At 32.2% G+C, this 121,501-nt stretch overlaps 2 protein-coding genes across 4 annotated transcripts; one reads left to right on the top strand and one right to left on the bottom strand.

The window, feature by feature from the left end:
* The first annotated feature begins 11,956 nt into the window (after positions 1-11,956).
* Positions 11,957-72,105, top strand: LOC127703041 (breast cancer anti-estrogen resistance protein 1-like). 3 transcript variants are annotated; one of them, XM_052207430.1, is made up of 3 exons: positions 11,957-12,294; positions 44,021-44,281; positions 66,752-72,105. In XM_052207430.1, the coding sequence occupies exons 1-3, from the start codon at positions 12,265-12,267 to the stop codon at positions 69,254-69,256; spliced, it is 2,796 nt and encodes a 931-aa protein (XP_052063390.1). In that variant the 5' UTR covers positions 11,957-12,264; the 3' UTR covers positions 69,257-72,105. The 3 variants fall into 3 exon arrangements, with proteins under 3 accessions (XP_052063390.1, XP_052063389.1, XP_052063391.1); XM_052207429.1 differs by lacking the exon at positions 11,957-12,294 and adding an exon at positions 32,651-33,033; XM_052207431.1 differs by lacking the exons at positions 11,957-12,294; positions 44,021-44,281 and adding an exon at positions 54,835-54,907.
* Positions 72,106-77,983: 5,878 nt separating this feature from the next.
* LOC127703043 (protein arginine N-methyltransferase 7-like) lies at positions 77,984-110,977 on the bottom strand. Its single transcript, XM_052207433.1, has 14 exons — positions 110,738-110,977; positions 107,159-107,195; positions 103,569-103,718; positions 102,918-103,026; positions 98,980-99,092; positions 96,711-96,943; positions 94,909-95,092; positions 93,504-93,634; positions 92,065-92,194; positions 90,663-90,746; positions 87,317-87,454; positions 86,670-86,906; positions 80,427-80,590; positions 77,984-78,282 (listed from the first exon to the last, which is right to left on the bottom strand). The coding sequence occupies exons 1-14, from the start codon at positions 110,896-110,898 to the stop codon at positions 78,006-78,008; spliced, it is 2,148 nt and encodes a 715-aa protein (XP_052063393.1). The 5' UTR covers positions 110,899-110,977; the 3' UTR covers positions 77,984-78,005.
* Positions 110,978-121,501: the final 10,524 nt, after the last annotated feature.

Below are 121,501 nucleotides of genomic sequence, written 5' to 3'. Positions count from 1 at the left end.
TAATTCAGACATTTCTTAAATTTTGTGATACATTTTTCTTTTTTAAATCTCCTGTATATAATCAAAACATCTTAAAACAACAATTGGGTTTATAGAAAGCTCCCTATTTTCCTATCATTTAACTTACCAACCAAGTTCTGGCATTTGTATTAAATTCTATTTTAAATAAGAACCAATCAAACTGTTTACTATAGTGCAATTGTCACAGGTCTTTCAAACCTTTTTGACAGTCAAGTTAAGAATATCTTTTCTAATGGAACGTGAACTACCTTCTACAAAAAAAATGGTAATGCATAAAACTTAGTTTAAGTCCCCTCCTTCGGTGCACGTATCTCAGTAGTTCTTATAACAGTCTTTTAGTAACTTTACCGTCAGGTGTCAAACGGTCATTTTTTTTTTGCCGCTACCGTTACAGACTTCCCGGCGAGTGGATACGCCCTGGCTCTCATCGCCCCAGCTATGGGATAATAGCCCCACTGCCTTGTGGGTGACTTTGGAAAGTCAAAGGCTATGGAAGTAAACCCAGAAAGAAAATCCGGGTAGATGGAACTCGTAAGCTCATGCAGTCGTCTAAGGGATGGAAAAGCCCTACAGAATAACCCGACCCTTCACGTAGAAGGTTTTGCTTAGGGTTAACGACCCTAACAAGTAAAAAAAATCATGTTACAGAAACAGCAACGATGTGGAGAAACTTCGTTGCTGTCCCACATGCCAATGGGCGTAATGGGCAGTAATTAAGTAAGTAAGTTACAGACTTCACGATGAGCTTTAAAATCTACGGGCTCGGAGCTCAATTTTTGGAAAATTTTAGTTAGATTCTGTTGGCCTGTAAATATGATTTTTACAGGCCCGAGAGCAATTTTACAAGCCTGGGCTGCTGGGCCTGTGGTTCAGCGTGAAGACTGCCGTTAGCGTCAAATTGGTCAAAACTTTATCATGATTCGTCAAAATATCTCAAATAATTGTCCGTTACCGTAATTTTTGGAAAGAATCGTCAAAATCAGTCCATTTTTCTTATCGTCATAAAGAAATGTACATTTTATCGTTAAGAACCAAAAATTACCGTTAACGTCATTCGGCGTTCTTCGTCAAGAAGGTACCCCCATTACGACCCTCTTAATGAGGGACCTAGTATAGATGATTGTTGCTTAAATTGTGGACAGACAAATTTAAAAGTCTTTAACCTCTGACAAAACTGCTCAGTGGTGTCTTTAATACCAAGAATATTTCCAATAAAATGTTAATCCGTAAAAAAATTTATTTTTCTTAGTCTTCGAAGGCTGTATATAGGTTCGTCCGAAAATTAGTTAGATATAAGGGAGACTCTAACACATATAGTAGTGTCAGATTTCACTGAGTAGTCTTCTGACACTCATATTTTAATTTTTTTTGCAGATACCAAGTCATCTGGACCATGTGTTGTTCATTGTTGTTTGTCTTTGTTTGCTTTAGTTTATGTTTTTCGAGAGTTGGGTATTGTTTGTTGATGTTATATATGTTATTTTTGTGTTATTCTCGAATTATAAAGTTATTGTCAGGTCAAATGTTTATGCCCTTCGGGGAATAAAATATTCTTCTCTTCTATATTGTACTGTCAAATATTTTGGGTAATTGGATTCCGTTATTCTGTTTACGTATTATTGACTCGTGACATAAAAAACTTAACCCGATTCTCTACAAAGTGAAACGCAGGACATAAAATGGAGAATGGAAATGGGGAATGTGTCAAAGAGACAACAACCCGACCAAAGAGCAGAAAACAGCCCAAGGCCACCAATGGGTCTTCAACACAGCGAGAAAACCCCGCACCTGTATGCTCTATATGCACCTTGTGGGCCCTTGATTGGTTATAAAATATGTTCTTGTTCTATATTGCTGAACAGCTTTGTACCAATCAAAGGGATGAATATCATTTGAAATGTATGTAACAGTTACCATACTGATTTTGAACAGGGATATACTAAATATTGTACAATATACTAGTAGATGGAAATTGTAATGAACTATCATTTAAATCCTACAAAAGGGTTATTGCAACGCTTGACATAGGTCAGTCCATCGTGAAATGTGGTGTTGTACTAATGAACACATTGCTGGAAATTGGATATTAAATTATAACTTTCTGAGAAATTTATCTAAAGTCCCTCAAGTGTGAAATGTAGGTCATATAGTAATACAAACGTACCAAACATGCAGCGTTATATAATACTAGAAGATGTAGTGTGACTGTCTATTGTTAATAATCCATTTTTAGATGGTGACGTTCCCTTGGCACCATCCTATGGTGTTTATATATCTCAACTTGTTCGGTTCGCTTGTGTATGTAACAACGTATTTGATTTTTAACGAAAGAAATCTTTGTATTACTGAAAAATTATTACACCAGGGTTTTCGATATCACAAACTTGTCAAAATATTTACTAAAATTTATCATCGATACAAGGATATCATTCGTAAATATAAATCAACGTGCAGACATGTTATACGTTCAGGTATTTCACATCCCATATTTTATAGTAATATTCTATACAAAGCACGAAAATGTCGTCATTCACCTCAAAAGCTAACCAAACCTTTAAACAGACTTATTTAGAAGTGATATTGTTACGATACTGTTGTCAGGTAATTAAAGATGGCATTTTTTGGAATTAATATTGATTCACTCGTAGGGTCTTTGCATCGGAAATAAACACATTTATTCTAAAACCAGTTGTTGGCATGATACGGGTTATGTTCTTCTCGTATATTTTATGATGGTATCTCTAAAGGGAGGAATTGTGCTTGATTTTCATATATTGAAGACATAATCTTCCAATCAGTTTAATTGAGGTCTGGAGCTGGCATGTCAGTTACTGCTAGTAGTCCTTTGTTAATTTATGTTGATTATTGTCATTTTGCTTAGTTTCTTCTGTTACCTATTCTAACATCGGACTCGGACTTCTTTTAAACCGAATTTTACTGTGCGTATTGCTGTGTGTCTGTTTATTCCACATTGGCTGAAGGTATAGGGAGAGGGTTGAGATCTCACAAAGCATTTTTACGTCGTCCCAAGTCAGGAACCTCTGGCCTTTGTTACTCTTGTATGTTTTTTTTATTTTGGTTCATTGATAAGTTTCGGAGTTTAGTGTGACGTCCATTTTCGCTGAACTAGTATACATTATTGTTTAGGGGCCAGCTGAAACCCTCCTCCGGGTGTGGGATTTTCCCGCTGTGTTGAAGACCCATTGTTGGCCTTGGGCTGTTCTCTGCTCTTTGGCCGAGTTGTTGTCTCTTTGACGCATTCCCCGTTTTCATTCTCAATTTTATTGACAAGTTTACTTGTATACTACAAAAGGTTCTTCTTTAAACCAAACACTTCCTCGAAATTACTTAATTGTGAAATCTAGGTCATGATGATCAAAATGCTGCTGAATAGATAGTCAACATTATTCGAGATTCAAGCCTGAAATGTAGTTCGTAGTGACCCAAAATTTTGCTGAATAGTATTGTATCAACAATATTCCAATGCTCAAAAAATTGAAAATAACACTTTTTATACGTTTGAAGCGTGTAACTCACCACAGAATTCTTTTGAAAGAACACCGAGACACGTTACATTTAGTTCAAAAAGAAAAGACAAGACGTTACGCACAATGCTGGTATCATTTGACGTTACAGAAACGTCAATATTGCGTGAAGCGGACGACGTTACTTTGATTTATAATATACGAGCAACGCTAACACTATAATATGAAAAACTGAAATATAAAATAACACCTATATATGTGACTATTTTAATCATTTATACACTGTAGAATGCTGATATGAATGTCCTCATGTAATTGAATATTTCTTGTGGCGTCAATTTCGGAACATATATATATAAACTATCGATTCTGTTGGAACTATAGCCTTTTTTTTCGATACAAGTTTATAAGATAGTGGAGATGATGTCTTATTGTCATAATACAATCCACTGATAACATTTTTCCCAGTTGGCAATATGGAGCCCCACGAATCTGTTGTGTCAACACCAAGAACGTGAGGACAATCCATATCTTTTATTATGTAGTAATCATTATCCGGGTCATCTGTGTAAACAGCAATTACTTGTCCTGAAGAGACTAGGTCAGATAATCCTTCCCTCTCGAATTCGGGGTTTGTTTCTTCATTAGTCTCGGGGTTTCATTACTTTTATAATACTCCCTGTGTTTGAAATGTTTTCACATTCTTTGTAAATATGACTAGCACATTTGTCACAAGAAAAACATGACAGTTTCCTGATTAAAATTTCATCACAGTTATCCCTAGCAATAACTTGGTGTACTAATCTTATGTTTAATACAGGTTTGTAAGATAGGTTTGTGTCCCTCGGGATTGTATCCACAAATCTAAATAGTCTTCTTTTACAAATGGATTTGGTTTGTGTCATATTCAAAATAGCAAAATTATAGAGATCGGATGCATTTGGTATTGTCGCTCGTCCGCGTAAGACGGCTATATCTGCCTGTCGCTTTAGAAGTCCACGGACGGCATCCTGGGGGCCTGAAATAATGATGAAAATTAATTTATTATAAAAGATGGACATTTTTTTTATCTGCAGTAGCTATTTACAAAAACTGTCAATGTTTTAAAATGCAAAAGAAATGCGATTTTGACTCGTAGTAACATGCATACAATATTCTATTAGTATGTCACCCGAGATTAAGTCGAATGTGATATATGCCGTTTGGGTGTGAGTATCTACCATAGCACATTAAGGAAGTATATAATATATATATTGATTGCTGTCTGATGATTAAAGAGTAATAAGAAGTAAATACCGAAATACATAAAAATATATACATGTAAGATATAAAATTGTGAAAAGAAAGATAACGGACTAAGGTAAACAAAACAGTTATGTATGTTGTTATATCTTTTAAAAAACATTCTTACATTTTTTAATGTATGCTTCACACGTCTTCTTTGTATTTAATAATGTATTGGTGTTTTTCATATTTATAAAAAAAAAAAAACTTTTGAGCTTTAATTGTTGATTCTTGTAGTATATTTGCCTGATATTTGACCATCAAGTTTTTTTTTGTTCTTCCGTAGATTTTTTTAACCTTTGAATACTGCTGTGTCTTATTAGTTTTGTTACTTTTCTATTGTGTACGATCATGTATTTCGGAAGATGCTATTGCTATTTTATATCCTATAAAAATACCCATTGCCAATAATGCTGTAGTTCTGCTGACTGAGCTTATTAACGCAGGGCCCGACAGTATAGACTGTCCCACATTCTATATTATATATAGTATAGACTGTCCCTGATTAACGTTAGATGAAAATGCAACCAATGCAAATAGCCTATTATCAAAGAAATTTGCATGAAGCGTTCTTTGAAAAAAATAAAAATATTAAAATGTTAATAATTTCTCCCTAAAAATATGACCTTTTGCGTGTGCAGTCTCAAAATAATTTCGGGTGAAATTGCTGTATCCAAAATCCTTACAAGTCCGGCTTATATCACCAAAGCAGTGGCGACTCTTGTATTGTGCTGCACATCCATCCGTAAATTCGTGCATTGTATGGACTGGGTAAGAGATAGATTTTAAGTACTCGGTAATTTTTTTCAGGAAACTCAGAGGTACTCTCAACACCGTCACATTCAAGTAAAGCGTGGCGATGTATTATTGTAACATGAATAGACACTTCCGTTTGGACCGATAAGTGTAAATCTTTACGTCAAGCCACCTTACAAAACTATACTAGAAGTACAAAAAAGGTGATTTGTTTGTGTAATAATTTCCAGTTGCCTTAAATGCCACCCAAAAATGACTTGCGTTAAAATAAGGAACCAAGAGAACGTTATGCAAAAGAAAATCAGGAGATCGTTTTGATACACTCGATTGATCAATTATAGCTCAAAATGGTTACCTCCTTCATAATTTACACTAATGAACTGTTCTATGGTCGGGTTGTTGTCTCTTTGACACATTCCCCATTTCCATTCTCAATTTTATAGTCTAATATTAAACAAGGAGATGTGGTATGATTGCCAATGAGACAACTATCTATCAGAGACCAAACAATCTAATTAAAATATAGTTCTCTGATTTCGTTATACTCATATGTACGAGCACGTGAGTTAATATAGGTCTGAATTTTAATGAGATTGGAGACCAAATGACGTAAAGGTCACCATACGGCCTTCAACAATGAGCAAAAGTTTTGAACCCATATACCTAATAGCAAGCTATAAAAGGCTATAAAAGGCCCATAACGTAACAAGATGTTTATAAATAATTCAAATGATAAATCCAACGACCTGAGTTATGCACAAAACAACAAACGAAATGCAAATATGATACACAGCAACACACGACCACTGAACTAACAGGTTCCTGACATTAGACAGACACTGATAGAATGTGGCTGTGTTTAAAATGTTTGCGGGAGCCCAATCCTCCCATAACTAGGGACAGTGGTGTAACATAGGAACAAACTAAAATAAATCAGTTGGAAAGGGCTTGACTCTTCAGATCGATACACAGCAAAATAAACATTTAACAAATACACTAAGACACAAAGTACCGATCTGAGATTACTCACAGTTACTGATCTGAGATTACTCACAGTTACTGACAGCTAGTTCCAAGCCAATAACAACTTATAAAAAAATGTATGCAAAACAAATTATGTATATATACTTATAAGTATATGTATCCGTCCCCTTATTGAAATCTATTGTTGCATATGAAGGTCTCTATCTAATTTTTCCTCGAATAAGAATAATTTAATTTGAATAGTATAATATTATTGGCCGGCCCCTATTAGATAGTCATGTATTTTTCCAGTGACGTTATTGTAAATGAAACAAAGTGTACGATTTGTTTTTTATATTAGTTGTGATTTTCGTTAAAAACTGCATTGAAGAATAATTAATAACAAATGTAAATAACTTTAAGTTCAATTCGGTGCCTTTCCTTAAGCGTCCGACTTGAAATATGAATAACTAATGTAATATGTCTCTGAGATAACTTACATATCATCAGTTTTTCTAAGATATACTGAAACAAGAATGTGTCCATAGTACACGGATGCCCCACTCGCACTATCATTTTTTATGTTCAGTGCGTGAAATTGGAGCCAAAACTCTAATTTGGCATTAAAATTAGAAAGATCATATCACAGGGAACATGTGTACTAAGTTTCAAGTTGGTTGGACTTCAACTTCATCAAAAACTACCTTTACCAAAACTTTAACCTGAAGCGGGACAGAAGGACGGACGGACGAACGAACGGACGCACAGACCAGAAAACATAATGCCCCTACTTCTGTCGTAGGTGGGGCATAAAAATCAAAGTCCAGATATATACTGGCTAGTCATGTCGGGAAAATTTCAGTTCAAACGGACAGTGGCAGATAAAGGTGAATGCCCCACTCCTTTCTCTTATGAATTAACAAATATGGTTACTATACAGAACATTTTTTTATTGCGCCCTCCCTTTTCAAAATCCTGGAACCGCCACTGTCACAGATAAAATTTGCTGTTATGAGCGAAGAAGGTTTGCTACCCTTTGGTTATAGATATTTTCAAAATTATCATTAAGTATATTGGGCTCGAATAGAAACGCCTATTTAAGAACTCGTTATTGGAGTGTTACATAATCAAGGAATACACACTTGGTATTCATAATCAAGGAATACACACTTGGTACTTATAATCAAGGAATACACTTTGTAATCATATATTTTACATGTGTCAAAGGTTGTAAATATTTTTTCTAAATCTGATTTTATAAACATAAAACATACTGTCAAAGTTAGGGTAGAAACATTAAATAAGTTGATCATGGACAATGGTAAACTACGCATATATCTAAAATTTAAATGTTCATTTGATCGTGACAAATATCTGGATTTCTTAATAAGATATATATATATACAGAGCTCAGAATAAGTTGGGGAGGGGGGCACAGATTTTTGTAGAATCAATCAAGTTATATCCCAGTCTTTAGTTTTCTACGTTGTGTGTTGTGTTTTGTGTACTGTTGTTTGTCTGTTTGTCTGTGTTTTTTTTTCTTTTTTAGTCATGGCGTTGTCAGTTTATTTTCGACTTATGAGTTTAAATATCCCTTTGGTATCTTTCGCCTCTCTTTTATATCCCCATGAAATAGCTTAATCATGATAGCTATAGGTATTATAAAATATATGATAAGGTATTCATTTTTGCTTTTTAAATATATGAAAAGGGCCATTGATGGTACTGGATGTTTCAGCTGTCCATCCCTAACAATATAAGATCGAAGTGTCCGAGGCTTCCCTAGAAGTTACCATTGCTTATCAAAGGTCGAAACTTTGCGATTCACATAACCATATGTGTCTTATGAAGAAACAATATGTGACAGATGTTTTTTTCTGATAATATTGGAGACGAAAATCATTTTCTTTTAAAATGTTCTTTTTTATAAGCAAAGAAAATGTTTTCTTAAATATGTAACCAAGGAGGTCATATAACCTCCTTGATGTAACCAAAGAATGTACATCCAGGTTTTTAGTGTAAACAATATTTTATTTTAGAAAATAATAACGTAAACATTACAAAATGACAATTTTATTGGGATTGGAAAACAAGTGAATTTTCACTTTTACAAATTCCTCTCCCATATAATATAATAATAGATGGATGGCGTCAAAAATATTTTTTTAACTGAATAAGAAGCATTTGTTGACCAAATTCACAACTGAACTACAGTGCTATCAAACTACACAGGTGTAAATATAAATATAAATTAACGACAATTTAATTTATACATAATTATATATCTCAATACATGTATATGAAATTCACACGAATCTCTTTGTCTTAAGAATAAAATCTTGAATAATGAGAAAGTTATCAGAATTCTCAATGTCGGACATCAAAGGATTACCATACAGTAAGTTATGTATATTAGGCTGACATGACAAGTTACTCAGCATAAACTCTCTAAGTAATTGGTATTGCGTATACAACGCAATAAAAAGTGTTCAGATGTTTCAATCTGTCTACATTTGCAAAAAGGATCAGTAACTAAATTTTTTCTATACAAATGTTCATTCAGACCACTGCTCTCAGTTCTAATTCTAGTGTGCAAAATTTGTCCTAGTCTACTACCACTATAAAAATATTTTGGGACAACCCAAGTTTTCTTCAAATATTTCTTAAATATATATAAAGAAGAATTTCTGATATTAATTGGAATCTCGTTCCAAAGACGGACAGTAGAAGGAAGAAAACTGTTATGATAATAATTCGTTCGTGCAGGCATGTGAGGCACATTTTCTGCGTTGCGTGTCCCATACGGATGTGATTGGCCAAAGTTGGTAGGGACTAGATTTGAAAGATAGGCTGGAGAGTTATTGTTAGCCATCTGATGAAACAAAATAAGCTTGTGATTTTTTCGCCTTTCCCTGAGAGTTTCCCACCCGGTCTCTTTTAGAAGAATTTGTAGACTTGTTAACTTAGTAGCCCCAGTAACTATACGTGCTGCCTCATAATTAATTTGTTCCAGTCGATCTTTCAAATATTCTGGACAATTATCCCAGATTACATCGGCATACTCTAAAATAGGTCGAACATATGAAAAATACATGACTTCAAGCGTGTTCTTGTCCGCCTTGAACTTAAGCCTTCTTAACATATTCAGACGGACAGATGCTTTAGCTATGATGCCATCAATTTGTATTTTCCAGCTGCCGTCACTCGAAAAATGTAAACCAAGGTGTTTGTGTGACTCGACAGTTTTTATTACATTACTATTCATAATTAATGACGGATGATGATCAGGGTCTTTTTTTCTAGATATTATCATTGATTCAGTTTTCTTCGTGTTAAACTTCACTAACCATTCATCTGCCCATTTTTGAATTCGATGCATATCATAATTTAGAGTAATAGAAGTAACCAGAGGATTTTCAACAACTGCATATATGCTTGTGTCGTCAGCAAATAGCTTAATATGACAATTAACCTCATTTACAATATCATTAATAAAAACTAAAAATAACAAAGGACCCAAAATTGATCCTTGAGGAACACCAGAATTAATGTCTGCCAAGGAGGACACTTGCCCATTTATAACCACCCTTTGTTTACGGTCAGCCAAATAATTTTTGAGCCAAAGAAGAAGATTCCCAGTTATGCCCATCTTTTTTAGTTTAAATAATAAACCTCTATGCCATACGCGGTCAAAGGCTTTACTTATATCAAAGAAGACAATTCTGATATCTTTTCCCTCATTCAAGGCCTTACTGAAAACATGAGTCAAGTATAATAGCTGGTTACGAGTTGAATCTTTTAACATAAACCCCGACTGGTGTTCAATCCGACAAGAGATCCCTTATAAAGTTCATAATATGTTTATATATAGAGTTGGTGGCGCATATTCGCCGCAAAATTCGTTCATTTCCACCTACATCCGACCTACATTCGAATATTTGAAACTTTTTATGTAGGTTTCAGAAAGTTAACTATATGAAAAAAATGTTTGATAAAGGAATTCTCTTCAAAACATTTGTTAAATGTTTTAAAAATGAACGCAAACGCAAGAGGAAATCAAGTTGTTCTTGTACCATGGGGGACACATTTTCGTCGCAATGTATGATATGACAATTCCTCATTATCCTTGTATATTATAAAAACAATTGTTTGCAATTACATGAATTAGCTTGAGAGATCCGATGATTCCTTTACGATTTTTCTAACAAATATTTACTTTATGACTGCGCATGCGTGCCATATAAATCTTACATAATTGCCAAAATCGTTCAAAAACACCTGCTTATTTCTTAATATGTGCGAATAACATTGGAAATGGGGTAAAAAGGAATATCAACAGTTCAAACATTACAAACAGCGTTTAACATCTATTTAGACAAGTATTGGGTAAAGGAACACGATTTACAGATTTGCAAAAACGGCGAAAATGTGTCCACGGCGAATATGCGCCACCCACTCTACATCTTTCAAAAGTTTTACTTATAACACTCAACAATGAGATGGGTCGATAATTACCAATATAATTTCTTTCGTCCTTCTTAAAAACAGGAATAACATTAGCTAACTTCCAAGCTATTGGATAATACATTTTAGTCAAACTTAGATTGAATATATAGCACAAAGGTTTTGCTAAAATATCTGAGGCAATTTTCAAAAGTCTTGGGCTAATTCCATCAGGACCAGATGCTTTATTAACATTGGTTATTTGTAGAATGTCTTTCACCTCATGCTCCTAAAGAATTATATTGTCAAGACACGTGACAGGGGGAGTATCGTCAGTACGAACAGACATGTTTTCATCAGAAATGTTTGACTGCGACGCAAAAAAAGCATTAAAAGCTTCAGCTTTATCAATGTCAGGTTTTTCTAACTTGTGATGTCTTATCTAATTGATATAATGACAATGGCAGACATAAACACTACCCTTAATAGAAGCGAATTTATTCTAGACAACCTTTCAATCTAGTTATGTGATCTTATATCGTATATTGCAATATATTTACTATATGGGGAATATTGCATTAACATGTATGATGATTAGTAATCCATACTATCATATGCTATTATAACAAACAAACAAACAAACAAACAAATATTTTATTTGCCAATCACGGCGCCCAAAATGAGCAGAATAATTACAATATAATTTCAAACATAATATAAAAGTAAAATTAAAAATAGGTTAAACAAAGTACATACCATGATTAATTTTGATTTAATTGATTAATATATAATATCAAAGTAATTATATCTATGATTAGTCCAATCAGACATATCATTTGCCTATTTGTACAACTATTTGTGCACTACCAATGTATCTTTTGTAATTTGTTGTACTAAAATCACTGTGAAATTGTTATATTTTGAGTATATGCCCCTTGAGGGTTCACGATCTTGATAGCAGCCTACACGGAGATTTTACCTGTATATTCCGGTTTTACATCCGGTAATTACACAACTGAATTTGTTTTGGAACGAGGCAAACAAATAGAAGACAGCTGGTGATTTTCAGGGTTTATTTACAAGTATTTTAAGGATATAAGCTAAAATGACTATACAAAATGACTTGATTAAGTGAGGATCAATGTATACATCCAATATAGGATCCCAAGGACTTGTTATAGAAAAGCGCACCTGTCGGCGTATCGGACTGTCCGGATCAGGTTGCAATATTGGAAACAACATTAAGGACCACACAGCTCAGTTCATTTACTATGCTCACAGCTGAATTTTATATCCTGCAATCCTAAGAGATATGTTTAATAGAATTACAGATTCTCGAAAGGTAATACTTCACACATTCAATCTGAAAAGGGGGGTGGTGATCAGGGTATCGTGTCCGTTCGCGACAAGTACACGTTCGCACCCTATTTTTTTCAGATACTGGTTGAATTATTAGATGTTTATTTAGATATATATATCAAAATATTTATATTTTCTAAATTATATATTCAGGAATTTTCAAATTCGATTCAATTTATCCTCGTCTCATGCGTTTTCGTGCTATTAAGAATGCATTGTGACGTCACAATTTCCATTGAAAAAGCATGCATAGTACGAATTCATATGACATGTGAAAACACATGATCTGACCATAATTCCAATATTTTGTTGGAAAGTAATATTTGTTTAGGGGCCAGCTGAAGGACGCCTCCGGGTGCGGGATTTTCTCGCTGCATTGAAGACCTGTTGGTGACCTTCTGCTGTTGTCTGTTCTATGGTCGGGTTGTTGTCTCTTTGACACATTCCCCATTTCCATTCTCAATTTCACATTTATTTGTTGGTACCTTCAATCTTCTTTACACATGGAAATAAATGCTCTGTAGGTACTTTACATAGCTAATAAGCAATAACATGAACACCTTAAAAAACGTGCTTTATAGCCTGTTTTTGTGTTATTCGTGGTTGTCATGGTGATATCATTGTAACCAGTTTGGTAGCCATTTGGTATCTTCCGCCTTTCTTTTACAAGTCTCAGATGAATGAACTTTGCCTTGATCATCATGACAATTTTTTATTCATTATTCATTACGTCAAATTAATTAGGCCTTATATATAAAAATCAATAAAAAATTTTGGCAACTTCCAGTTCTAAAAACTTATTGTGTGTCCCACCAGTAACCTAAAACATTGGATTGCCAATTTGTGCTTCTTTTAGTTGCATGTAATTTACAATTTATGAACTTCATACAATTCAGCCATTTCAATTCAAAGTTTGTTTTATTTAAGGTCTACACATATGTATATTCAGCAAACAGTCTATAAAAAAATCTATAAACTGTTTCATCAAAAGTTACTTATGAGGTTATTTAGAGAAAGGAAAGTTTTGTTGATCTTTCCTTAAATAACACTCACAATTTTTATATATATATATGCTTACATTCTGTATGTGCCTGTCCCAAGTCAGGAGCCTGTAATTTAGTGGTTGTCGTTTGTTGCTGTATATTATGTTTGTTTTTCATTCATTATTTTGGGCATAAATCAGGCCATTAATTTTCTCGTTTGTATTGTTTTACATATGTTATTTCGGTTCCTTTAAAGCTGACTATGCAGTACGGGTTTTGCTCATTGTTGAAGGTCGAACGATGACCAATAATTGTTAATTTATTTGTCATTTAGTCTCTTGTGGAGAGTTGTCTCATTGGCAATCAAACCACATCTTCTTATTTTTATATAAGATACATTTTTATCAGTTTCATAAACAACTGACCATCTTAAAAAACTAATTAATGTTGCTGTCTGTACTTTTTTGGCTATGTAAATTATTAATATATATATGTACACAATGTGTCACATTTTTGCAATGGATTAAATTTAATGTTAGATGTCTGAATTGTGAATCTGTAAAAATCTTATTCATTAGATAACCTTCTCTAATATGGTTGAATATTTTACTGTTCCTGTAGTTTAAGAATGTCTGAATGGGGAATTGATTAACAGAAAAGTTGCAATTTTATGAATCATGATAACTGTACAAAATGTATTGTCCAAAGTAAAAAAACTAAAGACAACTTAACATATTTTACAATAAAACACTGTTTCCCCACAGATAAGTTATATAATGAAAATGTATTCATTCATGTATCTACAAAACATGTTAACCAAGTTTATACAGACATGTTTGTGTTCCCCTCATCTTAAACAAGTAGATTTTTACAGTTTACCTGGGTTTGTATTGAAGTTGGTATACAATTTATATATAGCATTGATGAAATATCTCCTTTTTCAAAATCAAATTCATGTGGAAACTAGTTATTGTTGAAGATCTTGGTTTTTACCTAGAGTTGTTTTGTTTATTTTTTGTTGGGTTGTTGTCTTATATACATCTACCTGTTACCCTCATTGTTTGTTTATTTATACCAGGGTTTCCCCTGGATCCAATTTTTTTTCGCCACCTCTTTCACCAAAACAATATTTTTTTCGCCAACTAAACAAAAATATTTTTTGTTCAGAACTTGTTTTCCTTCTTGCTAACAAAAAAACTTAGTTTTAAGCCTTGATGTCTCATTTATTATAATTTTACATATCAATTTTATAATCTACATTGTAATAATTGAACACTCTTTTGGAACAAAATTTCTTAATGTACTTTTTAAAAGATATCTTAAAATTTGACTTCTCGGAACACGGGATTCATCTTCAATCAGTTTATATCTCGTATAGATCACATTTACTTCCTGTCTAGTAAAAGGACAAAGAATAAAACAAGAGATTTTTCTTACTTCTGAACCCATTCATCAAAAACAAGTTTGCCTTTCCTGACCACTGTTAAAAGCAAAAGTTGAGTTGTCAAAATATGCCTAAAATAGATACCCCTCTAACACAATTGTGAATTACAAACTTCAAAACAATTATTTTTATCAAACTTGTAAAAAAAATCCTTCTGTTGACACACATTTTTTGTTTGTTTGTTTAGAACTTGTTTTCCTTCTTGCTAACAAAAAAACTTAGTTTTAAGCCTTGATGTCTCATTTATTATAATTTTACATATCAATTTTATAATCTACATTGTAATAATTGAACACTCTTTTGAAACAAAATTTCTTAATGTACTTTTTAAAAGATATCTTAAAATTTGACTTCTCGGAACACGGGATTCATCTTCAATCAGTTTATATCTCGTATAGATCACATTTACTTCCTGTCTAGTAAAAGGACAAAGAATAAAACAAGAGATTTTTCTTACTTCTGAACCCATTCATCAAAAACAAGTTTGCCTTTCCTGACCATGTTAAAAGCAAAAGTTGAGATGTCAAAATATGCCTAAAATAGATACGCCTCTAACACAATTGTGAATTACAAACTTCAAAACAATTATTTTTATCAAACTTGTAAAAATAATCCTTCTGTTGACACGCCACGCTATTTTACCACACATTTTTATTTAACAATACAATTAACACCTTTATTAATTAGTCCATTGTTACCGATTGCTATCAAATGCCAAATTCTTTCAACAGTCATGATTTTTAATCGCCACCTTTTTTTTTGTGCTAGATACGAAAATTAAATTGGCGACCGCCAGCGGAAACCCTGTTATACTCTCTACATTTTGTATGTTCACAAAATGACAAACATACGCAAATACACATACATGCAAACATGCATTCGAAACTTAACAATTTTGTCACTTAGGGAAAAATGCAACTAATAAAATAACACTGTTTATTTATAAGTTATTGGTTTATAAAGATTAATACTACATAGTTATGATGTCAGTGTGATCAATCACCCAATGAAAAGACGTTTTACCTCAGGTGTATACATCCTTTTAAGTTATTTAAACATGTTATTTAAATTTTCACAGTTTACACGTAAACATTACATATTTCATAATTGAACCACTTAAGTGACTTGAACAACTATATTTTAAAATTAATTGAAATTTTTAAAAAGTTGACTTCAGAGCAACCTTTTGCATGTTTTGTAAATCGATCACAGTAAAACGTTTTTGTAAATTGGACACATTACATACATGAATATTATCCAATAGTTCATAAAAAGAAAGAAAAATAATATTAGATACATTAGGGCTGTTCCATTTTACCATACATGACACCTGAGGGAAAGCACTTTGAGAAGGGGTTAACTCCTTTTAAGGCAACTTTACAATTTGACTAAGATTTTCACTATACTTGACACTCACCCATAGTGGAGCTTATAAGTGCCTTCCCTGGGTCCCATGTATGTTTTTATGGAGCAGCCCTTATGGAATCTGTGTTTTATCATTTATAACTGAGTGGTTCCAATGAATAAAGATATTTAAGGCTTGACAATTCAATCTGAATTAGACAAAAAGTACTTTTAGCTTCTGTGTTGATATTACAAAAGGAGATGCAGTAAAAAATGTATCAATATTTGGTTAAAATGCATTACATTTGTGAAAATGTACACTGTTACAGGAATTAATAATTTGGACTAGGTGTATATGTAGTCATTAATTTAACAGAAGAATAATTCATAGCTTTAATCTAAAATATTTCAGCATTATATATGTACAGTTAAAAATTCAATGATAATAGAAATTGCAGGTGTAAATTTCAAGAGTTAATCTTCATCTTATGACCTCTGACTGCTTAAGTCCATTTTCTACTGATCTCATAACACCTGGTCAGCTAAAACGTATGTTTACCTCTCAGGTATTAAAGGATCTAACTGAGGAAATAGATAAAGGAAATATTTCATTTGTACCTTTTACAAGAATTAAACATGTTAAAATTTGTCAAGTATTAGACCTTACTTATGTCTCATGATGAAAATAATTGTGATAAATAAGAGAGAACACACATTCATTAGACATTGCACATGGGCTAGGACTTCTTGCTTCAAGCAAACTGTCTTGTTCATGTTTTGTTTAAAATTATCAAGTGGTACATGAAACTTGAACATGTATTCCTATTAAATCTGTAGAATCAAGTGTTCTGTACAATATTAATCACATTTTAAAAGTATGAAACATAAACTAAATTTGTCAGAAGATATAAACATACATGTACATCAAGTTAATTAAATGTCACCCATAACTTTTTTCCACCTATTTAGGACTTTATTACTACAATTGAACGTTAAAACACCATTATTCAAATGCCTGAGGAACAATTGAAAGTATCATTGGACAAATAATGAAGATATCTGTTTATTTTATAGCCCTTCATGTGATAGACAATCAATACAATGGTTATAGGCACATAACAGTAACTGTTTCTTGTGGTAAGGGTTATTTTATTGAGCTAAATAGATTTTCCTTATTAATTGATGTTTATAGAAACTAGACCAATTTACTGGAGGAAATTGTTTTCTACTTATAGTATTGAATTGGAACTGGGAGAAAAAGAACATTGTCCATAGTGACTTTTATTACATAGATTTCTAATGCTTAAAGTATAAATGTGGCATTGTCTCGAGTTTGAGTGAATTAAACGTCACATTCTGAAGTTTATTTTGGCATACATCTTGAATTAATAAGACAGGGTTATTTGAACATCTAGTGATACAAGAGATAGCTTTCACTTCTACCATATGATACAATTGTCTACAAACCTTAAAATCATATTTTTTGTAAAAATAGATTCATGCCAATGATATTCCATTTTCAAAGAATAAATACCAAAGATTACAGTAATTACAAATGTATAATAATATCTAACCACATGTTCTTATTTTTAAACTTAAAAAAAAAAAAAAAAATTGTATCAGAAATTTCAGAAGGACATAGATAATGAAAGCGAGGCGAAAGATACCAAAGGGACATTCAAACACATAAGTCGAAAATAAACTAAAATTACTGGAGGAAATTGTTTTCTACTTATTCTACCGAAATTTCTGATACAATTTTGTTTTTTTTAAAGTTTAAAAATAAGAACATGTGGTTAGATATTATTATACATTTGTAATTACTGTAGTCTTTGGTATTTATTCTTTGAAAATGGAATATCATTGGCTAAAAAAGAAAAAAAAAGACAAACAGACAAATAACAGTCAGTAAACAAAACACAACATAGAAAACCAAAAAAACTGGGCAACATGATCCCTACCAAAATTAGGGTGATCTCAGGTGCTCTGGAAGAGTAAGCAGATCCTGCTCTACATATGCAGTAAAAGAAAAGTAGTCTGTCAAAACAGGAGGAAATTCTTTCTCATCAAAAATAAACTTTTTGTTTGGTGACAGACTGTCTTCTCCAATTGCTTCTCTGTTTTAGCAAGTCTCACTTGGCAGTTACATAGTGTATATGTATCCACTACTCAAGCTAAATACATTGAGTCAATACTATTTAGTTTAATTGACAAAAAAATGTAAGTCATGTTCTACTCAATATATAATATAAATCTGAACAACACAATTTTAGTTTATTAACAAGCACAGGGCAATGAAAGGTGGGGTAAAGTAAGGGTTTGAAAATATTCAAACAGTTTATAAAAAAAAACATGTTTCAAAAATTATAAATTTTTACGTTTAAACAAATGACTACAGTTTCTATTAAGTGTATTGCTAGTACAGTCTTTTTGTTCCGAAGTAAAAAATAACCAATATTCCAGCTCCTCATGACAAAGGTCACGTTTATCTTAATGTGTTTAGAGTATGAGAATGGGATAAGGAAAAAACAAGACTGTAATTGCTTTAGTATCAGAAAGTGGTTTGTCAATTAATTAATTAATCTAAGGGTAATGTAGCACATAATGCATTTTTTCTAGATAATTGTAAGGTATTTAGAGTGAGAGTATGTTCAGCTGATTATTTCATACTGTTGTAAAACAGCTGTAATACCTACTCCATAAAAAAAGTTTCATTTGTCAACTTTCATAATATACTGTGGACAAGATGTTTGTTTACACACTTACACATGCAAGTTTTGAAATTTTTAAATTCATGCCAATTCACATTTTATATAAATTTTGATTTCTTCTGATAAGTTCATCACAATTCAAATATAAAGACTATAAAATTGCAATGAAAACAAGTCTGATAAAGTTTACCCCATAATTGGTCTGTCTGTTAACTTTTCATGGATAGGTGGATACAAATTGTCTAGTGTTTTTAATACAAATACCCATTTGTTGATAACATCAAGTCTACATGATGTTTATCATAAATATTTTAATTTCCATATCTTTGGAAAATATTGTCAGCCAACCATACCCATGTTATCATGAAATTACAACATATTATGATACATAGAAATAACATAAATACATGTTGTATGTATACATGTTCCAACTATTTATTTGTCAATTATGGGATTTAAGGCTTTTAATTTAAACTGAATGATAAAGCAGTTTGAATTTGTATCAATTTGAAATACCTGTGTTGTAAGTTTGTTACAGGCCTTTGGTAGAGGAGAAATATATTTGGTGCTTAGGACAAATTCAAGTTCTAAAAGTTTTTAAAATGTGTGTAAAATTGGGACTATAATTTAGAACTGGAAATTTTTTTTGAATTTATAAGATGTAAAGAATATACATGTAGAATTGAAAAAAAAAATAGACAAATGCACAACAAAAGTTTTTAATAAGTAAACAATACATGTTTGTGTAAATGACGAAGGCACATGCCATCATACATTCTCTCTCTGCTCAGACTGAGTAAACCCATATCATGTGATAGTGTGATAGGAAAAATGATCACAGATCAAAGCAAAATTTGAGAAACCGCTTTAATTGGATAATATAGTCCTATAGGAATACAGATTGAGACTCAGTTTGGTTTCATATGAGTGAATTGATTTTAGCTGAAGTTGTAGCCTTTGGACATAAAATTGCATGCAAATATCAGATTTCCACATTTTTTTCTGTAATGCCTAAATCAATTTATTTGATTTTTAATCCAATGTTTTGTCATATATTGTTAGAGGTTACAGATCAGATTTAAGTTTGGTCCCAGTTGAATGATTTTTGTCTCACCTAGACCAAGTCGAAAAAGTGAGACTTAGTCGTGCTGTTTCGGCGGCAGTATCAGCAATATTAGTTTTTGATAAGGTCAGTTTGATAATAACCACTGGTGGTATATATAGGTCAGTGATATTTGGTATGCAGTTATAATAACACTGACACATCTCATTTTCCATGGCGATTATTTGGCCCTGCCCCCTCCATCATGGTCTGTCTACTTTGAACTTTTTGCTTAGTTTAATTTACGTATGAAAGTTTTTGATTAGGTCAGTTTGAAAGGAACCACCAGTGGTAGGTCAATGAGATCTGGTACACAGTTGTATTAACATTGGCACATCTCATTTCCATGATGATTATTTGATCCTCCCCCTCAGTCATGGTCTATTGATTTTGAAACTTTTGGATAGCTTGCATGTTACAAGTTTGAGATTAGATCAGTTTATTAATAAGATGAACCACTAATGGTAAGTCAATGATGTTTGATAAACAGTTGTATAAGCATTTGCACATCTCATTTCCATAAGTATAAAGAAAATTAAAATATAAGAATTGACCACATGCATAATGCAAGAATATTAAAGGATTAATTGTTGTATGGTTCTAGTTGTAATAATATAAGATATCAGTAAATGATCTTTTATGTTTGAATTCATAAGCATTTCATAAAATTGAGAGATAAATTATAAATCCTTTGAAAAAGCTCAAATGTAGATTAACTGATTTGTACAGTTTGGAACTCTATTGTAAGTGTTAATTTTTATGGTACCAAAGTTTAGAAATAACGGAATAATGCTGACTTGGAAAATAAGAGTATTGTTCAGGGGTGAAGGTGTGGCCATGAGAACTCAAGAGATGTCAAAGTAGATTTTTCATGCTGTCAATTTTTTGAAAAGAGAGATATTACATAAAAGGGTAATGTAAAGATTGATGGTTTTATAATGAATACCGATAAAACAGTTCTTTGTTCATATTTAATGAGATATTTGGGTCAAGCTATTAAATTACCTGAAGTGGTATTTAATAGACAGACTTGTAACATCAGATAAAACAAAAATGATATAGGTTTTCAGAATTTGTTCCTATTTGATAACTCACACTATTCCCTTACAAAATGTGTGTTTTCATGATTTACTTTGAATCGATTACATGAGTAATGATATAAAAGGCGTGACAAAAATGATATTTATATTTTAAAAATTATGAATTGAGATATACAGATACATGTATATGAAGTTTTTTTAACTTCAAAATATCAGATTTTAACATGAGAGTACAAGACAAAACACTTTGAAAAACAATATTCAATGTATTCAAATAAATGCTTTTTTGATAGACAAGATTGTCACAAATGTCTTAATGTTATATTTTATGGTTCCTTTACTGTTGTCAAATTAATTTCAGTTGATTTAATAAAGAAACATAACTTGAAAACTGGAACATAATTTACTTCCCCTTCAGATTTATATATTATGTGTTGTACCATGTACATTTTCTGTGTACTGGTAATTCTAAATATTGTTGTGACCATCTATACATAAATCTCCAGTCTGCACTCTATACAGTACAGATTTGTACAGGTATGCATGCACACATAAATCTACAGTCTGCACTATATGGTCCGAGTACACAGTTATTTCGTAGTGCATTTCTTTTAGACAATAAATGAAAATTAAAAAAATCCCACCTGCGCTTTCTCAATAATATTTTTACAGTGTGTTGTACTACTTTTGGGACAAATTATATCAAAATTATAGAAAACTTCATCGGCTCTAACTCAAAATATGGACAATTTTATGTTAAGGGGGTCTTCAAATCTTTTGACAGCTTCCGAAGTGCTAATTTTTAACATTTTTCAGCTGGACCAAATCACTACTTTACTTTAAAATTCATGACCCAAATTTTTTTACAGTGTCATTTCACCCCCCTACTTGCTATTTGAGTCATAAAACATGGAGAAATAAATTTGGAAGGGGTATAAAAAAAAATGGCAAGTAACACACTGTCCACACTAGGGACTACATTTGTGGACAACGAAAATCAAAGGACGATAACTGTGTACTCGGACCTAATAGGGTAGAAAAAGTTGACCAATCTTAATGAAACTTGGTATGACCAAAGCTTAATAAATTATAAGACTGCCTACAAAGTTTCATGGCAATAGGATATATATCATAGACAATATGACTAATTCTATATTCAACTTTGCGTGTTAAATGTAGACGTTAAAATTGAAAAATTTCAACTATCAACATTTGGGGCTTAAAAAGTTTAAATATTGCAAAAAAATACTTTTGAAATGCCTTAATATATAAAATATAATGTATTAAAAGCAATTGAGTACTCATTTGATTTATCAGACTTATCATAATTATTAAAAAGTCAAATTTATATGAGCCTGTGCCTAAAAATGGAGGTTTTCCAATGAAGGGGGGCCTTACATGAAGATGTAATATTTTCCAGCAATTTTAAATTTGTAAAGCTTTTTGGTTATAAATAATCCTTACATATATATTTAATGTACTTTAAATGGAAAGAAAACTCACAAATAACATATCATATTAGTTTAAAAGGGTCTTAGGCCAAGTAAGACTGAAAATAATTTAGGGTCAATTTAGGCCGTAGCACATATTTACATTTAAAAATGCATATTGAAGCTATAGGAAATAAAAATGTGTGTCTTTTCTATCATTTCTATACTCAGGTGACATGATACAATAAATCTGAGCACAAAAAGACTCTTGCATTCAACTTTTTTTGCTGACAGTATGGTCTGATACAAAGATTTTTCACTTTTTAGTGAAAAACATGCATGCAATTTTAGTCGCAACAAGCTTATATTTGAACCACTTGCTATCCTACAGAAGAAAAGAAAGATATTATGTGACATGAAACAGGTACAAAAGACATTGTTAAGTGCTTTTTATACAAATTTAGTAAGGTCTTTATTATGGACTTCAACTTTTATGTTCCAAGCTCCTCACATTTAACTTGATCCAAACAGGGCGTTAGACGAGGGTCATATATACAACACATTTTGTACATATTGTCTGAGATAATCTTCTTTTCTGTAGATTCAGAGTTCACAAATGAGTAATACAACTGGATTGAAGCATAGAAACACAAATATTGACACATAAAAACCTGTCAGATAGAAAGTCAGAATGACACTTATGCATCAAAATTGAAAAAGCTATGAAATGCTTATTTTGACCATAATATGCCCAAATTGGTCATTTTTGCAGAAATTCTATCAAATAAAAGTTTAAATCCTTTAGTTTTATGCTATTTGACAAATTGACACCATCAAATCATTCAAGGAAGTTGCCAAAGTACAGATTCTATATTTCCTGATTTCACCTCTTAGGTCCGAGTACACAGTTATTTCGTAGTGCATTTCTTTTAGACAATAAATGAAAATTAAAAAAATCCCACCTGCGCTTTCTCAATAATATTTTTACAGTGTGTTGTACTACTTTTGGGACAAATTATATCAAAATTATAGAAAACTTCATCGGCTCTAACTCAAAATATGGACAATTTTATGTTAAGGGGGTCTTCAAATCTTTTGACAGCTTCCGAAGTGCTAATTTTTAACATTTTTCAGCTGGACCAAATCACTACTTTACTTTAAAATTCATGACCCAAATTTTTTTACAGTGTCATTTCACCCCCCTACTTGCTATTTGAGTCATAAAACATGGAGAAATAAATTTGGAAGGGGTATAAAAAAAAATGGCAAGTAACACACTGTCCACACTAGGGACTACATTTGTGGACAACGAAAATCAAAGGACGATAACTGTGTACTCGGACCTAATATACATTATACAGTAAAGATTTGTACAGGTATGCATGCACACATAAATCTACAGTCTGCACTATATACATTATACAGTAAAGATTTGTACAGGTATGCATGCACACATAAATCTACAGTCTGCACTATATACATTATACAGTAAAGATTTGTACAGGTATGCATGCACACATAAATCTACAGTCTGCACTATATACAGTACAGATTTGTACAGGTATGCAAATCTACAGTCTGCACTATATACAGTACAGATTTGTACAGGTACATGCATGCATACATAAATCTACAGTGCACTATATATAGTACAGATTTGTACAGGTATGCATGCATACATAAATCTATAGTCTGCACTATATACAGTACAGATTTGTACAGGTACATGCATGCACACATAAATATTCAGTCTGCACTATATACAGTACAGATTTGTATAGATACAAATCGTTGCTGCAGTAAAATGTGTTGTTATACGACCGCAAACAAATTTTTGGGATCGTATAACGGTATGATGTCGTCGTCATCTGCGTCGTTGTCCGAAAACATATTGGTTTCCGGACAATAACTTAAGTTTAAGTGAATTGATCTCTATGAAATTTTACCAGAAGGTTCAATACCTCAAAAAGAAGGTTGGGATGATGGTCTCAACCCTTTAGGAATTAGGGGCCCAAAAAGGGGCCCTAAACAAGCATTTTTCTAGTTTCAGGATAATAACTTGTGTATAAGTATTTTGATTGCTCTGAAATTGTACCACAATGTTTAATACCACAAGTAGAAGGTTGGTATTCATTTTAGGGGTTATGGGGGTTATGGTTGCCAACAGCTTAGGAATTTAAGGGCCAAAAAGGGGCCAAAAACATTTTTCTAGTTTCCAGACATTAATTTGTGTGTAAGTGTACGGATCTCTCTGACATTGTACCACAAGGTTCCATATAACAAAGGGAAGGCCGGGATTGAGTTTGGGGTTAATTGCCCCAAACATGTAGGAATTAGGGGCCAAAAAAGGGCCAGTAACAAGCATTTCCAAACAATAACTTGTGTGTAAGTGTATGGATCTCTTTGAAATTTTACTACAAGGTTTCATACTACAAAGGAAAGGCCGGGATTGAGTTTTGGTGTTATTGCTCCAAGGGGGGTTTCAAATCTTCATATTGCACAGTATTGCGCAATGGATTTATAAGATCTTTGACCACATTTATTTTGTGTCAGAAACCTACATTATATAAAAAATTAGATCACAATCCAAATTCAGACAGTATCAAGCTTGTATATTGTGTCCAAATTTGCCCCAACTGTTCAGGGTTCGACCTCTGCGGTCGTATCAGGCTGCGCTCAGCGAAGCATTTTATTTTTCAACTGTAGTAGATATTTCTTGAAGGATTATTATTTAGTTTTACTGCAGGGAAATTGATGGCATTTGAATACACATATTATTACCAGGTATGATCATTTTGTTGTTGTTGCTTGAAGTGGTTATTATGATACATTGCACATGTCATATAGGTATTTTTTTTACACATGCAAACAGCTGTATCCAACAAAATTGCCTACATGTCATCATGACATGTATGGCCACACAGTATCTTAAATTTAGTCCTTGTGTTGGTTAATTTCTACTGTTCCAGTATATGTTGACTATGGTGTTTTTATACGTATATTGGTATGACGTTGTTGTTGTCGTCATCGTCGTCGTCGCTCAAAGACACATTGGTTTCCGCACAATAAGTTTAGTTTAAGTGAATAGATCTCTATGAAATTTTACCATAAGGTTCAATACCACAAAAGGAAGGTTGGGATTGATTTTGGGGGTTATGATACCAACAGTTAAGGAATTTGGGGCCAAAAAGGGGCCAAAAATAAGCATTTTTCTAGTTTCCAGACAATAACTTGTGGAACGGTGTATGGATCTCTCTGAAATTATACCACAACATTCCATACCACAAAGGGATGGTGAGGATTTGCTTTGGGGGGTATTGGCTCAAACCGTTTAGGAATTTGTGGTAAAAAAGGGGGAAAACAAGAGTGTCCTGGTAACTGGACAAATACTTTTTTACAAAACATAATTTAAAGCAGTGTAAGGGAGGTAATTCAAATACATCATTTGAATTACCTCCCTTACACTGCTTTTTAATTATGTATAAAGTAATGGTTAATGAACAATTAAGACAATTTAAAAGCAGTGTAAGGGAGGTAATCCAAATACAACGTTTTGATTACCTCCCTTACACTGCTTTTAAATTGAAAAAGACAATGTGGGTTGTCAATTTTTTCTCATTTCAGATTCCAGAAATTAAAAAGAAAAGTTCTTCCAATATGTTTTTTTTGGCAAAAAAAAAAGGGGGGAGGGGTTAATACACAACAGCATAATGTATTGCACAAAAGCAAAAAAAGAAGGGGGGGTAAATTTTTTTTTTTTTTGAGGGGGGAAGGGGGGTCAATTCGCAACAGCAAAGTATAAATCAAATCATATAACCAATTCTTAGTTCTTTGACTACAGTTATTCTGTGTCAGACACCTTTTATGTCTCAAATATTTAACTACAATCCAAATTCAGACCTGTATCAAGCGTGAATATTGCGTCCATTTTTGCCCCAACTGTTCAGGGTTGCACCTCTGCGGTCGTATCCAGCTGCGCTCGGCGAGGCAATTTATTATAACTATTTGTACAACTTATGAAGATACATGTAATTTATAGTAAACCCGTTTTTTTTTAATCTTAATTCCAAATTCTTGTAATATTTTAAAAAATTTAATTTATTATTCTCTATTTTTTTTCATTTGTATGTTTTAACCTTCATAATCCGTTTACAATATGTGGCAGTGATTCATTAGTTTATTGTCCTCTTTTATTCTTAGTTTTAACTTTTTTATACGCCCGTCTAAGACTTGGGACTTATTATGGTATACATCTGTCTGTCTATCTGTCAACACTTCGGAAAATAACTCAAAAATGCTTTTACCAATTTTCATGAAACTTTGGTGAATTGTTTATATCTATTGAAGTAGACTCCCTTTCAATTTTTATATTATTTTAGATTCTACGTTTCCAAGTAAAGAAATTTTATTCATAAAAAAGGAGGGATTTTCCAGTTTTCAGACAATAACTCAAAAATTTCCTTTGGCAGTTTTCATGAAACTATGGTGACTTGCTTATATCTATTGAAATAAGCTCCCTTTTACTTATTTTATAAATTTCTGGTATGACATTTCAGAGTTATGGAACTTTATTCGTTGAAAAATCATCAAAACTAAAAGGGCAACAGTCGTTTCATGCACTCATAGGGCAGCTCTTTAATTTATTCTATTTTTCAAGCATTTTTCGTGATTCCCTTTATTTATCTCTTTTCTGAAATTTTATACTTAAACTTTGACTGGTGTTTCTACTGACACACAGCTATTTTAGGGCTGTAGTTCATCCCTTTAGTTTGTATCAGTATGTTTCTATGCTATGTGATAAGGTTGACTGATTGGTGTTTCTACTGACACACAGCTATTTTAGGGCTGTAGTTCATCCCTTTAGTTATATCAGTATGTTTCTATGCTAGGTGATAAGGTTGACTCAAACTATATAATGACTAATCATTGATCATTTAACAAGAAGACATTGACTTTGTCTCCAGTAGAAGAACTAAATCTCAACTAATTGTATGATTTTTCACAGCACAAAAATCATTTGTTTGCCAAAAAACATAAAACTCAGCTTTGATTGTTGCTTCATCACATTTAAGTGATATTTTTTGCTGTAATCCAGGAGACATTATCTTAACAATTGGAAGGATTTTCCCCAATAATCAATCATTCGTAGAAAATCATTTCTATAATGAATGGGTCACTGGCATTAAAAATACCCCAAGGATGAGGAGAGATTAATTTTAACAGCATTTGATGTTATCATGGTGTGTTGACAGATGGCCATTTTGATGGCTGGTCAGTTACTCCTTTCTTTGGCATCTTGCCTTGTTATCTTTTTGATTGGTCAAATTTATTTTCTGATTAATGTAGTTTAATATTTATTTTTTGGTCGCCTTTGTTATTTCTTATTTAATGGCTGAACACTTAGTTTGATTAGAATGAAATTTACGGCAATTTTTTCTCCATCAATTTTAATTTTTGACGTGACAAGTCCATTAAAGGTCATTGGGATGACATACTTTGGAAAATAAGATGTATAATGTACTATATGCTGGCACTCGCTCAAATTCTTTTTTGCAAAGTGACATATTCTTTTTTACTTTTTCACATTTCTTTGTTGTACGTTGTTAGGAGAGAGTATTAGAAATGAATTACACTAAAATGTAACATATGTTATGCAGGGCCATGTTTTGAAAATTGTTTAAACCTACAAAATGTAATTTTTTCCCCAAAGATTGCGGTTAAGGGAATACATTTCAAATAGTCTTATGTTTTTGTGGCCATTCCAATGTCAGTTTTTAGGTTTACCGTACTTAAATTGCATGTACTAACCCACATTGTAACAAATTGGTGATAACAAAGTGAAGAACAAATGTTCTTTAGGTAGCTGTGTGAAACAGTACACAAGTTTTACAGTCACCAGTTTTTTTACTGATACTCTGTTTCTGTGTCTCAACTCTCTAGCGATCTTAGATCTTTAGATTTATACCAGTTTAGACATCTGATTTGTAGTTCTACTGATTGTGTACTGTTCCCCATTGTGACATTTTGACTACAGTGGATTCGCATGATGGGTGATGCAGGCTTAGCAGGAAACCCTTACCCAGTCGATGATCTGGTCTTACTCCTTTTGGAGTTCATGCGATTCCCTTACCTTGATTTGTCTCTTCTTAACCAATTTATGAAATTTGGACATCAGTAAACTACTGTTGCCTTAATTTAGATTTTTGTCATTGTTAAAGATTTACTACAGGTAAACTACTGATTTAGTCAAAACATGTCTAAGTAAAGTGATCAATATATCATACGAGAGACAAAAACAAAATATTTGCAATGGAACCTGGAATGTTGAATTTTTAGTTTTAAATAATGGAAGTTTAAAAAAAGATATGTTAACATTAGAAATTCATTTGATATTGCTGTACACTTTTGACTGGAAATTTTTTTTTTTTTTTTTTTAAACTTTGCCGTTTGCTGGGAATAAGATTAAAGTAGAAGTAAAAGACTGTCTGCAGTAAAATTCAGATACAATTTCAAAAGGTACTTATTTAGTTGATAGGTCAGAAATCTTTTAAGTTGAAACAGTTTTTATGCTGTTGTTTGTTCTATGGTCGGGTTGTTGTCTCTTTGACACATTCCCCATTTCCATTCTCAATTTTATTTATCTATAAATCAATACAAAATATATGTATTTCAGTTAATTTCAAGTTACTTGTTTGACCTTTAGATTATGTTACAATGAAATGTAAGGGAGTAGGTCACAGATTTCCTGACTAATAACTTAAATTCATGATTATCTATCACTTAAACCAATACATGTTCACACTTTTAACCATTTTACTAAGTGCATATGCAGTTTCATGTCCGTTTCATATGCAACCAATTAAATAAATGTGCATAAAGATACATGTACTTGATTTATATGTACTTTGACATGCTGATGATGCAGGTTCAGTAATGTTACATTCCATACATTCTTTAAGGCATGCCAGTGAATACATGTGGTCAGTTTGTTCTCAAGCTGATATATCAGGACTACAGTATGTGTTATTTTTGAAGAGTACTTGAGTTTTTCCCACGCCCAATATATCCATTCATGTTTGTGTACTAATATAGTGAGTTCTAGTGACATTTTCCGTATACTTAGGAGATAATTTCTTGACTGCCAGTAAATAGCCATGATTACAGTACACTTCCTGTAATTTCACTCTCTAGTAAACATGTTTGTTTTACTACAGTGTTTTGTTACTGGTCAAGTTGTACTTTTCTAGTGTTTTTTCATGTCCTGATTGATTTTGCTGTTTACAAATATAGTAGAGATGAACAATTCTCTGACCATGACCATAAAACTTGATCTCTATGGGTTCTAATTTGGTTGGCAATTTCACATGCATGAATTCATACTGAAAATATGTATTGTGTACATGGTCAGTCCTCTTTCCCCCCCCCCCCCCCCCCCACACACACACACACACACACACACACACACACAAAACAACAAAACACAACAAAGGAACAAAAATGAGATTTCTATGAGGCTTCAAAATTAAGATGTTAAAAATTGGGACAAAAATAAAAGTTTGATCATGTTTATAGTCTTGTTCATTGATCTTTTACAATGTACTTCAGCTTATTTACATGACTTTTGCTAGTAACAAACATTTCCATGTTGTTAACAAGACATAATTTTATATTCAATTTTGAAAAAATATCTTCAATATGCTCTATACAAATATACACCACAAGTACAATTGGTCTCAGTAAGGAGGAAAGCAAATATTTACAAGAATGAAATGTAAACTTTGAACTCGACTGTAAATACACCCATAGAAAGAATTCAATTGAATGTTAAACTTTTATCTTTTTTATCTTAATAGATAGTTTCACATAAAAATTTTAACCAAAAGTTATTTACTTTGAACATGTGATGACATTGTATTTTAACTTCTGTCAAATCATAGTTTGGTCTGAAAATAGTGACCAAGTAACTGTAGACCAGTATTGGACTCAGTAGTCCACTTGTATGCTTAGATCATTATAAAATCTGTATGATACGGTTTTTTATGGCCAAGACACATGATACCCAAAATAATCTTCATTATGTACACCTGAAACAAAATGTTTGGAAAGTCATAACTATAAATTAAACCATAAAGTTGTAAATACTTTAAATACATGTAAGTGAGGATCAGACAAACCTTAAAATGTTTATAGCTAAGACTTTTTTCCTTCCACTTAATATTTGTTTATCCTTCTCCCTTTCCATCTCTGAAGTAAAACTGTCATTCCAGCTGTACCTGCATATATACATATATCTTCTAAAAGATTTATGGATGCCACCATGATTTGGGTAAATGCCAGGAAATATCTACCGGTACATCATAGAAGATCACAGACATTATTCACTTGTAGCCAAAGTCCTATCCCCTTTTCCTCAATTGTGACATCACAGAATGAAACTTATAAGTTTTACTTGGCATGAGCAACACAATGGGTGCCACTGGTGGAACAGGAATCACTGAACTTCTGGAGTACCTGAGCTCACTCCATGGTTTTTTATGGGGATTGCGTGTAGTGTTCAATGAAAAGGCTCGGCAACATTGCTGCCTATCATGAAATTAATATAAAACTTAATTTTCAGTGTTGTAGCATATTGCATGTACATGTATGCCATTAAAATGTATTGTTTTGTGGAATGTGGCCATCTTGTGACATTTGGAAACAAAATATAGTGTTTTATTATGATACTTGAGCTCGTTTAGGATGATAAGTTATCTTTTCTGTTGACCTTATTTCTTAGAAACATCAATATTGTTATAATTACCTACCATTAAATTCAGGTAAATTTTGAGTTTACTGTTGGTTTAATTACTGTTCAAGATTTATGTGCCTAGATTTTGTCTTAAAATCCTAGAATTGATTATTTTGAGATGATAATGTTTGAGTCTTATTAATTTGGTATTTACCATGAAATGCTGTTCAATGGTATGTTGACTGTGATCACAATTACTTTTCCAGATTTCTGTCCTTGAATAGTCCTAAAATGTTTAAGTTGATGGTTTCCACCTGAAAGTATAACTTTATTTTGAAGTGGGACCTTACAATAACTTAGGATGTTATAACTTTGTAGCTAAACTTAGTTCCACAACATTTAGTTTCATTTTTTATACGACGACCGACCTCAAAAATTAAAAATTTTTTGGTCGTATATTGTTTGCTCCTGTCAGATTTATGTTCCAGAGTTTTTGCTCTAAAAAAATTAACCAATAAAATTTGTCAATGCAAAATCTCCTGCAGTTAGCATTGATATGAAACATGAAAGAATTTCTTTTCACATTTTCAGTTGTGCTTTTGAAGTTCTGTGTGCAGATTGGATATTGCCTCTGCAACTGTAACAGGAAATGTGCAAGACATATGTATTTGTTTCTGAAATGATTTTTTAACTTATTACACCTGTACATTCTATAAGTTGATAAACTTGGTAATTCTTTCAGAAAAAAACCTCCCAAAAAACTTCAATTCCCTCAGACTAATAAGTTTTGACAATTCTTTTTAGACTCATTTGAAAATTCCGATCACATCACAAATGAAGCCTTATGATGACTCTCTCTATATACATATATATAGATTGTCTATTTTTTTTTTAACATATAAATTATAATTGACATTTGATATATGAAGAACATCTGTTCACATGCATTAAAACATCATTCAGCACATTTGATTTGTTATAAATAATCAATTCTTCAATTAAAGTATTGAACTAGTTAATTTTACTGCTATTAATTTTGACTTTTTTACATTCGTATATAGAGTGCTAGTATATGTTTTCTTTAAAAAGAGGAAAATACATGAGATAGAAAGAAATTTGAACCTGTTCTCATACAAGACATTCATTAGTTAATTAATCATATGTTCCTGTAAAAACATTTAATAAAATTGCCAAAAATATCTTTCTTTTTTAGTGCCCCTGCCCCTGTCCCTTCAAACAAAACAATGGAAACTCAGCAGTGATTTTTGTCAGGACTGTGAACACAAGATGATTTATTATCAAAGGAAAATGTATTAAGGGTGGGGAAGAAATGTAATATTCCTAGGCTAAAAGCTAGACTATGTTCTACTTATTATAAAAGTCAATTTGTTTGTACTCCATTTTTTTCCCCTTATTTTAAAGATTTTAATTTCTATTGATCATTAATATAAAATGTTAAGTGGTGTATAGTACACTATACAGTATGTGTAGGCTGTGATATTTATAGATTTGTGTTGTTAGTCACTCACATGTTAAATTATTTTGTTGGCTCTTTAACTAAGGTAGACAGTGCAATACGATCACTTATATTAATATGATATTGGGAAGAGGTGGTCACATTTTTTCTCGGTGAAATGGATTTTAATTGTGGATTATTAATTATTTGACTTTTGAAACTAATTATTAACGTTATGATTTAATGTTTAATGTGATGTTCTGAAAGTGATTTGATTTGAGAATTTTTCTTCTATACTGGATATATAATTTGGGTTAAATACCTGGATAAAATAAACATTACAATATAAACAAATCAAAATATTTGAAGTGACGGTGTGGAAAAAATTGAATTTAAAGTTATATAATGTAACAATATGAAGGACAGGTGCAGATCTCATAGTCCAAATCAACATCTTCAACAAGGAGAATCTGTCAACATGCAGGTTGGTACATTGTTATTTGACGATATATCTTTCCACTCTTTTGTCAAAATTTTTATGGTACTTTTTTCTTGTTGATCAATATTGGGAAAACTTGTCTTTGTCACTAACAGACAAGTAAAGTACATGTTCTCAAAAGAGACAATTATAAAGTGGAAAAATTTTGACATTTTGTTCATCTTGTACAGATGTAAAAAACTTTGGTTATGGACATATCAAAATTCAAAGAGTTATATAAATGAACTGACCTTATAAAGACCTAGGAATATTATAGGAAATGGCTATTCTATTTTATTGAACTGCGGTACATTAGGAAAAATTGGTCAGTCTTAAGTCATTTCTTATGTGGTCAATATATCTATTTACATAATTGATACATTCTCATGTATACATAATTCAAAGTTACCTTTACAATAGGTAAAAAAGTTAAGGTGAGCTAAAGTTCTATGAAAATGAAATAGAACCCGCTTCCTTCTACTGCCATACTAGAGACAGTAGTAAATAAAACTAAGTGTTTTTTTCTAAGTAATATAAAATAAGTAAATTTTCCTTGATAGAATCCATTAACTAAAAACAGTTTGTAACAACAAAAAAATTAAATTTTGCAATGGTGTAGCATCTGTGAAAAGTACAGCTTTTCATGTAGCTCTTTTTCATGAATCTTGATTTTGAATAATAGCCCCCAAAAATGTTTTTGGACCAAACCGTACCATCTATACTGGGTGTTGTATGCCATAGTACTGTTACTTAGAACGTTATCCTAAAAAACAACAATTTTATGTTGTAGTAATGGTGTAACAACTTGTTAGCATCAATAAGTGTAGGGTGTTAACCAGAGTATATTGTTAATTGTATGTAATACATTTTTTGTAAACATTTCTATATTATGAAGTAAGGCATTTTTACACATATTTTCAAACCATGATCGATAGACCACGCTAGCTACACACTGGAGTGACTGGACTGTCATAGTTTTGCTGTTATTAAAGTTTGACTGACAAATTTCAAGGCTGTGGTGAAAGAGAATTTTGAATGTTATTTGTGACATAAGCACATGACCTTGTTGCAATAACACCTGATTAATACAGTACTTAAGCTTTGATAATGATTAGGTTCATTATGAATATTTTATAATCTGCCATAATCCAAGATAATCAATTTAACCAAGATTTATATACATTTCATCTCACCAAACTTGTTTAACAGTACTTAAAATGACCGAAAAAGATTATTTAAGGTAAAAAGTATTAGAAAATATTTTTGGTATTTTTGTGGTGGGTTTTTACTAAACTAATTCACTCGCTTTTAATGTCCTTGTACAATGAACAGCATGATGTAATGACATGGCAATTTCTGAAAGTACATGCATATCTTTAAAATAATTGACATTTTTTAATTCAATAGACTTCTTTTTATATTATTAAACTCATTTTTTATTCAAAATATTCTTATATGAATTTTTTATGTCATATTAATTTGTGTGATATCTTTTTTGTATGTCGAAACTATAAGCCGTTTACATGAAGGGACCCCATTGGAAACAAGCTTTAAAGCTTTCATGGGTTATCCCTGATGAAATATCAGCAAATTTTTTCCATGCAGTTAAAGATTATCTACACTCATAAAATACCATTATATTTTACAAAGTATGTGTTAGTAATGTCTTTATGTATCGTATATATTGAGTATTGTATTAACTCATATGCTTGATATTTTATTGAATAAAATATTATTATTATTATTATTACACATGATATATCAATCATCTGAACTCTTGGCTTTTGAGATAACTGGTCCCATTTCTTTAAATTTTTCTATTTCAATCACAAAATATGTTATACTGCTAATCCAAAAATCTTCACTGGTGATGGACCCAAAAACCACAGCTTACTTTAAGTCTTTGGTTGAAAAAATATGAATACTAGCAAACACATTAAGGAAAATTAAGTATGTATGAATTTCTTTTTTATAGGAGTAACTTATTTTAACCCACACCAATAGAGATTTTTATACTGAAGTTCTCAATGAAAGCATGTTAAATAAACACATTGGGGGCTATGTTATAAAAGGAAGCTGAAAAGATGTTCTATATTTTGAGACTTAATGTCAGAGAGGATGTTGGTTGTTAGGTGTGATAAATTTATCTTTTTCCATCAGTTATCAAGTATATAAAATATTGAAAATAAATTTTAATCTGTTAACAGCAGACATAATTTATAAAAAAAACAGACTGATTCATTTGAAAACCAAACCCTTGCTAAGTGCTCACAAAAGCACATCTTGGTTTACCACGAAGGAAAGGTGTCACTCTTTACGTAAAACATTTATCGATGCATGATACATGTAACATTGAAATGTCATAGTGAATTTTAATATGCATGAAAAGATGTCAAAAAGATTGAATTTCTAAACATGAGCCTAAATATAGGAAGCACTTAAGTGTTCATTACCCTTCTGCAGACTCTTAAGTTTCTAGACACCCGTGGTATTGACCTGACCAAGTTAAAGGGACAATAGTAGTGGGGGATATTCTATAAGTTTGGACAAGGCTATAAGATTTGGCTACTAAAGATGGATCGGTGGTTTACCTTTACCTATGTAAATAACTTATGTCTTGAGGTGACATCCAATGATTTATACTTCCATTCCAAATTTTTACGTCACTTAACATCGGTATCGTGTGTATTTACTACCACTGTTTCTCACCTGGACAAACATACCTGTGTACATTTACTTATTGAACCAATTAACTTTTGATTTTGGGGTTAATAAAAAGATAATTAACAAAGATCAATATTTTATTAGGTCTTACTTGACCAAGGGGCATTTGGTTTATTTGTGACTAGTGCACTTGAGAGTGACCAATGTATCAACACATGTGTGACGTAGTGTTTACATAGGATCATACATAAATAATCAAATAATATATGACATTTGAATTTTGTTTTCTATATTTGTTGCCCAACTCTTAAAGATAAGTTTGAAACTACACAATGAGTTTTCTAACTTAAATAGAACTTTGTTCGTGATTCTAAAGGCACTTAAACAATTATTAAAGAGGAGTGACCTCTTATAACCTCATTCCAAAAATCGAATAAAATTCTATTTCTGCCATTAATTTATCATGTAATTTCAAAGAGGTTAAACTGTTTTGAGACCAAGAATTATTAAATGAAAGAAAGAAATGAGTCACAGGCCTGAAGAAATATTGAGAGAGCAGATGTAAACATTGTATAGCTGTACACATTGTCTGGTGAATCATTGGATGACAGAATTTTGTCTGAACTCATATTAACATGACAAGATATATCTAGACAGTATTGGTTTATACTTAAGTTAATTAAAGGCACTTGTGGCTGTTTTCCAAACCAGAACAATAAAGTCACAGTAACTTTAGGACTTCCAGACATGTATTATAAACTTCACAATTCATCAAATATATAGCACAAAATAGTAGTCCGCTTAAATACAGAAGAAGAAGGAGAAGAATATTTTATTTCCAATTATGGCCCCCGAAGGGCATAAACATTACAACATCAATAATTTTCATAATACAATACAAACAATGAGATAAAAAACAAAAAATAAAATAAAGAACAATTTAAGTTCTTTAAGTAATATATAGATAAATAACCTATAATTTTAAATATACATATAAGGCATAACTTGATCTTAAATGAAGAATAGTCTTCTTTGAAGTGCATTTGTGATTTTGTTGTACTGTTTGTTTCCACAACATAAAAGATGCCATGTTAACATAAAAGTTGCCATGCTAACATAAAATATACTGAGAATTGGAAGCTAATGCTCAGATTATCTCCTGTGTGTGTGTTTCTGGGTGACTGAAATGATAATCTGTTGCCATCAGCTATTGTTTAAAAACAATGGAATGTGACAAAGTTTTCTTTTTTTTGTGACACTGTTTTATCATTGGCTTTAAATTTTCTGTGAATGAACTTTAAACAGACTAGCTGATTGTAAATATGTTTTTGTGGTTTGTTTGAGATCTTTCTGATACATTTGTATGGGGGTAATGAGTTGTAAAAGTTACGAAATAAACCCTTTTGCTCAGACTTTGCACCTGAGATAAGATTTCTATAAAAGATAATGTTGTTAGATCTTTGATCAAAATATTTTGTATCATTTGTTTTGTTTCTGATTAAAATTTTAATTGAACTATTGCATCAACAGTTTAGCCTTCAGTGGCGTCTTAAAAGTAACAAAAACAACTAAAGAAGTAAGACCTAAGGTTTAGTGTATATAAAGAAATGAAAGAATACAGGCTAAGACTTAGGACAATTTAGAGCTTGGCCTATAGTATAATCACTTTGTTGCAGACTATAGGTTGACCTCTAGTTGTCTTGATTTGTTATGGTCTCATTATCATGCAAGCACACTACATTTTGTTTCTACTTATATGATTATTTATATGGATAAAAAGGTGCAGATTTATATTTTCATTTTGATGGGACATAATTTAATTCTTAATTGAGCTTGTCAGTTGATAACAACACTGGGTAATAGTTGTGAAGAAAAAATATCGTGACACAAAAAGTGTATTTGATAATAATTTAACTATATCCCCACTTTAAAAAAGTGGGGTATACTGTTTTACCTCTGTCTGTCCGTCCATCCATTTGTTCATCTGTCAGTCTCTCAGTCCGTCAGTCCGTCTATCCGTCCCATGAAAATTTTTCGTCGCATTTTTCTCAGGAACTACAATACAAGGATTTCTGAAATTTGGTTTCAGGGTTTATATAGGTTGGCTATACCGTGTGATGCGTTTTCAGATTCGTCACTCAACAACTTCCTGTTTACCGAACACTTGTATCATTTTACACATGGTAGCCAAGTTGAAAATTTCGGCACATTTTTCTCAGGAACTACAATACAAGGATTTCTGAAACTTGGTTTCAGGGTTTATATTAGTCGGCTATACCGTGATCCGTTTTCAGATTCACCACTCAACAACTTCCTGTTTACCAAAATATTTGGGGGGGGGGGTATCATTAGTTAGCAGTAGCTCGCAGTTTCACTTGTTTTGGATGTAACACGTCTTCTGATTTGCTGAAAGTTTTTTGTCTATCAGCTCATAGACATAATTTTGTCATGTGACTGAGACGTCATCAATGATTTACTCCTTAAAAATGGAATCTAGAATTAAATTATATGGAATGACTGTAATATAATTTGACATTTTTATCCCAGTTTCAAATTGTGGGCATATCAGCAGATGAGATATTCAGTTGATTATGGTCATTTGTACTTACTAAGCAGTCTTCTTAAAACTGATTGACACTTCACTAGAAAAGCTTTTTCTCTATCCCTCAAAATATTGATGTTTGTTTGAAAGGATATGTATGAATACTTGTAGAGATATGGTGCACTTGATTTCTCATTCTATTTGATGATGAATATTATAGGGTTTTTGGCACAAATTGTCTTTCATTAATGGTGCGTTTGATTGGCTAACCATCTGATGATGTATATAGAGTTGATGTCTTGTATCTGTTTTTATGGTTGATTTCCAACTCTAGATTCCTCCAGATAGTTATCTACTAAATCACTGGCAAGAGAAACAAGGCAAATTGAAAACAATTAGCACTAAATATATTTTTTTATTTATTTGAAGAAATCAAATGGCTGTTCTATTAGACTTTTGAGTCTGTTATTTGCAGAGATATAGATTGGAGATGTTTATCTATAAAAGAGTAGAATCACTGGACATAAATATGTACGAATATCTTGAACTGTTTTATCTTTAGCTATTCTTACAATCTATTTTAAGGGAATTAGTTCATAATGAATTAATGATAAGGATCTGGCTTTTCTGAGTGTAGCCAAAATGGTGCTTCTGTAACTTAGTGTAAACTGGTGTCAAGGAATTTATATTTCCTTATTTCCCTGAGCCCAGTGTGCTTGCATGGTTTTATTTTTATGCCCCCGCTGTAGCATAGGGGGCATTAAGTTTTACCCTTGTCTGTCCGTCCGTACGTACGTCCGTCTGTACGTCCCAAAGTTGGTTTCCGTTCTCTAACTTTAGTTTGCCTCAACCAAATGTTATGAGACTTATACGAAATGCTTATTACCACAAAATACAGATCTAGATCAAGTTTGAATTTTGGTGGCATCACTTTAACTGTTCTAGAGTTATGCCCCTTTACAAATGAAAAATTGCTGAATTTTTCGTTTCCATTCTCTAACTTTAGTTTGCCTCAACCAAATGTTATGAAACTTATACACAATGCTTATTACCAGAAATTACAGATCAAGTTTGAATTTTAGTGGCGTCACGTTAAATGTTATGAAACTTATACACAATGCTTATGATCTTAAAATACAGATCAAGTTTGAATTTTGGTGGTGTCACTTTAACAGTTCTAGAGTTATGCCCCTTTACAAATGGAAAAATTGCTAAATTCTCTAAATTAAGATAGCCTCAACCAAGTGTTATGAAACTTATACACAATGCTTATTACCACAAATTACAGATCAAGTTTGAATTTTGGTGGTGTAACTTTTACTGTTTCTAGAGTTATGCCCCTTTACAAATGGAAAAATTGCTGAGTCTCCGTTCTCTAACTTAAGTTAGCCTCAACCAAATGTTATGAAACTTATACACAATACTTATTACCACAAAACTCAGATCAAATACAAATTTGGGTAGTGTCACTTTTACCGTTCTTCAGTTATGACCCTTTATAACTTTATTTTTTTTACAATAATTCTAATACTCCACAATGGTCAAATTTTGCGAGGACATATTTTTGTGATATTTGTGATTTAGTGATTTAGTGATTTAGTAATCTTAGTCACCAAATTTTTAAAAATTCACACTATTTGGATTTTACACATCAGTACCGCATACAATTAACAAAGCTTATACAGTAACATACAGTACCAATTGTACTACACCAGACAACAGTCTTATCTATATTGCCTAAATAATAAATATGTTACTTTTTGACTGCACCCATTAGTCTTTTTTGGATTAAAAATATTAAATGTCAATAATCAATACATATTTGGAGCATTATAGCAAATACTTTGTTTATCTACTATTTTGACACCTCCAGCAAACCCACTGGGCACAGTACCATTTATAGCTAAGCTCCAGAAATGTGTGAAGAGATGAAAAACAAATTTGAAAGGCATCTTATTTAATATTTATTCAACAGATCCCCATATGATAGATATTATTTAATTACTCCGTCTGTGATGTGTAATACATTTGACACCTGAAAATGTACCTCTTATTAAAACCTCCACCCCTGGGGCTCAGCCATATGGTCTGTAGGTACTTGACTAGCTTGCAAATTGATTATTTTTGTCTGTTTTCTGTGATGACAAAAGAAGTTAGATGTTTTTTGTTAAGGACAAAGAATTTTTTTTAAATCTAAACTGTATCTTCATGTTTTCCATTACATTTTTCATTAAAGTGTTCACTTTGTGCTTAGATCAGGATTTAAATAGATAATTTATTGTCTCTCATGGATTGTAAATTTATTTTCTGTCTCTCAAGTTGCTGTCTTTTTGAAGTTGGACTGTCAGACATTGGATTTTTTTGTAGAAATAAATAACATTTTTCAGCTACTGTTATGAATTTTTTGTAATGGTGAAAACTAAATGTAAATACTTTCAGTCTGTAAAATTGTGTGAGTAAATTAAAACAAGACACTTTATGAACTCATCCTTTAATTGCTTCAATAGGAAGATTTGATGTTACTTAAATATAATGACCTGAAAAAAGTGTTCATTTTATGAATAAGCTTACTTTTTTATCAGGAAAAAATCTATCTGAGTTGATTCATAGATTTTATGAATGAAACATAGATGTATATAGATAAACAATATAATTTACAAAGATCAGAGGTTGGAACCTGCTGGTGAAGAAAATAAAACATTTATCTAAACTACTGAAGATGGAGGGTGCAGGAGTGTGGTTTGGCTTTTATGATTTGTCATTAATTTAGGAACATAACCAGCTCACAGGAAGCACCAGTAATGATTATATAAAAATAAATATTTATCTGTAATGATGATAAAGGCAGCTGCTGTGCAGAAATTTATGATGAAGATGGTCTTAGGCTGTATCTTGTCAGACGTCAGGTGTTCTATGCTTGTAGGAAAAAGTATGTACAGCTTTGATTGATCTGTGACGGTTTTTAGATTGATTGAGTTAAGTCTGACTGAGAGTTGGAGTTTGTCAGATGTCAGGTTGTCTTTCAGAAACTTTGTCCAATAAAAGATAACATTACAAGAGCATTGAAAACCTCAAAAAACAATAAAATTGTTCAAAGTCTGGCTAAGGTCATCTATTTCTGAGGGTTGAAAAAAGCCTACAGTTCTAAAAAAATCCACATTTTATAAACAGTTAAACAAGGGAATACATATTTCATTGGTTTAAAAAGACTTACCAGTTACCGATAGCTGATGATCAGTTTTGATACAATCAGTATATCATACATGGATTTGAAAGTAATCATTTGAATAATGCATGAAATTTATGTTATTATAATAGAGAAATCACAAGGAGACTGTCTATCATAGACATCAGTACAGATAAGATCTGTTCTGTTGTATTAGTAAAGACTCCCTAGGGATTCAGATCATTGAAGCTGTATTGTAAGGGAAAGTGACCCATTAGGTAACTGTATGGATTCTACATTAATACTTTGATCTCTGTAGGTCATAATGACCATATGGGATTGAATGGTCAGTTTTAATGAGTATTGATGAAATGTAGCTTGTACTTTCACATTTGCAAGAAAGAAATATGACTATTTCCATGGTAAGGTTACATTTTAGGAGTTTTATTATCAGTAGTCTAGAAATCTTCACAAATGTTTGTGTCAAATAATTTAAGTCTAAAAAAATCAAAACAATTTGATGTTACATGTAACGGTTAAAGTTCTTTTCTTTGAATATTTAATATCTGAATTTAAAAATTTAACTGGACATTTTTCTTCTTAATTTTAATCTTGAGAAGTACTGTTTTATAATCTTGATGGCTTATTGTGGAATTTGTACCCTAGTTTAACCCTAGTCATTACAGGAAGGTTTATAATGAGCCTTTGTCCAATGTTCAGGACAGATAAATGAATTTATTTACTTTAAAGTTTCTCAATATAGACTTATCTAATATAAATATCAAATTATTTGGCCATGAACTGAAAACATGCAGACATTAGTTGATTTATTTAGTTTTGAAAATATTAGGAGATTGTGATTAAAGATATTCAGTTCTAACATGTCAAATTTTCATGTTCTGTCTTTATAAACCCTGAAACATTTACATAATTCTGATTAATTTTAAAAATCAAAATCCTCTAAAAATTTAAAGTATGCTGTAGATAGACATGGTTAGTAAATTAGTTGTTGAGAACATTGTTATAAGAAATTATGTCTGTCAGCCTTACAACTAATGATGGTGAATTTGAAGTAAGAATTTTAAAGTTATCCCAACCATCATTTTTTTGTTAGATATACCCATGAGGGCGTTAAAGAGGGTGGTTTGAGTGTCTGTATATATTTTATGTTCTTCCAGAGACAATGGTCTTTAATTGTAAAAAAGAAGGAATATTTACATCCCGCAACAACTCAAGTATGCCCAGATACAAACTATTTACTTCCACCTTTTTACAAATGGTGGTAGACTAACAGCCTATTAACCTTTTGCAGATTTTCAAAGTTTTTGTCAAATAAAGGAAAACATGTTGTTCAATATTTCGACAACAAATAAGTGATCAATATATTTTTGTTCAATATTTCAGTTTGCCAACAACAAATAAGTGATCAATATATTTTTCAAACTTTGTACAAAGACTGCTTAAGACTTGCCTTTTGACATGCTTATCATGCTCTTATAGCACAGTGTTGTTAATGACATTATTACTCTGTGTCATTTTAATGTCTGATTTATAAATCTTTTGTGTCATCTTTTTATAACTATTTCATAAATACATTAAAAATGTGTGTTATTTATAGTGAGTACAATTAATGAAAGTATATAATATATGTTAGAGGCTTGGCCAAATATATATCTTTTACATTCCTTCTGTCAATTAAAAGAGGAAAATCAAAATTAGAAATTGATATTTCAAAGAAATGTATTCAATTGTTTATTCAAATCAAAAGATAAAGAAAATAAGACACAAAATATTTCAAACTCCAGTAAGAAGATATTTCTGTGCCATAAAAAATAAAATACATTAAATTGCAAGATCTACTTCAATGCTATCAGTTTTGAAGTTAGGTAAAAAAGGAACAGAAGCTAAAATTACATCTTTTATGTGTTTTAGTTGGCAGAGTTTCTAAGTTCTAAAGTACAAGGAATTATTTGGGATGCAGAAAAGCAGATGATGTTAATTGCCTGCTCATCAAATTCAAACCTATATCCATTTTGAAGTTACAATTGTTCAATTAACATGTTTAATACTGAGCAGATGGGGAAGTAGACATTTTAAGGGTTGAATTATTCTTCCAGATGGGTTAATATATTCACATAGATAAACTAAAAAGATTCATGAATGCAACTTTTATCTCAATGTCAAGCCATTGTTTACACTTAAAAAATAGAAGAAACAAATAGACTAGAAACACTGCGCCTATCCCTTTAACATCACCAGCCCTAACTCTTCCCCTACCATCTACCTCCTAAAACCGGAGAAAAAAACTAGAAAAAAATCCATAGAAAGAAACAAAATGACAACAGAGATCAAATTACAAAAATATGTTACAGTAGAATATTTCTGTGGTTTTGTCTTTGCATATAAAATAGTACTGTAATCATATCAATCGTAATCGTATTAGTCGGATTAAATTTATCATGGTGAGTGATACTTTCATTTGATTAAAGCTACAAAATCATAAAACATGCAACTGCATATTGATATTTACATTATTATATAATTATATAACACATGCATTGCATTATTTTGCAAGTTTAATCCTATTATTTGATGTAATATTGACTTTTTTGTAATTTCAGACAATACTTGCTAAGGCTGTCTATGACAACAAAGCAGAAACCCCAGATGAACTTGCCTTTAGACGAGGGGATGTTTTGTCTGTTATTGAACAGGACACAGGTGGTCTGGAGGGCTGGTGGCTGTGCTCCTACAGGGGAAAGCAAGGAATTGCTCCAGGTAACAGGCTGCAACTCCTGACTGGGATGCAGGATTCAGACTACCAGTCTCCCATGACACAGAAACAGCTAAATAGAAGAAGCTGGGACGTTACACCAAACAAGGTAACACCATTATACATATAAAAGACAAAACTGAAAAAAGCAAATGCACAAATCGTTAAGATTCTTTTGATAAGTGAATCAATTAGATATTTCAAACAATGAAAATCTTTGAGCAACTAAAAATCTGCATTTCAAAAAAAAAAAAAAGTTGCATGTAGACTGTTTTAATCTGAGAAGGAGAAGTGGCATGACAAAAAATAGCAGTTATCTAAATAACATTGATACAAAATTACATCAAAATGCAGCAGAGGAGAACATTGTGTAATACATGTACATGCATCAGTGAAAATATATTTAAATGCAGGTGTGGGAAGATAATTTTCAATAACAGATTTGCAACTCTGCTACTACAAAAAATATTTCAAAATTGTTGAAATTTATAATGACAGGAAAAATTGTGTACACCATGTTGTACAGATGTTTACAGTTCTTCACAAAAAGAATGAACAATGTAACTGATAGACATCACAAAAACCTATTGAAAAAGAAATATGAAAAGTCAATATTTTTACTTGATATTTCATGTATTTACTAGTAAACCCAATTAACAAAGAAAACACAAAAATGTTAAACAACTACAGGCAAAATGATATAAATGATATAAAAAATGGAAAATCCAGCTGTAAACTAGAAGTTATTGCATGATTGCACAATTTACACATTAATTAATGTGGTATGTCAGTATCTTATGTAATTTACATAATCATCTCAGCTTTGATGTTAGTTTCCTGGAGGAAAAGATGTTCATTTCATGTGGTCTCTGCCATCTTTCTGTAGCCATGTTACACAACAGTTGCAGTGATCAAAAGTTTAGAAAAAGAAAAAAAAATTACATTATTAAAATCATTTTCACCAATTATTGAATTCCTTTAGGTACATTGAGAAGTTGAAAATATTTGGCTTCTTAATCATTGAATGACAGTTATACTTGAACATTTTTTAAATATGAAATTTCAACTAATATGCAATGCAGAAAAAAAATGCTATGTATGTTTATCAAACTTTAGAAAAGTAACACACTTTCACTGTATTTTAAATTCTATCAGATATGAATAACAGCCTTGTTTTGTCCAGATTCTGATTTTCATCTCCAATCTAATTGTAAGAAATAAATGGTAATAACAGACTTTTTCACTAAATCAAGAGCAGACTTGAACTTCTGACACAGGAATAAAATTAATTTCTTCTGACAGTTTTTCCAATCATAAGAAAATGGTTTCCTCTATTTAAAATTTGTTAAGGGTCTGTTGAGTAAATTATCCAGATTTCATGCTCATAATGAGATGATCTGAATTACTGGCCATCATTGTGCTTTGGTTTCACAGTTGGTGTGTGGGCAATTAGTGGTTCTGTGATTAACTGAACTGGTGTCCCATTCCTTCATTTTGTCCTTTTGCTATTAGAAAAATCTTTTAAGGGTAAAATTTTCATGAATTTCAACATTCATCAAAATAGTAAAAAACCAAACCAAAACAAATCACGTAAACCAAGATGGCCACCTACCAAAATGGTGCTTTCCACCTGTTCCTGACCAACTACAACAGAAAATATTCAATGCTCAACAATTGCCTCTGGGCACGAGCCGACCGTGCGAGGGCTGTATAGCCAGTCAGGGTTGTTAAAAACTCCCATCATCAATTTCAACATAGAATAGTTGACAGAAAGGAAGTGACATCTTTCAATATTAACAAAATGCAGAAATTGATGTTTAAAAGAGTAATTAGACATGGAAAATCCATTTAATATGTTGAAGACATCATTATTTCAAGACCAGTAACTCTTTCAAAACATGGTACAAGTTTCTTTTGAGTATCTGTCAAACCCAGTTTTGTTGCAGTTTTAAAATTATTTAAACAGGGTTGTGGATTGAGATTTTATAAATTCATATTTGTTATGTCAGTCATATTTCATGCCATAGTGAACTTAAAATTTCAATACTCATGTTATATAATTCAATATAGTCTGACACATCAAAATATCAGTACATGCTACCATAAAAAGAGCTTGACTAAATAGGGAAAAAATTCCCCCCAGTGATGACAAATTTGAATGCACAGACTGGTGAACTCACTAGATAACTTTGTATGATATTTTGTTTTGAATCTATATACAGTCTAATTACATTTAACTGATAGAAATAATGGTAAGCCGTACATTCAAATTCACTCAAATGAGTTATTGCTTTGTAGAAGAAATTTGAAATGAATATGAATTAAAGGAAGTTAAATAATTGTCATTTTTCCATTTGAAAGTCTGCGTGAGAAGTTTATAAATGTATTAAGTGTCTACAGACAGATTTAAATGAAACTTGATATGTTTACAATGTATATACACCGAGAAAGATACTGAGAACTTAATTCAATTTAAATGCAAAAGAAAAGTGTTTTCTTTTTGATATTTTTGGTAGAAGAATTTGAGATATTTTTGTCTTTGACACTTATAGTGTGTCTGTGTTAAATGCTGGAATATAAAGCTTTGGAACATGCTAAACTGACTATTGAGATACAAACAGACCATTCAGTAATGTCTTAAAAGTTATTTAAATTTCTTCCTCTTATCATGCTTATGTACCAACTACCATGGAGAAACTTGATATTGTTGTAAAAACCATTCAGATTCCATTGAAATATTTACTCAACAAAGAATTTATTTCTTTCTTTTTGGTCTAATAAATATGAAATGAAACTATTTTATTTTAAAAAATTTAGAAATGGTCTAGTAATCAGTGAAAAAAACACTTTGAATTGAGGCCAATAGTCGGTACACTTAATAATAGGGTATAGTTTACCTATGTAAACATTGGTATACCTGGTGTCAGTTTATTAAAAATGATTATACCTTTTTATTACGTGACAAGATAAAAATTAATCATCTCATCTTTGATTTTGAAGCAATATTTCGTAACAAAATAAAATTCACACCTTTCATATTGGACAAAAGACAATTTGTCATGTGTGCACTCTGTCCCAGTGACACTTTTATTAAAAACTTTGCACTTTATTTGTGTACTTAGTCTAAAATCAAATCTTTTAAGATAGTTTCAGTTCATCTTGTGAGGAATAGATAATTACATAATATACATATATACAGTATGTCAAGCTCTTAGTTGTCCTGAGTTGGAAAAACAAGTGAACAATTTGAATAGAGCCTATCAAAGTATATTCAAAGATCTACCATCAACACCAGATATATCCATATAACTAAAAACATTAAGATATAACTAAAGACCACAACTGAAAATCTACCATCAACACCAGATATATCCATATAACTAAAAACATTAAGATATAACTAAAGACCACAACTGAAAATCTACCATCAACACCAGATATATCCATATAACTAAAACATTAAGATATAACTAAAGACAACAACTGAAAATCTACCATCAACACCAGATATATCCATATAACTAAAAACATTAAGATATAACTAAAGACAACAACTGAAAATCTACCATCAACACCAGATATATCCATATAACTAAAAACATCAAGATATGACTAAAGACCACAACTGAAAATGATCCTTAAATAGGACAGGCACATAAATATCTAGTATAGTAGTGAACTTTAAAAAAACAAACTATATTACATTTGTTATTTCGGGGCCTTTTATAGCTTGCTATGTGGTATGGGTTTGGCTGATTGTAGAAGGCCGTACGGTGACCTATAGTTGTTAACTTTTAGGTTATTTGGTCTCTGGTGGAGAGTTGTCTGATTGGCAGTCATACCCTATCTTATTTTTATATGTGTATTATTAAAGACAATATGTTGTTTTCTTGATGTTTGTTTTGATGAGTAACTGGTAGTGTATTGTTAACATACACCTATATATCTCCTTTTATTATACCCCACGCAATGAGTTGCGGAGGGTATAATGTTTTTGACCCGTCTGTCTGTCCGTCAGTCTGTCAGTCCGTCAGTCCTGTTTCTTGTCATCGCAACTCCTCTCAAACTACACAACAGAATTTCACCAAAACCTTTTTAGATAATAAGGACATACTATGTAGTTGTGCATATCGACAGGAAATTACGATTCAATTCTTTTTCTAGTAGTTACGCCCCTTTGAACTTATTTACTTTAATGTACTACTGCAACAGTTTGTCATCGCAACTCCTCTCAAACCACACAACAGAATTTCATAAAACCTTTTCAGATAATAAGGACATACTATGTAGATGTGCATATTGACAGGAAATTACGATTCAATTTTTTTTCCAGGAGTTACGCCCCTTTGAACTTATTTGCCCAATATACTACTGCAACCTTTTGTCATCGCAACTCCTCTCAACCCACACAACAGAATTTCATGAAACCTTTTCAGATAATAAGGACATACTACGTAGATGTGCATATGGACAGAAAATTACGATTCAATTTTTTTCCAGGAGTTACGCCCCTTTGAACTTATTTGCCCAAAATACTACTGCAACCTTTTGTCATCGCAACTCCTCTCAAACCACACAACAGAATTTCATGAAACCTTTTCAGATAATAAGGACATACTACATAGATGTGCATATCGACAGGAAATTATGATTCAATTTTTTTTCCAGGAGTTATGCCCCTTTGAACTTATTTGCCCAATATACTACTGCAACCTTTTGTCATCACAACTCCTCTCAAACAACACAACAGAATTTCATGAAACTGTGTAGATAATAAGGACATACTTTGTAGATGTGCATATTGACAGGAAATTATGATTCAATTTATTTTTCTGATACAATTTTTTTTTCTCACACTTATTTTATTTCTCCAATGACAATGTGGGGACGTGGGGTATGTGAGCACGCTCACTAAGGTTCTTTCATTTTGAATGAAAAATATCTGTTACAAAAAAGATAAATGAAAGTGTTAACTTGAATGATGTTGGCTAGTTTATATTTGTTTTCTGTCCATGTCTCATCTTCTTAAATTAGAAAATAAATAAATACAATTTCAGTTTGCCAACAAAAATTTTCTCTCATGGTGGGCTATAAACTATTGATGTGGCTTTGGGTCTAATAAAATGTAATATTAAGTATTTTGGATCTATTAGCTGTTCTTGAAAGTTCTGGATAGTATTGGTCATAAATAAAATAATCTAGATATCAAAATAAGTGATCCACATGTAAAACTCATAAATAAATCATGATAGGACAATTGATGACAATTTACATGCTAGGATGGACTGAAAAAGTGTTTGTTTTGGTTGAATTTAGTCTGAGTTCGTCAAGGTGTGAAATTATGCATACCTTTATATGAAAGTATTAATACAAATACATTGGAGGTATGTGGATTATGAGTTACGGTTATTAAAGGTCAAATTGGTAGCCGTTTGTATGCATATTAAATTAGGATTGGCCAAATCCAAAATTTGTAAAGTTGTTACCTGTTTTCTTTTTGAAAATCCTGTTTTTAAAGCTTTAAGGTGGGAAGAATCATTTTGTTACTCACATACTTCAAATGTTTTATTTCAAATCAATTTCTTTGGTTATTAAAAGGGGTGGAAATCTAAGAGCTATCTTGTCTTGTCATAAATTTTGTCATTCGTACACATATGTTTATGACAAAAGCGTTAACTATTTTGATGAATTTGAAGAGAAATAAAAAGTCTGTCAGAAGAATGGATTTGTTTACAAGGACAAGTAATTTTCATTTCTTGAGTGAACTTATTTGTGCTATATCACTCTTCTGTGCATAGGAGAAAATAAAAAGGCTGTCCTTGTTATATTGGTTGGTATGAATTTTTAGCCTTGCTGAGTCTTTTGATAAGGTACCATTTACATTACTTTAGAAGGTAAATTAAATCTGACGTGACTAGACGTGCGCAAAGTTCTATATCTATTGCTGCTTCATATAAAAATTCATAATTGTGTAACCTTGTTTTCGCTTTACTTTTTGGGTCAACATGTGAACCTATACACAATCTGATGAATTTCAGGACTAAAGACTGCTAGGACAATTTCCACTTATGTTTAATATGAATGGTACAGTTTAGATTGGATAAATATTCTATTATGAACAGATTGAGTGAACATCAATATCTGTTATAAAGTATTATGTCCATGTTGAGAGTTCTGTAAATGTCAGTAATTATCCCAATGATAGAACTCCTGTCAGGGAACAATTTAATTGTAGAAATACTGATAAAATCCTCAATTATTGTTAATTGATTTCCATGTAGAATGGCAGTTAAATCTTAGCATTTGGTGATGGATGGTGCAGGATTAGATTGGAATTCGTACAATGTAGAGGTAGATTTTGTTTTTTATGTTAAGAACTCTGACCACAACATTTTTGTAAGATAATAGATAGGTTTGGGAAGATATTAGGTTTTCTTTGTCTGCTCATCCTGTCTCTGAAGCTTTTTCATGAAAATTGTTCAAAATACAGAAATTTACTCTAAAAATTAAAATTCATTCCCACTTGTCTCTGTATATTGGGAACAGTACTTGTTCCTTGTAATGAAAAGCAATGATATGAGGTAGGCTTAAAACATATGAATTGCAGCTTTTAGTAAATTTCTTGTTTTCTCAACCCATTTTGGCCATTGCTGCGATTCTAGCATAAGACCATCAATTAGTGGTATACTGATACCTGACTAGTTATGCTGAGATGATGGCTATAGTGGAAGGATAAGGTTAATTCAATTTTGAAGGGAGTTCCTACACATAGAACCTTGTCAAATATTGTAGTAAATGTATCAAAATAAAGTGCAACACTAAAAACAGAGTAAAAAAATATTCTTGTAATATTTAGCCACTTTTTAAGTGCAATATCATTTAAATATCATAAAAAACAAATTCCATAGGAAATACATGATTACTCTTATTCTGTTGTATTCCCCACAAGAATATTGAAAGACTCAAAACGACAAAAAAGTATAATTATTCTCACAGGAAAGGAAATAAGCAGCTTAGCCCTGACCTGGACTTTTTATGTTCAGTATTTTTGTTGATAACAGTTACAAAATTGCCTAGTTTAGGGTTTAATAGATTTGCAAATATCCCCAGAGAAAGATCTATTGTTAGAGAGTTTGTTTAAATCTCCATTAATCATTAACGATCTTTTTTTCTGTTTGATAGACTTCAAACAGCACTCAATATCTTCACAGTTATGACTAATAAACAAAGAAAATTGATTGCACATACTGAATCACATTTGGTATGGTAGGCAACATCAGATTTCTGTTTTCTCTATTATTTCAGAAAATTTGATTAATTTTGGTGGGTTTTGAGACTTCACAAAGCTATTATTACATAATCATTGACATAAATGCATTGCTAGATTTCTTTTTATGTGATATTGTTTTACAACAGATGTGGACCCAGTTGAATAGAACTTGGCAGTTTTATGGTACATAAAAAAAACGTTTGTTGTCAGAGTTTATTCCCTGGTTTTAGTTTTTACATGCATTCTGTTGCTTGCCTCCTTCTTTTTGGTATACCTGTGAGTTGCTAACCCGATTAATTCAGTCGTTATATTCCACTGATCTATGATTACTTCATTAACAAGTAGGAGAGATCGATTACGGGGAGGGACTGAAATATTTGGGTTAGTGTGTTGCCAGAATATTTTAAAACCTGTATGTTGGTCAAAGTTAAACAATGCAGAACAATATTTCATATGTGGTCAATTTAAGGAGAAAAAGTGAAAGTGAGGGTGTAAAAGATAATGACTGATAATGTCTTGTATTTGAGGGTGTAAAAGATAATGACTGATAATGTCTTGTATCTGCCAACAGACTTGTACTTTACCAAAAGTTATTTCTATTTATTTATTTTTCAAGAATGTTGATTTGCCCTTCGAGGACTGTCTGTAAACTTTAAATAACTTTTTAATGTCTGTGAATTTCATTTAGGCATCATTGCATGAAGATTTTATTATCAAGAAGCTATTTTGATTGAATTGTTATTTCTTGATCTGGGTGGAGATGTTTCTTAAATTGAAATGTTGATGTATTCCCTATAAAACAGAACAAAAACTTGCAGCTCATTTTTCATTGTTCTAATTTTAAATCAAATCACAGCTAGTACTTTAAAAGACCATAAAAAAAAGTCTTAAAATAGATGAATTGAACTATTAAGAGTTTTGCTAAGTAATATTGACATTTTTTTTCAGTCATGCAAAATTCTATGAACAAACTGTCTGAGTATAGGTAAAATTTTCTACCTAAGTAGGCAGGGGAGGAAACATCTTGATATTATTGACAAAACAAAACAAAAAATAATCTGCAATGTTATGTGACGAACAAATCTTACAAATCCCATGCAGACATTGTATTGAACTGATCAATAGGATATTCAGAGTCTGTATGTTTTATAAGAGAAGCTTTTACAGGTAAGCTTGACATCTTTTGAATTATATGTGACACTTTTAAAATACCTGGCTTGTCAAGCAGTAGATAGACTACTGTGACTGATAAATAGATACTGAACTTGACATAATTAACCAACTTTTTTGGCCAGTTTGACAAATTTTATAGTTAGTGTCTTGCCCATGGCTGTATAGTTATAAAAAATGTCCCGTTTTGATCATGAATAAAAATGAAGATGCATATTGACTTGAAGTGACTCCACCTTTGAAATGAAGTATTCATATGTATATAACTTGACTTGAATGTTTGTCAAAACTCCAAATTTTATGGTCCAACAAACAGATTAGACTTATTTATCTCACCTAATTATGGCTCATAGCCCTTTGGTATTTTCACATTAATTTCTATGAGACTTTTGTCAGTGAAGTAATGTTGGTTACCTCCATATTCAGCCCCTACAGAGCTACAGTGTTACAGAAATTCATAATATTTGCATTGAAATCCATTTTTTAAATGATTCAGGCATTCTATATATTAAAGCTTTACTATGGAAAATACTTAAGTAAAACAAAATCACATTGTTAATATTGTGCACTTTCCCTATTGGCACTGTTCTTAAAAATATTCTTCACAACTCTTAGGTGTCTAGTAACTTGTTGGGCAAACATAGGATTGCCAGTGCAAAGATAATTTTGATATATAAATTTATTATAAACCATATAAAAAGCAGACACCTCAGATGGTACTACTGGAAGGAAGCAAATAAAACAAATGGTAGGCACTAAAAATTAGATGGGAGTTTAGTTATCCTCAATGTATTTTAAGGGTCCTCTATGGCATCAGAAATAATTCAGTTGTAAACAAAAAGCATTATTTCATGTTAAGCTACTTCCAGATGTAACTGAATAAAAATCACAAGTTCTAACCTTCATATGCATGGCAGTAGATGATTGAAATATGATGGAATTTGTAGAAAATACCAAATGTGTTATATATAATGTAAAGGTGTGAAAACTTTCTTGATATGATGGGCTAGATTGTTAGTAATTATCCTGTGATGTAACAATACCAGCCTCAAAATTAATTATATACAGATCCCCTTAACTTAACATTGGAGTTAAACAGCTATCAATCAATCAATCACCTAATTTTTGAAATTTGAGGATGTAAATAAATTCAGTTACTCACATGAACATCTTAAGTCATTGGTTAATGAAAAATGTGGAAGTAGGATATTTCTTGGAGAGACATTTCTGGTTATATAAGTGAACTGACTTGTTGGATGTCAAGTAGCCAATTATAATGTCTGAATGTCAGTTTTGTCAAAAGTTATATCTTGAGACTTGCTCTTCCATGTAAGGAATTTCTGTAGATTCATCTGTTTTCACATTCCATCTTGCAAGAAAAAAAAGCTTTATTCCTTAATTATTGACCAGTTGTTAAGTTATTTTATTTGGTGTTTTCCTACATAAACACAATGTGCTGTCTCTAAAAGGCAGGAAAATACAAAAGTTTGAATATGCTGTGACCATATGTACAGCATCCAAAACAGTTGAAGAATTGGATATGCAACTTTTCTGTGTGCTAGTTTTAACTGTGAGGTTCTTAATCATGAAGATTGGCGTGTAATTTCTTACTACCATACTAATGATGTAACTGATGCAAGAATATTTGCTTGGAAAAAATTAATAAATTTTGGACATATAATGTATAAAGCTAGGTTTGAAGCCTTAGATTTGGGACATATAATGTATAAAGCTAGGTTTGAAGCCTTAGATTTGGGACATATATGTATATAAAAGCTAGATTTGAAGCCTTAGATTTGGGACATATATGTATAAAGCTAGGTTTGAAGCCTTAGATTTGGGACATATATGTATAAAGCTAGATTTGAAGCGTGTTTGTGACTTTCTATTGACTGCTTGATATCCAGAATAAGATGATCAATTTGTACATTGGAGCTATAAATACATTTTGAGCAAACTTTAGTTTAAATTCTATTGTGAACATAGTGCAAACTGTTAAATCAACAATAATTATATCAGTGTTCATTGACCTTCATATACTATGTACACCAGTATATTTAACATTTTGTTAAAAGTTCTGTAAAGGTCACAATATTCAATGACATTATCAAAATTTAGTATTCAAATCAAATTTGAAAACCAACTCATTTGTATTCATAACCATGAAATAATGAATGTATACTGTTCATTGTTATTGATTATGAAAAGTTACCAATTATATATCCACTGGCATTGAACACAATCTGACTCCTGGCAAACTTTGTTGGATATATTGAGACATTATAGATAGAGCAGGTAAGAGATTCCTATCAGAATTATCAACATTTTATTTTTGTCTGACTACAAATAACTATATCACTCAAAACAGTTGGAGCTTCCTGAATTTTATCAAAGAAAAAACATATTTCGGCTTTGAAATTGATTTGTTATGCAACAAACTCATTAAGTGTTCTGGCTGGTAATAGGCTGGAATTAATGTTGAAACTTCATCTGACAGTTCATGCAGGTGCTGCAGAAATATATTTTTGTAAAGTATGATGTAATTTTGTTGAAGTGAATAAACTGATTTCCAGAGTCAAAAGTTAGAAAATATTTTGTTAAATGTATAGTGGGTCGTATAAATAATAAGAGGATGGGAAAGGGTGTGTATGGAGTAGAGGATAAAGACTAGATCAGAAAAGGTTCATCAAGAAAGTTCAAAATCGGGATCATGGATGGCTTGGAAACTACCCAAACCAGTTATAGTTTTTGATAACTGACTTTACAGTATGAGTTTTGCTCATTGTTTAAGGCCATACAGTGATATTCTAATGTCATTTGGTCTCTATTGTCTCATTGGCAATCATACCACATCTGCCTATTTTTACATAAATTAGATATTTCTATAAAATTGTACCAGACTAACATTTCATGTTGTGACTTAAATCTTTGATGTCAGAATAAGGTCAAGGTATTACACTAAGTACTTGTGAGGTTTTTTAAATTGTTGTTCATGTGGGGTCATACCATGGATGTTCTGATTTATATCAAAATAAAAGTAAGAGCCTCATACTTGCATTTCCTAATGTACATAAGCATGTTATATTATGCAGATTTATTAAGCTTACCTGCCTCCTCAGTTTCTAAGGACATTAAAATGAAAATGCATGGATAAAAATAAAAATATGTTTTATCTGTGATTCAATACACCTTATCGCCATTTGTCCGCCATTGCTGGACATCACAAAGGTTCCCATAAAATTTTGACATTATGATAGAACGCCACAGTGGAAAAGTGATTGTTGTATGACGTCAATAGTTCAAGAGGCGCAGATTTTCTAAATAGCGATAAGGTCTATGCCAAGGGTTCAATATATTTATATGAAGTATATGCACATACTTGGAAAACATTAATATTATTGTTTGTGATTAAAAACAGAAATCAAAATAGCACTTTCCGAGTATAAGTATACAAATATATTTTCTCATAGTGTACTACATGTATAATAAATGTTCTAAAATTAAGGTTTGGTATTCCTTGCTGCCCCTCCTTTCCATTGTCTTTCAATGATATTCTATGGACAAGAATTGCAATTATGGCATCAAAAAGTTCTGTAAAATCCAATGTAGTTTAATTTCAGTTCATTTATTCTAAATACCTTTGTTTATGCCTGAAGTATAAAATATTGCATAAAATGTAAATGTACACCTATATATGTATAGTAAAATGATTAATTTGAGGGTAAAATATTTATTTAGGCTAAAAAAATCCTATGAGGAAAAGAAAAAGACAAATGTCTGTTTAATGTAACATTAGTTACAAAAGTAGGGTATGACAGTCCCTGGTAGGTAGGTAAATATTGTATATCAACTATATTGGGAACAACTTGACTTCAACTTTAATATTAAACTTGTAAAGACCAAAAAATAATCAAATTGGTTGCAGATTTTAACACCAACTGTTTAACCTTTGTAGATTTACCTACCTGGGTGGGAAAGATTTATTCAAAATTAGAAGAATCATCTTAAGAAACCTATATTTAAGTATTACCTATTTTAGCTTTAATTAATTGTGAAAGGTCAAATATATTTTTTAGAAGCATATGACCATGATGACATGCTGATGAAATAATTGTGGACTTTATTACATAATTCATTAATAACTTAAAATATTAATTAGTTGGTGTGACCTGATTACATACTTGCTTGTCGCATTTTTGTCAGCAGTCCAAAATGAATCACAGTAAAATAAGATTGCAGTTTACCTTCATAATCACAAAAAAACCCAACATTTTACAACATTTATTAAGAGTACACTATCAGAAAATATATTTTGTTTATTTGTACTCAGAAAGTGCTACTTTGATTTTGTTTTTAAACCACAAACAATAATATAAATATTTTCCAAGTATGTACATATACTTCTTATAAATATATTGACTCCTTGGGAAAAAATAACAATCAGCATAAAATATGAAAGTTTTACCATAGTACCAAAAAAAAACAGCATTTGCATTTATTGTCAATTTAGTTTAGTTATTTTATGTGGTCATGCGCTTTATTTTTCTTTGCAAATAGGGTTTTTTCTCTGTTTTGGATCTTACAGCTCTTATGTTTTTATAACTTTTCAGCTGTCTTTCTTACATTTTTTGGCTGCTTCTGTGTCTTCATGCTGCTTTCAATGTGTGTATCACACCATTGTCTTTCTTATAGTCCTGTTTTTATGAATAAACAGCTAGAAGGAATCCTAACTGACAGATGGCGGGATTCAGACAGCAAGTCAATAATTCCTATCACAGGAGGAACCAGATTTTTTATAACTTCAAAGAGGAAATTAAACAAATTAGTGCACTTTACAAACAAAGAGGGTTATTTCAGTTTGCAGAATTCTGTATTTAATTTGAAAAATTGTAGAAGTATTTCATGAAATTTTGTGCAGTAATTGTAATTTATCGCTGTCAAATTTCTGTCAAGTGTTCAGGACATGGAGGGGTAATTATATACCGCAATGGGTATGATGAGAAAACGTGATATTGTACTGCCTTAAGTAGTATAACAAGTTCTGTCAGAGGTTTAGAAAGGTTATTGTTTGATGATGGAATAACTAGCGGTTATTGATTTAATAATGTGACAATCAATTAAAATGATGTCTAATGTTGTCAAGATCCAAATGACAATGCACTGATTTTGTATCAAAAAGCAAATTATCTTCAATTTATTGACCTTTGATATGCTAAATAGTAACCTTTTAAAAGTAATTTGAAGTTAGAACTTGGAAAGTTTAAATGACAAGAGCAGACTATCAGAAGGATATGTTTCACTCTAATTAGAAAGAGCAAATGATTTGAGGAAAATGAAGTTTTGCACTCCAGTATAACCTGGTACATTTTTCATGTCAGGACCTGACTATACAGTATGGGTTTTTATACGACCGCAAAAAAATTTTGTGGTCGTATATTGGTATGACGTTGGCGTCGTCGTCGTCGTCGTCGTCGTCCGAATACACAATGGTTTTCGCACTCTAACTTTAGTTTAAGTGAATGGATCTCTATGAAATTTTACCATAAGGTTCAATACCACAATAGGAAGGTGGGGATTGATTTTGGGGGTTATGGTACCAACAGTTAAATAATTAGGGGCCAAAAAGGGGCCGAAAATAAGCATTTTTGTAACTTCCAGACATAACTTGTGTGTTATTGTATGGATCTCTTTGACATTGTACTACAAGATTCCATATCACAAAGGGTCGATGATGGGATTGATTTTGGGGTTAATTTCCTCGAAATTTTAGGAATAAGGGGCCAAAAGGGGGCAAAAAACAAGCATTTTTCTAGTTTCATGACAATAACTTGTGTGTAAGTGTATGGATCTTTCTGAAATTTTACTACAAGGTTCCATTTCGCAAAGGGAAAGCTGGAATTGAGTTTTGTGGTAATTGCCCAAAACGTTTAGTAATAAGGGGCCTAAAAAGGGGTGAAAAATAAGCATTTTTTAGTTTCTAGACAATAACTTGTGTTCAAGTGTATGGATCTCTCTAAAATTGTATTACAAGGTACCATACCACAAAGGCAAGGCTGTTATTGAGCTTGGTTAGGGGGGGTGATGAATCATAAAGGGGGGGGGGGGGTCAAAAAAGATGTAATTATTTTTTTTCGTTTAAGGAATAAGGGGAAAAAAGGTTAAAAAACTAGGGTTTCCATTTTAATAGAAAAATAATTGAGTAAAGAACATTATTTAAAAGCAGTGTAAGGTTGGTAATTCAAACTCATTTAAATATCTCACCTGCACTATGTTTGAATTATGTAAATTGGAAATTTGCCAATTATTTTAGTATAATAAACTTCATTGGAAATTTGCCAATATAAAATTTTGCTGATGAAGGTTTTTTGTTTACCTTTAGTCTGACTATGATGTCATTTTCTATTTTAATAGCCTTATGATGTAGTTAAATTTTTTTTAATACTTTTATGATGTATTTTAATGCGCTTTTATGGTTGCAAATTTATTGTTTTAATATAATAAACTCCATTGGAAATTTACCAATAGTTTGTTTATTTTTAGCTATGACTATGATGTCATTTTCTATTTAATTTTAAGGTTACAAATTAATTTCAGTTTTAAATATTATTGTAAAATGTTTGCCCAAAACATTTATTAATAAGTGGCCAAAAAAGGGGGCAAAAATAAGCATTTTTTTAGTTTCCAGACATTAACTTGTGTTCAAGTGTATGGATTTCTCTGAAATTGTACTTAAAGGTACCATACCACAAAGGGAAGTGGGTCAAAAAATTTGGGGGGGGGGGGGATTTTTTTTCCTTTTTTTTTTCTTTAAAATTTTCCATTTTAAGTTGGTTAATTCTGATCACAAAGAGAAAGTTGGAATTGAGTTTGGGGGATAATTGCTCAAATGTTTAGGAATAAGGGGCTAAAAAAGGGGTTAAAAATAAGCATTTTTTTTTAGTTTTCAACAATTAATTGTGTTTAAGTAATTGGATCTCTGTGAAATTGTACTGCAAGGTACCATACCACAAACTGAAGGCTGGGATTGAGTTTGGGGGGGCGTGATGTGTGAAAATTTTCCACTTAAAGTTGGTTAATTATTTCTGATTTAGATATAAAAGCAAATAATAATGATGTGGTTTGATTTTATCAAAAACTTAAATTGAAGTTATGTATATTGTAAATTTAGGTTACATTGGAATTTAAGAATTGGCTTTGGGGTAGGGTTATGGCTCAAACCTTTAAATAATAAGGGAAAAAAAGGTGAAAAAACAAGGGTTTCCAGGTTAATAGACAAATAAGTACAAAACATTATTTAAAAGCAGTGTAAGGTTGGTAATTCAAACTCATTTAAATATCTCACTTACACTGCTTTTAAATTATGTAAATTGGAAATTTGCCAATAACTTTATTGTTAATAAATGCATTGGAAATTTGCCAACAATTTTAGTATAATAAACTTCATTGGAAATTTGCCAATATAAAATTTTGCTGATGAAGGTTTTTTGTTTACCTTTAGCCTTGACTATGAAGTCATTTTCTATTTTTATAGCCTTATGATGTAGTTGAATTATTTAATACTTTTGTTTAAATGGGGTTTTATGGTTGCAAATTTATTGTTTTAGTTTAATAAACTCCATTTAAAATTTGGTAATAAAAAAAAATTTTGTTTATTTTTAGCTATGATTATGATGTCATTTTCTATTTTACTTTATGGTTGCAAAGAAATTTTTATTTTTAGATATTACTGTTAAATGATGCTGATTAAGGTTTTTGCTATGTTTAGCCATGACTATGATGTCATTTTCTATTTTAATATCTGTCATGATGTATTTAAATGGGCTTTTATGGTTACAAAGGAATTTTATTTTTAGATATTACTGTAAAATGTTGCTGATTAAGGATTTTGTTTATTTTTAGCCATGACTATGATGTCATTTTCTATTTTAATACCTTTATTATGTAATTTCCATTTTTAGATATTACTGTTAAATGATGCTGATTGAGGGTTTGAATGCTGGGATTGATTTTGGGGGTAATTGCCTCCAAATTTTAGGAATTAGGGGGCAAAAAACAAGCATTTTTCTAGTTTCATGACAATAACTTGTGTGTAAGTGTATGGATATTTATGAAATTGTACTACAAGGTTCCATATCACAAAGGGAAAGCTGGAATTGAGTTTGGGGGTACTTGCCCAAAACGTTTAGGAATAAGGGGCCAAAAATAAGCATTTTTCTAGTTTCCAGATAATAACTTGTGTTCAAGTGAATGGATCTCACTGAAATTGTACTGCAAGGTACCATACCACAAAGGGAAGGCTGGGATTGTTTTTGGGGGTAATTGTCTCAAAATGTTAGGAATTAGGGGCCATAAAGGGGCAAAAAAACAAGCATTTTTCTAGTTTCATGACAATAACTTGTGTGTTAGTATGTGGATCTTTATGACATTGTACTGCAAGGTTCCATATCACAAAGGGAAAGCTTGGTTTGAGTTTGGGGGTAATTGCCCTAAACTTTTAGGAATTTGGGGCCAAAAAGGTGCAAAAAACCCAAGCATTTTTCTAGTTTCCAGACAATAATTTGTGTTCAAGTGTATGGATCTCTCTGAAATTGTACTGCAAGGTACCATACCACAAAGGGAAGCCTGGGATTGAGTTTGGGGGGGGGGGGGGGGGGGGGGGGGGGTGATGAATCATAAGGGGGTTTCAAAAAATTTGGGGGGGGGATTTTTTTTCCCTTTTTTTTCTTTAAAATTTTTCATTTTAAATTGGTTATTTCTGATTTATATATAAAAGCAAATAATAATGATATGGTTTGAATAGGTAAATTAAAAAATTTTAAGTTCTTAGACTACTTTCATTCTGTGTGAGAAACCTATGCTGTGTCAAATATTTAATTACAATCCAAATTCAGTGCTGTATCAAGCTTGAATGTTGTGTCCATACTTGCCCCAACTGTTCAGGGTTCAACCTCTGCGGTCGTATCAAGCTGCGCCCCAGCGGAGCATTTTATTCTCATTGTGGAAGGCTGCTTCAGCTTACTGTGACTTGTAATTGTTCTTATCTTTGCTATTTGAACTTTGGTGGATAGTTGTCTCATTGGCAATCATACCACACCTCCTTTTTGTGGAGCCTTCGACTTTTGTCGAAAAAGCGAGACATAGCGATCCTACATTCCGTCGTCGTCGTCGGCGGCGTCCACAAATATTCACTCTGTGGTTAAAGTTTTTGAAATTTTAATAACTTTCTTAAACTATCCTGGATTTCTACCAAACTTGGACAGAAGCTTGTTTATGATCATAAGATAATATTCAAAAGTAAATTTTGTAAAAAAAAAATTCCAATTTTTCCGTATTTTACTTATAAATGGACTTAGTTTTTCTGCCAAGAAACATAACATTCACTCTGTGGTTAAAGTTTTTGAAATTTTAATAACTTTCTTAAACTATCCTGGATTTCTACCAAACTTGGACAGAAGCTTGTTTATGATCATAAGATAATATTCAAAAGTAAATTTTGTAAAAAAAAAAATTCGATTTTTTCCGTATTTTACTTATAAATGGACTTAGTTTTTCTGCCAAGAAACATTACATTCACTCTGTGGTTAAAGTTTTTGAAATTTTAATAACTTTCTTAAACTATCCTGGATTTCTACCAAACTTGGAAAGAAGCTTGTTTATGATCAAAAGATAGTATCCAGAAGTAAATTTTGTAAAAAAAAAATTCCATTTTTTCTGTATTTTACTTATAAATGGACTTAGTTTTTCTGCCATGAAACATTACATTCACTCTGTGGTTAAAGTTTTTGAAATTTTAATAACTTTCTTAAACTATCCTGGATTTCTACCAAACTTGGAAAGAACCTTGTTTATGATCAAAAGATAGTATCCAGAAGTAAATTTTGTAAAAAAGTAAAAAATAAATTCCATTTTTTCCTTATTTTACTTGTAAATGGACTTAGTTTTTCTTCCAGTTAACATTACATACAGTCTGCACTTTAAGTTTTTAAAACATTTATTAGATTGATAAACTATCCTGGATTTTTACCAAACTTGGACAGAAGCTACTTACAATCAAAAGATAGTATAGAGAGGAATATTTTTATTAATTTTTTTCCTCATTTTTGTTGAGCCTGCGATTAACAGCAAAAGTAGGCGAGACACTGGGTTCCGCGGAACCCTTACGAATTTTTGGAAAGTTTGCTGTAGATTGCTATAGCAAAAACTTTCCTAAGGCATCGGCCTCAAACCGGAAGTGACAGACTATCTTACTTGAGGATGTGTGTTCTACTCCGAGATAATGTAGTACTGGTGTTTGACAACTAATTCTAGGAAGATGCTTTTGAAATTTTGAGTTACTTCTTTTTTGATTAGCTTACAGTTTGAATTAAAATGTACTGAATGTTCACTCGGTTTTCAGTAATGATCATAGGATTGTAAAACAAATCAAATGAAATATAGCGGGAGTCCCTCTGGATCAGCCCTACCCCCTCCTGTTTGAGAACTTGTAAACTGTTGAGATCCCCACCCCTAAACCATATATATTCTTGTACGGGACAACAAAAACCAATCAAATGAAATAAAAGACAAGTCCCCTGGGGTCACTCCCACCCCATTCCTGTTTAAGAACTTGTAAACGGTTGAGATCACCACCCATAAACCATATATATTCTTGTATGGGACAATTAAACAAATCATATGAAATATAGAGGAAGTCCACAGGGGTCACCCCACCCCCCTTCTTTTTGAAAACTTGTAAACGGTCGTGATCCCCACCCCTAAACCATATATATTCTTGTATGGGACAATAAAACAAATCAAACGAAATATAGAGGGAGTCCCTGGGTGTCACCACCACCCCATCCTGTTTTGAGAACTTTTTAACGGTCAAGATCCCCACCCCGAAACCATATATATTCTTGTATGGGACAATAAAACAAATCAAATGAAATAAAAGGTGAATCCCCTGGGGTCACTCCTATCCCCTTCCTGGGAATGACTAATTATCGGAGCTTTGTTTGGGAGACTTCCTAACAGCACCATGTTACAATTATTTCTTGTATTAAGTAATTTTTTTTTAAAACACCCAATCTACACATTTACAACCTATTTGAAATATTACACATCTACTGTTGCAAACTTTCCACAGGTGCTATCCAGCACTTTTATGTATTCTGTATCATACATATAACTTTCAAGTTCTCCATCAGAATATATTTAGAAACTTGTTGCTGTCTCATTGAAATTTAACTCCTGTAAGAATAAATTTATCTTTATCTATTTCATTATTATTGTGTTGGTATATATATATATGTGCTAAAGAAAGAAACCAGTGAGATATCTGACCAAGTTTTCTGTTGTTGGGAGTTCTCATTGAACCAGAAAGTTTTGAGGTGTTTTATAAACTTGTGTTGGTATTGAGTTTACGTTTTGATGTCAAAATATTTGAGAACTTTTAGAAAATGTCCTGAAAAGGTGTGCTAGACACTGCTAGTTATTTTTAAGGTAAACATATACCAAGTGCCAAAAACATGAAAGACTAGACTGAACTTCTCCTTACAATTTTTCAGGTGTCGAGGATTTGAATAAAATCTGGGTTAAAGAGGTGCTTGGGGTTGTTCACAGGATGTTCGCCACATTTACATGGTTTGTCGCTTGACAAATATGCAATGACTGATCTTCATTGTTTTACAGGAAACAAAGGACTCATTACAGATTTTCAATGAAGATAAAATTCTTGGGTTATTTTTCTCCAGCGGTTTTGTTCAGTGCAGATAACAGTCAAATTTATGCATGGTTTATTTCTTTTAATGATATAAGGGCAGTTGTTAATTTTTCTATACTTTTCTCACAGACAAAAAAAAATGGTTGTAAATGTCTACATAAGTAAAACAAAGTGTCCATTGTTGTTAATTTACCTACAAAGTGTAAACTTCTTTTTATATCCACACAAGGTAAACACATAAAGTACAAGTTAAAGTGACATATTGGACAATATTTATACTGTTTCTTTTTATACCAAGAAGCTGAAGGCTTATGAAAGCTAAATGGAACTGGGGAGGGTTTTGATGCATTGGATTATGGTTATTTTGAACTAATTTTGAACTTACCAAAGAATGATGCATGATAAAATTATCTATTCTGTATTAAAAGCTGTTTTCAACAAACAAAAAACAGTTGTTTATTGTGTACAATAAACAAGTTGTTTTTTGAAGCTGTTGATTACATTGATTGATTCATTTGTTTATTTGTTATTATCATGATCATGATATCTGAAAAAGTGCCAGATGTGTAAACAGGTTATGGTTTATGATATAAGGGAAATAACTCTGACAAGTTCAGTGATGTGGCAGATTTTTGACACTGATTCCAGGTTTTTGTTGTTTGATTCAGTTAAATTTTTTAAACACCAGACATGTTTACATGTTTAAGAATTCTGATGACTAATAAATGTTACCTATAAATACTATCAGATGCATAACTTGTGCTTATTTTCGACACCCAACAGAGCAGTAAGAATTTATGCAATCAAAAAATGAAAGTAGATAGGTGCCAAATCTGCCAAAAATTATCATCATATCCATGTTTAATATGTTATCTTAGCTTGATTGATAATAACTTTGTGTAAAATTTTGTAATTATAATTAATGATTACATTACTGACAAACATTCCGTTGTGTATATTTTGTCTGAAGTAAGTTTAATATGTTTGTCTAATCTATAATTAGAAAAACTGTGATGGTTGATATTGACAATCAGCCAAGGAGATATTGGGGCAGTTTTATGAGGATATTATGCAATATTAGAGAATAAGATTTGGCAATTTTAAATGTTTCAAAATATCATGGTTTTATATTAAAATTATGTAACATGTAGAATTGATAAAAGTTATAAATCTTCTGCCAGATGAATGAAGTTATTGACATTTAGACTGTATTTAATACTGGTAAATGGCCACATTTTTCAAACTGAGATTGTGCATATTCTCACATAGTTATTTTTTTCAATTTTTAAATTCTTTTTCAACACACATTTTCAGGTGAATATTGTAAGTTATGTTTTCAAGCAAGGAATAAGTCTTGCCCTTAATGTTAAAGTCTTGAGTTTTATTTCTCATCTCTGTTTTTGTCATTCTCTCTTTACTGTTTTTGTCGATAGCATGATCGAGTTTATATATATATATATATATGTTCGATCTTCATACCTAATAAATCTTGTACTGTGTTACAACTCTAGATTCTACTGACGAGGAAAGGTAACACTAGGCCACAGAAAGCTGAATTTTTAGTTCAGTCTAGGTGGCCGAGTGGTCAAGAGCGCTGGACACAGTGCAGGCGGTGTTGTCACAATATCCCAATAGCATGAGTTCGAATTCCGGCGAGAGAAGAACAAAAGATTTGCTTCCGCAAATTTGCTGATTAAAAATTGTTATGCTGATATTTAGAGTAATTATGTTTATCGCTATTCTACGAAATTTTCCTTTGATCTTACTGACTGATAACTTCTTTTCTCAGCAGAGTAGAGTGATATGAAAAATTATCGCTAGAAACTAAGGGCGCACGTGCCTGTTGTCAATGAAATTAACACTCTAGTCATAGGTAAAATAGCGATAAACAGATTATCATTGGTCATCTCAACTCAATTCCTTTTCTCACTTTCGCCGTACCGGCTCAAGCGAGAAAATCAATCTCGTTCAGATAACCAACGTTAATCTATAAATATATATATATAGAAGTCTATAAAAAGGACCAACCAGCAAATTTAATATGTACTGGATCGTCTAGAATAGACGATACTGCGCAGATATGGAAAAAATCATATTAAGTCGAAAGATTTGCACAATGGTACTAATATAAGATGGTAATATACGAAGATGATGTTATAAAATCGTGTTGACAAATATTTCAGCTTAACAAATAGCCTTCGTCAGTGTCAATGATTTTTTATATGTTCATAAGAAACATTTGTAAAGAATATATGTATCATCATCATGTTCCCACATATATTTCCTTTGCTGACTAGTAGCTTTAAACGATGTCATTGTACATTTTTGGTTCATTATTTGACTGATAATCACAAAATGAACTGGTTACTTGTAATCTGTTTCCTTCTATAAGAATTACTGTTTATGCAATATAATAATTTTATCCCTTTTGTTTTCAGGTTGGAACACCAACGAAGACAGAAAACCAACAATTTATCTTTGAAACTCCTGAAATGCCAACACAGGATTATGATGTACCTCCAACACGTCCTCAACCAATAGAAGGTCAGGAGAATTATGATACCCCACCAAAACTCAACAGCCAAAGTAGTTTTGAACAATTGGATTACGACACTCCCCCACAACAGAAAAATTTCCAACACAATCAAGAAAACAATCAAATGACACCACAGAATTTATTTCCAACAGAATTCTATGATGTTCCAACATCACTATCCAATCGTTCCAGCATTATGTCAAACTTATCCCACCTTTCTCATTTATCCAATGAATCATTTTCATCCAGTAGTGCTTCAAACAAAAGTAGTGGTAGATGTCAAGGATCCAATCAGGAAAGCATGACTGATTCGGCTCGCTCAAGCATGGATATTTCACCACATGACTTTTATGATGTACCTCCATCAAGACTGCAAGCTTTGCCTTTCAATCATCATAAACAACCATCAGCTGATTCAGGATTGGACATGTATGATTCTCCACAAAAACAGAAATCTGTTACAGATTCCATGGAGGATTATGATGTACCAAAAGCAGATTATGACATCCCTAAATCTCACAGTGATTCTTTTCTCAGTCCTGGAAAGCACACTGAAAATGCTTATGACATTGCTGATCAATCCTCAGTCATTGAACATGATATAGATGATATATATGATGTACCGAAAAGTAATACACTTGTGCGTAAAAATGAAAAGAACTTTCTTTCTGATGAGCTTGATGGTAAATCTAGGAGAAGAGAAAAATCTGGGGACAGAACTCTTACTAGGGGAGAGAGATGTGGTGGTGTGTATGACATTCCGCCGCAAGTGACAAGGGATTCCATGTTTTCCTCGAAATCGGATTCATCTGAAAGTACAGATGAAGGATACAGGTTGTCAATTTGTAGTTTGGACTCCAGAAATTCTGACATTCCAATTTATGATGAATTGCCATATGATCTTGATGCAGCCATGGATTTGATGGTTAAACTGCAACAAGATGTGCAAAAGGCTACAACAAAATTGTGTAGCTTTATAAGTAGTAGTTGGCGAAGGAAAGATGAATTGGAACCAAATTTGTACAATATTAAATCAGCATGTACTAAAGTGAAAGCAACTTTGGAAGAATTTCTTGAATTTGCCCAAGGTACATTAGCAAACTCTGCTAAACTACCAGAAAAGAAACTCATTAATAAACTGACAAAACAATTATGTCCATTGTTACAAAATCTGGAACAAATCAAGTCATGTTTAAAAAATCTTGAATTGATCAGTTGGCAGTTATCTAGTCTGGTGTCAAATGATGCTTCAATAGATGATGATTTAGGCAAAATTGCATTAATTTCAAAAGATCTCACAAGTGATGTTAAAAAGATGGTGTCCCTCATTCATGGAAACTCTACATTACTGTTCAAAAGAGCTCAGGACTCAAATCATAGTATTTCAACACCACCAAAGCCACCAGTGGCTCAGAAACCAACTGTTTTGCCAAAACCAAGTATTACTAATGTTCAAGGCCGACCACTGCCTCTTCCACCAAGACCGCTGCCACCAACACCAACAGATAAAAAATCAATGAGTTTTGATTCAAAGACTGCTTCTGTTGAATTTAAACGGGATTCTGGAGATTTAAGAAGGTTATCTGAAGAGTTCAAACAAATGTCTTTGGATTCTTATACAGCACAAGATAAAGTAAAAGATGAGAATGAAATTATCGAAGAATACGATTACGTTCATTTAGATTCGCCTGATGGTTCTGATGTTTCTAAGACAAAAATAGATAAGTCAAATTTGGAGCAGCAAAACCTTCATCCTGATTTGGATGATAAACCTGTGAAAGAAACGTCCCCAATGAGAGAATTAACGCCTCCTAAAATTGGAAGTCGTTCAGTCTCACCGATGCGAGAAGATTCTCCATCAAAACAATTCATGAAGAAATCAAATAGCATGGATGATATATTATCCAACAAAAGTAGTCCTGAACCATTATTTGTGAAAACACCAGTTGACAGAAATTTCAAACTAACATCGCCAACTTCCCTACCATCGACAATCAAACTAGATCCAAATGATAAACAAGTTGTGTGTTATTATTCAAGTCAGTTAGATACTCATTCAACTTTACTGACGAATGCTGTCGATGCATTCTTTTCTTGTATTGAATGTGGACAGGGACCAAAAGTATTTATATCAAACAGTAAATTTGTTGTTGTTTCAGCTCATAAACTTGTATATATTGGGGACACACTACATAGAAATCTGATGAATATTGAAGTTAGAAATAAGATAATGCATTGTGCAAATCATTTATGTGATATTCTCAAATTGACAGTTTCTGCGACTAAAACTGCAGCATTACAATACCCTTCTATTCCTGCAGTGCAGGAAATGGTGGATAAAGTTGTTGATGTTTCACATGCTGCATATGAACTGAAACTTGTGATAGGACAGGCATCTGCTTTATAGTGCTCTATATATATCTTTATACAATGCTTAGGTAAATGATTTTGAAATGTTATAAGTTATAACTACCAGTATTCTCTTGAATTATAAGGTTGTTATTAGAAATAGGCAATAAAATCATTAATTTCAGCACTTAAAATGGCTGAAATGAAAAATGAAAACAAAACTTAATTTCTTATGTAGAAATTTAAAAAAGGGGACATATTTTACAATATTGTAGTATTTCATCAATTTTTAAGACTTTATGGCTACTGGCCTTCTCCAGTTGTGTCATCATAGTCAACAGCATGGTATACAATCTAAATGCATTGTAAAAAGTGACTTGTCTACCATGAAGGTTAGAAAGATAACACAGAAAGAAGCCAGTGGCTTAATTACTACAATGGTTTAATTTTAACATGAATTTGTGAATTTATATATATTTTTCATTTTGAAATAATGAGTTATTTCCCTTTTGGACACTTTGGTTTTGTACTGTTTATTATGACACAGTCTGATTATAATCATCTGCCAAATATTTTATAGAAATACTGGTACTTACAATACTTTTTTATCAAAAATTACATTTTGGTTTTCGTGGTCATTCAAAGTCCTTTAGAAGGAAACAAAATAATTTTGATTTGAACTAAAGTTTTGTTAATTTTCAGTAACATATCAGTTTAAATTTGTAATTCACTCTTCAAAGGTGCTCACAAACAATGATAACATCAAGCATTTTATATTAATGCTCATTAAAATTACCTCTTGGATTGGGTCAGTGGTTAGAGCAGTACAGTTATTTTGTAAAAGGTATGTTATTCAGAAATGATCTCATTTATATTATAATTTGTAAATTTAAAAATCATACAGATTGTAGTAAATTGCATCAGAAAGTGCTATTTTAATTGATATTTATTTATGACAAATTTTTCAAATGAAATGATTTAGGATAGTACATGTTTAATCAACTACAATGATTATATAACTTGTATGTATTCACTTAGATTAAACCGAAGTAATTTTCTTCCTAGAAAACATAAATTAAGTCAACTTATTTTTCATTGTTGATATATTGTTCCAACTGGGAAGAAAGTTATTTTAAAAATTTATGTAAAATAGGAAAAGGAATTGTAAAAATTCTAATTTATTTATGATTATTGCTATATTAGTTCTAGCTGATAATTTTTGTTTCTTTATATCTTAGGCCATTTCTTTATCTAAGCAGCAGGTCTGCAATGTGGTTTAATGTGAATAAACTTATTAGTTTGAAAAAAAAAACAGCTTTCTTGTCAGAAATGTTTACACCAGCATTGCACATTCGTCATGCCCTTATCCATATTCATATTGAAATGGCCTTAGAAAGAAAAGATTTTTGGTATTGGCTTACTTAATGTTGTGTTTATACAAGATCTGCTCAGATGTATCACTTAAAAGGTATATCCTAGATTTAAAACAAAGATCTACTATGACATTATGATTGCTTTATGTTCATAGTTTTTTTCCAATTAAAGGGTTTTTTCCAATTGTTCATAAAACTTTTTAATGAAAGTCAGTTCTAGTTTTGTTGAAAGTGTAATCATCGTTTAATTCAAATTGGATTCACAAAATTTTAAAGTTTCAAATGTTCTCTAATTAGAGCTATTTCTGACAAAATTTATGCATGAAACATGTAAGGTTCTGTATAAAACTTTCTATTGATGGTTTGGAATTCTATGTTGCTTTTAAAGCTTGAAGGATGGTTTTGTATCAGTTATTATCTTAATATAGTTAGAAATCAAAGGAAGAACAGTATCCTCTGTCTGCAGTTTAATTTACAATTAATGAATACTCTGGAGATAAGTCAATCATGTTTTATTGGTTAACTTCAACATTAAGCAAAACTTTATGCTTTTGAAACATTTATACATTTTATACAGTAATACTATGCAAGTAAATTAACAAAAAAATAGGCATCCTCCAAATTTGTGGTAGTTAGTCAAAGTTTTACCTCACTGCTTTTAATTTTTTGGTCTTTCTAAAATCTATAACAAGAAACAAATCTGCTTGTAATGTCATCTGGGAAAAAAAATTACTTGAATTCTTGTGTCATTTCTGTTCAGAAATTTATTATTTAACTGATTAGAGGTATCAGTATATTTAGATATTTATTAGCAAAGAAGTTTTTTCATAGTTTGCTCATCAAACGCATGCCCCTAGAATCAGACAAGTACAAGATATTTTTGAAATGCAATTTCTAACTTTAAAGGAATATATTTCATGGGATTAAATCATCTACCACAAACCTGGAAATAGTTTATTTTAACAGACAATCATATATTAACTCTGTACTCAGATTAACAGGTTCTGTTGACTACCCAAGAAAGTATAGATTGTAACCATTTATAAAACTCAGTTCCTCATGACCTGAGTAGAAATTATTGTCATTTCTGTTTTGATTATAATAGTATTCTATTAATACAGAAATGACATCAGACAAACTTACATGCCTTTATATTTAAACCAATCAAATTTATGCAACAAATTTTTAAACCAAAATAATATATATTGTTTGTATAATAGGAATATCTTGTCAAATTTTATGTTTATTCAGTCAATAAAGTACAAATAATCAAAACAATTAACACTGATATTTGACATTTAACTACTGCTTTGGATCATCATATTTCTTGTCATTTTCCCCATCTTCTTTAAATCATTGATATTATTTTGTTAACTTTGTGTAACATTAGCAGATACAATACATCAATAGACTACCAATGAAATCTTGTTGAATGATTATTAATGACCATTTAGTGCCTTGATACAACTGTTTATCATGTGTCTATGACAAGTATAAATTGCATATACATAACTATTAAATATTTATAATTGTGCATTGTTTTCATTATTTTCTACATGTGACTCTTACCAATAACAAGGTCATATTTTATGGAGATTGATTGATTGTTGCATGCTCAATGTCCAGTGGCAATTATTTCATGTATATTCAGGATGGACAAGAAAACATTAACAAATAAAACAGTACATAGAATCTGCAAGGTGGAACAACAGGGATAAAAGGCTGGAAATTTGGACTGCCACTGAAATACAAGGATATATTGGATAGATTTTTTAAGGCAGAAATTTTGTCAACTGACCCCGACCTCATTTTAAGTTTTTTTTAGTGGTTAGGTCCCTCTCTCTGATACCTTACTTTAATCAATAGGTCAATCATAATTGGTGTATGGAATGATTGCTAAGTGTACATGTCTGTCTGGCAAAGTTCATCTGACCTTGAACTAATTTACTTAGATCATAGATAATGTTAAATTTATGTGATACTTGTAGTAAAAACTTTTATCTTGAAGACTTCCAACATAAATTCAGTCATGATCAGTAAAGCAGGCGAGACATTTTAGCATGTGCACTCTTGTAATATGTATAAAAGGATAACAGTTATCTCTAAAAATAAATTACAGTACAACAGACCTCACCAAGCAGACAGCGGACTCTACTTTAAAAAATAAACATCCAAACAAAGACAAAATGACAATGAACAACACACAGGTCTAGATAGCCTGACTTTATACCCACATGTGGTGGGATTATACCAGTTTTATTTCAGCAAAACCTACCAATGTGCTTTCTCAATCCATGTTGGAAAAGTTCTAGAACAACAAAAAATAAACTCCAAAATAAAACATTTTTTCTCTCACCAGAGTAACATAGAGTAATTTTTGTGGAGTTTCTAACAATGGAAACAGAAGTACAAAATATCAGTTATGGTGAGTCAATCTTGGACAAGTGGGCTGAAATTAAAAAGTTGCAGAAGCACATACATGTCATTTTGCCTGGGAAAAGAAACAAAAAAAAACCATGTAGATTGGAAAAATGACTTTCTTAAAGATCACATTGACTTAAAATTTAGAAGATAACTCTTTGTACAGGCATGACTTAAATTGTATACAGTTATGTGTTATACAATTCTGAAATTGAAGTACAAAAGAAAAATCTTTAATGGTGAGCACAATATATTTGTTTATGAATAATGATTTGAGATAAATGAAATATGAATATAAAAATAAAATGCTCCGCTGGGGCGCATCTTGATACGACCGCAGAGGTCGAACCCTGAACAGTTGGGGCAAGTATAGACACAACATTCAAGCTTGATACAGCACTGAATTTGGATTGTAATTAAATATTTGACACAGCATAGGTTTCTCGCACAGAATGAAAGTGGTCTAAGAACTTAAAAATTTTTAATTTACCTATTCAAACCATATCATTATTATTTGCTTTTATATATAAATCAGAAATAACCAATTTAAAATGGAAAATTTTAAAGAAAAAAAAGGAAAAAAAAATCCCCCCCAATTTTTTTAACCCCCTTATGATTCATCATCCCCAAACTCAATCCCAGCTTTCCCTTTGTGGTATGGTACCTTGCAGTATAATTTCAATTTCAGAGAGATCCATACACTTGAACACAAGTTAATGTCTGGAAACTAGAAAAATGCTTGTTTTTTGGCCCCTTTTTGGCCCCAAATTCCTAAACGTTTAGGGCATTTACCCCCAAACTCAAACCCAGCTTTCCCTTTGTGATATGGAACCTTGCAGTACAATTTCATAAAGATCCATACACTAACACACAAGTTATTGTCCTGAAACTAGAAAAATGCTTGTTTTTTTGCCCTTTTATGGCCCCTAATTACTAAAATTTTGAGGGAATTACCCCCAAAATCAATCCCAGCCTTCCCTTTGTGGTATGGTACCTTGCAGTACAATTCAGAGAGATCCATACATTTGAACACAAGTTATTGACTGGAAACTAGAAAAGTGCTTATTTTTGGCCCCTTATTCCTAAACTTTTTGGGCAATTACCCCCAAACTCAATTCCAGCTTTCCCTTTGTGATATGGAACCTTGTAGTACAATTTCATAAAGATCCATACACTTACACACAAGTTATTGTCACGAAACTAGAAAAATGCTTCTTTTTTGCCCCTAATTCCTAAAATTTGGAGACAATTACCCCCAAAATCAATCCCAGCATTCCCTTTGTGATATGGAACCTTGTGATACAATGTCAGAGAGATCCATACACTTACACACAAGTTATTGTCCTGAAACTAGAAAAATGCTTGTTTTTGGCCCCTAATTCCTAAAATTTGGAGGCAATTACCCCCAAAATCAATCCCAGCATTCCCGTTGTGATATGGAACCTTGTGGTACAATGTCAGAGAGATCCATACACTTGCACACAAGTTATGTCTTGAAGTTACAAAAATGCTTATTTTTGGCCCCTTTTTGGCCCCTAATTCCTTAACTGTGGGTACCATAACCCCCAAAATCAATCCCCACCTTCCTTTTGTGGTATTGAACCTTATGGTAAAATTTCATTGAGATCCATTCACTTAAACTAAAGTTAGAGTTTGAAAACTAATGTGTCTTCGGACGACGACGACGAAGCCGACTACGCCAACGTCATACCAATATACGACCACAAAAATTTTTTTGCGGTCGTATATAAACAACAATATGTGTCCATAGAACACACTATTACATTTCTATGTTCAGTGTAGTGTGAAATCTGGTTCATTACCCTAATTTTTAATATATATATATATATATATAGTAAACAGTTCACTTCATAATAAACACATGTACTAGATTTAATTTGAACAACTACAAACTACTTTAAACCACAACTTTAACCTACATTTAAACAAAAACCTTTTACAATCCATTCAGTGAACTTTGAAATTAGGGTAAAAACCATAATTTGACATATATAAAAAATAGTTCACTTCATAACGAACATGTGTATTAAGTTTAAAAACTTTAACTTAACCTAAACCAAAAGTTTAACCTGATACAAGATGTATGGACTATGAACGTACCGTACGGATGGAAGCAAAGACCGAAAACAGAATGTAGGTGCAACTTAAAGCCTTGATACAATTAATTATTGAAATGGTGACAATAAGATCCTTCATACATGCATCTGAAATCAAACCATTAGAATGAGGAATAGGCTTTCTCTGTTATGGTAATGCACTAACTTAAGGATACATTTTGCCAACACATTTCTTCTCAAACCACAAACAAGGAGATGATTTTCAAAGTCTGATCCTATCTAATAAAAACTTCTGCAGTAAACATATAATCAAACTTGTGCATCTTATAACATACCAGATGGGATAAAGTTATTTGTGATAATAAACTGCAACATATCAAAACTGCACCTAAAAATCTGCAAATTCGATGGATCATTAAAATTTGTTAAACTAAAATTAACTGTTTTAATAAGTTGGCATGAATCCTGACATTAACCATACTATTAAGAAAACAAGATAAAATTCATATTGATGTGAACTTTTTTGAATGAAGAAAAAAGTTAAATCAATTATAAAGAATGAAAATAATGAAACAGATGTTGTGGACTGGCAACAGCAAATCAACTGTAAGAAAAATAATAAGAACTTATTTGTAATCAAAGAGCTTGGTAGTTCTAGGGGAAAGGATGGCCATTGTTTCAAAGATGTCCCAGTACTTTTAATACTGTAAAGTCCACATGTATAACTCAGTATAGAAAAAAAATACCACATATTCATGATGGCTCAATCTAATATGATTGTTTCAAAATGTAGCACCTGACTATGGACCATTCTGCACTTCAGCTGTGTGTGAGAAATGGCAGCAAAGCTACTGGTACATATCCCAGCACCAATTTTATGTAGATTGTATTTCAAAAGACCATGCACACTAGGACCATGCAATATTCCACACCAACTGTTAAATTCTTATATATAATTTAAGCTATGATTCAAGTTTCAATTTCTTAACCCAAATACTTAAAACAAGTAATTATTTGAATCTGAAATAATTTTGAATTCTGGAAAATTGTTAAGAAATGTATGATGAAAACTAATGTAACTAAAGAGGGTTAGCTATGCCAGCATGGCTAAGGTTGATTTTATTTTCACTGATCTAACTAACTAATATAACCGTTGCACTTCAAATTTAGCTGGTTATAGTAAGCTACTACTACTATTGAGGATGTTTAATGTCCTTGACTACCAAAAGAGGTCAAAGATGGATGGTTCAAGGCCTTGAGGGCCTTTTGGAAAGATTGGTTAAATATTTTTGTTGTTGATGGAAATAAAAGGCAGGAGGATCATTTGGCTATCGTTTGTTGTTGTCAATTGGTTTTGGTGACGTTAACTTTAAAAGAGCTATTTTCAGAGCCAGGTTGATCAGCTGTACACCAAGTTGATGGATACAAGTAGAAGTAAGTGACAACAGTGATAGCCAAGGAAGCCTGGCAAGTACATCTACACCATCACTGATACAGGGTCTTCGCACATCTTTGGACACACATTTAGGCAATTAAATACATGCAGATGCAGACCACCAAAATTACTAAACACTAAACCTTATATTCTGTATGGTGGTGAAATGTTTTTTTATAGTTATAGTAATACCTGCAGCTAATCTGAAAACATCTTATGGCAGACTGATGACTGACCTGTACATCCATTCAGCTGTTATGACTGAGACGATTGATAGTTAGCTACAACGGATTGGGGACAAAATAAAGTGATGCATTTTCTTTAATTTAGGACAAATATTTCCACATCAATACTTATTTAGTTATGTTTTAATCTATCAAAACAAAATCAATGTAATTTAAGATGAAGACAATAATCAAAGTTTTTATATATAGCATGTTTGAGTGTACTGCTTTGCCCTTAAATGCTATTAGAGCTAACTTGTTTTCCAGGAGCCTGAATTTCTCACTTGGTAAAGTAAGTGATTTTTGCCTTGACGATGAATGCAAAACATAGAGCATTAAGAAGTTTTAGGTTTATGTAGGGAATTTCTTGGTGCAAGTTTTTATTATTGCGATTGTAACTTTGTCGCATTTTTTGCAATAATAAAAACATCGCAATGATTTCTGAATTTACAGTATTTAGGGGCAGCTGAAGCCCGCCTCCAGGTGCGGGATTTTCTAGCTGTGTTGAAGACCCATTCAGCTGTTTTCTGCTCTTTGATCGGGTTGTTGTCTCTTTGACATATTCCCCATTTCCATTCTCAATTTTATTTGGTATACAAATTTCTTTAGAAAGAAATATGTGAAATGGGTTAAATTCATATAAGACCAGGGTAAAGTTGTTTCTAGCATACACAAATTATTGTGCAAATCACTGAAATTTGTATATTTTCTGCATTCTTATGGTGCATAATTGTAATGACAAATGTGAGTAATGTAACAATATCAAAATTCCAACCTGACCAGTACAAAACATTTCCGAATTAAATGTTTCTGAGAAGGCAAACCTAAGGCTCCGCTACTGATGAATCTCATAAGGAACTTCACTGATGTATAAACTGTTGACACATAGATCTGTCTTACCTGTGTATCATGTAGACCTTTCAAAAGATTAAAAGTCCTTGAACTAATGACGGAGACAGCTGGTCCAAATGTGTCCAAGGAAATGAGATGTGCCAATGGTTATACAACTGCCTACCAAATATCTTTGACTTACCTAAAACAGACCTAATCACAAACTTTAACAATGAATGATGCTACAAACACAGACACTGGAAACAGCACACCTAAAAGTAACTTTGTCAAGGAAAGACAATAAATCAAGAATTACTTATTTTCACTTTGAACAATTGAATTTTTGTAACTTCAAGCACCTGCATTTGAACTTGTCTGAAATTGTAAAAGTTTAAAAAAAAAACCCATAAAAAAAACGATCTATTAATAAAATCACTTTGTTATTTTATTGACAATATTCCATAGAAAATGCAAATGCAAAATCATCACTTTTAAAAGGTTCAAATTTTGTTTCAATCTTAATAACACAGTGTTTGCTAAGCTTTAAATCCTCTGTAGAAATATGTACTGGCTTCTTCAGTAAGTGTACACCTTGTCTAGAATAATAATCCCATTCTATTTTCTTGTTGATCACAGTTATGTCCCTTGGTCCTGTTGTTACAACATTTCCATCTCCAAAATCAAAATCAGCCCATAACACAATTCCATTACAACTACCATGACTACAAAATATTTAAATAAATTATATTTTTGATTATAAGTCAAACTTTATTTAATCCACAGTAATAACTAGCCCTGTCTGACAAAAATCTACATCTAGCTGAAATTCTGTATACAAAATATCGTTGACCTACTATTCAGCTTGAAAAAAAGTCAAGAAAATCATGAGTGCATACAATGAAATGTATTTACAGTGATAACTATAATGTGACAGGAACTCTTGGAAGATAAACTCATTTATGGCTAATCCTCCCATCAGCTCTAGTAAGCTGACCGAGCAAGGTCTTAATAGCCTATCAAGGTCACTAAACACTCCTGTAGTAGTATCTCTAATAAGCTGACCTAGCAAGGTCTTAATAGCCTATCAAGGTCGCTAAACACTCCAGTAGTAGTATCTCTAATAAGCTGACCGAGCAAGGTCTTAATAGCCTATCAAGGTCACTAAACACTCCTGTAGTAGTATCTCTAATAAGGGAACTGAGCAAGGTAATAATAGCCTATCAAGGTCGCTAAACACTCCTGTAGTAGTATCTCTAATAAGCTGACCAAGCAAGGTCTTAATAGCCTATCAAGGTCACTAAACACTCCTTTAGTAGTAACTCTAATAAGCTGACCCAGCAAGGTCTTAATAGCCTAACAGGGTCGCTAGCACTCCTGTAGTAGTATCTCTAATAAGCTGACAGAGTAAGGTCTTAATAGCCTATCAAGGTCACTAAACACTCCTGTAGTAGTAACTCTAATAAGCTGACTGAGCAAGGTCTTAATAGCCTATCAAGGTCACTAAACACTCCTGTAGTAGTATCTCTAATAAGCTGACAGAGCAAGGTCTTAATAGCCTATCAAGGTCACTAAACACTCTTGAAGTAGTATCTCTAATTATTCAGTATTTTGTAGTCTGACTTGAAGGAGATGCAGAAACTGAGAAGTTCATGATGAAATGTGTTATCTTTTATGAAAGAAAGTCCAAATAAAGTGTAAGACAATTGTATTTTTTGTTACAGTATTATTGTTTTATTTTGCCTTTCTCATTTACAATACAGGTTAGTTTTAAGAATCTGCTAGAAAAGTTGATCGCTTAGTCAGAATAATTAGCCAGCATGCTCAAATTAAATTTTTGATAATAATGGGATTTTAATTTATATGCAAATAATGTATGAATTAAATAACAAATGTTTCCTTATATTATGTATGTAATAATTGTTCATGTCAAATAGAGTATTGAAGAAGAATTACCCATACATATAGATACATTACAGAGTACTGTACACCAAGAACAAAATGGATATTTCATTGTGTATTTTAAGGCATTTCTTTAATTTACAGGAAGGTGTCAAAAGGTTTCTATAAAAAGTAACATTTTATAGATTTCTTTTACTAACAAATCATAAACGAAAATTTTCAATAGTCAATCTTTATTCGCTCATAATTCATAATAATAATCATTATTTAATTCAAGATATCATAAAACTAAGTGCATTGCATGAAATTATTTTTTAGTAAAGGTTCTTTCAGTGTATCTTATTTATTCATCAGACGAAAATTTTTAAAAGATTGATTGACTGATTGATAATGCTTAATGCCTCTTTCAGCACACTTGGCTTTTTCATGGCAGTAACTTTTTAATTGGTAGAATCCAAAGTACCAAAAAAGAAACCCCCAACCTTTAGCAGGAAAACTGACAATCTTAGTCAAATAAGATTAGAGCTGACAGCACATTGCAAAGGGCAGGGTTTGAATCACAACCTCAGTGTTGACATGTTAAGGATCAATGTAGATGAACTACTTTGACCATTTCACCAACTAGGCCCCAAAAATAAAAAGAAGTGTTGTGCTAAAAAATATTTTAATCTCACATGATTCCTATGCCTATATTTAGGGATCTAGTCAATGATTGACTTTAGTCATATATGTGTTTCGACCTTTAAGGAATTGAGGTTAAAGGCAGATCTTTTATAGGCTTTATTAGATTTATTCACGACTTTCCTAGACAATGGAGAATTTAGAGCTTAATGTGTCTTTTGTGAAATATAGCTTAAATCAAATAGAATAAATGATGGGAACATTCAAAGTTAAAATTCATGTTTCATTGCCAAAAGTGAAAAGAACAGTATCTAGTATATTTGATGGGTAGTATTTCTTAACTAACCTGTTAATGTTCAGTTTTGTGTTGGTCATACAAGGTAATGTTTTCTTGCTTACAAAATCTGTATAATCAAATGTATAGACATTCTTAACATCACTTCTGGCTTGACAAGGATATTCCCATAATGGCTGTGGTTCTACTGTCTCATCTGCTATATCAGACGATGCCTGAAAAAAATATTGAAGTGTTTACTTTTTTATTTTTTTTACTTAAGAAGTAATTAATTTCTTCTTAAAAACTCAAATCCTATCTAAGTTTTCTTTAAATATAACATGGTACCATGAGAGAAAATCACAACACTATAAATGCAATATTTTGAGATCATGTTGAGAAATAATGACCAGAATAATTACAAAAGAAAAGCAGTCAATAACAGTGCACATGTTGTAATTGCAATAATTCAGTCAACAATAACATCATTACACATGTAGTTGTAATTTTAAGGTCAAAGATAACATAATTGTAATTGTAATTATAAGGTCAAAGATAACATCATTGTAATTGTAATTATAAGGTCAAAGATAACAACATTGTTTTCTAATTATTAAATTGTAATAATATTACAAAGATAACAACATTGGTACTCTAAATAATGGTAATAATTTGGTCCAAGATAACAACATTGGTATTCTAATTAATGGTAATAATTAGGTCAAAGATAACAACATTGTTATTTTAATTAATTACAAAAATGTCAAAGCTAACAATTCTAAACTTGTCATCATTGAGATGGGAGCCATCTCTGTGGGCCCCGCTGTAAATAACATGTTACTATTTGACTATTAAAGATGTTAGTGGTTGAATCTGTTAGAGCAGGTTACATGTGCTACAGTACACCGGATGCACTTTACCCTTAATTATAGAAATATAATATAAAAGAAAAAAAAACTTCTTGAAATAGACACAGATTATTTAGCATTACTTGTCAAGCCAGAATTATGCCCTGGTGGAGTAATATCTCCACATATAATTACTCACAAGAGAATAAAACTAAGCCAGTTGTATGGATTGATGGAAAAAGACATAAAGATGAATTCTGCAGCAAATGTTAAGGACTACAATGACAATGATCAGCAGCAGTTTTCGTGTGGTAAACAATTTGTATGGATAAGCTGATATGAAGCACTTTTTTAAGTTATTACATAGTCTCGTTATGTGCTGAAAGTGATTTTATTCCATGTTTTTTAGTTAAAGTGTTGTATTTGGCTTAGGAAGTTGTACATACATTATGACACACCCTCTGGTGTTGGTTAATATACATGTCAAGTATAAACATTGAAATCATAACGGTTCTCAAGATATAGAGTGGACATGATCTGTACCATAGGACATGGGGTTGTCAACTGAAACCAAAGTTTTTGACCATGACCTTTGACCTAGGAAGTTGTACATACATTATGACACACCCTCTGGTGTTGGTTAATATACATGTCAAGTATAAACTTTGAAATCATAACGGTTCTCAAGATATAGAGCGGACACGATCTTTACCATAGGACATGGGGTTGTCAACTGAAACCAAAGTTTTTGACCATGACCTTTGACCTAGGAAGTTGTACATACATTATGACACACCCTCTGGTGTTGGTTAATATACATGTCAAGTATAAACTTTGAAATCATAACGGTTCTCAAGATATAGAGCGGACACGATCTTTACCATAGGACATGGGGTTGTCAACTGAAACCAAAGTTTTTGACCATGACCTTTGACCTAGGAAGTTGTACATACATTATGACACACCCTCTGGTGTTGGTTAATATACATGTCAAGTATAAACTTTGAAATCATAACGGTTCTCAAGATATAGAGCGGACACGATCTTTACAATAGGACATGGGGTTGTCAACTGAAACCAAAGTTTTTGACCTTGAACTTTGACCTAGGAAGTTGTACAAACATTATGACACACCCTCTGGTGTTGGTTAATATTCATGTCAAGTATAAAGTATGAGATTATAACGGTTCTCTAGATATAGAGTGGACGGACAGACGGACGAACAGACTGATCACTATAGGGCGACCTGCCACTAGGCTGGGCTCTAATAATTGTAATAATAAGGTCAATGATAACAACATTTTTATACCAATTTATTGTAATAATAAGGTCAAAGATAACATTGCAATTATAATCAATTTTAATAACACTATTAAAGATAACCACATTGTAATTCTAAATTAATTTTATATCAAATTATCTTGTAATCAAAACACATTAAAATAAAGAAGATGGTGGTTGTATGTCAATGAGACATCAATAAAACAACACAAAAGATCGAAACACTTTAAAGGTAATATAAACATTTGCTTTCAATATTTTAAGGGTTGAGACTTAACTAAGATGAGAGCCATAGTAAATCTTTCCCCAATTAAATTATAAATTGTGTTTTGTAATGTTTTTTTGTGCTATAATATAACAAGAGTGCACACGCTGAAATGTCTCATCTGCTTTACTGACCATTGATTTTATGTTGCAAATTTTAAAGATAAAGGTTTAACTACAAGTATCACAAACACTTAACATTTTTAAGATCCATGAAAATGAGGTTAAGGTCAGATGGTACCTGCCAGACAGACATGTACACTTACCGGGTACACTCATTCCATGTATCAAATATTGTTGACCTATTGCTTATGATAATTGAAAATAGTTCAAACACAAAAACTTAACATTGACCAATGAACCATGAAAATGAGGTCAAGGTCAGATGATACCTGCTAGACAGATATGTATACCTTACAATCATTCTATACACAAAATATAGCTGACCTATTGCTAGTAGTATTTAAACTAGAGGCTCTCAAGAGCCTGTGTCACTCACCTGACTCTACTTTGGTTTTAGAAATCATGTAAAGATAGATAAAAATCATAACAGATACCCAAATAATGATTGAGGCCAAATTTTGATTAATATTGGTCCCGTTATTTAATAAAATATCCTGGTGGCCATCTTGAACAGTAAATCGGCAACAAAGTAGCAACACTTGGTCAGCACTTCATAAGGAACATTCATGCCATGTTTGGTTTCATTCCATTCAGTGGTACTCTAAAAGAAGACATTTGTATGTATTTCCCATAGGGTCCTATGTTAAACTAAGCCCCCCCCCCCCCCCCCCCCCTAGCGGCCATCTTGGATGATGGATCGACTGCAAAGTAACAACACTTGGTCAGCAACTCATAAGGAACATTCATGCCATGTTTGGTTCAATTCCATTCAGTGGTTCTCTAAAAGAAGACAATTGTATGTATTTCCCATAGGGTCCTATGTTAAACTAAGTCCCCCGCTGTCGGCCATCTTGGATGATGGATCGGCTGCAAAGTAACAACACTTGGTCAACATCTCATAAGGAACATTCATGCCATGTTTGGTTCCATTCCATTTATTGGTTCTCTAAAAGAAGACATTTTTATGTATTTCCCAAAGGGTCCTATGTAAAACGAAGTCCCCCGCTGGGGGCCATCTTGGATGATGGATCGGCTACAAAGTAACAACACTTGGTCAGCATCTCATAAGGAAGATTCATGCCATGTTTGGTTTCATTCCATTTAGTGGTTCACTAAAAGAAGACATTTGTATGTATTTCCCATAGGGTCCTATGTTAAACTAAGTCCCCCGCTGTCGGACATCTTGGATGATGGATCGGCTACAAAGTAACAACACTTGGTCAGAACCTCATAAGGAACATTCATGCCATGTTTGGTTTCATTCCATTCAGTGGTTCTCTAAAAGAAGACATTTGTATGTATTTCCCATAGGGTCCTATGTTAAACTAAGTCCCCCGCTGGCGGCCATCTTGGATGATGGACCGACTGCAAAGTAACAACACTTGGTCAGCATCTCATACGGACCATTCATGCCATGTTTGGTTCCATTCCATTCAGTGGTTCTCTAAAAGAAGACATTTTTATGTATTTCCCATAGGGTCCTATGTTAAACTAAGTCCCCCGCTGGCGGCCATCTTGGATGATGGATCGGCTACAAAGTAACAACACTTGGTCAGCACCTCATAAGGAACATTCATGCCATGTTTGGTTTCATTCCATTCAGTGGTTCTCTAAAAGAAGACATTTGTATGTATTTCCCATAGGGTCCTATGTTAAACTAAGTTCCCCGATGGCGGCCATCTTAGATGATGGATCGGCTACAAAGTAACAACACATGGTCAACACCTCATAAGGAACATTCATGCCATGTTTGGTTTTATTCCATTCAGTGGTTCTCTAAAAGAAGTCATTTGTATGCATTTCCCATAGGGTCCTATGTTAAACTAAGTCCCCCGCTGTCGGCCATCTTGGATGATGGATCGGCTACAAAGTAACAACACTTGGTCAGCACCTCATAAGGAACATTCATGCCATGTTATGTTTTATTCCATTCAGTGGTTCTCTAAAAGAAGTCATTTGTATGCATTTCCCATAGGGTCCTATGTTAAACTTAGTCCCCCGCTGGCGGCCATCTTGGATGATGGATCGGCTACAAAGTAACAACACTTGGTCAGCACCTCATAAGGAACATTCATGCCATGTTTGGTTTCATTCCATTCAGTGGTTCTCTAGAAGAAGTTCAAAATGTAAAAAGTTAACGCCGACGCCGGACGACGGACGCCAAGTGATGAGAAAAGCTCACTTGGCCCTTCGGGCCAGGTGAGCTAAAAATAGACTAATACACAAAAACTTAACATTGACAAATGAACCATAAAAATGAGGTCAAGGTCAAATGATACCAGCTAGACTGACAAGTACATGTTACAATCATTCCATACAGCAAATAAAGTTGACCTATTGCTCAGTACTTGAAAAACAAACCAAAAACACAAAAACTTAACATTGACCAATGAACCATGAAAATGGGGTAAAGGTCAGATGAAACCTGCCAGTCTGATATGTACCCCTTACAATCATTCCATACACCACATATAGTTGACCTACTGCTTATAGTATCTGAGAAACAGACCTAATCACATAACTTTAACCTTATTCACAGATCCATGAAATGAGATCGAGGTCAGGTGAATCCTGTCTGACAGACATGTAGACGTTGCAAAGAACTAATATACCAAATATAGTTATCCTAATACTCATATTAAGTGAGAAATTTACATGACAAAAAAACTCAAATTTTTTTTCAAGCAGTCACTGAATCATGAAAATGAGGTCAAGGACAATGGACATATAACAGACTGAAACTTCGTAAAATATGGTATCTGCAAACAACGAACCATGAAAATTAGGTTAAGATCAAACGAACTCTGCCAGACAGCATGTACAACGTACAATCATTCCATACACCAAATATAGTTGACCTATGGCTTACAGTATCTAATAAACTGACAAAACCACGAAAACTTACATTGACCAATGAACCATCAAAATGAGGTCAAGGTCAAATGAAACCTGCCAGTCAGACATGTATAACTTACAATGATTCCATACATTTTGGGGGCCCTTTATAGCTTGCTGTTCGGTGAGAGCCAATGCTCCGTGTTGAAGACCGTACTTTGACCTATAATGGTTTACTTTTTATAAATTTTGACTTGGATGGAGAGTTGTCTCATTGGCACTCATACCACATCTTCTTATATCTATTAAATCTAACTAACCTATTTCTTATAGTAACTAAGTTACACACTTGACCACGAAAAATTAACCGTGACCATTGGTCCATGAAATGATGTTGAGATCAGTTGTCTAACGGACATGAAGAATTTGTAAGGATCCCCTTTACCAAATATAGTTATCATATTACTCATGCTACCTGAGTATTTTGCATGACAAAAAGACTACACATTTGTTCAAACCGTCACTGAACCATACAAATATAGTCAAGGACATTAGACATATGACAGTCGTAAACTTCGTAACATAAATATTTGTATACAAGGTATAAAGCATCCAGGTCTTTTACCTTCTGAAATATAAAGCTTTATACAAAGAGTTTACGCCGCTGCCTGATGGTAATCCATATGTCTCGCATACTGTGACTTTTCGTCGCAGGCGAGACAAAAATGAGTAGTTGTGGTATGATTGCCAATGAGACTACTATCCATCAGAGTCAAAATGAAGTGGTAGAAAGCAATTATAGGCCACCATACTATCTTCAGCAATGAGAAAAAAACCCTACCGTAAAAAAGCTAGGTTTTTTTTGTAGATGTTTTGTGAATACTTAGACATATCTTAGTCATGTATCATTTCCACAAACAAGTTTCATATAAAGTAGCTACAGTATCATATCTGTATAAATTACCTCAATTAATTTGTCAAAAATATCCAAATCAAAACCCTCACAGTTTCCAACAGGCGCTTTTATCTTCCAGAGATCTATAAAGTCTACAGCTACAGCCTTTATAGTCATTCTACATGGTAAAACTATTGTCTCAGGATGCAAAACGTTGGATAAACATTTTACAGAATGCCAGAACTGTATATGATGCCATGGTAACATTGATGTTTGGAAATATGGTTCTCCTACAACTAAGTCAACCTGAAATATTACCACAGTATACATTATGTTTTATGTTTTATTTGAAAAGGTCATTTGAGTATCATTAAGATTACAAATGGTCATATTTGTAGTCTTGCAATGCCTTATCCGCAACCAAATTTTCAGGAAATACAACAAAAAACTGTCATATTTTTAAGAAACAAAATCAATGTATGACCTTTAAAATGTTTAACAAATGTCAAACTGTACCAATACCACAGCATCTTGAAATGAAATTTGAAAATGCTAATACAACTGCATTCCAAATATCATTGACCTACCACTAGTAGGTACCCTTGATTTGACCTAATCACAGACTTTAACATATAAACTAAACAAAACTTTCAAAGTGAAGAGACCATGTAACTTGTGGACTTGATAAGATATTTGTTACTAGAATATTACTCAACCTTGTTTCCATCAACATCATCAATGGTCACATTCTCTGGATGTTTCTCTATCACCTTGATCTTTTCACTCAGACTGTTTTCTTCTATGAATCTATCAACAATTCTTTTACACAATGGATTAGATTCTACAGTATAAACCTGAAATGAAATTCAGCAAGCTTTATAGATGAAAGAACATGGATTTTTCTAATTAGAAATTTTCAGTGACAGAAGGATACAAAAATATGTAATAGAGATCATAAATAAAACTAACAGCTGCGTCAAGAGCGCATGATATGATATGCCTGTCTTGTGCATATTGAATTTTTTCAGGATATCCTTAGGCATATAATAATTGCCTTAAATATTACTGTTAAAAGTCCCATAACTCTTGAACGACAAACCCCAAATTTTACAAGGTAAAAAGGGAGCCTACATTCACCATTCCCAACAACAGTGTAAAATTTGTAGTAACATGATCCAAGCATTTAAAAATAATGTGTGACACATAAAAAAATAAATGGGGAATGTGTCCATGGGACACAGATGATGCCCCCACTTGCATAAAACGTTATAAAGGGATATAACTCAAGAACTGTAAAAGTGACACTATCCAAATTTGTACTTGATCTGAGTTTTGTGGTAATAAGCATTGTGTATAAGTTTCATAATATTTGGTTGAGGCAAACTAAAGTTAGAGAACAGAAACAAATATTTCAGGAATTTTCCATTTGTAAAGGGCATAACTCTAGAACGGTAAAAGTGACGCCACCAAAATTCAAACTTGATCTGTGTTTTGTGGTAATGAGCATTGTGTATAAGTTTCCTAACTTTTGGTTGAGGCAAACTAAAGTTAGAGAATGGAAACGAAAAATTCAGCAATTTTTCCATTTGTAAAGGGGCATAACTCTAGAACAGTAAAAGTGACGCCACCCAAATTCAAACTTGATCTGTGTTTTGTGGTAATAAGCATTGTGTATAAGTTTCATAACTTTTGGTTGAGGCAACCTAAAGTTAGAGAATGGAAACCCAATTTTGGGACATGCGTACGTACGTACGTACAGACGGACAAGGGTAAAACTTAATGCACCCTTCACTACGGCGGGGGCATAAAAATCCTAAATCTGATGGTTAAAGCTCAATACCTCTGGAATAACAAATTGATTGAAAAAATTTCAAAATCAAAACATATTTTACTTTCACTAATTCAAACAATTGTGTAAAGTTTCCAGTAAATTGATCCAAGCATACCCCAAATTTTCTTAAATCAGACAGTTAAAGTCCCATAACTTTGGAACAAGGGTCTGAAAACGGTCATGTTTTCAAGACATGACCGAAGATTTAAGGTCCTTGAACGAATTGTATTTTGGGATTTAGGTCATGATTCTTTTGAATGAAAATTTACGAAGATTGGACAAATTTATTAGATATTGCTTTTTTTTTTACAAAGTTACAAAATCTTAATTGCCATTTTTTTTCCAGCAATAAAAATGCCTCTTAAAACTGTATGATAATCCACAGGGCCCTACAAGTAACTGATCAATACCTCCATGGATATTATATTTACTTGTGTTGACACCTGCAGAAAATACTGACCAAGTACAGACGATTGACCTTATCATGAAATACTTTTTCAGCAAAGGCTATCAATAATTTAGATTTTGAAATTAAATCTTTCTATACAATCTTTAACTGTTAAAAGAGAAACTTCAGGTTAAGACGAACATGCCAATATTCATTACTTAGTACATTTTTGTACTTGTGCATGCAAGTGTCCTCTTCCTTTTTTTGACAAGTACATGATTAGACGCTTGACCATAGCCAGAAGAAAAAGCTGTATGATAAATTAAGGAATAACAGTACTGTAGTTGAAAAGTTGCCGCCGTCAAATCAAAATTTACGTTGACAACTCTTCCACTACAGTACTGTTATTCTGATTCTAATGCATTACAAAAAGAAATAATACGTTAGAGCTTAAAAAAATGTATAAATTTGAAATAAAATAAAATTCCTCGAAACTTCATGTCAATGATTTTCGTGCACCAACCTCATGTCTAAACATGACGTCATAAAAATGCGAACTTACAAACTAAAGCTAATTACGTAACTTCTATGATTCAAATTTGGATAAAATCACATCAAAACGGCTTTTTTGAGGTAGGTGATGTTTTTTTTTTTATAATATTGTAATAATCGAAAACATTTGTTGATCAAAGCAATTCAAAATGGTGGGTCACTCCTTAGTTATGACATGTCAACTAGTATCCGATTTTTGTTGTAATTCATAATCAGCTTGAAAACTTTCCATTTCTCAAAATGAAAGAAGCATGGTCAATTCCTACAGAATTTGCAGTTTTAAGTCATTAAATCATTGCAGTCTTAAATTGTTGCATTTAACATATTATTCTAGTACGCTTTTTCCAAAACAGGTACAAATTGATTATGCAGTCAATTCCTACAGAATTTGCAGTTTTAAGTCATTAAAATCATTGCAGTTTTAAACTGTTGTATTTTACATATTATTTTTGAATGCTTTTACAAAAACAGGTTCAAATTGATTATGCAGTTTAGACCATAAAACCATTGATAATAGTTTGTATACGTCATGATAATTTGAAATTGAAAATGACTGTAATGTGTGAAAAATTTCCAGACCCTTGCTCTGGAACTACAAATCAGAATTTGTTTTAAATATAAAGGGAGCTTAATTAATCCCAACAAAAGTTTTATTTTAAAGGTAATCATTCAAGCATACCGTGCAATATGTGCAAAACTGCCTTATAAAATCAGATAGTTTCATAACTTTGGAACAAACACAAAAATTTCAAAATCCAACATGTTTTTTTCACTGATTCCAATATCACATACAAGTTTCATGAGGTTTGATCAAAGCCTTCTCTAATCTTTCAATGAAATGTGAATGGACAGACAGACAATTGTATACACTACTATGTCCCTTCAATGATTGGCATATGATTATTTGTGAATTTGACACCAAAAAATCTGCCAATTTTGGAAGATAAACCCATAACAGAGCCAAATCCTCAATAAAATAATATATTTGAATCACAAAACTACATCATATAGCAAAACATAATCCTTGGTAAAGCTGTTGCTCAAATCTGAATATTTATAATCTGACAATGTAAAACAAGGCAGTTCTTGCCACTTTCACTAGTGTATTTCCTTAAATTCTTTAAGTGCTGTGAGCATTTATGTATTTATGTAAGAAGACTAACTCCTAACTCCTGACAGGTGAACAGGATCATAACTTAAAGAACTATCAAGCTAGGGGGGGATTTGGGGGGTATATATCATGATGTATAAGTAGAGTTCTTTCTATTTCAATGATGCACTTGTTTATTACCTGTTTGACACCAAGTCTAGTGGCTATCAGTGGTAGAAGGCTTCCATCACTTATACATAGACATACTGTATCATCTTTAATATTCTAGAATAAAAAAAAACACTTATTGCAGTAAAATAACGTGATTTAACTGGGCAATAGAATCTGACAATTTCACATGTGAAATAAATCTGATAATTTCACTCGTCTGACATCATACAACAACAGGTGTTGTTAAGCCTTTTTGTTGATGATGAAGCATCAAACATATTCAAAATGCATAGAAAAGATATAGTTCCATACATTTTGAACTTTATTTCAATCCAAAAGTCAATGTAACAAAAAGAATAACTAATCCAAGAATTAAAATATTCAAAAATATTCAACTCATGACCCAACAACACTGATTATTAACTCATGTGCAACACACATTTGTGAATTAATGTGTTGTTTGGTCACTCGTTGAATATTTTTTATATATTTGAATTCTTAGTCACTCGTTGAGTATATTTTCTATATTTGAATTCTTGGATTACTTTTACTATAATCAAAAGTGTTAATTTTTCCCCTTCTTTTCTAGTTATTTTAATGCCAACTTTTAAGTAATATGAGAGTATTCAGTCTTCTTGAATTGCTATTAAACAGAATAGACTTTTACTAAATTAACACATCTTGATACAAACATGCAAAGACTGGTGGAACTCATTCAAATGATGACACTTATCATTAAATTTGTATTCACTTTTACACAAATACAAAAGATATTTTGATTTATCAAAAAAATTAAAGATTTCTGTTACAAGGGGAGATAACTCAAACAATTTAATATTAATATAATGATTGAATTTTAACTTGTTGGTGTTTTAACCCATCTTCTGCACACTTGGCTACATCGTGGTGGCCCGATTTATATTGGTGGAGAAGCTGCAGTACAAGGAGAGAACAAATGACCTTCAGCTGGAAAACTGGCACTCATCTTGCCAGGAAAGGGGTCTGAACTCACAACCTCAGTGTTAATATGATATGTACTATTTAAACAGTTAAAATAATACTTATTTTCTTATGAGACAGGAAAATGAGCCAGGTGATGCCTTTTTTTCTGAAAGTCTTTTTTTGAAACATTTTATCATTTATAAACATAATTCTCTGATATTTTTTTTCTTTAAAATATAAATGGTTAATTAGGCAGATTGAGTATTTTTTTAGTATTTAGATTCTCTTTTATTTTATAATGATACCAACTTACAATTTAAGAAACATATGTTTTCATATTTCAGTTTGTTGTTTTGTGTTTTCTCTTTTGGTATATCATTCATTACCTTTTAGCTCAGCAGTTTGAATCAAATTGGGTTAATGTGTTACATGCATAATTTCAGCTTAGAATGAAGGTACATTATAATGACTAAAAGACTGATATGTTTACCTTTCTCAACGCATCAATAATTATTTGTCTTCTATCTGGGTCATTTATCATTCCAAATCTAGTCCTACTAATGGCTGTATGTATACCACAAAAGCAATCTGGTCCATTACTAATCTTAGTGTTTCCATTACTGAAAAGTTAAAAAAAATAATCAAATATGATATCAACAAAAATTCGTAAGGGTTCCACGGAACCCAGTGTCTCGCCTACTTTTTCTGTTAATCGCAGGCTCAACAAAAATGAGGAAGTAAATCAATAAAAATATTCCTCTTGATACTATCTTTTGATTGTAAGAAGCTTCTGTCCAAGTTTGGTAAAAATCCAGGATAGTTTATGAATCTAATAAATGTTTAAAAACTTTAACTGCAGACTGAATGTAATGTTAACTGGAAGAAAACAAAATGTCCTTCTAGATACTAGCATTTGATCATAAACAAGCTTCTGTCCAAGTTTGGTACAAATCCAAAATAGTATAAGAAAGTTATTAAAATTTTAAAAACTTTAACCACAGAGTGAATGTGTTGTTTCCTGGCAGAAAATCTAAGTCCATTAAAAGTAAAACACGGAAAAAATGGATTTATTTTTTTACAAAATTTCCTTCTAGATACTTGCTTTTGATCATAAACAAGCTTCTGTCCAAGTTTGGTACAAATCCAAAATAGTAAAAGAAAGTTATTAAAATTTGAAAAACTTTAACCACAGAGTGAATGTGTTGTTTCCTGGCAGAAAATCTAAGTCCATTTAAAAGTAAAATAAGGAAAAAATGGATTTTTTTTTTACAAAATTTACTTCTGGATACTATCTTATGATCACAAACAAGCTTCTGTCCAAGTTTGGAAGCAACCCAGGATAGTTTAAGAAAGACATTTGATTTCATGGTTTTGCCAAATCTGCATACAGGCCTATAGGAAATTCGTAATTCGTTGAATATTTAAATTTGGGGTTCACCTGTACCCATAAAATCCATGAAAATTTGTATCCCACGAATAAAAATTAATCCACAGTATTCTATTATTGATTTTTCGTAGATAAAAGTATTCAGGTTTTTCCTACTTATCCTCTTTTTGAAGAATAGTTCAAAGGTTTCTACAAAAATATTGAGATCAATACTTTCTTCTCATACTTCAAATGAATAGGTCAAAGGAACAAAGGTATCCAAGCCAAAAGACCTTCATTGTAAGATTTTTTTGTGAAAAGAGCCCATGCATTGCTAATATCATATTAAATCAAGTTACATACCCATTTAATGCTATAAAGCATATAATATTACAATGAATATGCTTTTTTCATTCATATATTTAATTCATATGAAACACGCATTGAATGACCATGAATATACCCTGAGTATACCGGACGAATGTTAAATGTAAAAAGTGTTTGCATATAAAATAAGAACCTAAATATAGATGCCCTTTCAAGTAAAAAGCGATAAATCTTACGAGTTTTCTTTTGCTACATCAAACCACAAATTGTATTCACTATGGTTACTGATGACCTTCACTTTATCATCTTTCAGTACTGGCAAAATATTGCTGGGATAATACACTGCCTGCATCCAGTGATCTCTCCACTGCAAAAATACAGACATTATTTTCTGTTCTGTTATCACAATATTGTTCTATATTTGCCTTGTTAATAACCTTTTCCCTCCCAAGCATGCATGGTTGGCTTTATATACTGAAGATTCAAAAGAGTTCAATAAAATTTTAACATCTTTAATAGTAGAACAATGTCATTTAATTTATTTATGGAGTTGGGTTATTGTCTCATTGATGTGTAACCAACATTTCCTTTTATTCAGTTATTTTAATTTACACGCTCAAACACAATTTCCATCAATCCATCTGTAAATACATGTCAAATATTGCTTTTTATTCATTTTTTTCTAAATTAAAGAATTTATATATCAGTGTAGACATCCGATACTATCATTTTACCTAATTCTGTTGATACAAGTTTGTGGTTATAAAAAAATCTTCTAATAGTATCTTTTTTTTTAATGTTTTTTCATAAAGGGATTTTATAAAGGGATTCTAGTCAGGTGCACAGTTTGGGTTAGTTCCAGCTTCCCACTTTACCTGTAATTCCTTAGTATATGGATGTACCCAGTCAGCTGCACTGCTTAATTAATTCCTGCTGATCATTTCATTTAGGATAAGAATGTACCCAGTCAGATGCACAGCTTAGTCTAATAATATATCTGTAATTCCTTAGGATTAGAATGAACCCAGTCGGATGCACAGCTAAGGTTAATTCCAGTTTCCCACTATACCCGTAATTCCTTAGGATTAGAATGAACCCAGTCCGGTGCACAGTTTAGGTTAATTCCAGCTTCCCACTTTACCTAAAATTCCTTAGGATTAGAATAAACCTAGTCGGGTGCACAGCACAGGTTAATTCCTGCTTCCCGCTTTACCTGTAATTCCTTAGGATAAGGATGTATCGTCAGGTGCACATCACAGGTTAATTCTGGCTTCCCACTTTACCTGTTATTCCTTATGATTAGAATGTACCCAGTCCAGTGCACAGCTAAGGTTAATTCCAGCTTCCCACTTTACCTGTAATTCCTTAGGATAAGGATGTACCCAGTCAGGTGCACAGCTTAGGTTAATTCCAGCTTCCCACTTTACCTGTAATTCCTTAGGATAAGGATGTACCCAGTCAGGTTCACAGCTTAGGTTAATTCAGCTTCCCACTTTACCTGTAATTCCTTAGGATAAGGATGTACCCAGTCAGGTGCACAGCTTAGGTTAATTCAGCTTCCCACTTTACCTGTAATTCCTTAGGATAAGGATGTACCCAGTCAGGTGCACAGCTTAGGTTAATTCCAGCTTCCCACTTTACCTGTAATTCCTTCAGATTAGGGTGTACCCAGTCAGGTGCACAGCTGAGATCAATTTCCCCATTTGTGTCCATCTGTAAATCCCACCACATCAAAATACCATCCACATGACCATTAGATAAAGCTTCAAAAAAGACTTCTGACTGTCTGTTACTAACTAGAGGTTTTTTGCCACTGAAGTCAAATCTACAAATATAATATAAGACAATTTGTAATTCATTCACACTTTTTTTATCACTATGTTTATAATACTGGGGGAAAAACCTTTTAAACTGGATAAAAACATTTAGTTTGATGAAAATTTGACAACTCATGGTTTAATTGGTAATTGAGATCACAACTGCATACATAAGCAGCTCGAATAAATCAATTCACATTCAAATACTGTAAATTCAGAAATTATTGTGTGCATTTATTATTGCAATTTTTCAAGAATGGACAAAAATGCGAGTTTTATTATTGCGATTTCAAAAAAAAAGTGCATACAGGTCTATATTTAAGTTATCAGAATGCGAGTTCTTATTATTGCGATACTCACCAAGTCACATTATTCGCATTAATAAGAACCTCGCAATAATTTCTGAATTTACAGTAGTTTTAATTACCTGTATCATTATTATGTTTCATGATAAATCATGTACCATTACATTCATACGAATGATTTTAAATTTTATTTCAAATAAGTATAATAACTCTCTATATCTCTTAATTTAAATGTATTTCAAGTTACTTGCTGTGCAGTAATGGTCATTTGAATACTTATACAACATTTGGTCTCATTTCATAATTTGGTGGAGAGTTGTCTCATTGGCAATCATACCACATCTTCTTATCTTTATATTGTGAAGATCATAAATGCAATCCCCAGAGGTCCAACCCTGAACAGTTGGGGCAAAAATGGACACAATATTCACACTTGATACAGGTCTGAATTTGGATTGTAATTAAATATTTGACACATATTTCTGACACAGAATAACTGTGGTCAAAGAACTTAGAATTGGTTATGATTTGAATTCATATTCAATTTTTTTGCTTTTGTGCAATACACTATGCTGTTGCGAATTGACATATGGTCATAATCTCAATTCAAATTTCCAATGGAGTTTGTAACCATAATTACCCATTTAAATACATCATAAAAGTCTTAAAATAGAAAATTAAATGACATACATAATCATGGCAAAAATTAATTTACCTTAATCAACATTTTTAAATTATTAAAATAGTAACTTCCAAAAAATAAATTGACAGCTAATCACATCAAGACAATATAACATTTCTTTATACATAATTTAAAAGCAGTGTAAGGGAGGTAATTCAAACACAACATTGAATTACCTCCCTTACACTGTAATTTGTACTTAATTGTCCATTATCCAGGACACCCTTGTTTTTTCTTACTTTTTTGCCCCTAATTCCAAAACGGTTTGAGCCAAAACCCCCCAAAGCCAATCCTAACCATCCCTTTGTGGTATGGAAACTTGTGGTATAATTTCAGAGAGATCCATACACCGTTCAACAAGTTATTGTCTGGAAACTAGAAAAATGCTTATTTTTGGCCCCTAATTCCTAAACTGTTAGGACTATAACCCCCAAAATCAATCCCAACCTTCCTTTTGTGGTTATAACCTTGTGTTTAAATTTCATAGATTTCTATTTACATTTACTAAAGTTATTGTCTTGAAACCAAATGTCTTCGGACTAAGCTGACGATGATGACGTGATACCAATATACGACCCCAAAATTTTTTACGGTTGTATAAAAATGAATGAAAATAAGAACATGTAACATTTCGTTTACCTAAATACTTTCAAAGGCTCAGAAAGACAAGTAAATTGATCTCTTGGAAGCTGCTGAAGTTGTAAGTCATGTAATGCAATAGCTCCACTACAACTCGTCGTATCTGAAGGTGGTCTGACATCATCACATCCTTGCAATTTGATTGGCTGTATATCTTTCCATCGACTGATGAACTCAGATGAGACAACTTGTACATACATGTTGGATGATGATGGAACTACTATACAATTTTCCTGAAATAATTTTGCAAAATAAGTAATTTGGCAATACAACAGAATCTTATCTATTCACTAACTACAGAATTAGTCCTCTTAGGTGACATGTTTTTGTCAATTTCAATCTTTTGCTTGAAGTGTTTTTTGAAGAACTCTTAATATCATACAGTAATTTTTGAAATATTTTAGATTTAGTTTAATTTTTCATGTAGTTTTTGTATCAACCTTATATCCTACCATACTTTAACAAGAATATGTGTCCACAGAACAATATGCCCTGCTCGCAAAAACAGCAAATTCAGCATTATTTCCATTTATAAAGGGACATAATTCAAGAACAATGTAAGTGACACCACCCAAATGCCATGTTGATCTGTGTTTGGTACCACCCAAATGCCATGTTGATCTGTGTTTGGTACCACCCAAATGCCATGTTGATCTGTGTTTGGTACCACCCAAATGCCATGTTGATCTGTGTTTGGTGGTAATAAGCATTGTATATAAATTTTCATAACATTTTGAGGTGAACTAAAGTTAAAGAACGGAAACTTATTTTAGGAACGTACAGACAGACAGCAGTACATATGAACCGACAAGGGTAAACCTTAATGCCCCCATCGACTAAAAGAGGGGCTTACAAAATCGAAAGGGAACTTCCTTTTATCAATCCCAACAATAATGTAAAGCTTTGACAAATAATCCAGGCATACTGGAGTTTGTGTGGGATATGTGAAATTAGCCTGAAATTAAAAGGATAAGGTCCAAAAACTCTGGAATGATAAAGCCAAATATTTTCAAATTTGTAAGAGAGCTAGTTTTCTTCTGTCAAATGTTCCCAAGATTATACTTAACGTTTAATAAACATAATTATATTCTACTATGAATAATACCAATGTTGAGGAAAGCAGACATCAAAATTGACGACCTTTGCTATTTTCTCTTGGTAGTAACAAGCTTTATTAGTTTTATTCATATTTCTTTGCTATATGACTTGACATGACATAGCAAGAAGCAGAAATTATGACGACATTAGGATTGACATTTGTTTACATACATTTACAATGTTCCTAATTTCCTATGTATTTCCCAGAACAAATATGTAGTTTATATGATATTCATATGATGAAGACATAATCTTTCAGTCAGTTTAATTGAGGTCTGGAGCTAGAATGTCAGTAACTGTTAGTAGTCTGTTGTTATTTATGTATTATTGTCATTTTGTTTATTTTCTTTTGTTTCCTATTCTGACATCGGACTCTGACTTCTCTTAAACTAAGTTTTACTATGCGTACTGTTGTACGTTTGTTTTTTCTACATTAGCTAGAGTAAATTTGAGGGGGAGGGTTGAGATCTCAAAAAACATGTTTAACCCGCCGCATTTTTGCGCCTGTCCAAAGTCAGGAGCCTCTGGCCTTTGTTAGTCTTGTATCATTTTTAATTTTAGTTTCTTGTGTATAATTTGGAGTTTAGTATGACGTCCATTATCACTGAACTAGTACACATATTTGTTAAGGGGCCAGCTGAAGGACGCCTCCGGGAGCGGGAGTTTCTCTCTGCATTGAAGACCCATTGGTGGCCTTCGTCTGTTGTCTGCTCTATGGTCGGGTTGTTGTCTCTTTGACACATTCCCCATTTCCATTCTCAATTTTATACAAAAGGTAGCATTCTTGTATTTTTGTATGGACCAAACATTGCTCAGATTTCATATGCAATTTATTAGAAATAAACATTTTAAGGAGGACGAAAAACATACGTCAAAAGCTGAGAGATGATATTTGCCCATTAAAATATACTTAAAACTATGAATAACTACAGAATATCTTATATAAATACAAACTCTCAAAATACAAAAGTAACAATCAGTGTACATAACTACAACAGTTGTGTTAAAATAACATGAGAATTGGTTAAAGCAAATTTCATTTATTGCACGGACTATGGTATACTATAATACGTTTGGTCTTCGACAAGTGTATAAAAACTGTAAGTGAATAATCAATTTATTTTTTAACAAACTACATATCAGTATTAAAACCAAAATAACCAGCCATTACCTCTAGTAATTCTTTGTGTGCATGAGTATATGTTCCTATTGCTCCTTCTCCAATTAGTTCTGTGTCAAACACTTCTGTAACCAAGATGTTAGCACGATGTGACATGTCTCCATCTAAAAAATTGTTGTATATTGATATAATGGTGACTTCATATAGTCTCAAATGTGCATCATATGTTCTCAGAGGTTTTTATTTTCGCTTACATAATGTACAATAAACTTTAACAGTTTTGTGTCAGCTCCTAGAACTTGCCAGGGGATACTCGTGCTTGCATAAATATTGGTTATAAGTAACTTAGGTCAAGAAAACAAATTAGACAAGATATTGAAATGTTCAAAAAGGATTTGTCAATCCATCCTGATTTCTATCATGTAGAAATTCCTGTTTACTCAATGATTCCCAACCATGATACCTACACAAATCCATTGCTGTGAGATTACAAATGAGGTCAAGGTCATATAAAACCTGGTAGACAGACATGTAAACTTACAATCATTTCATAAATCAAATATAGTGGCCCTATTGCTTATAGTATCTGAAAAATAGACCAAACCTCAAAAACGTAACATTGTCCAATGAACCATGAATATCAAGTCAAGGTCAGATGAAACCTGCCAGTCAGACATGTACACCTTACAATCGTTTCATATACCAAATATAGTGGCCCTATTGCTTATAGTATCTGAAAAATAGACCAAACCTAAAAATCTTAACATTGCTCAATAATCTTTTAACTGAGGTCGAGGTCAGGTGACCACTGTCTGGCAGACGTGTGTACCTTGCAAGGATCCAATATACCAAATATAGTTATCCTATATCTCATGATAAGTGAGTATTTCACATGACAAAAAAACTTTTTTTAAATGAGTTGATCAATCATGAAAAATGAGGTCAAGGCCAATGGACATATGGTAGACGGAAACTTCTTAGCATAAGGCATCTTCATGCAAGGTATGAAGCATCCATGTCATATTCCCTCTGAAATATAAAGATTTTTACAAATAGTTTTGGCTGCCACCAGATAGTAATTCCTATGGTTCCCATTATGAGATTAAGTCAATGACAAGACAAAAATGGTGGTTAAAGGATAATTTTTGACATAGGGAATCAATTTGAAATAGCATCTTATACCTACATATAAATTTTCATTGAAATCCTAGCACAAAATGATTTTAACAAATACCAGGTTTTAACATCAAATTTGACACTAGAATTATTAAAACTGAAAGTAAACAGTGCATTATTCATTTTCCATATGCCTTGAATGGGTTAAGAACCAAAGTGTGGCCCTTTTAATATTTGTTTATAAATTCAAACTCAAGGCCAACTTTTGGTATAAGCGAACCTTGTCCTTTGACACTGGGAATCAATTTGGAATAGCATATTATACCTATACATCAATTTTCCTTGTAATCACAAAAATTAATTTGGAGTAGAATGTTATGCCAACAAATCAGTTTTCATTGACAACTTTGCCCAAAAATTTCTCAAAATTTGTGATTTTTTTTTTACAAAAAGCAGAAGTTTTTCCAAAATTAATGGCCCAATTTTCAGAAAAAAAATAATATGCACATCTAACTGTATAAAATTTCACCAGCCTCCTACCCAAAGGGGTTATCAGTAATTTTTTTCACACAATGTCTGTCATTTTGAGATGACTTGAAAGTTAGGGTTCTTTTTCTCAAACTGTCAAATTCATACTAGATCAACAGCATCAACAAAGTTACCGGTATATTGACATTTTCAACACATTTACATCATGATATTTCTTACTATTTTCCTAAAAACATTCCAGAAGTATTTATGGAATGCAACGGTTTAAAATTGAAATGACATTAATGACTTAAAACTGTATATTTCTCATGAAAGGGCCACCTTACTTTCAATTTTGAGAAAAGAAATAAAAACTGGAAGTTTTCAAGTTAATCATAAACTACAAGTGATTTCTGATTGATATACAGAGTTCGTTCCGTTTATCAAATGGCAGGAAATCATATTTTTCAATTTATGACCTGTAAAAGTGTTTGACTATAATTGATAAAAGCTTCTCTCATTTAATTTGACCTGAAATCATTTTGCATCTTAGCTGAGACTACTATAAGTTATAGTAGTCTCAGATCTTAAGATTAAGTGTAGAATCTGGTAAAGACACTTGCATGCATGCGTATTAAATAGTTAGTTTTAATTTTTGAATCAGAATTGCGAATTGTCTTTGCTGAAAAGTTCAGAGATAATAAGGTAACTTGTAATGGAACAGAATTTCTTTATAACATAAGTTCTGAGCTTGATCACTACTGTCATTTATGCATGAGAACATAGGTAAAAAGTGATAAGCTATCATTGGCCAATATCTCCGGGAGGCATTAATACTATAGGGTAATTAAGAGAGCCCTCCAGATTATCATACTTAATAACTATACCTGAGTGGCAGTTTTATCATGGAAAAACATTGCAAAACAATCAAAGTGCTTGTGAGCACAGAAGGGTAAAGACTGCTTTCATTTTGCAATTTTGTGAATTCAAAATAAAACATTGAATTGTAATTAGATAGGTGGCAGGTACCAGTTTATGTGTACCAGAAAAAAATCAGTTTTATGTAAACAAAAATATCTTGAGATTTTGATAGTTGGGATAGGTGTGGACAAGGCTTAAATTCATTGAATATCATTTATCTCTTGAAATTTGCCTAAAATTCTTGTCTGACATTAGCAGGATTTTGAAGGTGGGGATAATATTTGTATTAGAACATCACATGTTTTGCCTTATTTGCAATGCATTTATAAATTTAAAAATCTGCATGCTGGACAGACACCCAAATTTACAGGTTTTCTATATATTCACACAAGCACACACACATCTGAGTTACTCGAAACCATAAATTTTATTTAAATTTGCATATAAGCTTGAATGATTTTTCAGGAAAATTAATTCATAAATCCATGAAATTCTTAAGATTTATTGTAAAATAACTGGTTTCTGCCACCATAGGCAAATTGTAAATTTGAGTTGGAGTTATCTTCCCTTGTTCATGATAACACATTTGTAGTTGAGTCTAGTTTTAAAACAGATTCATACACCACGAATTACTTATGTCATTTTCAATAAAGAAAAGTTTTCTTGACAAGTATGGTAATTCAAATACTCATCATCTTGTAACTTAAATATCTAAGTATAACATATCATTGATAAATTGCAAGACATTGGCTGGATAGGATCAAAAGAATGATCACTTCACTGCACAAATTCTGTTTGAACTATCAAAGGTAGTGATAAATCTTTGAACATTTAGATGTCAAGTCAGTACCATAGGATTTTAATTGCATTTTATGCAATCTTTACCCAAAAATTAGTGCAAAATGGTGATTAAAATACCACAATTTCAATGGAATGTCCGAAATTATTTTGGAAAAAAAAATTTCGTACCTAAATCATTGTAAATCCCAATCTGATACATCTTTCAAAAAAGTTTCAATTTTTTTCATTTCTGGCAAATTTGACCATTGCCAGACCTGTGTTCCTACTTATACAATTAGAGTTTTTGTGTTCACAAACAGTATTTCTCAAAATTTGTAATTTTTAAACAAAAAATTAGGTTTTTTTCCAAAATCAAATCGCCAATTTTCCATAAAAAAATAATATGCACATCAACAAAAAATGCACAACATCTGTGCAATATTTCATCGGCCTCCTACTGCACAACATCTGTGTAATATTTCATTGGCCTCCTACCTATATTTTTGGGGTGTTTACAAAAATTGTTGACAGACAAACTTAGAGAAAACTATAGGGATCTGCATCTTCAATGTGGACTCTTAACAAGCAATTCTGACATTTTTCGTTTTAGAAATTCTGACAGAAATATTGGTAGTACCCAGCAGGGGAGGATTACCAATCTGTGAATGAGAATCTTTTTCATGACATAAGAGTAAAGTTTCTACCTGGGCCAACTGAAACATGAGTGGAACGTTTTGGTATCAATTTGATTTTGTTTCCATAACCATTTTGTTGTATTATTTTCCTAGCACAATCAGCCATAGGTTTAAATGCCTGAAAATGACAGAAGATTAATATCAATGAATATGTGAATAATATATATATCATTAGCTGATATCAATATATCTAATCATCAATAAGACACAATTTAATTGAATTTTTACAAATATTTGATAAGGAAACATTTCTACATCTTATTCAATGAGTGTTGGGATTTAAGTTAAACTCAAAGCCATCACATATCAGTTCCATTTTTCGCTAACTATATAAAAAGGTTCAAATACAAATGTTAAATGATGTAATTAACAGTTTTTTTTCAATCCATAATTGTTAACAAATCATTTGATGTATAAGTATTTTTGAATTTCATGCTATTTTTAGCAGTTTAAGGTCTTTGATACTTGTAGATAATTATTTTGCATATCTGTAACGTTCTTTTATACACATTATATTTAGTCATTCATTCTGCATATTTTAAAATGCTCTTTCGTTCAGATAATGTTGTGTCCTTTCAACAGCAAATGACCAATCTTCACTAGCCAAGGGTTATGATCCAGTCCCCTCCTCTACACTTTTTGAAAACTACTAATCATTACCTCACATGCTGTAACTGTATCTGCTCCTAAGGAAGCTGCCATCATTGACAAAAGTCCAGTACCAGTTCCAATGTCAAGGACATGTACTTTTTCCCCTTTATCACGTTTCAACTGAATAGCCTTCCCCAGAGCTAAGAAATATTTTTTGTTCTGAAAATAAGACATGTCAAAATATGTTACCTTGTTTTCAAACTAGTAAATTTTTATTGATTTTTATTGTGTTTCACTTAAGTTCAACTACATGTATTTTTCAGAATTGTATCTTTGTCTTTAAATAATTTGATAATAGCCAAGATGAGTCAGGTACTTATTATTTTTCCTTAAGGAACAAATACATCTGCATCAGACCTATTTATCTATCTGGAATAATATTCCAAGTGTTCATTTCACAATACAACATGTAACATGTAATACTTGTTTAATATAAAATCATATCATTACACTTGTCTAAATGGATGAAGTAATCGTGGTAATACAGAATAATAAACTATCATCTCAGATTAAATGAAAAAAAAAAATGAAGATAAAAGTGAAAAGGGATAAAATTGCAAAATATATTTTTAGTGTCCATACAATATGCCCTGCTTGCACTTATATATATATTAATATTCAGTGAACCATGAAATTGGGGTCAAAATTGTAATTTGGCATATAATTAATAAACAGCTGCACCATGAACGCATGATACACCCGTCACTTTTTCAAAGAATAAAGTTCAATAACTTCTCAATGTCATATCAGAAATATATGAAAAACTAAAGGGAGGTTATCTTGATGAATATAAACCAGTCACCAAAGTTTCATGAAAACTGCTCAAAGCACTTTAAAGATATTGTCCGAAAACTGGAAAATCCCCCTTTTTCAAAAAATAAAACCCCATAACTCGGAAACATAAAATCTAAAATTTATAAAACATTGAAAGGGACCTCATGTCAATAGATAAAATAGAGTTATTGCCCGACATGTTGACGACAGACGGACGGACGGACAGACTGACGAAAGGACGGACAACGGTATACCATAATAGGTCCTGTAAACGGGCATATAAAAATGTAAATTAATGTGGATAGTGTCCACATGTGGATACAGATGATGCCCCTGCTTGCATATCATATAGTTATAAAGGGACATAACTGAATTAGGTAAAACTGACGCTACTCAAATTTGAACTTGATCTGAGTTGTGTTGTAATAAGCATTGTGTGTAAGTCTCATAACATTTGGTAGGGCTAACTTAAGTAGAGAACAGAAACTAAAAATTCAGCAATTTTTCTATTTGTAAACACGCATAACTCTGGAACGGTTGTGTATAAGTTTTATAACATTTGGTTGAGACAAACTTAAGTAATTTTTATGTTTATATAGGGACATAACTCAAGAATGGTAAAAGTGTCGCTACCAAATTTGGTACTTAATCTGTATTATGTAGTAATAAGCATTGTGTATAAGTTTCATAACATTTGGTTGAGGCAAACTAAAGTTAGAAAACGGAAACAAAAAATTTGTACTTGATCTTAGTTTTGTGGTAATGAATATTGTGTATAGGTTTCATAATGTTTCGTTGGGGCAAACTTAAGTTACAGAATGGAAACTAAAAATTTGCAATCTTTCGATTTATAAAGGGGCATAACTCAATAATGGTTAAAGTGACACTACCCAAATTCAACTTGATCTGTGTTTGATCAGTGGAAGTCAAAATTAAACATTGCATTGTATAAAGCATTGATTGTAGTTGATTCAACTATAATCATGGACAAAGGAAGATAACTCCAATTTTAAAAATTAATTGATATTTAGAAGAAAATAAAAATTTTGCAATTTTTCCATTAATAAAGGGCATAACTCTAGAACTGTTAAAGTGACGCCACCAAAATTCAAACTTGATTTGAGTTTTGTGGTAATAAGCATTGTGTATAAGTTTCATAACATTTGATTGAGGCAAACTTAAGTTAGAGAACGGAAACTAAAAATTTTGCATTTTTTCCATTTATAAAGGAGCATAACTCTAGAACAGTTGAAGTGATGCCACCAAAATTCAAACTTGATCTGTGTTTTGTGGTAATAAGCATTGTGTATTAGTTTCATAACATTTGGTTGAGGCAAACTTAAGTTAGAGAACGGAAACTATAAATTTTGCAATTTTTCCATTTATAAAGGGCATAACTCTAGAACGGTTAAAGTGACGCCACCAAAATTCAAACTTGATCTGTGTTTTCTTTTGGTAATAAGCATTGTGTATAAGTTTCATAACTTTTGGTTGAGGCAAACTCAGTTAGAGAACGGAAACCAATTTTGGGACATACGTACGGACGTACGTTCGTATGTACAGACGGACAAGGGTAAAACTTAATGCCCCCACCGCTACGGCCGGGGCATAAAAAAAACAATGAACATATTTACTTGCACCCAAAAAAAATTTCAATAGGAACAATGCTAAAATTTTTGTCAGTAATCAACTTTTTATGATTAAATCTGTGTTTATATTGAACAGATTGAAAATATATTATTGATATTGAATAAATAAAACTTCACATGCAGTTTTGTGAGTTGATACATGTATTTTCATCTACTTAGAAAATTTTTTTTTTCGTGTAAATTAATCAATGAGTGATGGATTTCTCTTAGAAGTTTAAAGGTCCCAGTGAATAAACTACACAGAAAACAATAGCTATTGTATTTATTCAATGAGACAAGTGAACTGACTAAAGTTTAAATACCTTTACCAAGAGAAAGTGATTCTGTGGGAAAGTTTCATCACTTTCGCAATAAAAGGAGAATGTTCTAATTTCACACTATCACATTTCTATATTCAGTGAATTATGATATCAGGGTCAAAACCATAATTTGGTATATAATTTAAAAAGCTCACATTAAAATGAACATGCGAACTATGTTTCAAATTGATGTGACCACAACTTCATTGTAAACTGCCTTAACCAAAAACTTTAACCTGATGAGCGGCGGATAGGAAAAGGCAGGGACAGATGAACAGACCAGAAAACAAAATGTCCCCTTTATACTGTAGACAGGGCACAAAAAGTTTTAATACATTTCATTGACAAAAAGAGTTTTAATAACCATTTTTGAAAATAATACATGAAGTATAGAGAATTTTTTTTTGAAATGCATTGTGTATTCTAAGACAATATTTATAAAACCTACTACAACTTCCATCAACAAAAACACATATACTGCAGTGATTTTGCTAGCGCTAGTCATTTCGTCATTTTCAAAACATCAAAATGATGAAAGTATTTCAAATCAATTTTGTCACTTAAATTTGGAAAGTGTAAAAATATTTTCACATGAAAATACTATAATTCTATCTGTCTTCATGTAACTCAATCCATTATGTTTCTGTGTGACAATTTCACTTCTGTGAAATAATTTATACTTAGACCTTAAGAGAAAAACTGTTAAATCTGTACAGGTTTTGTGGATGTTAGATATCCCATGTACAGGTAAATGTCTAGTAGATATCCCATGTACAGGTAAATCTTGAGTAAATAGCCCATGTACAGGTAAATGTAGAGTAGATATCACATGCACTTGTAGATGTTGAGTAGATAACAAAAATGAGGTGACACTTACCCGTTCTGTATCATGTAGCATATCTGCATATGCTGACCTGTAAAAGTAAAAGAACATAAAGAAAAGTGAAAGAAATGTTAAAACCAGAATATGATAATCTAAGACTAATTACAAAGTTTGCCGTGTCCCCAGATAATAGTCATATTTTTCTGAAAATTACCGGAGCACCTGAGATTACCCCCAGTTTTTGGTGGAGTTCCTGTTGCTCAGTCTTTAGTTTTCTATGTTGTGTTTTGTGTACTGCTGTTGTCTTCATCGTTCTTTGTCATGGCTTCTCAGTTTGTTTTCAAGTTTGAATATCCCTTTGGTATCTTTTGCCTCTCTTTTACAGTGGATATAGACTTTACTTTACATATGATAAAGACATTACTTTACAGAGGATATAGACCTTACTTTACAGAGGATATAGGTCATACTTTACAGAGGATATAGACCTTACTTTACAGAGGATATAGACCTTACTTTACAGAGGATAGATATAGACCTTACTTTACAGAGGATATAGACCTTACTTTACAGAGGATATAGACCTTACTTTTACAGAGGATATAGACCTTACTTTACAGAGGATATAGACCTTACTTTACAGAGGATATACTTTACAGAGGATATAGACCTTACTTTACAAAGGATATAAACCTTACTTTACAGAGGATATAGACCTTACATTACAGAGGATATAGACCTTACTTTACAGAAGATATAGACCTTACTTTACAGAGGATATAGACCTTACTTTACAGAGGATATAGATCTTAATTTACAGAGGATATAGACCCGACTTTACAGAGGCTATAGACCTGACTTTACAGAGGATATAGACATTACTTTGCAGAGGATATAGACCTTACTTTGCAGAGGGTATAGACCTTACTTTACAGAGGATATTGACCTTACATTACAGAGGATATAGACCTTACTCTACAGAGGATATAGACCTTACTTTACAGAGGATATAGACCTTACTTTACAGAGGATATAGACCTTACTTTACAGAGGATATAGATCTTACTTTACAGAGGATATAGATCTTACTTTGCCTGGTTATCACTATCACCAATGTCAATTTTGTGCCTACTATTTTATGTTTTTGAGATATTAGCCAAAAACATTGACATTTTCTAAAAAATTACATTTTAAGGGCAATAGCTCCAGAATGGGTTGTCAAATTGTTCTGAAATTTTTTACAACATAGGCTTTGACCTGCTTATCATTTTCACCATGCCAGTTCTTCTCTAACGGCTTTGTTACACCACTGTCCCAGGTTAGGGGGGTTGGCGCCTTCAAACGAGTTTAACACTGCCACATTCTGTATGTGCCTGTCCCAAGTCAGGAGCCTGTAAATACAGGTTGTCGTTTGTTGCTGTGTAACATATTTCTATTTAGTTCATTATTTTGTTCATAAATTAGGCCGTTAGTTTTCTCGTTTGAATTGTTTTACATTTGTCATTTTGGGGCCTTTTATAACTGACTATGCGATATGGGCTTTGCACATTGTTGAAGGCGGTACAGTGACCTATAGTTAATTTCTGTGTCATTTGGTCTCTTGTAGAGAGTTGTCTCATTGGCAATCATACCACATCTTCTTGTTTTAATATTAGTTTTTGAGATATAAGCCAATAAAATGCTCCGCAGGACACAGCTTGTTACATCTGCAGAGGTAGAACCCTGAACAGTTGGGGCAATTATGGACACAACATTCAAGCCTGATACAGCTCTGAGTTTGGATTGTGATGAAATATTTGACACATCATAGGTTTCTGACACAGAATGAATGTTGTCTAAGAACTTAAACATTTGAAATTGGACATTTACCAATTACCGTCCAATATCCAAAATCTATACATGATTAGATTCAGCATATCAAAGAACCCCTAGAATTAAATTTTTAATGAAATTGTTTTTGGCCAATAATTCCTAAACAGTTAGGGCTAGAGGTAAAACCGCTACAATCAATCCTGACCTTCCTTTTTTGGTATGGAACCTTGTGGTACAATTTCATAGAGACTCATAGACTTAAATTTAAGTTATTGTGCGGAAACCAAAAAATCTGTGTTTTTTCGGCCCCAAATTCCTAAATGGTTTGGGCCAAAACCCCAAAAAATCAATCCCAACCTTCCTGGCTTCCACTTTTGGTATGGAACCTTGTGGTACAATTTCATAGAGATCCATTCACTTATACACAAGTTATTGTCCTGAAACAAGAAAAATGCTTGATTTTGGCCCATAGTTGGCCCCTTATTCCTGAACAGTTTATAGGACAATAACCCCAAAAATCAATCCCAACCATCCTTTTGTAGTATGGAACATTGAATTGTGGTACAATTTCATAGAGATCCACTTACTTATATATAAAAATCAAGTTATTGTCTGGAAACTAAATGTCTTCTGAAGAGGTTGACGACGACAATGCCATACCATTTTACTGCCATTTTTGCAGTCATATAAAAACTGCAATTCCCAACATGTTCTATTCTTAGCAACAGTGGCCATGTTTATTGACAGCATTCATAAATGAAGAAATTTGTCTATCTTGTTATGTCTATCGGGTTACAGTAACAGGATAGAAAATATTTGACTAATTACATACAGTTTTACACATAATGAAATGTTTGGTTGTTTGAACTCATTTCAAGGTTACAACGTCTTAATCTTTGCAATTTAGCATACTGCTATCGGTAACAGGATAGACAAAAAAGGTAACAGGATAGAACTTAATATGGTGATATATTGTTAATGTACGTCCTTGTTACAAAAAAAACAAAGGCAAAAGTAAACCAACATTCCAGGGAATTACTTGATTTTTGGTTTACTAGAAAGAGAAAAAAGTGCTGAACATTATGAATTGCTGTCTTAGACTGTCAACGTATATTTGTTCCGCCTAACAGAAGTTCCACTGGAAAATTTGTTATAAACAATGTCATAATATCTGTTCCTGTTGGAACAAATATTCTATACCATTTATTCCGTTAGGAACATTTACTGTAATATTTATTCCAGTGGAAATAATATTCCAGAATATTGTTTCCATTTGGAACTTATATTATGAAGGAACTTCTATTCCGTGACAGCTGGTGGTTATTTTAATAACCTTTGAAAACCAATTTTTAGAGGTATTTTTCAGTACAACATGGAAAATTGACAAATAATCTATCATTACACAGAATGAAAATATGTAGAAGTTTTTAATCTTTTACCATCTTAATTATTGGCTATGAAAAACAAGCTTAAAATTTTATCAAAACCTTTTCTAAATAACCCGATATTTCTATTAAACATGGTAAACAGGAGAGACAAAATATTGCACCACCAATCAAAAAATGTTTCAATATATTCTTGTACAACATGTATGAATTGAAATTATCAAGATTGCATATATGACTATGTTATTCCATGAGTATACTGTTTGTTTTGATTTGCTTATGCAGAGGGTTGTTTGAATTAGTAAACTTTAATTCAATTTTGCAATTTCAAAATTCAACATTTTTTAAAAATGACTCATAAAAAACTTTATTATATCTGGGACTATTATACTAACGTTAATCATGTTAGTATAATAGTCCCAGATTATATGTATACCTTGCTATTTCTTGATGATAGTCATAATTTTCATCTTGCATGACCCAGGATGACTTCCCGCTAATATGATTGATACTGGAGACAAAACTGCTCATGCTTAAATGTGACTCAAATCTGTGATAACATGTAAAACGAGAAAATGAAAAGGTAAACAACTTCATGTGAGAAAGAAGTGGGCGCTGACATTTTGAACAATGTAAAACCCGGAATATGTCCCGGACGGTATCGGGTCCGTACGCTCCCAATACACGTTCGCACCCTACTTCTTCTTCTTTCCTCTATATCTTCCTCCAATAGTTGGAGTACACCAACCTTACTATGTAAAGGTTGGTTAAACCTTAAATAAAAATGTTAGTAAAAATGAAAATGTTAGTAAAAAACATTATAAACAGTTAAATTACTGTAAAATAACTTCTATGTACATTAAAATATGGGTCTTAATTTAAAAGTTATTGATAAAGTTTAAATACTATTTACAGGGCATGCCTTAGTGTAAAAAATCTTTACATTCAATAAAATTGTGAACTAAAAGGTAAGAAATACAATATCCTACCTACTGGTGCTACTACGTCCATCTATAAGCACTACCAAATGCTATAAGTTATAAAATCATGCATTTAAGCTTATATAATTCCTTAGCGATCTAATTATGCATAGCCATTGATCTATCTGTTATATTTTACAGCTACTCAGGAACATATATATATATTGACGTTAGATATACTGTTCCCAGAGCTACTGGATATTAAAGCTTAACGTATATCTGTAGATCTGTACAATTATTTCCATCAACAGGTATAGCGCGGAACAACCACACTGACCTGATATTTTAACTTTGTTGTTTTATATTTCAAAGATTTTCCCAGCATTTTAAGAGTCTGTGACATGGATTGATATAATAGGTTTAGCGCGGAACACCCATACAGACGACCTATTAGTTCTGTCGAAACATTAAAGATAGTTCTTTAGATTAAAGAAAATATACGATATTTTATTTTATGGGATTGCAGAAAGCAATTTAAGGTATAGCGCAGAACGACCCATCTTCGCTAGCCAAGGGTTACGATCCACTTCCCTTCTCTCCACCCTTGGCAGATTAAGCCAACATTTGTGATAACAATGTTGTGCCATCTATCGGTAGATTAAAGTCACGCCCATTCCGAATACATTATTCCGCTTGACCAATGGTAGCACTTGAACTCTTCAATTTGGAGGTAAAAACACGGTAGCGTCTAGATTCTACACACTTGGTAAAGCAGGAAACGAAAATATACGTTGACATTCATGCATTTGTGCAAGAAACATACACAAGAACTTCTATTAGTTGATTAAAAACATTCAAATTGTCACTAAATATAGTCGTATGTTTAGGGATGTATTAAAATCGTGTTGCACAATAAGCACGTGGCAATTGTTTACATACACTTTCTACATTTACACGTGATCATGTTATAGGCGCTTTTTGATTGGATGCAGCGAGTTTCGACTGCAACCAATGAAAATCATTACCTTGTGTCTCCGAAATTCTATCTCAATCCGCCAAGGGTGGAGAGAAGGGAAGTGGATCGTAACCCTTGGCTAGCGAAGATGAGAACGACCACACTGACCTTCTGAATACTAATCATTTAGACAGGCCACTCTTTTTAGATGGAGTCTATAGCATAAGTCCCTGCTTTGTTCCTCTAGTGTATTTAGAAAAAGTTCACCTTGAGGGAGATTATTGGTAAGAGCCAGTTGTTGACAATCCAAAATTAGCGGAACAATACTTGTTCTCTCGTGTGTTTGAATTCCAGTTTCCTAACCCAATTTTACAGATGGTGAATCTCTTGATAGTATACCAAGTGACTCTCTGCGTATTCCTTCTAGAGCTGTGCACCTAATTAGAAAATGTATGATATATCCTCATCTTCCAATTGACAGATTGGGCAAGTTGCTCCATGATTAATATTTGAAAACGAGCTTTTTGAGTGTTCCAGTAAATATCCTTGCTTTTATTGTTGCTTTCCTCAGTTCGCCAATATTAGCTGGTAGACTTTTCCATACACGTTCGCTCCCTGGGTTCGTTCGCACCCTATTTTCATTCAAATACTGGTTGAATTATACTAGTAAATGTTTTATAGATGTATTTATCAAAATATTGAAATTTCCTGTAATAAAAATTCGGGAATTTTTAAAAATAAATTATCTTTTTTTGTGATTTGATTGTAATTATTAAAAGTTAATTCTGTATGATAACTAGCTGTTAATTGGTATTTACAAAGCCAAATTTGGTATTATAGTTCTGTTGTTTGAAAATCATGATTGTTGTTATAACTAGCTTTGATGTAAATACTTGATGTAGTTAGCTTGGTATGAGTAAACTCAATGAGGATTTGGTATCTTCTGCCTTTTTTTTAAGACAAGTCTTTGACTTATAATGGATTACTTTTACAAATTGTGACTTGAATGGATAGTTGTCTCATTGGTACTCATACCACATCTTCTTATATCTACTTAGAAGAATGAATCTTGCCTTAATCTTCATGACTATCTTTTATTCATGGTTCATTTCGTCAAAATAATAAATAAGGAAACATGTTTAAGTTTTGAGAATGTCACTGTATTTTGAGGAAACAATAAAAAATCTCATTTATAGCAAAACACTTATTTAAACACGATTAAAAATGTATGCAACACAATACCAATAATAAAGGTGCGTACGTGAAAGGGAGCGAACGTGTTTTTGGGCGAACAGGGACCCGGATTCGTCCAGGACGGCGGACTGTGCAACGATTTGTTCAATATTGGACATGTATAATTAGCTATTATTCGCTTGGTGCTCAATCTCTGAAAAAAAATTAGCAATACACCTAAAATTTGTCACTTTTCCCCCCGCCGCGTTATCAATATCTGTGGGGGTCCACTTCAATACTTAATTGCGATTTCACTAACTACCGACAAGCGACTAGAAGAATCTTAGGGACAAGAAGCGACAAGAAGAAAACAAATAGCGGTAAGAAGAAAAAAATAGAGACACGAAGACAAATTTAGCGATAAGAAAGTTTAAATACTATCAAAACAATAAATTAATAGAAAAGGTTAATTAATTACAGCTGATTTTGTTGTTTTAAAAAGTTTCAAATTTTATTTTATTTAGCAGCAGTTTTGTAATGAATTTTTACGGAATCCCAGAATTATGTAAATAAAAGAACATGGCAATTACTCTAAATATAAGAGCATACGCGAGGAGCTAATCCTAAGTGTCAATAAAGAATAGAGAAAATCGGCTTTGCAAAATTAAAGAATAACAATTGCCCCCCCCCCCCCCCCCCCCCAAATCCAAACAATCATTCATGCATTTACCTTATGATTTTTAACTACATAAGAAGTTATATTAAAAATAAAACCTCTTAATGCATTTTTATATAATTATTTATTTAAATGATTAATATTAAGATATCTTGGCGCTAAATTATTCTTCTTGCCGATTCTTGTCGCCTTTTGACGCCTCTTGTCGCTAATTAGTGAGACCCCTAAATTGATAGGGATGCCGATAAGGTTCTGTTACCCTACCCTTTTCATATAATTTAGATTTAAAAAATGTATACCTTTTCATATACTGCGTAGGTAAAATGTAACCTTTTCCCATATTGGTTTGGGTTTCGTGTGGTGTGTTGGAAAGTGAAAAAGTGGAATACCAAAGTGTCAAAAGAGGGAAACATTATGTTATGCTTACCTACAGCGAGGCTTTTGGCTGTGAAAATAATACAGGGTTTTTCATATAACAAGTAATGGGAACTTTATTGACATCATATATTTCTGATAGTTTTCCCCCCGGGCGTATTCACATATTTTCAAGCATGAAAATGTGACCTATTCCAGCGTCACATCCTATCACCTTGTATATATAGGAAGTGCTCCCCCTCGAGACCCGAGTATCTGCGACACTTGAACTATTGACGTCATAGAACTATCACTTTTTCTTTGTGGCGTCAGACATTTTCTATTGTGACGTCAAAATTTTACGGGAACCTTTGTGATGTCCAGTAATGACAGACAAATAGCGATAAAAATTGTGTATTATTTGGAGGTGCGGGTTGTGGTTTCGTTATTTAAGAAATAATTCATGCAAGCCATAAAATTGTTGGAAATTTTCACATGGCCTGGGCCGTTATATTCGATTTTTATCTCGAGCATAAACGAGGGATATAATTAACGAATATAACGGCCCAGGCCATGTGAAAAGGATAACAAATCTATGGCTTGTATGAATTATTTCAATTCTAATAGGAAAAATACGTATACGGTAATTTAATCAAAGTACCAAGGGCGCTATAGGCAATTAATTATAAAACCAAAGGCAAACTTGGCAGATGTTAAGATGAATATTGTGGAAGAATTGGTGAAAATGTTTATCTCAGCTATTTCTCAAGTATCAAATAATGTTTGTATCGTAATATTTCTGCTATCCAATCCTACCACTTTCGAAAGTTATTTCCAATTTATTTTTTAAAGATTCAATGTCTGAGATTATGCACATACACTGTCCCATATTTAATAGGGGAGAGTTTTATGCCAGCTTTCATGTTTAACCCGCCACATTCTGTATGCACCTGTCCATTGTGAGGACCGAGAAGTTTGGTGATTGTTGTTTGTTGCTGTATATACATGTATATCATATTTAATTTTCATAATTGCTTTGTACATTAATCAGGCTGCTTTAGTTTTATTGTTTTACATTTGTCATTTCGTGGTCGTTTATAGCTTACTATGCAGTATGTAGGTTTTGCTAATTGTTGCGGTCTGCATGGAGGAATATTCTTATCAGAATAATAATTTCAATAATGGTGGCCAACAGTGGTGTATGGTTTAATTCCACTATGTACATGTACTAGAGTTTGAATATGCCATATTAGTGGTTTTAGTTGAATCAGCTGGTGCCACTATGCACTATTATCTAATCATACCTGAAACTATCTGAATTGGTGTAATTTACATTAAATGCTGATGTTGTTATAATGGCCTAGCAATGATGCAACATATATTTTTTAAGGCTGTATGGTTGCCTATAATTGCTTACATCCAAGTCATTTGAATTTTGGTGGATAGTTGTCTCATTGGCAATCATATACCACATCTTCTTATTTTTATAATAATTGTACTTGTCTAATCTATAATAAGCTGTGACACAGAGACATGTTTTGCCTATTTGTTATTTTGATAATGCAAATGTTACAATTATAATAGAAATACATTAACATGTAAGCGATATTCAGAGACAATGAACCATGACTGATGGTACAGTGTTTATCAATCTCCATGGAAATGAGATATGCCAATGCTTATACAACTGCTTACCAAATACCATTGACTTTTCATAAGTCGTTCCCTTTAAACAAACCTTAACACAAATTCAATTTCTAAGTCAATGAACCATAATGAGGGGGTTGGGGTTATATAATATCCATGGAAATGAAACTTTTAAATACTAATACATTCTCATACCAAATAGCTTTGACTTAAGATTACTGGTAATCTTAAACTGGCATAATCATAATAATCACAAACTAATTCATGTAAATTAAGTAAAAGTTTCAAAGTCAATAGATCATGCACAACTTGCATATGACTGAGTGGTAAGGACCAAATATCCTCTATGGAAATGGGACGTACAAATGCTTCTACATCTGCTGGCCAATTATCATTAACCGTCCACTATTGGTTTCCCTAATACTAACCTAAAAAGCTAGTAAATGAAACTTCAAAATAACATATGTTTCCAAGTAAAAAGAGCATGATTGAGGGGGCGGGGCCAAATAATCTCAATGGAAATTAGAAATGACAAAGTTTAGACAACTGTACACCAAATATCATTGACCTACCACTAGTGGTTCCCCCTAAACTGACCTAATCACAAACTTATACATGTAAGTAAAACTATGCAGAGTCAAAGTCAATAGACCATGACTAAGGGGGTGGGGCCAAATATTCTCCATGGTACCGTAATGAGATGTGCCTATGCTAAAACAACTGCTTACCAAATATATATCATTGACCTACCATAAACTATACCTTATCACAAACTAATATATTGTTGATGCCGCCAAAACAACATGCTTATATATATACAACTCGTCTAAACATCAGCCCAACAATGTTAGATCTGTAAATTTGCTTTCGCAAATTTTTTGTTCTTCCCTCGCCAAGGTTTCGAACTCATGTACTGAGATATCGTGACACCAAATCGCCTGCACTGTATCCGACGCACTAGACCACACGACCACCTAGGCTTCAAATAATAAAGCTTTCGGTGGCCGGGTGTTACCTTTCCTCGTCAGTTTTAATCTAGCGTCGTAATACAGTACATGATATATAAGGCATGAAGATGGTACATGTATTGTTACAGATCAGCTGAATTATATGTTGTAAAGGATCCTACAAATTAATGCAAGATACAGTCACAGAAATATTTTAATTTTAAGTACGTCTGAACCAGTGACAACTCTACAACAGATTTATCCATCGGATCACCAGCAGTGATGGTGGATATATATATATATATATTTGCCTTCAGGTTTATATGATCCGTTCATCCTATTTTGACTCTTTCAAAATTCAAGAGTCTATCCTAAATTGAGGTAAATTATATGGCCTTCCAAATACCGTTTCGATTCTTAACATCACTGAAGAGACATTAATTGTCAAAATCCGGATATGGTGTACAAATGTTTGCACCTCATGTTTGCGGTATACCATCTTTTCCGCAAGTTTATTGTTTTCTGTTTGGTAATAAATTAATAATAAGGTCTATTTTGTTACATCTTGTGATCTGTTTATTTGGCAATCGCCAATGGCAGTCAGCAGAGTTTAAGAACATCAGTTGTTCGACCTGCTAGTCAAATGCGTTTTGTTAAAATATACTTTTTCACTCATTTGGTCTTTTGGAAAATGTTGTTTGTGCTGTATTTAGACCCCTCTACCAAGAAATTTATTTTGCATGCACACGTATAAAAATTGTGGTTTTTATCCAACGCAATCATAGGTTTGAACGTTGTTTTCAATTTAGACTTGTATATATATATATATATATATATATATATATATAAGTCTAGAGATTTGCACAACGATACTAATATAAGATGGTATTATACGAAGATGTTGTTATTAAATCGTGTTGACAAATATTTCGGCTTAACAAATAGCCTTCATCATGTGTCAATAATTTTAACAATACTGATTATATGTATAAAAATAGCTCAGTAATACAGGTAAGTTTTGGTCTATTGATTTAATCCAAAATCCTGAACATCATAAACTCAATACTCAAATATACGTGACTGTGTATATTTACATCCCAAAATGAGTGAAAAATAAAACTTAGTATTTTTTATTGATGCCGTTTGGATGATGTACATTTAGTTCCTTTATCCAAAAGCTTTCCCGAACCTGTCGCTGGGCATCACTCCAGTGAATGTTCTGTTCAATCACTAGGATCTTCGTGCGGTTAAAGTCATCAAGTTTGTGACCAGACTGTCTGAAATGCTGAGAAACTGGGAGAAGTGGCTTCTTAGAGATTTCACTCCTATGGTCATTGAGGCTTTTGTGGAAAGGCTGTTTTGACTCACCAACATATTGGAGGCCACAAACCGAACATTCTAGAATGTAAATAACATTCATACTTTTGCAGTTAACATTGCAAAATATCCTATAGTTATTTTCGGTTGCCTTACTGTGAAAAGTTGATGAGTGATGCATCTGTAGGCAGCATTTGCAGCGTTTTTCATCACACGAACGACATTCTCCAGAAGTACTTCTATTATCAGACACTTCAGCCCGCACCAGCAGGTTCCGCAGACTATTGGGTTGCCTAAAAGCTATCATGGGAGGCTCGGGAAAAATCTTTGATAGTTTGGAATTCTTTTCAACTGTTTTCCAATGCTCACGAATGACACCGAAGCTGTTTTTGAGAGATGGGTGGTAAGTAAGAACACATGGAGTCCTTTTATTTTGCTTTTTATATTTGTATTCTAACAGTTTACTCCTTGGAATAGTTTCCGCTTTCTGAAAACCTTTTTGGATAGTTCTGTGTTTGTAGCCCCTTCTCTTCAAGCGGTCTCTAAATACACCACAAAGGATCACAGAGGAGCACAAAGGACCACAAAGGAGTATGATAAGTGTACAAAGGACCTGAAATTGTTTATTAAATGGGGGGAAAGGCATTTCTCATGAAAAAAATATTGTTTTTTATTAAAATACTCGAGTTAAATCGGTATAAAGTTGAAGATTTACGAAACCGTGTTCCGTAACCGGTACGGATATGTATAAGATTACGGCCATTTTCGATAAGATGTTAGTATACCTATAATTATATAGTGAAAAGTATTGAGAAAACATGAACATATAAATAAAGACTGGACTTTAAACCGAAGAGAAAAAATTAAGCTAACACTGTTTGTAAAGATTTCAATTTCACACAATTAATAAGTTATGTATAATGAGGACTTGATTGCGCTTGGGATGAATAAAGCGTTATATATTCTTTACAGTTAATTATCAGTGTTCAAAGACCGTCTTTAAAAACAATAACATTGTTGAAAAAACAATTATATGTATTAATTTATTAAAAAAAAAAAACACACAAAAAAGACTTCAGACATATGCAAAATATACAAGTTTTCTAAATATAGATCTTACAAGCGGCGATCAAAGACGTCGTCTATTGAAGTTAAAAAAATGAGAAATATAAACCATTTTATTCAAAATCTTATCAGAAATAAAATAATATAAAATAAGAGAGTTCTTCCTTGAAACATTCAAAGCTATACAAATTCAACATGAATCACTCTCAATACACTGACTACGTGTCAAGTCTATCTAGACTTCAACAGGTATACTTTTTTCAAGTATGTTTGAAATTATGTTTAATTTGAAAGCAATTTATAAATTTTAAATTAAATATTTTATTTTCATCAGCATTGCTTTAAGGAAACTGAAATCCTTCTTATTTTTTTATCAATCATCTCAATATATGATAAATCTAATTAACAAGCTACTTAGCGTAGATGATTCTTTATACGGTATTTATTTCTTTTCGTATAATTATTTGAATAGTTAATATGCAAAATATCTACTTGCTATTGCAAGTGTTTCTTTTCAATTATTTGAAAAGTCTAAATTTGATATTGCGAATGTTAAAATTTTCGAAATGATATATGATTTTGTCAATTATATATATTAACCATTTATGTGTGAATTTAGTTAACACATACATAGCAGAAAGTAAATTTCAGAAACTATTTGTTAAAATAATTAATTTCATTTCAATATCCATTTTTTATTTCAAATTTTGATTATCCATTAATCAGGCTAATAAAATACAAATAAATAAATTGAGAAGATGTATATATGTCAGTAACAAGCAACCTAACGACACAAATAACCAAATGACAACTCTACAGACTTTTCTTCACTGTGCTGAGTATACATTTTTGTTCTGATTAAGATTCGTCAAGTAAGAAAATCTCGGTAAATACTTTGTTTTTGTGACAAACTTTGTTTATAAAAACAAAAAGGTTATTTCGAAGTCAACCCGTGACCATCCAATATTCATTGGGCCAGTGTTTTTCCATTGGAACGGTTCCATGGAGACTTACCACACTTTCTTTTCACACTTCAAAGCTCGGATACTAACGGAAGTGCAATGTTTCGACGTCAAACTTGGTAGCGACGATGAAGGTGGTTTGACAGTTGCATTAGACAGCGTTTTTTCAAAGCCGGACAGATTACTCTGCACAAAGCACATAAAAGACAATGTGACAGATTACATAAAAAACAAGCTGCCTCTAACATCTAATCAAAGATCGCAGATTATGTCCGACATTTTTAACGACAATGGCATAGCAACAGCTGATGACACCATAGATTTCGACACCAAGTCCAATGAACTTTGTAACAGCTTTCCGTGTTTTGCCAATTATTATGAGATAAGACTTAAAAACCGCTTGTTCAATTATGTTAATCAACCCTATCGCAAATATGGCTCTAACAGACTCTGGACAAACAATAACTGTGAGTCCATGAACCACCGGTTTAAGGTAGCACTGAACTGGAAACCACATCAATTACCAGAACTTTTAGACAAAATATACAATGTGTTACAACTTCACCACACAGATTTAAGACGCAGTATAGTTGGAATCGGCAATTATGAACTTTTCGGAAATTTCAAAAAACACAGAATACAACATTCCAAATGGCACAGTCTTTCCCAAATTGAAAAAGAAGTGCTTTACCGAAAGCTTGCCAGTGACAAAAAGTTTAGTGACAATATGTTAAGAGCAGCAAATGGTTTTGCAATACCAAAAGTTAAACGTCTCGCCAAGAAGCCTGGTCAACGTCACATGCCAAGGACAGCTGCAGTGAGGACAAAACCAAAATTTTAAATGTTATTGTTAAATCATATGTATTTATTTATCATGTTTATTTAATCTTAATAAATCATAATTGGAAATATAAAGTTTTGACTTTTTTGTTATAATGCAAGTATTCTTACTTCACTTAAAAATATTATCATACGTATAAAGAAAACAAAGTGATGATATATGAGACAAAAAAAAAACAACAACACATTGCTATCCTATATAATTTGGAAGTTTTGGTAATGCTTTACCCTTGAAAAATTACAACAATAAGATACCAAGAATAATAATTGACGTTTTTATCAGTTATGTTACATTTCAACTATTTAAAAATTCAAATACATGAACTATCACTTAACCCGGATAT

This window comes from Mytilus californianus, unplaced genomic scaffold (assembly GCF_021869535.1).
Source record: "Mytilus californianus isolate M0D057914Y unplaced genomic scaffold, xbMytCali1.0.p SCAF_5, whole genome shotgun sequence".
Classification (NCBI taxonomy): Eukaryota; Metazoa; Mollusca; class Bivalvia; order Mytilida; family Mytilidae; genus Mytilus; species Mytilus californianus.
The sequence above is the reverse complement of the archived record's forward strand: the minus strand, read 5'-3'. Positions and strand labels throughout refer to the sequence as shown.

Excerpts from the sequence above, each read along its gene's own strand:
- LOC127703041 (XM_052207429.1), top strand. The coding sequence starts at position 32,965 with ATGAAGGACAGGTGCAGATCTCATAGTCCAAATCAACATCTTCAACAA. Across the intron at positions 33,034-44,020 it reads GAGAATCTGTCAACATGCAG|ACAATACTTGCTAAGGCTGT; the intron begins GTTGGTACATTG and ends TTGTAATTTCAG. Across the intron at positions 44,282-66,751 it reads GGGACGTTACACCAAACAAG|GTTGGAACACCAACGAAGAC; the intron begins GTAACACCATTA and ends TTTTGTTTTCAG.
- LOC127703043 (XM_052207433.1), bottom strand. The coding sequence starts at position 110,898 with ATGAAGTTGTTTACCTTTTCATTTTCTCGTTTTACATGTTATCACAGA. Across the intron at positions 92,195-93,503 it reads GATGTAGCAAAAGAAAACTC|TAATGGAAACACTAAGATTA; the intron begins GTAAGATTTATC and ends TTAACTTTTCAG. Across the intron at positions 90,747-92,064 it reads TTATTGATGCGTTGAGAAAG|AATATTAAAGATGATACAGT; the intron begins GTAAACATATCA and ends TTTTTATTCTAG.